A 144179-nucleotide genomic window follows, 5' to 3' on the forward strand; every position below is an offset into this window, starting at 1 on the left:
GTTACCATAAATAGGGCCCACCTGTGCAAGGCTTCAGGCAACATTTATTTGAGCTGCAGGGGAATAAACATGTAATTTTCTTCTTGTGAATAATGGATAAGAGCCTTCACTGCCTCGCTGGAAGCGTTCTGCCAGTGACACTTGTGTGGGAGGAAGAACTGCCTATTTGCTTACCTAATCAGCAGCACATTTGGTATCTGCCATGGATTTCAATTGGGAAGCTTCTTTTTTAACTGAAATTAAGAGCTTTCAGTTAAAAGACTCTAAAGTGCTGTTTTTTTCTCCTAAGAGCAGCTGAATTCATGCCAACACACCAAACAGGCTTTGCATGTCTACTGGTTTCTGTTTCTTTTGGCTAGTGTTGAGGAGAAAAGGGTCTCTCCCATACCTGGGGAACTGCAGAGCTGTTAACACTGCCTAGCATGTGCAAGTCTGGCAGTGCTGTACCAGAAGCGTTATCACAGGCAGGTATTATCACAGAAGGTTATCACAGGCTGCTCATCACCTTGTTTGCTCGCACAGCTCAGTGACCGTGCATGCAAGTGTATAGCTTCTAGCACTGGGAGATCTTACCCTGCCTTTAGCTATACAGCCACCAGGATAATGAGTAGGGAAATTATTCAAAATCTGTCACAAAGAAATATACGGACAAGGGAGACATTGCAATAGCTTTAATCTAAATCACAGCCGTAGTCACAAATGAAAACGGGATGTGAAGCAACATTTCTAGAAGAGATGATCCAAAAAAAGGCGTTAGTGTTGCTACCAAGAAAGATTTCGGTCTGTCCTCTCCAGCAAATATTTTGTCAGTCCCATCCACATACAGAAAGGCCTAGGCAGCTGTCTGAAACAATGCAGCAAGGAGCAGCATTTCAAAAAGCTCGAGTGTCCTCGTGAGGAAGTGCTCACTGGGTTGTGAGCTTGCATCGAGCCAGTACCAGGACACAGGGCTGGACAAACTTGGAAGCTTTTTGTATTTGTAGATCACAAAAGTTGGTTATTTTATATGCATATATACACACATCCACATTCTTCCCTTAGCATCAGAGCTGATATTCAAGCTACAGAGTAAAAGCTGCTGTATGACTTTGCTTCCCCCCTCCGACCCCCACTTATAAATGCGGCCAGCTGCATCACAGCAGGTGATGGATGGCTATCAAGGAGTGCACACAAAGCCACCAGCATCCATACAGAAGGGCTTTTGACTACCTGGGGCTCAGTTTCACTCCTAGGTGTTGCTACAAGTGTCCCTCAAACTTCTTTTTCAAAGTAATCCAGCAAGCAGCTGAAAAACAGGTTGTGTGTGCAACATGATTTATGTAATAGGGCAAACAGGTCCATCTTACTTTCCCTGGAGTGGGAAACAGAAAAACAGGGAAGTTAAGCTGAGTTAGTTGTTATTATGTTGCTTTTTCATGCTGCTGCGTTTGTGGTGCACAGCTACTGTCCACATCTCCCTTAGGAAGCCAAACCCATGCCTGAAACCACCCTGGTCTGTGAATTACCCTGGCTCACAATTCGCTTCACTGCTGACCTCGCTCAAAGCAAACAGGTAGGAGAGAGAGCTAAAGAGCAGAGTACTTCCCTCCCCTCCCCTCCCTCAAGCTTCAGCTGCTAAGTCATGTTTCCAACCTCTGGAGGCTGAGCAGTGTCCAAGGTCCTCAAAGCTCAGGGTGCTGACTGCTTAGTACCCCGAGCTGCTTGCTGTCTGCAGAGCTGGGGGCACATTGCTGTTTCAGATGGGCGTGTAGGGCAGGGAGACATGTCCAGCCTCCTTGAGGAAGGGGAACAAATAAATGAGATGATATATGGGAGGAACTTGAAGAGGATCAAGGGTGAGGTCAAAGGGGAAGCAGCAATTAAGATTGCTGGAGAATTCAAGGGTGTGCAGGTAGGCTTGTGGGAAATGTATTTGCAAGGTGAGAAAACACTGGTTTGGCAGAAGCTGGCTGATACTGAGACAGTGGTAAGACCTGAGGTCGGGAGAAGCAAGATGGAGGCTACTGAACCACAGAAAAACACTTGGCTGGGGCATGGGAAGGGAAAAGGGCCCTGGTGTGCGGCCAGTCCAGCTAGTGGAAGTGTCAGAAGTGGCTTCCTGCTCAGGGAGATACCCAGCAGACAGATCAACGAGGGCTTGGCAAAACTTCTGGCTCCTTAAGCCACAAATGGTATGGGCCCTCTGCTGCAAGTCTTGTGTTTGGTGTCCTTCATCTGGTCCCAGGAATGTGCTTTGCTGCCTGCAAGCAGCAAAGGCGGTGAAAGGCTGTATCTACGCTGTTTTAAATTTAGGCTTTGGACAGGGCTCAGAGCATTCAAACCCACAGTGCCTGGAATAAAGCAATGAGGCAACCTACAACACTCATTAACAGGCTGCTCAGAGCTTCCAGGAGGATTTTGTTTTTCCTCCTGTTGCTGTAATTATCAGGTCTAAATAAATGGAAAGCGGGATTAGTTGTGGGGGAAGTGAAGTGTGCTCTGTGAAAGAGCAGGGGGCACGACAGCTGGCAGCTTGCTGGAGCTCAACTAGCACTAGCAGCCCAGCATAGCAGGGTGAGGGAGGGTGGAGGTGGGGCCACAAACAGGGTCCTTGTGCTGCCAAGACACAGATACCAACAAGAAACAAGGAGAAATTTAGCAGTGCCCATTGTGGCCTAGCCAAATGGTGCTTCATAAGCAACAGGATCAGGAGCTGCAGTGGTTAGAGGCCACGTGTCAGCAAGGAGGGGCTTAAAACTGTGGTGGTGCACAGAAGATCCCAGGATGGAGAGTTGGCATCTGTAGAGGGAAGCTGAGAAAGGAATCAGCACGCAGGAGTGACTGTAAACCCTTGGAGGCACAACCCATGTTCTGATACTGAAGAATTGAAATATGTTGTGAGGGAAGGGACACTTCATTCTCCTGTGGCTGGACTAGGAGTGATGACCTCTTTAAAGCCACCAGCTTTAAGGAAATTGTTCTTAGGAGTGTATTTGACCTACTACCCCCCCTTAAGACTCCCTAACTTCTCCTAGTAATGAGAAAGCATTAAGACCACGAAAAAGAAGAAACTTCAGGAATCTTGGGAAAAGTTGCCCAGGAAAGTCCACTGCTCTTTTAGTTAGGCCAAGGAACAAAATCATCCGCTTACCTGGAAACAGCATTCTCTTACTGCAGTATGGCAGAAACTGTGGGACTTGCTGGCAAGATGCAGGAAAAGACCTTACTGCCAAGTGCTTGGATGTGGAAGAGCCATCAGACTCTTGAGTGCATTTGCTGGGATTAAAAGTATTTAGTGTATGTGGATAAGATGCTTTCCTACATTTATAACAAGTTCACAGATCTGCAACATGTTCTCACTGGATTTACAGTGAGTTTGTGATCTGAGTTTTATCAGTCTATCTGTAAGACTAGACAGGTACATGATAAAACTGGAAATGCTTATCAGACCCTGTGGCGAAGCTCAGTGAGACAACACTGTTGTTGCCATAAGCTGCAATACAGCAGGGCTGTTGCTACTGTCTCCCTGTTTTCAAGGAACCTGCCCTACCATGAACTCCATAGTCACTGGCTGCAGCTGATGAGACTGGTGACAGGGAACATAAGCAGGAACGGATGCTGATGCATCCCACAACCAATGCACCATGATCCTTTCCTCCCTTGCCGTTTCCTTGTGCTGCATGAATAGCTACGTTGTTTTACCAATCTGAAGAATGGGGCATGGGACCAGGTACACAGCTGAGACAGGAAGGGATTTAGGTCAACCACCCCGATGAAACAGCACCGAGACTAAAAAAGGAAACTGCACTGCAGTATGAAGCTTCTCAGTGTGTGCCGAGGTGACTGTGAGTGTCTCTCTACTGATCTTAAAAATGGAGCAGAACAGCATTAGTAAAGTCAGAAATTTCTACCTTCCTTACAGGGAAGGCACATCTGAATGCCTGTGCAAGTGCTAACTCACTGGGCTAAAACTTCTTAGAAGCAGTTTTAGAAACAGTCAGAAGTTAGGCTTCCAAGTATAGCAGGCTTCCAAGTATAGTATAGTCAGGCTTCTATGTATAGTAGTAGTCCAAATTTTCCAAAATGGGTTGGGGAAAAAAAAACCCCAGCAATCAATATATGTTAATCCTCTTAGTGTCTGAAGTTCACAGTAGCTAGGGCATTCTTTCCTGTGAGAAACCCCTACTGAAACAACCTATGTTTGAAATGCTTCCCTCTTCTTTTGTTCCTTCCACCCTCTACACCTTTCATCACAGGCAAGCTACTTCTCAGGCCTTTGTTTCTTTGTGTTGTCTCCATCCCACCCCCTGCCTGGCTGATGGTAGGAGGAAAATGGCTCACATACAGGATGAGGATTTCTATAAATCACACGTGCTTTACTTCAGGAAACAGGAAAATGGGAAAAGTTTAATTTGCATACAGCAGTCACATTCATACTTGCAGCAGGATTGAAGTGAAATATTAGCAATGGTAAGCACTTCAGTGACAGAGGAATGCATCCCACTGCGGTAGTCTCTGAGTTCCAGGACTAAGCAGATGCTTTAGCTAGCTTCCTAGCTTCCATTTCCTGCTTTGCCTTTTCTCTGAACTCTCTCTCTCTCTCAATGAGAAGTGCTTGTTCTTGCTCCCATTCCTTTAGCTTCTGCTCATATTTTGCAATGTCTTCCACTTCACATGCTGGCAGTTTTTCGTTGACAAGCTGGGTGGTCAGGGTTAACAGGCTTTCAGATTCAACCTTGCCAAGTGAATGCAGCTTAGAGTACAGCTCCTGTCATAAAAAGGGATTTGGCAGAGAGTGAGAAGGAGAGAACCAGTCGGTCACAAAATAATCAGCCACAAAATAATTTCCTGTTAACAACCAACACATCACTGTTTCAATCTATTAGCTGAGCTAAGCAGGCCAGGTAACTATTTCACCCCAGCAAAGTGTTTCAACTTTGGTAGCTGGTACTATTTTTTGGAATGCTAACATCAACAACAATTTCTTTGAGCTGCAAAACTAAACCAATGAAGTTTAATTTTCATTAACCATTGAAAGTCTATGTATTTTTCCAAGTTCAATTATCTGTTATTAATGAAGATGAACTGACCAGTCAACTACAATAAATATAATCTGGACACCTCGGGTTTGTGTCTCACCTCAAAACTGACTGAATTATTTGCTTCATGCTGCCTGTATCAGCATCTGTCTCAACAGATGTGCATCACTTTAAATGCTCTCTTGCTAAGGCATACCAAGTAATTCCCATGATTTTCCTTCCCAGCAGTTACTGTGACCTGAGGCTTGACTATGCTTACACAGACTATACAATACTGCTAAAGCAAGGGATGTTTTTTCAGGGACATTCTACTGAAACTAAGAGCAGAGCTTCACTAAGAAACTGTACAGTGTTTCTTTCTCATGCTTTACTTATCTAGATTTCACGCAGCATAAAAATGTTAATTCACTTAAGAAGATGAATCATCCAGTGACACTGTTTCTGGCTTTCTGGAACCTTTAGCCTGATGGCTCACTGACAGTCTGATTAATTGCCTTAAAAGTGCAGATACACAACCAAGGAGGAGTCTTCTGGGGGAGAAAGATGACAAGGCACTGGGAAATTCTTTACCCCTTGCTCACCCATTAGATAGCAATGCGTTTTCCTGATTGTTCTTTTGAATAAAACGTTTACCTAGCCCAGCACTTGCCAAAATATCTGAAGTAAGTACATGCTCCTTTACTGGACCCTTTGAACAAAGCCTATCGTTTTGGACTGCAGGATGATAGAAAGAAGATGTGGGGATCATTCACCTCCAAACAAAAACTCTGGAGCCATGCAGATATCCAGACTTCCAGTTATCAGCGGAAGGTTATGTGCTGTGCTGCTGACCCTCTTACCCTAGTCCATGTTGGCAATATTCTGCAAAGCACTGCTCTTCAGCTGCTGTCCTGAGGCTCCGCTTTGTTCTTAAGCAGGAAACTATGATGTCCCCTTCTGAGGCCTCTCCACTTGTGTCTTAGGCAACACAACTGCAGGCTTTGTTGTGTTTTGCCAGACCCTTGAAGGTTTGTGCTGGACAGACAGCAGATTAAAAGACTCTTTAAGCTAGGCATGCAGGTCTGAAGGGCTTGGGTAGTTGGCTCTGTCTGTTTTTTGATTTTATGATAAAGAATGAAAACAAAAGCAATGGCTTTGAAGCTAACAGGCTAAAACCAAACTCGGCAATATGTAGGTGTATTAGTCTCTATTTTGTTTAAGATGTCAGAAAGTATACAATGCATCAGCGAGAAATATGAAGAGACCGTACAGCTTGCATCTGGGGAAGTAACCTGACAACTATACTCATGTTTACAGATTAGATATTCAGTTTAAACAGAACTGGTTCAGATCCTTCAGACTCTCCCTACTAACTACCACCAAGGATGTGCTGAAAAGGTTTATGCACTGAACCACAGAAAGGGAACAAACTGGAAACTAGCAGGACTTCTAAGCCATTACTAGTACCACTGAACTCCTGGATTCTTCCTTGGTTGATACATTAGTGAAATTAATTTAGGAAAGCAGCAGGATTTATGTCCTGCAGGTACCAAAAGGGCACATTCTTAAGTGGCTAAACGATTGATTTTTATAAGCAATCTCCAGGGCTCTGCATGCAGACAGTTAAAGGAGCACTGCTTTTAGGGAAGGTGTTCCCAGCGTTTAAGTGATGGAAGGAATTGCCTGAGGAACACTGTACTGAGTTGTAAACCTCAGAGTAAGGAATCTGAAAACAGGTAATTACAACTTGAATGACAATGTAAAACAGAGGGCCTAGATTACAGTTCTAAAGGCTTTATCTGGAGCCAAATGCCCTCAAGTCCTGTTTAGCAGAAGTGAAGGACATGCTGCCTCTCGCACATGGCATCTGTTAGGCCACCATGGCTTTTTCAGGGACTTCCTCCAACTGCTGTTCTGAAGGCTGGTATAAGACATGGAGTCCAAGTATGTGTATAAAAGCCATGCACAACAGGCTACAGTTCCGGACAGGAACTGTATGCCTACAGCAAATCCACATGCTTTCCCTCACATACCCAGGTGTATGACTTTTGAAAGAATTGGGAAACAGGAGACAGAAGCAACTGGTTTTGAGCTCTGTGAGAGAGACTGGGACATGTTGGCTAATAAAGGGCTGGACATAAGTGCAACCAAAGTGTTTCCATCAGCAGAAGTACAAATCTTGTGTTGGGGTTACAGCACATGAGGGGCACATGATCTGTGCTTGGGACAGCAGTTGTGAATGTCAACGTCACCAGAGTGCTCCAGAGCTGCCACCTTCCCTCAGACTTGTATAGATTTCTGGTGAACTTCTCTGCCCTGTGAACTACACCCATAGGTGTCCAGGGGTTCAACTGGGAAGACTGGCTGGTGCTGGCCTAAGGGATTTGAGAGGGGTCTGATAACTCCTTCTGGCATAGCTGAAATAGTATTTTGAATTGAGAGCTACTTTTCTCATGCAGACAACCAGAAATCGTGGCTAATTTACATACGCATTACTGCTGGATGCCCAGACTTCACATGGCATGAGGCACCTCACATGAGTGCTATCTCTTTCTTATATTCAGACTGTTCTGGTGAGAGCTTAGAGCTAAGCATTGGGACTATAATTTGTTGGCTCAAAGTCCCTGCACACCAAGGAATGCCTGAACTGGAGATAATTACAGAACTTGTGGAAAGGTTGAGGTGAGAAGAAAACGACCCTCTTGGCACTAGTCTGTCCCCAATTTGACATTTAGGCCTTGTTTTGAGCACTCTGCATTATTTTCTTCAAGACTAGACAATGCATAGACAATGACAAACTCATAAAAATGTCTCACTCCCTCCTTCAAAGGGCACTTATGTTTACCTAATTCACTGTAATTCATTCAAGCATTAATTACCACATGCTGAGCACCCACCAATTCCCAAACACTTTAATTAAACAGTTCTAAGTGCCTACAAAGCAAGTTTAATATCTAAAGAGTAATGGCAAACAATTCATGTAAATAAAAATGAAAGAAAGGAAAAGCGTGTGTATGTGAGGTGAAACCATAGATTACTAGTCTTTTAACTTCTGAAATTTCTTTGGAAGAACAATGGTCTGTATCCAGAACAACTGTCCAAGGTTGTGACAGCAACAATGGAAACTGATGGGCTATGGAAAGTGTACTACTACTGGAACTATAAGCCAGATCAGTTTCAACATGGGATATTTGATTTTTACCACAGATGATAAAATAAAATAAGCTTATTATATAGCTGTGAGATGATCAAATAAAATGCACTCATTATATAGCTATGCCCTAATGAACAACTGTTTCTGTGTTTCACATTGTTACCATCAGCATAATGACCTTAAGATAAAAAGGCAGGTGATACAGCCTTTACTTAATTCCCCAGACTGAAAGTATAGGATACAACGTTCCTACTTAAACATAACATACACAAATGGACAATAAATTCATGACGGTCTCATGCCTATTATAATTCATTGTAATGAACAAGAATCCACACAAGGTCAGATAATGGATCTCTAATGACATACCACTTCTGTGAACAGGACTGCATTTATCATTTTGATGTATGAAAAGTGAAGATAAAATCCCAGCAGACAAACAAAAGACAAGTGGCCTTGAGCATTTATGTCTTTTGTAGACTGCAGCTTCTTGTTTGAAGAAGTGCAAATGTAAGGTGACACCAGTTTCAAACAGGCCAGGTAGGACTCTTAATACACTGAAGCCGTATCAGTCTACTACCCATAATAAGCCAGCATATATATTTTCCAGTACACATTATGGAGATCTACCAGATCTTGGAATATTTAGATAAATGAAACTCTCTTACCTTGAATCGGCTGTAGTACTCGGGTGCTTTAGACTGCTCTGTTTCTTCTGATTCTGCACTCAGTGACTTCTGCTCTAATTCCTTGACTTCTTCAGCTGATTCCGGACCAGGTTTTGCTTCAAGAGCAGATTGCAAAATGGTCTCCAGAGCATCAATCTGAACAATGACATTTGTCACTATTGGCATAAACCATTCGGACACACGATCTGAGTAACAGCTGTTACTGTTACAAACTGTCATGTTTACAAACAATTTCATGAGTTACCATGTATTTTGAGATGACTTCTGTGTATGACAAAAAGAAAACCAAATTCTAAAATGAAATAGGACTTACTCTTGGAAGAATTTTGTACTGTACTGGGGACCTTTGAGGCTGGACATCAAATGCCTGCAAGAGAACAACTCCACCACCACCTCTCAACAGTAAAACTCTCCGTGACTCAGATGCTGACTCGTATTTGCAGATACATCAGGCATTAGGCTAATGTGTCCTCTTGGTCTGGTATCTGGCCATAAATACTAATGCTAAATGGTAGTCACATTGGTAACAGCATTAGCATGACATACAGTCACAGATACATCTAAGATATTACTATGGAATGTTTGAACAATGCCACAGATCATGTCAAGACAAGTTCAAAGAACCTGGGAAATAACCTGTTCAGCAACAAAAACATCCATTCCTATCATTAGTTCCGTAATTTAACAGGAAAAATGGAAATGTAGGCATATGATACATTGGTATACATGTATTTTTAATGTGACACCACTGCTCTCTTCATGCTTCTGTCTTTCAAGGTAGTAAGAGAACAATCCTCTCATCTAATTACAGTTCTATCAAAAGATGCATTAGTTTCACTAAGGGACTTGGTAAATTATTTCTGTATGTATTATTGGTAAGGAAAATTGAAATGCTATATCGATGATGCTGCTGTTTTGGGAATAACATAATCTCAACAACTGGAATTACTGGATGCAGGTTGCCTGCATTTTAAATGCAAATGCAAAGAGCTGTTATCCTTCCATGAATCCTAATTCTGCATGTTTATCAGTAGGATGAAATAACTCTGTATCTGTTTGTATCTGTATAACCTTTAAATCTATAATACTTTCTCCAAGAAAAAGGGATCTTGATACTTAGGATTTCACTTTCCTAGCATAAGTATATAATGCTAAAGGAATAAAAATTAGGCTTATTTGAAACAACATTCTTGACACTGAAATATAATCTTTAAACTAGCAGTACAGAAACAAGATGAAATAAGGAATGAAATAATAACTATGTGCTTGGAAATACATATGTTTATTTAGAGACTCTCTCAGACAAGTGAAAAAAAAACAGAAGTTGTCTTCCTTGTTCACAGTTAAACAATACAGCACAATACTAAACAGAATTTCTACTGTGTTGTTAATATAGTAGCAGCAGAGAGAAAAAAAAGACACCTTCCTAGTCAGAAATGAATGGAAGCTTAAAGCCCGAAAGAAAAATGACTTAAAACGATTGGGCAAATCTCTTGAAAATGTTTACACCAAACCTGCACGTTAAATAAGTTAATTTGAAAGCTTCCCTTTTCGATAAGGAAATTTATTCAGCCACAAAAATAGTACTACATTTTGGAAAAGAACCAAGTTCACAAAACCAGGGCTGTGGCTCTCTCAAGTAACTCTGTGATGGTGCACGCATGCAACAATGACTTACAACACGGCCCATACTTATCAGTGATACAGAATTACGAGCATGGCATAAAGGGGTCAACCCAGTCCTGCCCAAAAGAGGCTCAGGATACTACAGGAGAAAAAGGTTTATGGCACTTGAGGTTGTCTCCATCAGATCTGCTGCTGAATTCAGTAGAAGTTAACTGACCTCAGTATTGACTTTGTCAGTGCTCTTAGTACTTCACCCTTAGGAATACTGCATTTTAGTGGGAAATAGTAATTAAAAATATCTTCTGTGGATTGCAGCAGTAAAATCATAATGAGTATTTAGGTAGAAAAGGCCAGATCATGGAAATCAATACACTGTAATTACTTCACACCAGATAAGGATATGGACCAACATATTTTGCTTGTTTCTGCATTGGGGTCACAAAAAAACATTAGAGAAAAATTATTCTGATAATAACAGACCATCCAGGCCTGCTCTTGGTACTTAGCTTGGTAAAACCTATGACTTGCACTACTGTTTATTTACTGCTACCTAAAATCCAAATGAGGCCAAGTATCTCTTCAGGGAAGTTTCTGTGTGGCGCTCTCAGTCATTGTTCTCATTGGTTTTGGGGATCTACTACTGGATTTGTACAGAGGTACCTGCAGCATTAGCGAGCAATCAGTAATAACCTCAGTTTATAAGTTCTTAGTTGTTCACTAAACAAAGTAAAGAGTGCCTGTGAAGGAAGCATTGCTAGAGATTACTGGTGTTTACTATTTTTACAGTATTAGTTCACAGAAGGATGGGATCTTCTATGGACCTGTTGTACCACAGACAGACGGAGCCTTGTTTCAACACTAGGAATGTTCATTTACAACCCAGAGCAAGCTGAGAAGTTTTTTGATTTGTCTAGGGCTTGTAAGCAGAAAAAAAATCACATGGTTATTAAGCTGAGTTCTTCACACTTGGAGTAAGAAAGAAACTGCAAAATCACACACCTGAAGAGGTAACTCAAAATGGTGGAAGCTGCAGATGTGATGCTTCCTTCCCTGCACTGACCAGTATTACACAGAGCTGCTTCTGTGCATGGAGCAATGAATAGGAGAATCTGCTGAGCAGCGCCCTGGCCTTTGTCAAGGGAAATGCAGAGAATGCAAGCCTAGTAGTGATGCTAGCAAAAGGGAGACTTCCATGACCACAGACACCTTCATGAAACAGTACCAAGAAGCAAAGGTGAGACCTCAGTGCTGTTTCTATGTTCCAGCCCATGTGGTGCTGGTTTCCTAAGTTAATCGTCCTAAGCTGTCCGATTCCAGGATCAGCCTGATGCCCCACAGCACTCCCACACCCCAACTCCCTTAATTAGTGCTGACCTCACAAATGGACCAATCTATCCATCCTCCCCAGCTGAGGGCACTACAACCCATCCAGAAATCAATCTGGTTTTGGACCAGCATGACTCAGGACGTGATCTCAGAGGGCACAGAGTACATGAAATTAGTTGGGAGAGGAACAAGATGTGGTATTTCATCCTCACTGCTAAGAAGTGTGCCTCTAAGTGACTTCAAACGCTTGGGAAACAAAGGTGTCTTCCCATCCCCGCAGATGTGTTTCATATGACACAGAACGATGTGTCTCTATAGGGAGGGGAAGACTTAGGAAACATACTTAAATCCTCTGTGGCAATAACAAACACTCATTCCCAAGGACATGCCAGTAGACATCATCTCTGGTTCATCAACTGAAGCAGTGGTTCTATTCTAAACATTACTTCCCCTGTCTTCCAAAGACCTCTGAAATATTGCTGGGCCTCTTCTCAATAGCAAGGCGCAGAACTCACAGGTTTTAACAGAGTTTCGCTTGTATGAAATTTCCTCTGTTCAGTGGGTTATAACTTTCATACTTACAGCTTCCTTGCAGATTTTGCTGTCCCCTGACAATGAAGCAACATTCTCCATCACTTGCAAGGCTCTATTCAAGTATCCAGGTGTCCACATCAGTGGCATTAGATTGTACACAGCTCTCAGCCCTTTATTCAACTCCACTTTCCCTGTGATAAAAAAAAAAACACAACACTTTAGCAGTAGTACTTCAACACTTGAGACTTAATGAAATGCATATGGGTTGGCTCTGTTTTCCAGAAGTGTCTTCACTTCTGTGGTAAAAACAACATGCTCTTCTACAAAGCTGCTGTGACAGAACAGCTATTACCTTATTTTATTAAGGTGCCTTCTTTTTCCCCAACTTCACAGCTATTACATGTTTGTTTCTGATTCCTCCCCATTTCCCCTACACCTTTACCTACAAATCTTGTCCAGATAGAAAAGAGGAAAGGTGGTCAGGTTTTCTGGTTGTCTGGAAGTTGTAACAGCAGCTCTGAGCAAGACACCTGAAGACCTTAGACAACTGTCTCCTTTGCCTTCAGGGACTGACTGTGTAGAACGTGTGCACTAAATGTGAGACTCTGGATTCATCTCTGTGGCTTTTAGGGCCTACTCACACATGTATCGTGGACAGACTGTACAGTATTTACAATACACGCTCTGGCTAACTATAGGGCTTAGTATACCTATTTCTGCTAGAGCTTCCTAAGAGGAAATACGGGAGACCTGCCAAAATGAAATTTTTGTTCTTGATTTAGGACATTCTGTGCAACAAGGTCTTCACTGACTTTAGCAGGACCTGTGTCACTCAGCGCCAATAATATGTTTTTTCCTCTGATGGTAATTACTAGAGAACATGAAACTCCTACATAACAGAGGAAACGGACACCATGTTGCAGTTGGTGAGTACTAATTTACAATGATTGCTACTCTAAGGTTTTGATTTTGTCATTGTCAATGTTACGAATAATACCACTTCAGTGTAGCTTACATGAATTGTATCCAAGCTCTTAATCTAATTTGCACTCTGGCTATAATGACAGAAAAGCATGGAACACACCTTACTCTTCTTTACATGGAAGAGAATGCTTTAGGAAAAGGAGTAAGTGCACAAGGCTTATGGGCTGTAGCTAAATTAAAATAGCTGAGGTGCTTGAGGCCACGCTGTACTCATAAACATCTTTCACTCTCTCAGAGGTCGGTTCCATCAGCATTGGCAAGACTGTGGAATATGTGACATAACAGTAAATAGCTTTTGATCTACTGAATGTCAATGTCATGGAACAAGTACTACTGCTCACAGACAACAGTAAAGTGCATTTTTAAAATACTCAACCGATCTACATGACATAAAAACAACTCCAAACTGCATGCCAACTGTACAGCGAAGACCCTGTTTGTATCAGTATCTCCACTGGATAAGAAACTACAGTTCTATGGAAAATCCTGCTTTCAAACTGATTTTCTCATCTTCCCCCCTTTTTGACTGAAAATGACCTTGTTGTCCTACAGTCATGATAAATCTTTATCAGCATCCTAACTCTGCCATTACACACTGTATTTTGAGGCCACATTTTAAAAATAAGTCCACTTTTTATTACCCTCAATAAATTAAAGCATAAAATACAATGAAGTAAGTAAGTTTCAAATTAATTAATTTCAAGTAAATAATTATCTTGTAGAGAAGGACAAAACCTGTATGCACTGTATTTCACTAAAGGTTAGAGGATATTCAAGGATTATTTACCCCATTCCCCTTCCCTCCAATTCTGGATATACTCTTAATTGCTCTTGAATAACAAAGTATATCATTAGGAGTGAAGACTCCCTAGAAGACACAGTCCCTAACATTTAGCGCTGCTATCTGCTGTTCACAACAGAAACGTTAACTTTACAGTGACCAGCAAATGTTCTAAACATAGTGCTTTTCAGGCTGTGCTCTCTGAAGTTCTTGAGGTTTAAAGATTCTTTTGAGAAACCCGCTAAGAAAAGAGTCTATTGTTCATAAACTTACGTTTGTGTTAGGGAACTCTGCACTTTTGGTTGTTTTGAAAATTTGTCGGTCCACAAACCAACCAATCCTAGATTTCTTTAAGAAGGTCTTCTTTCTTTCAACTGCCAATCCAAACCTGCAGGGAGCCCTAAAGGAGGTTTTGAAGCTGTCTGACAAAGGGCATACCGTTCAAACCAGTACCACCCTCAAGGCTTACAAAACAGATTCAGTATTAACTCTGAAATTGTTCCTTCCACTATTTCTGCCTTTTTTTCCCTCAGCTTTCTCATTGATTAATTTCAATAAAGCAAAGAGGCCAGTTTAATTCAGCCACTGAAGACAAGAGGGAAAAGACGACTCTGAGGGACATAAAACTTACCAAGGAATGCATAGCCATACAGCTGGGAGCTAAAACCCACAGTGTTTGTTTGCTTTAGACCCGTAAGCATTAGCGATGCTCCAAGATTTCTCTCCTCTTCCCACTGCAAACAATGTAAACTAAGTAAGTGTTCCTTGACAATCACAAACACAAAATGGCAGCAGCCAAAGACTACACAGGTAGCTTTCATCAGATGTCTTTGCAATAAAGTAAAGAATCATTAAACACATCTAGTGTTCAGTTACAGTATATGTATCCTGAGGAATAGTACACATTATAGTGAGGAACACCTCTCTTTCCAAAAGACAGTAAATGTGAGCAGTTGACGTTTTGCATGGAAGTCAATCAGTGCATCTCCTTCAGGACAGAGGGTTACGTTCATTTAACATTGGCCAAGCTCTCTCTGTCCTGTATGTCCTACCACTTGCTTCAGGCTAACACCACTGAAGAAAAAAATTACATGGCTTCTGTACTAGAGCAGCCTTTTCTTTTAAGTATGTGGGAAGATACATTCCCTATCCCTGACAGGAACAGAACAGGAGAATGCTGAGAGAAGAATATGCTGCCAATGGCTGCTGCTCTTGAGTCCAAAATGCGCACTGTGAAAAGAACATACGCAATTCACCAAGACCACTGCACACCCCAGGATTAAAAATACAGCTGTCTTTCCAGCTACAGAGGGGTACCAGCCGTCTGAGCCAGATGACCAGTGATAGCTAAAGAAGGGCACCCAATCAGAATGTACATTAAAACCACAAGAGTAATGTAAATTTTGTTTTGCTATAGGATAGTACAGCACCTCTTCCAACACCAGAAAAGCACAAACATCAAGGATAAATGCCTCTACAGCACATAAAAGGAGCTGAACAATTCCCATTGCTAAGAAAATGAGGAAAAAGAAGCTATAAAAGGAAATAGATTGGAGGAAGCCTGATTCTCTTAACACATGGGTTTTGTGGCAGGGTACTTCAGTGTCTTGTTTATTACCTTATAACCTGAAACAAATACCCGTGGAGAAAGGAAGAAGCTTTCTGAAAAATTCCCTGAGGTACACTGAGTCTTAAAAAGCACAAAGGTTCGACCTTCTGGTTTAATGCATTATTCAGAGATGTCTTTTCAAGGTATGGCATTTTTTTGTGTCTCCATTCGGGTGCTACAAAAATTTGCATGTTATCATCTGACAGAAAATACCATCACCTGACAGCCAGGCAAGGTATTTCCTTGAGCCAGAAAAAGGATACAAGGAGACAGGGCTGTTTTGTGCTGAATTCAGCACCCTAGCTGAATGTTACAGAAAAACCAGATGCAACTGGAAAAAGTGCTTTTAGCGGTTTAGGTTCATTTGGGAGCTAGCCCATTTGGCTCCAAGAGCTGGAGGAACTGCAAGAATTTAATGTTTAACACCTTTGCAGTGGAAGGTAGCAATCATCCTGCTTGTTTGCAGCAGTCAAGGAGGAAACTTTCTGGGGAGAGCCAAGACCAGTCAGGCTTTCAGTGGTGTTTACAACAGCAGAAAAATGGAAGCTCTCTATCACCACTGCTATACACACAAAGGACTAACACAGTAACATTGCCCAAGATTTAGCTCTTAAAAGTAAAAAACATTTCATCAGGCTGCTGAACCCTAAGCTATGGCCAAAGGCCTCTCTGCAACAGGACACTGGCTGACCTGTCTCACACCTTTGGAAAAGGGAATGGGATTTTCAGGAGTAGCTGAGCATATCTCATAACTCTTAAATCCACTTCTTAAATCAAACACAGAAAATTGGTACTGATCATTAAGAGGTGCTGAATAGTACTCAGGATGGTGTATACATATAAAAACATGACTGATTGCTGTTGGATGGGGTTATTTCAAAACGCGTATTAAGTAAGTCACAGCAATATAAATATGCTTGCCTCAAATGTGTCATATGTCCACACAACCCTTTCATGGTGTCCACATTCAGCTTTCATGAAATGCTACACACTGTTAACGAGTGCTTGTCTTTGTAGTGAGGATACACAAAAATGGACAAACACAGTGGGAAAATGAGATTTTGGTCCCCCTGCTTTTCATAGATAAGTAGTGATTGAGCATACTTGAATTCTGGGGAATGAAAGCTAATACTGAATAGGGCAAATGCACATCTGCTTTCTATAGCGAAAACTGAAATTATCACCCAATTGAGCAAAACCTTAAGGCATTTGTATTACACATTTTGGAAGATGCTTCATGTAAGACAAATGGACGCATGAAGTACTTTTGCTACTGAAGGCTTGTGGCAAACTACATGAAAAGTAGCTACCTAAAGTGATGGGCATGGCAGAACCCTTTGCCGATACCTAACTGAGCTCCTCCTGCAAAGGTAGAATAAAGCCACTTCCAAGAGCCTGAACTGTCATATTGGCCTAAGCAAGCAAGATGTGAATAAGAAACCCCTAAGCCTTGGATACAGGAAGTATGTAACAAATTCAGTTTTAAAACAAATACCTACTAGAAACAACACACCCAAAGCCAAAGGGGATAGTAAAAATCTTAGTGAAAATGCTTTGTAATTCTGCAACTTCACCATTACCAAACTCTAATGGTAAGCAATACTCAGCAGGATCCTGTAAAATAGGTGAGACAGGTCTTTTGTGCTAAAAGCCCTCTTTGAACTGAACAGAAATGTCATTTCATTACTTTCCAATGGACCACACTACATCTGAAAACCCCAACATACCTTCCCTTCCAGAGAAAGGAGCAAAAGGGGTATCAAGTTATTCGATGGCTTTCATATTTTGTTGTTTCTTTTTTTTCTTTCTTCTGCAGTTGTGAAAAAAAATTTAAAAAATTGAGTATTTATTTTTTCCAAGTAAACTTAGGGGAAATAAAATACATTCAAGACTGAATGCCCAACTGACTGCACCACAACACTTAGAAATGGAGGCTTTGTGTATCATTTTGAGTGTGGTCAGCTTACCGTATGTTCGGACTTCATTGCCAGGTACTGGTATAAAACATAGAGAGAGAGAAACTGTGTTGATAATTCATCAAAACTTTCTTGCAACATGATCTCCGTTACCACTGACATAGCATCTATGGAGGAAAACAAAAACATAATCAGCAAGTACAAATTTACACAACTCCCTTTTGCATTCATTCATGTTCACTGATAATTTATTGCTGTAGTATGTTTTGAAGTAGTTAGGGAAAAAGTTAAAAGATTTCTATGACTGGTAGTACACAGAATTAGTCTTACTTGCTTGGGTCACTCAAACACACTGCAAGAAGGAAGAATGGGTTGACTAGCATGAGACCACAGCAAAGAAGCTTTCCAAACTCATCTTAGTGCCACACTCTTCAATTGGCTCTTCTTCGCTCAGCCTTTCAAACATTAACTTCTAAAAAGTATCTATAAACTACTTCTCTGTTCTTCTGTTTAGATTAGAAACAAGAGATGACTGCTTTTAAGGTTATCAGGAGAGTTTAATGAGGCAGAAATATTGCCATTGATCACCCACAGCACTCACTGTGTTCAGCAAACAGTGCTCTGGAGGAGCTCTACAAGGAGTTCCAGTGACACTCCCTGTCAGGAAGCAGAGTTTGTTAAACAAAAGGCCTTCAGCTTGTCACAGAAAAGAAATACAGATGGAATAAGGGGGAATTCACAGATTAAGTGGGCTCTAAAAATAAAACATATGTATTATATCACCATTTAGCAAAACATTCATGATAAAAGCGACAGAAAAGTACTGCAATTCTATTGACCCTTCAGTTACTTTTTTTACAAGGGGCTTATGCAAAGAATAGCTCACTGCAAGCCTACAGTACCAGAAAACCTGCAGTGAAAACCTGCAGTGAAATGAAAATCATAAATACCTGTCATCAAACATGACAAACACTTAAACAGTCAATAGTGAAAGAAGGCACCCAGGCACCTCAACATGGTAATTCAGCACAGCTGGCTCTCCGCAGTGACAGACAAGAGTCTCTAAACAGTTCAGACATGTAGCTTTCTGAGTAGCTACATGCAATTAAGATGAACTCTACCAACATGCATTTAAATTTTTATAACACTCTAATTGTCACTAATAACTCCTATGATGGTGTTAGTATGTAAGTGAGACTTGTAAATACTGGAGAAATTGGTTTACATTTGGAATGGGATAGATCAGAGCAGAAACCATGAATTAGATGTGGTTTGAAATTATATAATGAATTAAATCAACAGAAGTGAGATATAAACATGCAGAAGAGTAGTTGCAAGGAAGGAGAAGGTGTGTTTTTAAGGTGAATTCAGAGAAAATATGGCTGAAAGTTTTTAATTCAAAAATCGCTCTGCTGATATAAGAGCACAGAACTAAGGATGCAGAATTGGTACATATTTTCTTACCTTCGTATTTCTTCTGCTTTATGAAACAATCCAACAAAATATTGAATGTAAAATTATCTGGGAAAACTCCATACTGCACCTGAAGAGAAGTAGGGGGGGAAAAAATCAGTGTGAAAATCTGCTGTTCAAATCTCTCAAGCATAGGACTGCAGGTATCAAAAAATCAGAACCATGGCATTATACACTGCTGCCATATGACAGCTAGTCAAGCAACACAAGGAGATAAGCACTGCTCCTTTATGGAGACCTTCTAAAGTTTCAATGTACTGGATTTGTTTCAGGCATTTTAACTGATTAGGCATTGCCTATCAGGTTTTTATGCCTCTCCTGCATCTGGCTGGTTTTGGACACCAACACTGTTTAAAACCAAAAAGGTTCTTGGGAAAGGAGAGGAAATAAAAGCTGTAAAAACCTTTAGCTAGAATTCAACTGCAACATTAATTGTTATTTCAACAAAGAAATATCTGAACTTAAAACCACAGTCTACAAGGCCTGGCTGCAATAGGAATTCCAGGTAAGCCACACCTGTCTCAAAAAGCTGATCGAATATATTCATGGCTTTTCCTTCTAAAAACTTACCTTGTTTTTTAATGTGTATAAGGCTTTGTCTTGTGCACCGTATTTTAAGCATTGTCTGATCCAGCTGTGGATGGTCCAGTCTCTCAAGTACCAGCAATTTGGACTATGCCGAAACCTAAAGGATGATAAACAGTTCATGTGACAATATGACTCTCTGTTATCACAGAAACAAATTCTGTAATCCACAAACCATGAACTTCAGAAAACCTGCCTTTCATGATCTCAAATGTAAATCTGTCTGTATTTGACTTTGCAGTCAACCACTGTTCTCCAAAGAGCTCCAGCTAGTCTTTCAAGTGAAGGAAACAAAAGTGTGATACACTTTAATAGTGTGTATATAAAAAGGGGAATCTGATGCACAATATGCTCACAAACACTTATTTTAAAATTCTCACTTCCCAGAAAGCCTAGTTTTTTTCCCTTGAAAAGATCAATACTGTAAAATAACAGCATGTCGTATTTAGGAAGGCCAACTGAGATTGCTACAAACACTGCAGTACTTCTTAACCTTGTCCTTCTGATGATCTAACACTGCGTTCTTGCTGGTCTTGCCAAAGAGCCATGCTGCTCCATGACTGATGGCATCAACAAGTATCAGAATGACATAAAAATACAGCTGGGTCTGAACCTTTGGAACTTGTGTAATCTGGTGTCTCCCACACTGTCTAACTCACTCCTCACTTCAACTGCTGAAGAATTCATTGTGCTGCAGGACAGGCATGCTTCATTTGCTTTAGAAATGCTTTACAAGAGAGGCAGCCTCAAGCAAGGGGAAACTGCTGGAGAGCCCTCCCCTGCCCCCCTGCACCGGCTTGCTTCCTTCCCAGAGCATGTTTCGTTAACCTGTTCTCATGTCACAGCTTCAGCAGTCTTCTCAGGCAACCCACTCCAGTGCTCAACCAATTTGTAAAATTAAACAGTTTTAAGTTCAGCCTCTTTTATGTCATCCTCATTCAGACATACACACTTTTCTCTGTATTTGGAGAAGTGGTGACAAAAAGCTTATGGAGCTTTACCTTTGGCAAAGACCCAAAAACCAATTAAAGAGTCCTGTGTTAGGAGCTGCCGGCTCGGTCCTGGGCTGAGTTTCACACCCCAGTGTGAAGAGATGCACACAACCTTTCTCAATTCAAATTGTACACATGAAAAATGGGTTCAGTCCTCAGCACAGAAGTGACTGCCACTTCCTGCAGAAAATGCTGATGACCGAGCTGGGACCTCGTGCAGATGCCTGCAGCCTCAAGCCAAGCTGCAGCAGAATGTAGTGGCAGGGTTGGCTCTTCCATCTGAGTGAGCATACTTTCCAGAACATTTATCAGATTAACATGGCCACCAACTCTCCTGCCCGCTCACTGAATCTCCATGTATTGCATCCCACAGCAGAGGGCTACACACATGACCAAGCCTGGAAAAGTACAGCAGCCTAGAGAGCCTTCAGAATGCAGAAGACATCCGTGCCAAAAGTAGAGCTAAACAACTACACAAAGTCTAAATACGCAGTTTTGTAAGTGGCACGTGAAATCTCCCCATTAAATCAGAATTTAACACAAAAAGAAAAGCATGCTCTGAAAATTAAATTACAAACATACATTTTGCTGCTCTAATTGCTTTCCATTTTCTTCCCTCTGGAGTTCAAATATTGGGAACAGCAAGAATGTCTATTTGCTTTCATTAAAGTCCTGTTTCAATAATGCTTACAGGAAGCATCAATTACAGGCATTTGGATTTAATCATAACTTGATGAAACAACTATCTAATTGCTGCAGACTGTTTCACCAGCCATTTAAGACAGGTCAGAGTGCAACACCAGCATCCAGCATTAAAGATGCCAGCATTTTTTAAAGTTGCTTCATTAAATGGTTAGTTTTGTTTTACAAGTGGACAACAACAGACTTTCTTAAAAAAACATAATACTAATGGTCTCAAAGACTTAGGCCTTGTTTTGATACAATCTTTGGCATTCTTCCTACTAATCAGTTATACAGCAGGGAAGCAAATACTAACAAAACAACAAAAAAAAAAAGGCAAAACCCACCAACCCATAGGTTTTAATGGGTTTGAATAGTCATCTTTTTGCAGAGCTGTATTTATTCACTTGAGTACATGACAGTGCCTGAGAGTGCTCCAATACCTCCTGCACCTTGGGAATGCTACAGTCTACTGTAACTGTGAAATGTTTCTCAGTTTCCAAGTCAAATTGCACTTGGACAATAAAAAGCCTAACAGGGATGCGCTGCAGTCTAGAATCAGGATGAAACTGATCCTCAGTCAACGTAAGTTTCTGGAATCAATAATTCAGAGGCATGTTATAAAAAACTCTTTTATAAAAAAAACCAACTTTGCATGAGCTTTGTATTGCTGGGACTGATTAGAGAGTGTGTGTAAGTGGACAACCACAGGATCTATCAGTATAATCACTGTTTGTTACTATTAAGACCTTAATGCTCTGACTAGGTCTCCACTATGCTAGGTACTATGCAAATAAAGAGCAAAAAACTTCTCAGCCAGAGAATTTGCTAGTTTATTCTAATAATTAATTACAAAACAGTTGCCTGGGAGTGAAGAGAGGGGACTGGTGCCAAAATTCTTCTGTTTCCATGTCAACAAGAATGCAATAGATATCCATGTACACAACCCCTCGACACTACACACTTCCATTAATCCACGATATGGTAGGAGAATGGGCAAGTGAAAGGGAAACAGGTACGCTGCAATCTTTTAATTGTTTCTGATCTATATAATTCTGGGATGAACTCTGTCTCTATTCTACTAGCTGAGAAGAGAAGACAACAGAGTATCTGTTTTTACAGCTAGCCTAGACAAACTAATCAAATGTTGTGGCAGACATTTTTATTTGAAAAGGAATTGGGGAGAAGAGGAAATTGCTGGCCATTCTGACAAGCATCAGCATCTTCCCCCTCCTCCTTCTCCACAAGACACAAAACAGGATATAATTAAGCAAGGCAATGTGTTCAGGGACAGATGAAAAAACAGAAGGAAGCTACAACTACATAAAGCAGAGGATTCAGAGTAAATTAAATAAAGGAGGCCTCTAGCAATTGCTGTTTGTTTAATGGAAAGACCTGGAAGTTACCTTGCTGATACCTGCTGCTGAAACTCAGAACTAATAAAAACCTGAGAAGCACAAGGCTCTTCTAATGCGTTCTGAAAAGACAAGGAGAAGCATCCGTAATACTATTAGGGGAACTCCCTGTTGGTACACTTTAATCTTAATGGCTGAAGGATCAATATGGTCATCCTTCCAGTCACTGAACTGAAAACATCTGGCCCACAGGGAACAAGAACAGGAAAATTTGTAAGACAAGTAGTTCCTGCAATAGGAAGGTCACTGTGACACTAACAGTACACGGTGCAATGGTACTAGAATTCCCTTTATTTTGGAAAATTTTTCAAATTATGCAGTCCATAAACATGATTTTCATTAAACCACTGCTCTGTATTTGCAAAATCATTATAACTTGGAAGAGATACAGTGTACACACAGCCTCCACACAAGGCAACCAGAGCATTTTTAGCCAAGCAAGTGCACACTTTCCCTTGCTCACTGACCAGCACACTGGGCTAAGAACTGAACTTCCCCAGCAAACTGACGAGCACACTGGGCTAAGAACACATTTTTAGTTTAGTAATTTCCTGTACAAGGCCCTATCGCTCATTACTTACAGCAGTGCCCAAGTACTCATGCTGTGCTGAAGAAACTAACAATGGACAAGTTTATCAGATACTAAGGGTGCTTTATGGAGTCCTCTACTAATACATCAGGCATGCCTTCCTCCTATAGGTGCACTCCCACACCACAGAAAAGCAGAGTTGCTTCCCTTTTAAGTGGTCTTTCAAATTTGTTTGGTGCCATCAAGCGGTGATGCAGTCTAGTGCTGCTGTCACATACCTTGTACTCCCAAGGGAAGTAATATAGCAACCCTGAGAGCAAACAGAAGCACCAAGGTGGACTGTACTCTTTTGCCTAGGTTTGGTACAGGGCAGTTGAGTGCTTTGAGGACAGTCACAAATAAGGAAGACAGTAAAGGCAAATTCGCTGGATTACAGAAGAACAAGTGCTGCAGAAGTAATATGCTACCAAAACAGCTCTGTTGTACAGAGGGAAAGCCAGCTCAGCGGATCTGTTCTAATTCTTTAGTAAGCTGATCAGAAGCTGCCATTTTGTACTCTGTGGCCTTCTTAAGGGTCGATCCAATTCCTGGTACTGCCAGAGGCTACCCATCCACATGCAACACACTATTTTTTCTTTTTCCCCCATCCATGAGACACAACAAGTAGTCCCCTTCCTTTCTCCAACTTTGACCTAATGAGAAAGTATTTTGCAATGATCTAAACATCCATTGCGCAGAACTGTGTCTCTTAGGCCTTCAGATTTCTTCCAGACTTTCTAGATTTCACCTGCATTTTGCTTCATGATACATAAAACCAACTCCCTAAATAAAACCTTTTGTACTGTAATGTTCTTATGCTTTAGAGATTCCTGTACAATCTTCTGCTACATTAAATGCACTGATTAACAACAGGACACTGAGCAATCTCCATTCTTTCATTATTTTTAACATACATAATTTAGATGTGTTACTGTGCTTTCCTCAATGTTAAAACCAAAAAAGTTTGTTTCGTACGTTGCTAGTCCCCTTGTAGGAACTGGTTTAGGAAAGGAAGGCACTTATTTAATGGTAGTTGCTGTAACAAATTTATTCCACCTATACTTCAGATCTTCCTTCTTCTAGAACTAGAGAGAAATATGGGTTTGTGCTCATTTGCTTTAATCAGGAGGCGAGAGTGCCAGGTTTCTCATCCACTTAAAATTCTAGAGTCCTGAAGCAAATGTAAGGAGACAATATGAACAAATATTGTGGGAAGCCAGGAAGAAGCTCTCTCAATGGAATGAATCCAAAGCCACTCCACATTTTACACAAGTCATACAGGGCTGTGAAGTTCCTTGGCATGCCATGTATTTTTCTTCCCAGGCACACTTTTTAAGCTACATTGATTCCAGGTAGGCTTAGCTTGGAAACTGGGAGGCTAAGGAAACATCACCCGAAACTCTCCCTCTGTCATTTCAAGTCACAGGCCCTGGGAAAAATCATCTGCATTTTAAATTGACCCAGAGGCATTGCTCATGTGTCAGCATCAGAGGCAACAACCCTGAAAAAAATCTGTGTTGATTGAAATTTCCTTTTAAATAGGAACAAAACTTTGATTTTTCTCTCTTCTTTGCCTGCATCTTAGCCTACACCTTTCTTTGTATATATCCTTTCAAATACTTCACATAAAAACATATCAGGCCTATACAAAATGTGTCATGCATTAACTGCCTATACTCGAGCAAAACCAGAGGGAACACTTTCCTTTTATGTTGAAATAAAAAACCCAACTCGCATACATAGTATAAGAAATGAAATATCAAAAGCAGAAACAGAACAGGTTTAAAATATTAGATGAGTCAATTGTAACAGAGGATAGTGTAAAGCTGAGGCAGAATTGTGCTCCTACACAAGAAGAGAAATGGTCTGCAGACATGATGGAGAAAGCACACATTTGGCCCTTACTCTGTTTTAATCTTTGTTGACCTTCCCCCATCTTTGATTTTGAACTAGTTTAGTTCTTGATCACTTTGACCATAAATTAAGTCTGCTAAACTAGGCTAGCTCCACCTCCACATGAATGTGTATTTCTTGCAGTTTCTTTTGTTCAGAAGTTACACAGAGCTCTAACACCACTGACAAATGCAGCCTCCAAACAGGCCTAAATGATCAGGTTTTAGATACAGAGAAACTACAGTACAGAAGCACAGGCAAACATCAAGGCTGAACAAGAGACTTAAGGAATACTTTTAGTACCAGGTCTTGTTTTCCAGTTATAGCAAATTCAGCTTTTATTTCTGTCAACCCTGATGTTACAGGTTTACCTGTTCCTTAACCCTTATGCTTGCTAAAAGGACCAGATCTGGGAGAGGTATTTTGAGTAGAACTACATACTACGCAGTCATTTAGGAAAAGTCTCAGGATATCACCCTGGCAACCACCCTCTCCTAACAACTGAAAGGACAGAATTCACTTCAGAGTAGCTATTGCATTGCTGCACAGAAAGCTAGAACAGCAAAGTTAGAAGCAATTTATCAGGACTTCTGGCTCTGAAAAGTACCTGAATTACTTATCTGTCCTTCCATCCACAGGCAGTGAACAGTGAACAGAACTGGAGCGGAGCAGCTTTTCCAACCCTCTGCCATCAGGTTACACCAGGCAGCCTTGAATCTCTCTAGAATCATTAGCAAAACACAGCGAGGAAGAATCCTTCAGCTAGCTCAATCCACAAGTATCCCATAGGCTTGCCTTGAATGTCTGTAACCTTTATACTCATTAGTTCATAACCAGACTGACAAAGTGAAGCCCAGGCTCAAACAACATACTGCTTCTCAGTACAGTCCTTGGCCCTGGGAAAACTCCTCCAGGCTGTTAAATGTGTTTCATTAAAAGCTCCTCCATCCACGTAGCTTCAAAATACTCCATAACTATGCACATCCTGGCAGGACACCAAGAAAAGTTCACTTCTCAGAAGAACACAAGTCAGGATCTTCTGTTTGGCATGCCTCAACCTGACATAATAAAACATCAGTCACAAGCCTTGTCTAGCTAGAAACTAAGGGTCTTAACACTTAGAAACCCAGTATCAACATGGTTCTTTGGTCTAAGCATAATATTCAAACAAGACAGGTAAAAGGGAAGGCCACTAGCTAACTCACTAAAGCTAAAACTGGCCTTCTGGTGATCCCCAGAATGACTGGTAGAGAAAACACCATTTTCATGGTACAAATATTGCTTCCAAGAATAGGTGGTGATGCCCAGTTTAGATTCATGCAGAAAATAAAACCAGGTAATTTTATCAACGTTCAGAAGTTTTACTTCAAAAGTGAACTATGAAACTTTTCTCTATGAAGCTTTACTCCTTTATGGTCAAGACAGAAAGATAAGGTGAAGAGCATGGGAGATTTACTTCACTTCTTGTTGCTTATAGATAGATGCCCAGTGAAAGAAACCCAATAAACAGACACTTTAAAATCATATTTCTATTTTTGTCCTCCTCCTTGGATAGCAGAGTATCTTGTTACTCAACACCCTTCACCTCTCCTACTCCTTTTGGAAAAGACAAGCAGGAAAATCAAATTTTCTTCTCACACACACAAAAGAAGCCACACTAATTTCACCATAAAGCCGAAATCCACTCAAAGAGCAAGAGTTAACAAGAAAAATTGTTCTTATTATCTTGCCCTAATAGTAACAATAACAAAAAGCCCAAAATTTCCCCAAATTACTGCCTGTAAAGAACACAGCACCTAGGATTTCTCTGTTAAAAATACTTCTGGGCTTACAGTTGAAATTACTGGTTTTGAATATAAATGCCATTAATAATCCCGTTGGTTTTTTTTAATTGAACAGCGACTATCATAGGTTGATGAAAACACAGGGAATGATGAGGTGAGCTGTTGCTATAGTGAGTCTGGTAGGATACTCTCTAGTGCCTTTCCTTGTCCCATGCAACCACAAGTGTCTGATTTAAACCCGGTTCTTCCTTTAATTTTATCTTTTCCTGGTATCCTGGCATACAAAAACATACATAGAGAAATTAAAAACTGTACAACACACTACATTTCTTGCTCTGGGGAGATTCTTGAATCTCAGCAATTTCTAAGTGTATCAGGTTAAAACTTGCTGTATTAAAGCTCAACAAAGGGTTAATTCTGCTGGAAATCTTCTCTCATGTCTCCAAAACCCAATTAACACAAAGGCTGTTAAAAATGGCATATGTAAGTAAGTACTGATTTGAGTGTTGCCACTTTACTAGCCCAGCAATGCCCATCATCACTTCAATTAATTCTCCACTTGCCTGAAAGCTAGTACACAAGTTACTGACTAGATTCATTTTTCAAAATGAAAAATATTTGCAAAAGCCCATTTGTAATTCGTAATTGCTGAAATCACCTTTGCACCTGGTTCACTTTGCAGTACAAGGTCCCCTGCTAAAGACTGCCAGAAAGTCTGTTCCCAGCAGAAAGCTAGATGTGTGTGTTGGAAGTAAGTTTAAAACCTTCTGGGGCTTTCTTCAACTAGAGATATCTGCAAGATTATGTTACTTCAGGGAATAAACTGCTTCAAAGCTTGTTAGATGTTTGATTTTTAAGAATAAATAAATGACTGCAGATGTTTAGAAAAATCTCCATCTCTTAGCCATCAACTATTGCAGGGATGTCATAGTGAAGCCTGCATTCCAGTAACCATTAACCAAGCCAGCCAGAGATGTAGCACCAAAGGCTTTTCAAGCTGACAAGACAGCAACTCCAAGTTTTTTAATAGTTAATTCAGTGTCAGAGGGAACTGAATCAGTTAGGACCGCTGTTCAGGAGTTTCTGCCTTCTAACAGTAAACCTAAATAGAATTTTCACATTATATTAAAAAGGAATACTTTATGGGTATGGATAAAAACTGCTGTCAACGAAAGCCAATAATGACTTATTTTAAGAGCAGGAAAAACATCCAACCTGTAACTAGACACTGCTATTACTGTATTTGCAAACAGCAACTTTTTAATGGTGCCTAATATGCAGCCTAAATTTAACCTGAGACAAAATTAACGTAATTTTGTCAGAGATCTACTTCACTGATAGCTGGAGTCCACATTGTAACGGTGTCGTATTTTTCATTTATCCTACACAAATTCTTTATGCTTCACAAAATATCTCCCAGAAATATATCACACACTAGCTTCCAACTACTCTAATGTTACACCCACTAACACAACCCTTGACACTTTTCTGCTTGATCACAGTTCACCTTGCACAGATTACAAGCAATGTATTCTCCTGGCTTGAGTATCAAAGGCTGCAATACAGAAGCATATGAGCCAAACCGTTTCTTCTGCAAAGTTGTTCAGTTTCGTACCACATCTTAACATAAGCAAAAAGGCAGTGCAGGCAAAAGTGCTGCAGGAACACAAATACTGAATGGATCTTAGTAGCCAGCTTAAGGAAGGGAAGAGCCAAACCTTACATTTTCTGCTAAACATTTTAAAAACGGGATTTGCACAGTCCAGGTTTCATCTTTTCAGATTTGCTGCCACAGTCCCATAGTTCAAGTTAACCTAATTTTAACCTGCTACCTGTGCCGTTTTCATTCTTCACTGGAGGAGTCTGATTTCCTTGCGCATTGCTGTCTTTCTACAACCCCATGCCCAAAGGGGAGACAGAGCTACATGATAAGCTGTTCAAGTAAACAATTAATATTAAGCATAAACACCTGCAACAGAGGGGACAAAACACCTGATGCTCAATTCTAGTTACAGCCACAGCCACTGCCAAAAAGGCAACCACTTCCAAAAAGTAAACCATGAGTACATAGCCAGATCCTGGCTACTGGGTAGCCCACCATGAATGGGTTTTTATTTAATGTCATGTCTGAAAGATCAACAGCTTATTGGTATTTTTTTGTTCTTCCAACCATGCATTTTCCTGAGAAAAATGTTTTTAACAATGAAAACAAAAAATCCCCAGTCCTTCCTGATACACTTTTAACCGTTCCCTAACCACAGTAAGTTACCCAATCTCCTCAGTAATTCAGAGGCTAACTTATAATAAGCATATCTCTTAGTGTATCTAACTTCTTCCAAGGCCGGTGGGACAGAAGTGTCCTTTATTCCACTGCGTATGACATCAAGCACATGGACCAGTAAGCAAATGAAGGATAAACATGGCAAAACTGACTCATGCATTCTGTCAGGCAGTCTGAAGTTTGTGGGCTCTTACCAGCTGACTGTTTCATTCTTTTTCTTTTCAGAGAAATGTTGTACCATCAGATCTGTTATTTGAAGAGAGAGACAGTAGGTACCTCACTTTACATACTGCATGTCCTGCAGTACAAATGCTCCCTTCTGTAGGTAGATACAAACTGCACAGGAAAATGAGGTTGTGCTGTTCAAAAAAGGCAGAGCATTTCAAAATGCAAGGGGATATTTTTTTGGTTTGTCCCCTTTTGAGATAGGAATGCAGCCGAGACTGTTAGTTATAAATATAAACCACAACTGGTTTTGCTTCTGCTGAGAAGCAGCACATGATTCAAGGCCAGGATGCCCCGCCACTCCGCCTTGTTGCAGTGGCCTACTCAGACCCTGTATTCAGGCTCTGAACTGACACTTACAAGCATTCAGTTCTCTAAGGCACACAGAATGCAGGAGGCTTATACATGTCGTGTCACCCACTGCGCAAGGTAACAGAGAAGACAAGGGGAGGAAAAGACTGCAACTATGGGCAGTTATGTACTAGATGTGTTTCAGTCTGGCTTTTTTTTATGATATCCCTCCAAAGAATCATGATTTCCAAAACACAACAGTTATCTCACATGAGATGAAATTGCTGCTTTGATTTAACCTGGACAAGGAAAACCGTGAAAAGGAGTGATCACTTCAGGACAGTAACTTCAATGGAAGACAAAAATAGAAACCTCTTTGCAGAGAAAGCAGTGTACCACTTCTGCTGCAAATGCTCCTGTCATGCTCTCACCGTAGCCGCTATACCTTGTCCACTCCCAGTTACATGCTCCAGCAGCCAGTCTGGTTTGTCAGAGCTCTGGCACAGGCAGTGTAGGCAAGGGAACGGGGAGGGGTGTCCATTTTACTTCCAGCTGTCTGCTGCCAGAGGCCACCTACTTTGCTTCTGGCTGGATTTAGAGCTGCTCTGCTCACTCTCCAATAAAGCAAAGTAGAGAGTGGCTGATTAGACTGAAGAAAGGAGTATTTTTTCCCTTTGTTACATGGAAACAGTAGTGAAAGAGGAGAGATCAGGATTAAATAAGAGACAATCTGAAGAGGATAATCATAAAGTTGACTTCAGAGATTAAACCCAGCTTTATATCGCACCAATTCTTGGGAAAAGATATTACTCATAGAAGTGCAAAGCTGCTTGCAAAGCCAGTTATCCACATCTGCACACTTTTGTCTTGACAAGCTCTACAGTGAAGGGTGAAAACAAAATAAAACAAAAATCCCCATTCATTTTTCAACAAAAGAAAGAATGCTTACTGTTGTAGAAGAATGAGTGCAGAAGCGTGGCCTTAGAATCTCTGAAGATCTGCACAATCCAGGCCTGGTATTAGAATAGGCCTGTAATCAGAACTGTACTGAAGTTGCTGTGCTGAAGTTAACAAGAAAGGTAGCCTTGAGCTATTCTTGAGTCCTGAGACCAAGTAATTATGTTGTGCCAACAGGCTGTGGCTGTAACAAGCTCCAGCTGCTGGCAAAGCAGGTGCAGGGCCAAGAAAGATGGGGACCGGTCTGGCAATAGAGGGAGTAACAAACTACAAGGCTGCAGCACAGCAACACAATTAGCTACATGGATAGAATGCTCATTTTAGTCATGATAATTAGGGGTGTGAGAACTGCGCGCGTTTAGAGACTACTACCCAATTATATCTCTGCTTTACGAATATGCAGGTGTATCGGCTCTATGTAAGCAGTGTTAGAAACTAATAAAGTTGAGCAAGATGCATAACTCATATTGAGTGTCTTCTTGACTCCGGTGAACCCTTCTTCCAACATACTGTGTCTACATTTACAGCTGAGAAAAATGGGTTTCTACCAGCTGCTCTCCTGTACACCCCTTCCAATCTTAACACCACACCCAGGAAAGCATTCTTTGTTGGCTGTTCAAATGCTCCCCGAACTACGTCCTGGATCAAATCCTCACCTGTGGGTCCAAAGAGACAGTACATGGTTCCCTCAGCTACCAGGAACCTGCCTCAATCTGCTGAGGACCTGGCACACATGCAGGTGGCCATGCACCCCACATGCACATGGATCAATAAACTATACAATAAACTATATAATAAATACAAAAAAACTATACAATAAAACTAGGAGGCAAGGACAACTCTAGCACCTTTCAAGGATGTGCAGCTCAGCGTCCCACAAAAACTGTCAGGGCAGAGAAGATGGAAACCAAATGCTGTGAGCTGCCGCAGCATTACTGCTGAAATCACCAACTCCACATTTAACAGAGCTCCCCTCAGGCTTTCAAACTGAGGTAGCAAAGGGGAGACAGGGAGGTAGCTGAAAAGCCTCTAGGACACTCTCCTTCAGGGACAAGGGACACACCAGGATTTTAGGAAATAGGTAAAGAGGATATCATCATCTCATAGGATGGGCTTAGGCTTCTGTCTAAGCTTTCCCCACTCCTTCCTGTCCTACTCCCCACCACACACCCCCCCAAAATAAGACTAAGGAATGCATTATTCTGCCTAGGAACCAAAGATTTAGCAAGTAAAGGACAGAAACAGAAAAGAGGTAACAGGGACTCTGCCAAAAGGAACGGTCACATGTAGCTGAGCAGAGCGACTGGAGCGTTTGGTACAGATAAGCACTGAAAATGCAACTGGCCTCATTTAAGCAGTCAGTATAGATACGTATCTGGAGCACGCAGCTTTAAAAATAGCTCACTATTAAAACAGCATTTAAACAACCAAAAAAGCCCCACCGACCCCCCCCCCCCCCCCCCCCCAAAATAGGCCCTCTGAATAACCATTTTATTTTTCACTTGGTTACTGAGCATCTTACATTCAAAAATCTGCACCTTGATTTCCCATTTCTGGAAACCAGAGGGAGTAATAACCTTCAATATCACCCGAGGAAAATGTTACAACTTTATGAGCTTTGCTTATCAGTACCTCTAATCAATTACAGCAAAGCATTGTTTTGTGGGTCTGTTTGCAATACAAGCTGTTTCTCCCCTTAGGGACTAGAACACTTTTTCACAGGCATGAAATATATCTATGCATAAGCAGCCATAAAAGTTGAGCAAATGTACCTACACATTTTCATTTTTGTTCTGCACTTTAACACTTTTGGAGATTTCTGAAGAAGATGCAAGTTATTTAGAAAAAATGAACTATTGGAATCAAGCAACATAAGCTGACAGACTGGGCCCAAAAAGACATCTACGGCCTGATGCATATAATCAGGTAATTTTCTGAATGTTCAGTAACTGATTGTTGACCAAACATTTTCAGTCCTACAAAAGCATAAAAATCCATTTCCATAAATAAAAACAGCCAGCTATTTGAAAATTAACATTCCAAATAATTTTTAAGCCCAAGAAAGATCTATGCTGAAGTAGGTTTCTCCTCCCTTTCACAGCAACTTTGAGTTTGCTACAACCATTCTGTCTGTAACTGCATGTAACAGAACCAAGGAAGATCAGATCTGTACCCGTGATGCATTACTTCAGCCCTTGTCATGGTCATCTTAAGTTTTTTCCATTTCCAAAGGTTTTCACTTTCTGGAACCTGCATCAAATCTGCCACCTGTTACTACATACCATGCAGCAACATGCATCAAAACCACAGATACTCTCAGTGCACCACAAAACAGATACTTTACTGGATCACTGGATTACTAAGTTGAACATCCTCTCTGTTACCAACAAAGCACAGAACACTTTTCTTGACTACTAGGAAGTCCAATAAGATGGTGTAAACCTTTTTTACGTACTTGATCAGCCTGTGTTCATCTTACATGCACTGTGGAACACACCAAGCTTATACATAATTATAGTATGTTTAAAATTAAGATCATTTTAAAATAATCACAACCACTGGCATTCCTAAGAATTTTCCTGCCTCATCTGGAAGCCTTTCGATGACTGCTCTGTCTTGTGACATTTAAACTGTTCAGCATTTTGAGTACATGCTGGTTCCAGTAGCACAAAAACCCGTAGTTCCCAAAGTACAGGATAAATGCTCTCCCATCTTTAGTCTATTTTGTTATTTTATATATGATGTGTGAAGATAGATGAAGTTAAAATCGCCTAACGTTTTCATATGAATGGCTACCCCCACTTTTGCTCACACCACAATCTAGTACTACTCAGCAGTGTGACTCAGTTAAGTTAAAGCTAAGAAACACTTAACAGAATTTCTATTTGAAATAAACTGCTCACAAAAAAACCGCCCCAAACCCCCTAAAACCCAACCCACCACCCACCTACTGTAATTCAAAAATTTGCATTAAGTATCTTTTTTCCTCAAGAAACATGTATTTTACAGCTAATTTTACCAGCAGGCTACCACAGACTAGACAAAGTTACTAGCTAAGCAACTGAAACCAGAAGTTTTAATGACTGTTGTGCCTTCTACAGCTGCAATTGTAATATATTCTTTATTCTCCTATGTTATGTTTAGTTCAGCTCAATAATGAGCAATTTGTGACTGAAAACTGCAGGAATGCATGTGTGCTTGCCTCTTCTAAATAAAAAAGGAATGCAAACTGGCACCCACAAATACTAAAATCCTGACATCTTCAGAATCTGTTTAATTTCACCAAATAAAACCAAGATTTCCTGCAGTTGATAATTTTTAAATGCAAAACATGTTCTGATAAATGCTTTCCACATCTAAAATAATTAATGTTTACATAATCATTAAAATGTCTACATTTGCAAAAAAGTAATATTTTCATTCAAGTTTCTTTCTCAAGAGTTGCTCACATCAATGAAAAAGAGCAGTCTGCTAAATGCTTTTCTTTTAAAAGATAATCAAATACACAAATGAAATGTGTATATAAGCACCCATTAACCTAGTAAGTACTTACACAAGATTGTCTCTTCGCCCAGTAAAAACACAGTTCCAAATTTGGTACAATCATTCCAAAGAAAATCAGAATAGTTTAAAGGGTTACCAAAAAGCAACAATAAGGCTTTGTTTAGAAAGATAAATAAAATTATAATCATGAAACATCTTTAAAGTCTTTTACTTGAATTAAAGTTTCTTGCTTGCTGATTTAAACAGAGCTAAGATAATTCTAATTCTAATCAATTTATCTGTTAAAAACCAGCTCTGGTCTACAGCATGTCAAGATTATTCCAACACTGTAGTTCATCATTATTTTTCCTGCTTATTTATTTTGATTCAAAAAGGAATAAATACTTGCACCCTAAAAGAATTAATTAGGTTGACTGCTAGAATAACCACAAAGTTAGTAGTTCCCAAAGAAAGGATCGTGGCAGCTCTGGGTAGGGTTGTAAGCCTAATAAAAAGTCAGTTTTTTATCCTAGTAGTTGTTATCTTTAACACCACTTAAAGGGAAAAGATTACTGTACTGCTTAACACAACTTGGGGAAGCTCTAAGAAAGGGAACTCAACAGAAACAATAGCTTTATATGCTTTTTTCTTCTATTTACGTGGATTTGGAGCTGCTGCTGGCTCTGGCTGCTATTATTGCTCAGAGGCTGTAATGGAACCTGAAGTTCCTTTCAGGGGAAACCGGATGGTGATAATTCTCAAGTGCATCTTTACAATTATTAGTCATCAAAGCTAGAAAAGGAATAAATGCCTGCTTGTGCTTGTGTTTTAAATTCTGAAGCTTATAAAAGGCTTTATTCTGTCTTGGTCATTTGTATTCATATGAACGGCTCACTCTACATTTTTTCTGCAATTCAACCTCTGTCTAGACTTTCAGTATTTCTAAAACATAATGCAAGATCTGCCTCCAGATAGGCTTTTTGTTGGTGCAGCAATTTACAAAACCACCTTTACAATGCCATTGGATATAGTGAAATTGACCTTTAAGGTGAGCATGAGTCAAACTCTGAGACAAAATTGCCTTTCCTCCTTCAAAATATACTAAGCATAACATTAAAGATCTGTTCCTAAATACTTACTGCTTACATTGTACTTCAGTCTATTTCCAATACTATCTACTAGATGGAATGCTCTGAGCTGTTGGCAAGAAAGATGCTGGTTGAAAGATATGAAAATTCTGCTAATATTATATACAAAAATTCTGCTAATACTCTTTTCTTGCAAGAATAGTAATGAAAGCCCTTCTCCCAATACTAAACGAAAAGTCTGTCTACATGGGATGTGGACTGAGTCAGTTCTTTCCATTTCTGAATCTGACTGGTTTTATCTTTGTATCTACTCCCGAAATATTGGGGGGAGGGGAGGTGGGTGTGTTTGCCCATACATGTGCAAACATACGGTCTGTTTGTAGAAGGCTCCTTCTTTTCCTCGTTTTAAATATAAAATCCAAATGCTTATCCCTTTAGCATTGTAACATGAAAAAACTAAAAGATCAGTGTTGAAGGGAAGTCTTCCAACATTTTCTGCTTTAATATGCAGTGACTAGAAAATTCTTGTCCACTTTCTACCAAGCTTAAAGGAAAGCGCAGACAAAAGGAGAGAGAAACTATGAAAAGCAGATGGCTGAACAGGCCTGTGTTAAAGGAAGAAACCTTTCTGAATGCTTTTCAGTGTTGTATCTTTACCGATGGTTCTCCCCCTTTACAGCACAGTTACACTGACTGAGCACACCTACCTGAATGAGTTGTGGTTACAGGATTAGGCTGGCTGAAACTTGGCTCTGGGTTGAAATGTAGTTGCTAGTTATTTTCTCCAAAGATTCCTACAGCTCAAACTCTGAGAAACCGTGGACAGACAATGACAACAAAGAAACCGTGAAAGATGACAGGGAGAGTAAGCACATGCGCCCTTCTGTGCAGAAATGAGTGAATGCTGTAGCCAGAAGACAGTGGAGTCAGTAAGACCAGAACACTTAAATCTGACAGCACTAGCTTGGACAGTGATCAACAGTTCTTCCCATGCAGCAGCATCACACACTGGCCACCATAATGGAACAACATTAAACACAGGTATTTCTGTCATTCACATGCAAATTACTGGAACATTATATATAACATTGCAAATGAAGTTATTTTGGATCGCTCAGCTGAGGCAGGTGTCCAAACTGGTGAAACATGCCATTCTGGCTACAAAGTGTATTTTTCTCTCACACGCTTCCACCACTTCTCAGTATCATTTCACAACACAATTGCTATATAACTTGAATAACAGGCAGAAAATTATGACTAATTTTTTTAATATATCTTATGGGTTTTTTTCACCTATGTATTTCTCTGGAGGTAGCAAAAGCCAAGACCTGATGGACTCATGAAGTCTATGTCAGCTACAGCCATAGCACAATGAAAACATCAGAAACAATACGTTGTAGTATTGTCTCTACATCTCTTCTCCTTTTTCTGTTTCTGCTGGAACAAGTTAATGGTATTCATTACATTCTGTAGATTTACATACAAGAAGAAAATACCATATTAGCGGGAATGAATGCCATGCAAAGTATATTTCAGGAGTTAATATTTTTTTCTATTGTGATCATTTATTACAAGCAATACTTCAGAGTAACTGAACATTTTCAGATGCTAAACTGCTTGATAGGCATTAAAGTATCAAAAACTGCAACCCCTGCACCCACAGAACAGACATGCAGATACTGATAGTGCGGGTGAAACCTATACGTGATGTTGGACTAACTACTAATACACTGGCATGATAAGGAATAAGCACAATTTCAGATATATATGGAGAACACTACAGTCCCAAAATGATTCAATGGATGAAATTTGGCCTAACAACTGTAACTTGCTACCATGAAAGATACAACAGCATATCCAAAAGTAACTTCTAAAAGTCTGCTATTACCCCATTTTGCAGTTATAATAAAGTACTGAGCCCAGGTAACAAATCCTGAAATCTGGAAAAAACCCTCCATTTCCAAAAAAGCAATTATCAATCAAGGAAAGGCAATGAAAAAATCTAGGTAGATTGTGCAAGAAATTTGCAGAGCACATGCATGCACAAACATTAACATTTTACAGACAGTATGTATACTTTTTTCTACATAGGGGGTCATGAGTTTAATGCAATTAAAAATCCTCCTGAGGAATCTCAACATAAACTTCCCCAATTACTTTCAAACACATTGAAGATCTTTGTTAACATAAAACCTACACACAGAAACAGTAGTTACCTCACCACAAAACCTCTCTCCATTATGCTAACTTTTCTATGATACAAAAAACACCCTGACTTGAGAAATAGTGACATCTCGGTGAGACAGGACAAAGTAAGGAGAACTGCAGGTCTTTGATCTGGCTGAAAGTGCTCTGCATTCTGATTAGCATTTCTGCTGGGATCCTAGGAGATGAAAGGATTTTTTAAAGTATGACAGTTAATGGAGGGGGGGAGGTATTCAGAGGAGAACAAAAAGAGGAGCACTGAAAGCAGATGATGTCATGCCTCAAAACGGCCTTTACCATCTTACTGACATGTTCCACAATGTAGCACAGAAGTTTCCACACAGCTATTCTTGAGAGCTCAAGATCCTCTGTGGAGACCATATGGCTGGAGATCCACTGCTTTAAAAGGATGAAAAGTTGAAACAGGTCTAAATTTTGCATTTTGCATTTAAGGACCCTAAATGCATTATGGGAATGCTCCAGGATACTACTTTTTGACACTATGTTCTACCTGACACATAAAGAAAGTCTCCAGTCTACAAAGCCTACATTACACTCTCATTTTCAAGAAAACCCCACACAGCAAGCATGGACATGCCATTTACTTCCCCCTGATTCTTCCCACAGGCACAGTTTACCCTTGTGTACCAGGAACACCTTCCAACCCTGTAAGCGGCCTTGGAACTGACCACCCTTCACCTCAGATTGCCAGAGGCACCCATCAGTGGGGAGAGGCATCAAAATCTCACCCCCTATACTCTACAAGCAGTTAAGGGGAAAAACACTGGACTCTGGGAGCATTCTGCTTATTTGCTTTCCGACAAATCCACATACAGCCAACTTACCAGGCCATGTACATGCAATGGATACCCTGGAAGATATAAAAAAGCTTTTTGCTGATAGTTTCTCTTTTTTCAGAAGCTTACTCACCTTAAATAAGTATACAAATTGTGCTTTACACTGTTTTTCATTAAGCCAGAAAAAGATATTTCTTGTCAAAGTTTCTCTGTTTTTTAATGCTCCCTCTCTACACCTCCTTTATGTCTCATGGTGTGGCCACTTTTGTAGGACTTTCTCTGTGTTACAACATCCTCCTAGCTGCAAAGAGGTATTTTTATAAGCATGTCCTCCATTTGAATTCCAGCCTAAGTACAAAATGTAAAGAACAATAAAAGGGGCCTTGCTGGTACCAACCACATCTCCTATTTCCGGAAGTCAGCACACTTATTTTCATTTGAAAAGGGAAACCGATGTTATAATTGGGATTTTTTCATTTTCACATGAATTACAGACCTTTGTATACTGTTTCACTACCTGCATATAAATGCATTTTGAAAACAGTTTCATGGGTCACACTGAAATGCAGTCTTCTGGAAAACTGATGCTAACATCACTAAAAGACTATGCATTCTGCAGCACCAAAACAAAGCAGAATTACAGGAACACACACAAAAAAATTCCAATCAAAGCATGTCTGACAAGCCATGCAACCCATCAGTACCTCCCTATTCTCTCCACACAGACTACTAAAATCTGTATCATTTACAAATGGTCATACTTGATGTGCACATAACTATACTCTCACCAGCTGCAGGAGAATTATTTCTTAGAGAAACAAGCAAATGACTGTAATTACTCTTGAACTGCAAATTTCTCCTTTAGAATGTGTTTTTAAGGATAACCCCCTGTATTTTAAACTGATGTACCATTCAGGCACAAATGAAGAGTAGGGAGGATATTTACATGTTAGAGATTCCTATTCTATTCTCTCACTCTTACTACAGAACATACTTTATGCCTCTAATTTTTTGTCATTCTCTCTGAACCTCTTTTTTCAAGAAGAACCAACCTGTAAGACACAGTACACATGAACACCTCAATCTGACTATCTCGGTTTTTTTCTGTACCATTTTGAGACGCTGCAATTAAACTACCAAACTTTCCTCTTGGTGTCAGGGCATTCAAAGGTCTTGTCACATCCCTTACTGTACAGGGCCCAACTCTGTCAAAGAGAACTTAAAGTCTGTGTGGCACAATGTACATTACAATCTTCACAATTAATAGCAAAATGTACTAATAGCACATCTGAAAAAAAGAAAAAAAAAAAAAAAAGGCTTGCCTTAAACTGCCTTTACTTTCTCTTGTTTTCATCTCACATATTGCAAGACTGATTTCTGACCCCAGATTCTTACAGGACTAATGAAATCTTGATCAGAGGAATGAAAGCTCCACTAATCTCCTCTGTGTAAGAGATTCTTCTTCCTCCTTTTATTTTTTTCATTGCAGCATATTGCTAGTATTAGCAAATTGTTTTTCTCGTATTTCCATCTTGAAGCTCTGAGGTTCAGATACTGTCCCAGCAGTACCAGAGAATCACAGAGATCTGAAGCCTAATGCAGTCATGCACTTACAACTATGCATATACTTAAAACAGCCATCCAGTAAACTTCTTCATTACAATAACAACCATTATTATTTACAAAAAACAACCTGACATTATTTTTAAAGGTGCTCTCTCATGCACTTTTGACAGGCTGTTACCTTCTCCACCACAAAACCTGGGTCTCAAAATGTGTGTGCAAACATCTGTAAAAGAACTAATTTATTTTAGTGATCAGCAAGAATTACTGCCCTCTTAAAGTCAATATTGAGGTGTATTGACTTGAAGCAAGCAAACACTCACCCTGACACTAGCAGAAAAGGTACCCAATATACTAACATAAAAAGAGTTGCAGCAAACCCTAACAACCCATGCATAAAGTGAACTAATAGCTTACCTGGGAATATAAAGTATTAAGGGGATAAAACCCAAAACTACACAAAGTTTCTTCACTGTAACAGGCTGTGCAGAGAAGTGGTAGAGCCATCATCCCTGCAGGTATCTAAAGACTTGTAGATGTAGCATTTCAGGGCATGGTTTAGTTGTGCACTTGGCAGTGCTTGGTTAATGGCAGTACTTGATGATCTTAAAGGCACTCGATGATCTTAAAGACTTTTTCCAACCTAAACAACTCTATGATTCTGTTTAGCCTTGCTGACTTCATCATTACCACAGCATGCCTGTTCTCATTTCTGTTCTTTCTAAGGGAACAAGCTTCCTTGAGTCCTACACTTACACATGCAAATACGCATACAGCCAATTTAGTTAAATTATGACTTAAGAGAACAACAAAGTATCTGAAGGGAAAAAACTGTAAACAAACATAATTCCATATAATTTCAGCATCTCTAATGTAAATCATAGCTGGAGATTTTATTAGCCACTCAGTGGCTCAGACTAACATTCTGGACAGGAGTCCAATGCCAAACATCCAGGAGGGTAGCCATAACAAAGGAGAAGTTAACAAGAAGGCCCTCAGCTGCAAGTAATAACACAAACAGCTGAACATACTTTGCAAAAGAGAAATCAAAAGCAGTAAAGCTGGAAAGCATCAGTCTTAAAAGGGCAATACTTTGTGGTATTTACTTGTATGTCTCCCAAGTTCCTGTTGTGGGGAAAAGATGCTTACTTGTAAAGGTAGTATTCGGCTTGATCCACTTCTTCTCGTGAAGAAATGTTGTCAACAAACTGTTTAAAAAATAAGAAATAAAAGCTTCAAAGGGAGCATTTGCAAAATATATTACAAGAAAATGCCACTTCAGTAAACAAAATACATTTGTTTGGCATATTTAGGTGCCTGACAGTACTGGAAGTCTTCAAGTCTTTGCTTGCTCCTACTCAGGTTTGGTCTAGACTTCTCCAAGTCCAATATTTTTAAACTGAGACAACTCCCCTCCTCACCTCTAACAAATGTTACAAACCTTGAAAACATGGAGACTATAATATAATTATATCCATATAGCTCAGTACCCCATATTTTTGCTACTTCTCTCTGAATTCTTTTGCTCTTTAATCACAACCTTTGAGAATACATTCAGTTCCTTACTTTTTCCCCCCCAATTCTGAATGAGTTTAGACATGCCTTAACTTCTTTTTCTAAAAAGTATTCTTTTCCCTAAAGTTTGCCTGTTGTGCCTATTCATACTAAAAATTCTGAAGGACAGGGGCAACAGCATTTTTTATTTCACCACACATACAAATAACAGTAAGAAAATAAAATCACGTCCCATGCTGTAAAGTTTAAAAAGCCCTCATTTAAAACCTTGTCTACTCCAGGCAATCTTCCAAATTCACAGTGCTATCAATTACTTAAATAAAGGCCAAGTTTTCAATCAGACTTCGTCTTACAGTAATACTGAATCCTGTTTTCCTGTAGGTTTTATTAACATAAAGATGCTGGAACACTCAAGTCTTCCTAACATAACACCTTTAGCTCAGAATACATAAACGTGTTCTCAAGGTCAGTACTTCTCTTTATCCTAAGCATAAGCTAAAAATAAGTTTCAGCTGACTAGTACTTGCTCTCCAGTTTCTTAATTCTCCTTGCACACTGTATACATGTAGGTCTCATCATCTGAGTGTGGCATTAGCATGCCTGTGCACTTAATTTATGTTTTAGAAAACAAGACTCTGATGTGACCTCCAGGTATTTGAAAGTGGGACTTTTTGACAGTCTAGAAATGCCACTTCTCCAGGGAAAAGGTCAGCCCAAAGCAGGAACATGAACAAAGGGAATAAAGCTGGTTAAGCAATAAAAGGCAGAGGAACCCATTTCCCCCACAGACACTGTCTCAGAAGCAATGATCAAGAATCCCTGATCTGTATAAATGCTTTATCTTGTAACTGTCCAAAATTTCTGTGACTCCCCAGTTAACGGTATCAATGATCCTAATTAGTGGTGTTACTGAGGAATCAGGGTGGTGACTTAACTTTTTTGGATAATCTTGGAGATTGAAATTAACTTGTGGGTTTGTTTTAAAAAACAAGTGACATTTATTCTCCTTCTTCAGTACAAACACACAGGGAACTTCAAACCACATCTCACATCCCTGCCTTCATTCCCATTCCCTAGATTAACACATCCAGAGGACAGAACTGGTCACTAAATCCAGTAAAAATAATGGGTTTGCTTATCCCATGGCCAGCATTTGTCCTGCCTTGGTCTGCTAAGCCAAGGAAAAAAACCACTGTAAAGGCAAAATGTATCCCTATCCACCTCTGCCTCACTCTGAAAGGAGCGTGGAAATGGAGGAAGATGCACACAGACGGGCAGTGTAATAACTCACTGTGTTCCCTTAGCAGCCTGGGTTCTTAAGAAATGCCTGAGGAGGCACTAAGCTCTCACCAAGACAGAAACCACACGAAGGCAGGGAACATATATTAGGGAAATACATAGCTCAGTAACAGAGAGGCCTGATTTTACTGAGAGAAAAACAAATAAATTCTGTTTTGAAGACCCCACAGTCCAGGTACTAACTAATGAGTACAAAGTAACAATAAAACAGCTTTACACAGCAATTTAACAGCATTACAAGACATACATGATCCCAGAGCTCCCAGCAGAGGTGATACCATTCATCCTCTCTTTACTCACTTGATTTCATAAACATTTCACTGTCATTTCCATTACTTTATGATTGGGATTTATTTCCTTACCCGGGCTATTGTCAAAGAGCTGACAGGCAGCTTTCTTTCATAGGTTCTGTCCATTAAGTGGGCTAAGTCAGCTGGAGAAAACAGAAAAAAGAGTGCGTTTAATCAACTAGCATTACATGAAAATCTGCAGAGCTATCGTATAACCTAGAATAGAACCTCTGCCCATGAAATAAAATACTGGCTCCTTATTAACATCTTATTTTGAAGGTGTATGAAAACAGTACTTCCAATTATTGTTAAAATACTTTGACATGGAAAGGTTCTTAACACAATGATTTTAACTTATTAGAAAGAATGGGAGGAAAAGCAAACTACCCTATAATGCGTTGGATGAAATTAGTGTAACAAATATAACTCATCCAAAAAGACTGAGCAGATGTCTTTAAAATTCACACTTGCTTTCAATCTTAGCACATGCTGGACTGTTCTTTTGGCATGGGTTTGTCCTTTATTTTATGGTAAAACAATGAGACACAGAAGCAAGACACATTCACAAACAGCAGTCCAAAGAAATCCTGTTACTCAAACTGGACACTGTGCCAGTACCTAATTTTATAGCATCCTGCTCCAGCAGCCATGTAACAATGTAAATTTGACCATACAGGAACTTTAAGCTTCTGACTGTTGAACAGGTAGCCAACCATTGCATTTAATGAATTTAATTGGAAGTTAAATTAATTTAGTTTTCAATTTTAGTTTTGTACTTTTCCTGGAAAATAATGACGACTCAGGAAAAGTAAGCTGTTTATTGTATGCTTACTGTCAGCTGTTTGATTCTTAGCTGAGACATGAACTGATGATATTCAATCTATAAAATTTAGACCTCAAGCATTTTCTTTTTCTATTCTCCTGCACCTTGCAGGACCAGGGCTTCAAAATATTCTCTCTGCATCATTAACACCTTACTTCATCCTTTGCACCCCAAGACTTCAAGTCAACCAGCCTCTCAAACTCATTTTCCAAAAAGGTCACCTGGCCTCCATACCTGTCAATGAGATGTGAGGTGTGTACAGCTTGAAGCAGCACATCAGAATTGACTAAACTTCTACTCCTGCCAAGCTGTCAGGGGCAAGATGCAGCACTAGCAACATGCTGCATCTCTGAGGAATGCAGTTCATGTATGGTCTGTCCGCAAAACACGTGACATCACTATTCTTCATTTTAAAAGCACATCTGCATAGCCAGTGGAAGTCTACAGGTAGTATACATTTCTAACAGTATGAATGGCATTCAGAGCTACTCTGATCTTAATACTGTCAAATTTCAACACATATGCAAAGATCTTTACAGTAAAATGACAGAGCCTTGATTTGGAATAAAATGGTTGACTCTTAGTCTGTACAATGCTGCTGTCCACCACACAGCAGCCTTTCATGTTTACGTAATACCTTCCTTCTTCAGGCACTTCAAGGTGTTCTTCAAAACACAAAAAGAGCATTTATCTCTGGCTGAGGGAAGGCAAGCATTTCATCACCATGAAAGCAAAGGGAAATCTGGGATGAAGTTACTGAGGCAATTACCAGCTCCTATGACATACAATCCAGAATGCTGAGCTGATGCAGGCCACCAAGGCTGTGCTATACCAGATAACCACTAAAACAGCAAATAAACTTTTTTTAATGGTAAAGAAATCTCTGCAGGAATATCCTTACAAGTGTATGTATTTGAATGTATATTCCCTGTCTCTCCAGCACTCACAGAGGTCATGATGGAGCATGTAGGTAAAGACTTTGGGGTACTCCCAGTAGCACTAGAAGTTAGACAGAATGGATGCTTTGGCAAAGTCCACTTGTCAGGAATCAACAACTGGCTAGATCCTTGCCTAAACATACTAAGCTAACTGTCATCTGACATTATCCATCTGCATTTTGAGATAGCTGGAAAAAAGTATCCATTCTGGCATCTGCTATGTTTGATGACATAGTAACATCGACCTGAAACAGACAACTGCATGGGCTGGGAATTCACTTATCTATTCCAGAACTGGGTTTGTTATGCATTATCCTCTGAAAACTAAGATGATACCATTTTGGGCTGTACTCAATGCCTGTGCTTGGCACTTTAGGTGCTCATGAAAATGAAACGTCCATTTCAGGAAACACTGAGTACTTTAAGTAGAATATAAACCAAATGAATACAACACTATGAGTGGAAGATCCCAAGACTGGTAGCTATTTACACATTTACACACAAGCCTCCTTTGGGAGAGTTCACACATACAATTTTAATGACTGACATTTTATGCTGTCTACAAAGCTGGAACTTTCCATCAGAACTTCAGCATGGAAAGCAACATGAAGCACTTAGCCATCAGCTCCAGTACAGGAGTCACAACAAAATGAAGGCTGATCAAACCTTAAAGAATAGAAGACAAATCAAATTAATAGGAAATCTAGCTTTGTTTCCAGACAAATTGCCATGTCTGCTGTAGTTTCTAGATAGGAATCATTTGCAGTAATTCCTGTTTTTTTTTCTCTGAAGAGCACCTAAAACCAGACTATTTTTCTCATGTTTATGATTTAAAATAATACAGCTACCTTTTGTAAACCAAGTTTTTGCTCTGTAAGTTGCTATTCAATAATCAAGACTAAAGCTTCTTCTTAGTTAAAAACATCCTGATAGAAGTACTAGAATGCAGGAACATGAATGCCCAAGTCTCCTAGCACTGTTGATAGTAAAATCTGAGCACTAACACTGGTTTATAAACCAAGTGTTTTAATGGCCAAAGCAAAATTAGATGTACATTCTAACAGACACATGTTATTAGTGCTTTCATCTAATAGTCATTACCAAAGATGACACTAGTGGGTGTAATCTCTCATACATATTTCTACAAGATGAACTTTTACAAAACTTCCATTTATCTAAAAATATATTTCTGCATATTGCAGAATCTCATAACAAACCAACAAAACAAACCGTAAGTCTGAGCTGAGGTCATTTAACTTCTAGACAGCACTTCAAAGTTGTCTCTACAATACTGGTATCTGAGATTTCACATTCACTTTTATTGTCATTTGTTCATAGAAACTCAATGTCTTGCTGCCTGCAGCAGGGTGATTCAGGACAATGACTGGTAAAATATTGACCCTCACCTGCTAAGTCAGTGGTTATGACATATAATACCAGTTTGGTAGCCTAAGAAATCCACACAGTTTCAATTTGATTCACAGTGTATCTATCCACAGCGAGCAGCCACATTAAGTGGCACATGTGGTAACCATGTAAGGTCACTACCCTCTTATTCTTAAAAGTGGTCCATCCAGGACAGGGTTGAAATCCAGGCAGCAACAGGAAAGTGGATACAACTGTGACGCGAAGCTTACCTGTCCTGGAAAGCAGCACTAATGCCTTAACTTACAGGCCAACATTCCACTTTCTATATAAAGAAAGCCTTAATTTATTTTAAAGGCTCAATTAAATTATAAAGGAAAGCTGAGAAAAGTACTTTTTTTTCTTTTTATGTTTCACATTCCTCAGTATTTCCACATCCCAAGCAGCTTCTGGGAAGAACCACAGCTATATACCCAAGAAGGATTTGAATGGAAATTATTCCCGTCCACAAGGGCAGCACTGCCACCTGGTGTTGTGGATGAGCCATTTTGGGTACCGTTAGTTTTTCTAACAAAAAGATACTTCCTATCTCACTTGGATTCTGTCATTCCTGGGATTCTGGCAATTGCTGTTCTTCCATCAAGATGCTTACTGTCACTTAGTTTTACCCTTGTTAGTGAATGAGCCAACTGAAACACTGGAGAATCTAAATCCAGGCATGCCTTCCATTTCTTCAGTAAGTGGAGTACAAATTACTGCTACTCAGGTATCTTCCTACCAGCAAGCGGTTCGTAAATTCCAAATTAACACATTTTCAATTCCTACCTATTTGAAAAAATGTGCTTCTGTATGCTAAATACAGTTTCATTCTTTCCCACACTTTTTTCAGTACTGAATTTTGCTGAACTCATTCACAGTTGGAATGCTAAAGTGAGACTACGGAGAGGAGAATAAAGCCAATCTTATACAGACACAGTAAATGAGTTTGAGTCTGGAATGGCACCACATCACTGCAGCACAGAAATAGAACTGACTTTAAATAAAAAATACTTCTTTTCCCTTTAAATGTATTCTCACAACGTAGTTTTGCAGAGTAACAGTTCTGAAACAGTGTTTGAAATAAATAAAAAAGCATCTCCTCAACACAAGGAATTCACTCTAGCTAAACCACCAGTTACTACACACAAGATAATATGTGCAACCATATAACTGACATACAGGAAGGAAGTCTGCAGGGCTGTGTCTTTGAAAATGCTAATACAGCTGACACCATGTTAACTCTTCTTTTTTCTGTGAACACAAAATGAACATGCAAAGCAGTTCTTTGAAAAGCATAGAACAGACATCTGCTTTGGATCAAGATCATCACCAGAGCAGCAGCAAGAACTGTGCCTGCCAAACCATCACAACAGGTCTTGACAGGCTGGGGAAAACCAAACATGGACTGTACCAGCACTTGTACAAAAATGTTTTCTTCTATGGTGAATTTCTATTGTCTATGTTTGTTAAAGTAAGAACCTTTTTTCATCTGGAGATGACTGGTTCAAATGCATCCCAGGGCACTAGCCTATGGCTCCAGCCCAAAAAACCACTGCACTGCATGAGGAGTCCTATTGGTAGTAAAGGGTTACAAGGTATTAACAGTCTTTGCAGGACTCAAGCTATAGTAATGAGCACCCACTGGCTGCTTCTGGCCCATCTGCAGTAAAACACATTGACAATCCCAACTTAGCTGTGTAGACACAAGCAACAGAAACAAATTAGTCCATAAAAAACCCCATCACTTATGTGATCATTTGGTCTGTCTTCCTGCCTGACAAAAGCCCTTGAATTTCACACAATTCTTTCAGCCTGATAATCCGTGTTACAATTAACAAGCACAGTTCAGGGGCCCAGGAATGCAAAATGTAAGACAAAGACTATGCATTAAGGCATCTCCAAAACACTTGTGGTATAAAATAATGCTTATGTACCTTTAGGACAGAAAAATGTTTTGCTTGATGCTTTCCATTTAACATAAGCCACCAAACAGATGGTTGTATATAATTTCAAATGTATTCTAGTCGAAGAATTTAACTATGAAATTTGCACAAGAGAACTCAGTACCATATGCAGATACAGTTTAACGTACAACTTCTTGGAAATAAAATACTCAGTTTAAATTTTTCCTCAAAAGAAAATATCTACAATTTCAAAAAGAAATGCAGCTTCCCCTCTTGCAAAACTCTTAAGGAAAATGTTCTTCTAAAAAATGTTTTTAAACAGGAATGCCCTGTAATACTTACAGAATAAGTCTTCTTTCACACTGCATTACAATTTAAATAATATCAATGAAGAGAACCCTTGGAGAGTCTTAACTGTCAGACACAAAACTATGACATTCATAAAAGTTTTGGATTTTCTGAAAGAAAAAAATCAGCTTGTAGAAACCAAATATTAATTAAACAGTCAAATTTAACTTTTTTCTGCATCACAGCTTTGAATACATATGACATTTTTAACATGTTGAGCAGATTTTGACATAGAACCTCGGAAGCATATTGCCACAAGTATCTTTTTATTTTGCAGTATTTACAGATGACAAGCTAGTCTAAAATGAGTTCAGGTTGCAAATAGTCAAAGCAGAGAAAAACAGAACTTTTCTCACCCAGGCTATGCTCCTCTTTTTGTCTCTCTTCCCATTTTGAGCTGTCCACATAGGCTGCAGAAAGAAGAGATCTTCTACCTAATGCAGAAAGAAATCACTACATAAGTCAGGTTGCCTATGTATTTTTAAATAAATTAACATTTAATTAGATCTCACCGTTTCCTGTCACGTTTACTGAAATGATGCATTAAACTGTCTTTACGACACAGCTGTCACCAGCAGCTACTTAACAGTTCAGATTCCTTGTATGTGGATGAGCCATTACCTTGTCATTTTTAAAAAAGAGTATCTTTTCCCTAAGTTTTTTTTCAGCATGAAACAAATCTTCCCAAACCTGAATACTGTATTTAAGCAAATAATAAATTTGTAAAGGTAGGAAAAACCCCAAACAATAAAGGAGAGCTTCTTTGTGCACACAGATGTTTTTCATAAATGCTAGCAATTAAGTAAATGTGGGCATAAAAGCATAAGCAAAAAATATGAATACACACAAACAGGCTTTTTGGTTGTTGTTGTATGGTTATTCTTTCCACCTGTACAGATCCGTCTCACTGGAAATGAAACGTAGATGCTTATCCGGAAATACCCCATTTTTGACCATCTCCTTTTTCTGCATACGCTGTGAACTGCACTCCAGTGCTTTTGAAAGTTTTTTCTAAATACTCTTTGTACCACCTTTGAATTCTGCTCAAGACACTGTTCTATCTTTTGAAACAAAATGGAAGATGTTTCAGCTGGAAGAACAAGCCATGTTGCGCATCACTCTCAGACGATGAAGCCTTGAAGAAGCATGAGGAACATCTGGATAAAATTTGTTGAAAGAGCATACAGAAATACACGCAGAAGGTTGTAGAAATCAATGTTAAGAAATATGAAATATTTTAAAAACAGACATTACTATGCTACTTGGAATTCTTAGCAGCTACCTTAAAGCCTTTATCTGAAAATCCGCTACCACTGAAAGTTTTTCATGGGGATGGAACAGTTTTTCTCCTTATCATCCTTCTGACATGGCATTAGACACACATGTCCAGCTCTATACATCTTTGTACATATTTGTCAAAAAGACCTGGTACACAGAATTTCACAGTCAGAATATGAAAATACATACAATGCTTCACCAAAGAGTTGGAAAATAAGAAAAAGAGATATTTTTGTTTGGTTGTTCAAAGCTATTTTTCACTATGTCGACAAAAGAGGCACCCTAAAGATCTGGGTTGGGGGTTTTTTTGGATAAACTTCTGGAAGCTCGTTGACAGCTAAGGATACCACTAGCAAGCACGAGGCTTTAAAGAACTATTTTCTATAGCACAAACAACTGAGGTCAGTCTGAGCTCTTCACACCGGGTCAGTGCCGAGCGGCTCCAGCGCCAGACAGGGCTGCGGTTCCGAGACACGGGCATTTAGCTACCAGGAAGCAGCGCTGAGGTAAATTTCTGCATGTGGATGCTGAAAAGGCACAATGAAGTTACCCATCACCACCACACTTCAAGTAAACATTTCTGCGTTCAGTTCCTCCCAAAGGTCGGGTTTTTTGGAAAGGCGGCTTTTGAAAACCATCAGTCTTGTGGCACTTGTGTCACCTGCGTTACCAGGTTTCTGCCGAACGCTTAGTGCCGCGGGTTTGGCGGCCTCCACACAGCTCCGCGTGCCGTCCCATGGCCCAAAAGCGAAGGTACCAAGCTATGAATTCGACACGGTAGAATTTAACTAGGAAAAGTCTCCCGCACCGCGCCGTTCTCCGAGCCGTCTCCGGTTTTCTATCTCCGTACAAAGGCGAAGGAAAAGTCCCCCCGCAGCACCCCGTCCCTGCTCACGCTCCCCACGGCGCCGGCCACCGAAGCCAGGGCCCCTCGTGGGCGCGTCCCGCCAGGGCTGTCCCCCGCCGCCCCGGGCCGTCCCTCAGCGCGCCCCGCCACCCCCGCCTCGCCGCCGCAGCGAGCCCGGCTGCCGCCCGCCAAGGACCACCGACCTGCCGCAGCGCCGAGGGCCCTCCGGCTCCAGAGCACGCCTCGCCGCAGCACGGGGGCGGCCATGGCGCCGAGAGAGGACGCGAGCGGCGGGCCGAGTCAGGCCTGCGAGCGCTCCGCCCTCGGCCGCCTCCGGCGGGCCCGAGCACAAGATGGCGGCGGTGCTTGGCGGCCGCGGCCCGCGCATGGTGCGGGGGGCGGTGTGGCGCTCGGCCGTTCTCCCGCCCGCCGCGGGCTGCTGGGGCTGCGCGTCTGGAGGTACCGCGGGCTGCGCGGCGGGAGCGGGCGGCGCGGTGGGGCCCGGGCTCCGGGCTGCCTCCGGCTGGGCGCCCGACCGGAGCACTACAACTCCCGGCAGGCCTGGCAAGCGCCGCCGGCCTTGTTCTTGACGGGAGCTACAGTGCCTGCGGGGGCGCCCCTCTGGGCGCGGGGTGCGGCGGGGGCTGCCGGCGGGTGCGGAGCGGGCCCGTGTGTGCTGCGGGGGGCAGGCCGAGCTGGTGCGGCAGGATTGACCCGCGGGGAGGGCTGGCAGCAGCGTATGCGGTGTATCCCGTGACTTGCAGCTGGCTGGATACCAGGCATTAAAAGAACCGCACAGACACCGCTTTGTGAATGCATATTTACTCTTGAGAGGACGACAACGTTATCCAGACCCTGGGCTGCACCTGCTGGTTGTCACCAGCACCGCGCCGGGGCTTCAGGGGCTTTCAGGGGTGCATGGAAAGGTGTATGGTAGAGGGGTCCCCACTGTAGTCTCGTCTAGGCTCATGGCCTTCTGTGCCAAAGCCAATGAAGTTTTGCTGGGCTACATGCTGTTAGACCACTTGGACACATGAAGGTGCCCCCTGCATGGTGGTCTGCCCAGCACTCTTCACTGACCTTCCTTTCAGAGGGCTGCACCCCATCTGAGGTAAAGCAGGTTGGATGGGCTAAGTTCTCCAGGATGACCTGCACCGCTTGCACACTCCAGCCATCATATCCATCTCCCTTCTTCTTCCTTGGAGGCTCTCTTACTTGGTTTTACACTTGTTTGTTTCTATAACACACTGAGGTATGAATTTAAGGCAGCAATAGATTTCAGCAAATTGAATTCACAATGGATGAAATTCTGCTGCCCCAGGCTCTCTGCTGACGCTGCCAGTGACTGTTGCATGTCCATGCAGCGTGGTGTACCTGTCCAACCCCAGGCACCAGCACAATTCCCACATCAGCTCTGGAAAGGCTTGGGACAGGGATGGTCTTTCGGTCTTAGATCAGCTGAGAATTTTCATGGAAGTAAATGACAGAGTAATCCAGGCCAGTTTTATGCTGGATGGAGTGTATTTGTTTCACCATTGGAACTGTTTCTGTCAGGTTTAATGGCTAAAGGTGCTATTTAATGGATTTTTTTCTTCAGATTTTATGAAGTGTGTCATTAGCATGCTTCACTTGCATAGAAAGCAAGTGTTTTTATTTGCACGGCCTGTTACGTTTTGCTAGGGAGATGCAGAAGGACAATAAATAACCTAACTCAGATCAGTACTTGCTCTTTTCCTGTCATGATTAGAATCAGTCTTAAGAAGCCAAAAAATTAGAAGATTAGATAGTGACAACGTAAACTTATTACTGTGACACTGTTAGAAAAGCACTGGTTGCAAATAAAAATCTGCTGGAGAACTGGGTTTACAACAGTAGAAACTTCACAAATAGCATTTGCGTGACACTTTTGTTAAAGGCGCTTACAACACAGTACAGTTGAGGTCAGCACCCAAAGTTAATTTTTAGATTCTAGACTCAATGACTGTCTCACCTCTGATACCTGTACTGCATCAGAACTTTACTAGGTCTCTTGACTGTTGCTACTTTTGAAATAATAAGCTTTGTGGTTTTTTCCTTTTGTCTTCCTGCTGTGTTTGGAGCTTCCAGAATGATTCATTCTGCAATAATGAGGACATCACATGTGAGGAAAGGAAACTGTGCAACTAATGAATGTGGTGAATAAAGAGATGACAAGATAAATCATTATAAAAGCACGAAAGGGGAGAAAGACCTGGAGAAAGACCTTATTCTTGTACAGAATCCTTTTGTACCTGGGCTAGGTGGAGAGGAGTGGTGTTTCTAGTTTTTTTCTTATGCACCTCCAATAAACACATACTTCATCTTTTTAACTCTGGAAAGCTGTGACATAGTGCTTGGGTTCTTTAGTCAACTACATGAACAACTGCAATATTGGCAGTCTTTTTTTTTTTAGTGTGATGCTGCCCGTGGTCCAGCATCACACAGTGATTAACAGCAGTAATTCATAAATGCAAAGTTCAATTGTATTAAAACAGTGTGACATAAAACTCAACCTTCCTTTTTCTTTCTTATGGTAGGGAAGCGATACCTGCTAACAGAAGATGATATAAAGTTACAAGAATTTCAGCAGATGAAAGTGGCAATTAGAAATGAAGTTCACGGCAATAAAGGTATTAGTACTTACTTCATAATCAGCACTCTCAATTTTAGCAAGAGTCCTTGGAAGCAAGACAGAGTCATTATAACATGACACCAATTGACCCCATTTAAAGCAAGAGCTTTTGCCCTACTCTTGCAAATTTTTTGTTGTTAAAACTGGAAGATCTAAGACTTTGTGGAATGAAACAATATTGGTTATGCTGTGTTGGAAAAAAACTTTCAAGTATGCAGGGTGTTTACATAAGACCTGAAATCTTTGTGTCCTTGCTTTTCCAATTTTGTCAGATAGTCTAATAGAAAATACTGTTTCAGTCTATAAATGTTGCTTCAAATACATCATCAGCAGAGAAAGATAATACAAAGCTTAGTAGCTACGTAACTATCCAGGGAAGTCCTATGCCAGTAACTCTCTTAATCTGCTCTGTAAAATTACTTAGTTTATTTTTTTGGATTTTTTTCCTTTTACCTAACCTAAATTTTCAGTTGTACATTCAATTCCAGATGACATATGCTTATTCAGAATATGAAAAACAAAAAAATTCAGGTTTTCCAAACTAATGAATGAGCAAGATCCATGGATCTTTTTTCTCATGGAGGCTTTGTCATGCTGTTTTAAATATATACATATTCTTTTCGTTAAGGAAAATAATATATAAATATAAACATAAATCTGCCCTTAATATGTAATAAGAAAGGTTAGGTAAAACTCCATTTCCTGCACCTGTTTAATTACGTGCAGCCATTCTAGTGATACAAATTGGCAATCGTTCCAAAGGCTGTAGTTAATTTTAATTTTTTGTGTGTTGCAAGGGAGAGACAAATAATCAAATTTAGTTTTATATAAACCAGTCTTCTGAAACAGAGAGGGAGATAAAGTCAACATGACAGTTCTTTGATATTAAGTAAAAGTAGAATTTAATTTGGGCAGTGGTAAAGTGATAAAATTATTACATTTTGCTGTGATGATGTTGTACTTATATTGGGGCTTATTCATCCTGTACTTGAGATGCATTGAATTTATTGCTATGAGTCAATCACTCTTGCTAAAACAGGTGTGTAAAAGCCAAATAACTTGGCTTTACAGATCACAGGTTTTGTTTTGTACAAATGGTAGCCTCTGAGAACTGATGAAAATGTGCTAAGCACCTATTTGTGTGTATGTGTGCATGGTTTCTGTACTCAGTGTTTAGTCTAATAATTGAAAAATGAGAGTAAGTAATTAGGGTTAATAATAAACTTGGTTTAGAAATTGAAAAAGCAATAATAACTTACACAGAATATATAATAGCTATTATTTAGTATAGTTACAATGCAACTATGAACTGTAATAGTTATAACTACAGCAGTGAAACAGTTACCTACAGTTGAAAGATGAAAATAAGTAATTAGGGCTAGTAATAAACATCGTTTAGAAGTGGAAAAAGCAGTAACTTACCCAGAATATGTAATGGCTGCTATTTGTTATAGTTATAATGCAACTATTAACTGTTAACAGTTATACTGTTGACTACAGCAGTTAGTTACCTACAGTAATACAAATACAGTTCAGATCCCAGATGTTTTTTAAATTTCTGCACACCTTTGAACACATCCCAACTATTACATAGGTATACTTATGTATGTATATGCTTCTGACTTCACAGGAGTCAGCACTGCATCTCAAGTCTTAAGTAAGGACCTGTATTTGCATGTAGCAACAGATATGCATCCAGTAGCTGAATATATTGTTCGCTGGGGTGCTTACATGGCACCTGTTGTGTAGGTTACTAGCTTGCAAACGGTGACTCAGCAACTGCTACAAAAAAGTTCACTTCCCAGCCCAAGACATGATACACGTGATTTTAATCTTGTGTATGTCTGAATCAGAGGCTTGAGATCGCCAAATGAAGGGCTTATCTTTGTGCTTGTTTTGTCTTAGGAAAATCTGCTGGAGAGAGAAACCTCTTTTTTGCATGGGAAGGGAAGCAACTCTTAAGTTTATGGCTACACGTAGAAATACAAAGATTATGTAGGAGACTCTTTGTGTTTGCATCAGTTGTGATCTTAAATCTTCTGTAAGACTAGTGTTGAGTAGAAGTTCTTATGGTAATTTGAATGCTGAGTGAGTTCTGCTTGCTTGCTTGCTTTTTACAGTAAGAACCTAAGGCAGAAAATGTCACTTAACAAAACTTCCTTCCTCTTTAAAATTTTTTAATTACCCGATGTGTTCCATAACATACACAATGAAATAAGTCACAGTAAGCAACTGCTTGGTTTTCCAAGTCTGAGATGACTTCATGGGGACACCTAGACATGCTTGTCTGTGAGAAGCTTTATGCACTTTTCTTGGTGAGAAAACCAAGCTTTCTGCTTCATTGAATCTCCATGTTTCAGGTACCAGGTATGCAACATGGGTAATGGAATTGTCTATAGACTGCTGCTATAATGTTTTTTATTTTCAGATCCATATTTTAAAAGTATTAAAGAAAAACTAAAGCAAAATGGAATGATTCTCAAAAATGAATTAAAAAATTTGCTGCATTTATGTCAGACTTCATCTGATGTGGAACTAGCCAGAAAAGTTATTTACAGGTATTTTTAACAATCCAGGTAAAACTCTTTTCTGTCTTTATTTTTTTGCTTTTGGTAGGTTATCAGGTGATGTCTGCAGTTGAGAGCTTGCCCTAATTCAGTTGCTATATACATAGTTAATCCCTTAAATTATGGCTGTATTTTCATTTACTTGGGATCTTCCATACCTTCAAAGACTCAGATCAAAGGAGAGTCGAGCTGCAGGAGTAAAGTGGTGTCCTATTGTATGCAGATGAATGGGGAGCCACATAGAAATGTCATCTCGCAGCTGAGAGAGTAGTGTCTTCAGTGGCATTTTCCAGCTGAGACACGCCTGGTTATAAACTGGTCTGGACCCAGCAGTGGCAGGTCAGGAGGTTTTGTGAATGAAAGCCTTCCCAGCAATTACAGTGTAGGAGCTACAGAGAAAGAAATGAAATTTTTATCCGTATTTTTATCTTTTTATTTATTTTTTAGTGTAGGAGAGAAAAAGTGAGGTATTTTAGCAGGTACTGCTGCTAATATAGACTGTTGCAACTTCTTGTGCTATTACTGTGTGTACAGAAGGTGAAGTAGCTGGGAATTTTCATGGCAGAGATCCCATTCTATTACTAATCCAATGCAGGTTACTTCATTGGAAATAGACGATATTACATATTGCTAGTTAATTTATTCTTTTAATCAAAACAATTTTTTTTTTCCATAAAATTAACCTTTTGTTATCTAAATGTCATTGGCTGGTGCAGATGGAGAACTGTCATTGCCCATACAGATCTTTCTGTCTGTTTAAAGCTTTTTTCTCTTGATAGATTTCATGCCCTTGTGTGATTAACTTTTTCTAATCTTTCCATTAGGTACCACAAACAGAATGGAATCACAGCCTTACATAATTTTAAATTTGGGCCCCTCTTTATGAGGCTATGTTATGAGCTGGACCTTGAAAGGCCTGCAGTAGAACTTATTAAAGATCAGGTAATTCCCCAATGTATTTTGAAGATACTATTGTCATTATTATTAGTCCAGTATGACTAATTGGTATGCTACACATGAGCCTTGTATGAGCTTGCAGACTAGAAATACGCATGTTGCAGTAGTAAGGATGTCTATGACATTAATGTTAGTATACAGATTGCATGGTTTGTGTTTTAAAAATAGCAAAAAAGTAATTAAAATTAAATGCTAGTTTGACTGATAACTTTATTATTGTATTTATGTATATTTGCATAATTTGAATAAAAAGTACTGATCAAAAAATAAGTCCTTGAATGAACACAGGTGATGCATGTTTTCCTGCATCCTGTGTTGCATTAGATCATTCTTGGAAATGAATACTTCTGAGATTTTATGTAGTAGTCCTCTGAAATCCCTTGGGTTATTTGCACCAACAGATTTATCACGTTACTCTGTACTGAAACTCCCTCTGAACCCTGTATAATATTCATCAGCTCAGGAACTTGGCCATTTTAGTGCTGAAGAAACTTAAGGACTGGTTTTTGAACATCTGTAAAATGCTGTGTGTGCTATTATGACAAGATACTAATCATGCTTAGTGTATAATAAAGAAATTCTGTGCAAAAAAGTTATGTCTTCAAAAATCTCTGTCAGACAGTGCAAAGTCATCTCTGTGATGTTAATTCTTTAAGGCACAAGATATGCTTAGCCAGAAATGGGAGTACTTGGGCTACTATTCTTAAATTAGGCATGTGTAAGAGTATGTGTGGTTTTTGTTTTGGTTTGGATTTTGTTGGGGGGTTTTTTGATTGATGTTTATGTCATTAAGACAGGTCCTGCAGTACTTGCAGGACTTAGTAACTGATGAATAGTAAGTACAGTACCACTTCTTGAGACTCCACTGTAGAAATTTACACTTAATGCCTCTGGCATTTTATTTGGCTGTTTCCAACACACAGTGTGATTGGAATGGAATGTAAAATATACTTGCGCTTTCTTCTCCTACTCTGTTTGTCATCACTCCATTCCTTGTGTTGATCTGTTCCTCATTTGATACTGTGATGAGCAAAAAAATGCTTTGAGTTTCATGATGGTGGTATTTTACCCCAAAGATACTGTTAATCAGCTGCAAGCTGTATTTCTGCTGAGCTTTTGGAGTTGCCATTAGTTGACTTCTGCTTTCTTTAACGTAGAGGTCACAATCTGTCATTAAAAAAAAATCATAGTGGGAATCTCTGGGAAATTTCTGTTTCATTTTAGTAAGCTTTTGACCATAATGAGTCACTGGTATTTGAGAAGTCACTTGACAGAGTGACAGTCAGGGAACCCGTGGAATTAAATGTTGAACTTGTGAAGATGGGGCTTATTCCAGCAGGAAGACCTGCTAAACGCGGTGCATGGGAAAAACGCTCACTGTCCTAGCTTTCTTTACACTTCCTCTGTTTGTATGTTTCTTCTCCAGAATTTGCGTGGTTTTTTCTCAGAAAGTACATCATTCCATATTTTGATGACTATGTTGTTTAAAAAGGGCCATTTTGAAAGTAAGTATTGTGTTTGCTAAGGCAAATGCATTTTGAGAAGGATGCTTCTCACTGTAAGTCTGTGTGTATATAAACATATATCTTTTTCATGAACATTGCTGATGGGTTTATGGGTTTAGAAGGCCAAACATCATGTAAATCAGTGTAGATGTAAATGAGCTGTACTGTAGTGTGTAATAAAAAGAGGGCTGTATTTGTTTTATACTTCCAATGCTATTCTTACCATTCCTAGTTGCACAGAGTTGTGATTGTCCAGGGAGGCTTTTTTCCTAAACCCTCTTCTCTGAAGCTTAACTTCTCTTTGGTTTGTAATTTCCTATAGCTTTTTATTTTCTTTATTCAAAGTTTGGTTTACGTGGGCTTTAGAACAGTAAGTTCTTCAACAGGTTTCTTGGCAGTTCTGCATTTGTGTCAAAGCAGGGAAGCGTACCCCTTTTCATTTGATAACAAAACCAGATGTTCTTGATCTGTTTTACTAGTGTGCCCACACAGAGTAGCTACTGCAATATTTAGGTCAAATGCTTCACATCAGTTTGGCCCTTTGTGAGGGTAAGGGGGAATTATCTGACCTGACTCAAAAGACTTTTCATGAGAGAATCTTAAATTGAGTGTGGAGTAAGCTTTTCAAGCAAATCCCTTAATTTGAATTTTGTTGAACACGCAGCTCTTTGTCTCTTGACATGTGGCAAATTTAAGTCCAATAGTTGTCCTAAAAGTTGAGACTGATCTACTGTAAAAATAATTAGATCAGAGCCTAAAGGCAGTGTTGTGGTACGGTGTGTGTACTGAGGAGCTGTTAGTTTACCTAAAATGGTGGAAGCTTTGATCAAGCTTGCTTCCTGAGCAGCTAGGAAGAATGGCAGTGGCTTTGTCAAGTATCTGATTTTTAGATTTGTATGAAAATTATAGAACAAGCCAGACGCAAATGTAGATAGAAAATCTCCATGCTGGGAAGAAATATTTACGTCCAACTGACCCTAAATTAAACTTTTAAAAATGTATTAACTTCCTAAACAATAAACAGATTTCAGTTTACATTCTTACTTTAAAATAGAATTACTGAGCTCATACTATGTTGAAATTATTTTTTTTTTCAGTTACTAAATGTACAGCCTTAAATTTCTGAAGAGAGTAACACTAATGTATTTTTGATAGGTGCCTTGGAAATTCTGGTAGAAATGAAAAAACAAGGTATACCATTCAACAAAGAAACCTACCTACTTGCATTTGCAATATGCTACAAGTTGGTAAGTATTTTCATATTACATTATGAAAAACTACTTGAAATGCCTTCTCTGTGTCTTCCTTCTTTTTGGATTTTAAAATTTATGTATGTTCCCAGTCATGATTTCTTACCTACTGCAAACATTTTAGACATATTTAAGTCTTAACTTGCTTCATTTTCCATGATACAGTGCACATAATATAGCCTCCCATACAAACTAATGTTGCAAAGCAAATCTCAAAAAAATTACATGGACATAAGCACTAAGGGACAATTTGATACAGCCTTTGATTAGCTGATAGTGTTCTTTCTCTGGGATCTTTGCATCTCTTCAGACTATACTCTGTGCTTCAGCCTCAATATTGGTTTTATAGCCTGACTTCCTTAAGAGGCAAGGCATATATATATATTCTGTTTGTCAAACATCACCCATCCATTTCTCCCCTCGCCCTCCAAATAACCTTGAGCCCTTCCTGTTATTGCACTAAAATTTGACAAGGCTTAGAATTCTTAGAAGTAGGCTGTTCCTACATGCCTAATGAAAATGGGCAGCTGAGTAGATAAAAGAAACCTAAACTAATGCTTTCAGTGAGAAACAGGCAGCCCCTCAAGTTTAACTGTGTTTTTAGCTTAGTGAAAAAGGAGTATAGACACAGTAAGAAACTAGGCTACATGTGTTCTACGAGTGTTTCCTTGGAGCTGTTTCCCTTTTGTAACAAAGTGAGACCTACAAACTTTTTTATTTTGATCTTCCTCTCCAGATGTGAATCAATTCTGTACTTTGAAATACTAACTTAGGCCCTTCCCAAACTTAGAAGGAAACTCTTCTTCAATTTCTCTGTTTTTAGAAAGCAAGACACTACCTGAGAAAAAATACACCTCTGAACTTCCTCAGACTTCTCAGTTGACCATACAATGAAATCGAGTACATACGTGATAAGAATGAGTTGGCCTAAAATGGTAACTCAGCAGTAGTTGGTGTGGTGCTTCTGAAATTCTCAGTTCTAATGAGTCAGGGCTGCCTTTAGGTCAGGGGAAATAGAAACAGCCGTGTGGCTTTGGCGTTTGAAAGTGGGGTAGTAGACAGAGCTGAGAGCAAGCTGTGGAAATTGTCTGCCAGTAAAAACAGCTAGAGATTGATGGTTACGGTCTCTCAGCTTATTTCCATGGCCTACTGCCAGAAGTCTTCGATCCATGGCATGTGCAATGGGAAGAGGTCCTTGAGACTTCTGTTTTCTACTGCTTCTCACCCTACCCGTGTTTTCAATAGAGAATATGGCCCATCATTACTTTATTAGCAAATTGATAAAAATAAAGGCGGAATGATTCTAAACTGTCACCCTGTTGTTTTAACAGCCACAATAAATTTGTGGGGTTTTTTTTATTAAAATAAAATACTGTCCATCAGGGAATAAGCTGTAGTAACTCTTTAAGCACTGGAGAAGATTAGGTGGAGCTCTTTCAAAAGCTTACTTTGTTGATTCAGCTGTTAGTGGTAGAAGGAGAAACCATGAAGCTCAAAGGTGTATTTACTCATGATGCAACACAAGAAACTTCAGGAAAAAAAAAACTTGAATGGAAATATCTTCAAGGTGCACTACCTAAATACTGGAAATAATGGTGCTGGTATCATGAAGAGCAGTGCTGGATTTTTACTAGGTTAATTCTTGGTTACTTTTGAATAGCTGTGCTGGAGACCGGTACAGAAAAATGTACACAAGGCTTAAAGCTTATATTATTTTTAGTGCAGAAACAAAGGAATTAAATGTTTCATCTTTGTACAGAAGTGTTTTAGAGGTCAACTCTAAAATTCTTCTGGAATGTTTTAAATCATTGTAAGGCACTGCTGTCCTCTAAGGTAACAAATGGTCCTTCTTTTAGTGCAGGAAAAGGATATAGGCCTTTTGATGACAACAAATTATTTATGTAATAATCAATCTTCTGGTGGTCAGAATGTTTCTAATTGTCAAAGAACACGTTTTAAGTCACAGTTTTTTTGTGTGGTTTAAAAGGTATTTTTACAAGCTGTGCAGACCATGCAGCAGTGGCATGGAAAAGCATTCCTTGAACACCCAAAGGATGACCCTGTCCCTTAAATCATGGCAAGTATTTTGCAGGAATGACACTTTGAACAGTAGGAGCTGAAATCAACACCAATTAGCAGGAAGGAATATGGAGACTCTTATCCATATTGGTGGTACCAGTTGTTACAAAATCTTCTTGCTGCCAGCTTTTAAGTTTGACACGTATTTTTGTTTGGGGTCCAGTCAGCTCAAATCATAATTTCCAGTGTGAGGAGCATTGCTTTTGAGAGTTGGTGATATGTGAGAAAACACGCAGGTCATTGGCTTTTATGATAGACTTCTATTGAAAATAGTGCCAGCAATAATGGAAGCTGTGTGCATTTCTGGCAAATGTCTAAGCTATCATATTAGAATATATAATTTGGAAATGTCTTGCAAGATTTAATCTGCAAGAGAGGCTAAAAATTGCTGAACGTTCAAATTTGCATATACACAGATTTCTGTAGTGTAATGGTGCTGAGTAATTCAGTGTTTCGAAAACATTGATTTTTATTAACTATCAAATGTAGCTTTTAGAATAAAGTAAGGACAAAAAATCAGCTTTCTTCCTGATTTGGGAGTCATTGCAAAGTGCAAAGGCAAGTGTCTTCTGGTTTTAGCATGCTGCTAGGGTTGTTTTATCTCTTGTAGAAGCCAAAACAGTTAGGGTAAGGTGTCGTTGCTAAAATAATGTAAGTTATTTTTACTCCCTTTTGAACTCTCTGGCTTTGAATATCTTATTTTGATGTGTTTTTCAAGAAGTACTACACAGAATCTGCTTGGTTGGGTTCAGGTATGGATTACTTTGGTTATCTTAGGGTATGTTGACTTCTTAATGCCTTCTTAATGTGATTGCAATTGCCTACAGTCCTTTCAGATAACAAGAATAACAAGTGCAACTTAGATTTGAAATTTCTGTGCAGGACAACCTGGATTCTTGCAAAATCTGTGCGAAACTGCTTGAAGAAGCACAGCTAAAAGGTGAAACATTACCTCCACAAGTGTTATGCTTTGCTGTGGCAACTGCTCTGAAGCGGGTACGGTACCTTTTGTTTGGTTTGTGCCTGCATCTCTTAGAGTTTTATTGTAGTAAGGTACTCAATGAAAGGAAGCTAACACAGAGGAAGCATAACTGATCTATGTAATAACTTCAAGTACTAGAACTTGTAGACCCTCAAAAGAGTAGGATTATAGACAAATCCTACATGTGGAAGTGAATGTGGAAGTTCTTAAATCTAAACATATGTCTTGAGTCTAATGCACAGGCATTTTGTGCTAGTGACAATGCCATGTAGAATATTTTTAGAAAATAAGAGTTGGGCCAGCAGGTTAGATGTAACCATGGGCCAAGTCCTGCAGATACTGCTTTTTAGTGATGCTTTCCTTCAAATATAATTAAAATGACAGTTTAAAATATTTGCACAATCATCTCATTAAAATGTTTATCCTGGGAGGCAAACTCAAAGGCTATGATGGGTATTGCCCTACTGCCTGGGAGATGGCCTGTCATTCTCCACATGTTTCTTCAGGGGAAGGTGTTCATATACCTCATGTACCTAAGCACTGATATGAAGAGGCTCTGAGGCAGTACAGGGTGAAAGACTGAGCAGGCGAATAAGTTGGGAAGTTCTAAAGTCTAGCATTTCCTCTGTTGTTAATCTGTGTGTATACAGCTTGAGGAAATTCTGAACCTTCTCTGTCTGAAGAGAGGTCAGAGGCGCTGTAAGAGCTAACATTTTGATGTTGTTCAAGTATTTGAATGAATGAAGTAGAATTGCTAAAATTTTCTTATGCGCTCTCGTTTTTTTTGCACTGTCTCTTTGAACAGAGGCACTGAACAATAGCATCGTTGAAATTAATTTATTCGTGTGCATGATGGCATGACAGGGCTTCTCATTGGCGTTGAGGTTAAAAAACAAAATCTCTGTGTCTGAAACAACTTGAAATATCCTTGATGCTGCTGTTTTATGCAAAAATCAGTTAAAATTCTTGTTTTGCAAACAGAATAACGCCCCGCATTACACTTTACTGTTCATTAAGCTGCATGTTCTTTGACAGTACATCTTGCTGTGAGATGTTTCTTGATCCCAAGTAACAGTGCTTGGTCTAGTAAATGTCACTGTAACATTTACTGTGTATACAAATCAGTTGATGGCATAGATACAGTACTGTAAATGTGTATGCCCAAAATGTTAAAAGCGCTGGGCAGACAAATACCCACATTAACATATGCTGCACTTCATTCAAGTACTCTGATATGTGCCAAACCGAGCATGCGTGTAAATCTTTTCTCTTTTAGGTGATGTCATGTTCGGTGTTGGTTACATGCTTCCTTTCCCTGCTGATCTGAGGCAGGGAGCACTGCCTGATGTGCTAAGGAGCTGGATGATATGGGAACCCCAGTGTGGGCTATTCCTTTGACAGGCTGGATGCTGTTTGGAGTTTATGGGTCTTGTTGAAGGGGTTCTAGATGCTAGTTTGTGATTCCTTGAAAAATCGTGAATGACTATTGTTTTTCTTGAACTTGTATTGTGGAAGTGTGTCACGTGTAACCATATTTTTTTATTATTTATAATTCCTTCCTAGAATGATGTAGTGCAAGCCAAATTGTATTGTTCCCAGATTATGAAAACAGAGAACAAACTATACAATAATCTTAAAGTAAGTATGCTTACTTTGTAGTAGAATCTTGCAAAGAAGTATGCTATGCTGGACAAAAAACTCCCATGTGCAAAGCAAGAGAAGGCCAGCTTCTAAGTAGCACAGGCATGTATCAGTACTGTTCCCGAGCTTGTTTTTTGAGCCAACCCACAATTTCTGTCAGTTGCATGAGTTACATTCTGAATTGTTAACATGCTCCCCCCATTATTTAAGATCACTTCTTACCATAGATGGGAATGGACAGTAGACCAGTCCTACCTCTTTGAGTATAGGCCTATGAACATTTTTTAATTATGTCATTGTAGCTTTTTGCTTTCTCACTGTAAGAGATTTCAAAAAACACAGCTCCAAGTAAATGCCTTGCTTAGGTGTGCCCTGCCCACTTCAGACCTCCTTCAGCCCTACGAACCTTAACCACATATGTACATACAACAATTTTTTTCTTTAATTGCATGGTCTACAACCTGAGAAAAAGTGAAACCTGCAGAAAACACTGCATGTGCCCTGTAAGTGACTTCTCTAAGCTATAGAAAAAACCACTTTATTTAAGAACAGCTAATGCAGCTCCATCAGAGGAGCTCTGCCTCCAGGCTTACCCTTCCTTTGCAGGTCCCATCTGTGACAAAAACCCAAACCTCTGTGGAAACTGATCATTCCTTCTGCTTTATTTGTGATTAGTGGATTTTCATCAGCACAGCATCTAGAAATGTATTTTGTCCTGCTTTGCTTCATGTCTTCCTCAAACACTTGTTTTTTTAAAAAAATTGCATTCTGTTGAGAAGTGCTATTTGTGTGGTATGGTTTGTTTTATTTTTAAGGTTCTTGTCCAGCTCAGATCTGGTTTGCTAGAAGAAGTAATAAAGACATTAGAAGCAGCAGTGGAAGAAGATACTCCTCCCTTTGTGAAAAAGATCAAGTTTTCTGAGCAGGTGGTAAGTATACCATAATAAGAGGAGGTCCACAGTGCGCGGCTGAGCCGTGATGATGGTGGTTCAGCTACAGAACTTCAGGTGCCTGAGTTCACCCTACTAAAGTTGTTTGGGTTCTGATGCATTCAGATGCCAAAGCAGCTGGCTGGCTTTCTGCACTGTTGGACAAAGCACTTAGCTGTCCACTTTCTTTTTTTTACTGTGGATATTGCTTTTATAAGCTCAAATTTCATCTGAATGTACATGAAGCGTTCCCTAGTGGCATTAAATAATCCCTTGCCTTCTATGCTATTGTCATTTGATGTAAAAATGAGATTAAAGTTCTGATCACAGCAGTATTGTGAGGTTGCTAATATTTGCAAAAACCTGTTATGCTATAGAGGGAAGTGTGATATGGGAAATCATAGCTTTTCTATTTTACTATATTTTACTGTAAAAAAATAGTTTTGACAGTATTGATCACCAAGAAGGCTTCCTTCGGAGCACATATGTGCTATATGTAGTTTCAGCTTGGCAGCATTCCTGTGGCTTTTCCTGAAACTTACTGGTATATTAGTCTTGAACATGTCTACAGAACATGATATTTTAAGACTGTGTTAATAATTAAATACTTAGCCTTTCACTGCTGCCTATTAAACAAAATGAATAACTGATATGTAAAATAACAAACGCCATAGAAGGAGGGTGTATCTTTCAAAATGTAGCCCATGTATATTAACTGCTATGTTGAAAAGAAAAAAATTTAATCATCATTTAATTTTGTAAATTTATTGCAAGAAATGTTGCTTGTGTCAGTGTTGTATTTTGATTTTTTTTGGCAAATTTGTGACCGTTCCTAAGAAGACTAAGCATTAGCGCTAACCCATTCATTCCACAAAATGTTATTGATCAATAAAGTTTTTAAGGAATTTACTTATACTTGAGCTTGTGCTCTTGTGTATGGCATACAGAACTTCTCAGTGTTACATAGTCTGACTTCTTGTACATATAGTGTGGTACATAATAATAATTAGAATTGTGCTGATCTGGAAAGTAGATTCCAGGAAGCAATTAAGTTTCCTGGGTTTAAATAGAAAATAATTGTCTTAGTCTGTACTAGGACTGAAAATAGGACTATGCAACTTTGAGGAAGTTTTAAATCTAATAAACTCTAATAGGTATCAAGTGTATTTCCACCATTGTCTGGTGATATATAATGTGTGCTGCATCAAATCCTCTTCTTATGAGTCATTGCATTAACCACGTATCTTAGTGTATTTTTTTTGTTGTTTGAATGATTGCTGGTCTTCAGTATGGTGGTTGAATGAAATTTTCCTTTGCTAACTGTAACAGTGTCATTTTCTCCTCCTTAGCTGGCTATGGTTAGAGAAAAGATGGAAGAAACCCCTGACCTTTCTGCCAAATTAGGAGATACTTACGTGAAACTACAAGCTTCAGGACAGATAACCATGTGCACACTGGAGGACATGCTTTTCCAGATTCCAAGTTCAAAGAAGACCCTTGCAAAATTTTTAAATCAGAAGCAACAGGGCTATCAGGCTGTTAAACCACTTCGGTCAAATCTATTGTTAGAATAGTGCAATATTTGATGGCAAACTGAACTGCTGTTAGCATCTCTTAGAAGCCAGGTTCAAATAAAATGTCTTCTCACCTCCTCCACAATAAGCAATTGTTGAAGTTGTTTGTGTGAAACCACATTTTAAATCAGATCATGTAGCTTCCATGTTTCAATTTTGATGCTAATAAAAAAAACATGACGGTGGGCGTTTGTGTGTTGTTCAGAAATGGAGTGATAGAACTAATTTGAAGTTTTTCCTCAGGCACATAAAGCAGGATTTTCCTATGCTAAATGTCCTGATGGAAGTGAGCAAAATAGTATGCATATCTGACCTGACATCTGTGGTTCATGAAAAGAAAATTCAGTCTTCATCAGATGTAATGTTGTGACTGAAAGGATAGATGCAGCACTGAGCCCAGATAAAAAGAGTATGGAAGTGCTTTAGCTGTTGATTTAAATTCTGTACATCTCAAGAGAACTAGAGAGCAAGCATCTTTTAATCCCTTTACTATCTTTTCCTTTAGAAGCAATATATTAGTATGTTTTTTCATGTCAAATGGGATCATGGACATGCTATGGGAGGTAGCATGGTAACCAGCTGATCATTTACGCTCTTGAAGGAGATTCCTGAACAACAGTCGGAGTCTTAGAGTGGCCCTACATATTGCTTCCTTGAAATTTTCTGATATTAGGCCTCCCAGGACAAGCAGATCTTGACATAATGCAACCAATTCCTAACAAGTTTCTTAGAGCAAGTACGATCACTTTTTTGGAGTAGAATTACATATCAGCTGCATAATTCACTCACATGTAGAGCAAGTGATCATGAAAACAGTACAAAGAAGCTTCACATTGACCAAGCTTTAATGACTCCAGGCCAAACGGGCTTGGTTCTGGTAATAATGGGTATAATGTAACTATGGGTCCTGTATACCCAAAAAATCCTTCTCATTCACCATCCAGAATAAAAGGAACTGGAAGCAGCTATACCTTGGCTGGCACTCAGGCACTTTTGGTTTATTTCTGCATACAAAATACGACCTTGTTGACACAGAACTTCACAGTCTTGTGAGCGAGTACAAGACAAGGTGGAGGCCAGCTTGGTACTCTCCAGGTTAGGCCACCTTATCTTTCCTTTGGCTTCTGTTCTTTTTATTTTTTTACATTGTCTCCACACCCCGACACCCCACCACATGAAGTGACTGTCCGAACTCAAAGGATTCTTTCTGGAATTAATCTGTGCATGCTATGTGAAACTTTGTTGAAGCCACTGGGTCACTGAAGAAACAAGAATCCATTCATGCAGATACACATCTTTAGCCTTCAAAGCAAATGTGGCTAGAGCAGGTCAGAGGTTTCCTTCTGAGGCTGTTAACGCTGTAATTCATGTAAGTGAACAATAATTTTGAAGTGTGTCACATTTTTGTGAAGTGCCAGTATGCACAGTTATGAGTGCTTGCATAGCTCCAAGTAAAAGTGTGATGATGAGATGCACATGTTTGTTTTTATCTGAATTGGTTAGGTTCCTGACTGAGGCTCTACCCACCTGCAGCTGAAGTAGTAACTTCTGTTACAATTGTCAATATAGCTGCTTTTTTCCGTTCTTTGTTCCTCGATTGCTTATTTTCGTGAAGCCGATTTACTCAAGCTTACTAAGTTGATGATTTGTTTTAAAGAAACACCATTTCTTTGCCTTGAGAGAAAAGGGGAATGCCCTTTAACTAGGAATACTTCAGTAGAAGAAAGAAAATTCAGACAATTAAACATTAGAATATTGAAGGTTGCTCTGTAGGTGGTGTAGAAAACTGGTATCATCATCCTTCCTTAGGAAAAAAAGGTAGGAGAAAAGAGCAAGTTCTAACATTTATGCAGCTGATTTCAAACAAAGTCTGAGTTGTTTCATGTAAGTCACACAGAGGCTTGTTAATCGGGAAAACTTGAATTTGAATGTGTGTTTATAAATCTACTTTTTGGTGTGTCAAGGTTGTGAGCACACAGCCTTTTGTGCAAAAGAGTCTTCAGCCATGTGCTTAGTTTACTGTATTTAGGTGTGGTTGGCTTTTAGTTTCCCAGCGCCCAAGATCAGGGAACCAGACTTGTCTAAAATTAAGCAAATGCTTAGGGATTTTGCTGGGTCAGAGTGGCTGGAATGTCAAGAGCTGAGTTACCAGCGATCATTTCTTGGAGGCAGCCTCAGAGAATAGGATGTGCAGTCAGTAGAATAATTTTGCTTTGTTTATGCAGAGTTTTATGCTCAAGGATGAGCCTGGAAATTAAAGTGAAGCCAACGCTGTTCCATTTTTTTTTTGTCTTTGTTTCTGAACTATCTGGGAAAAAAAGAAGGCCTTTGCATTTCAGGGTGAATCCCTGCATTTTTTTTCCCCCAAGGTTTCGCTGCAGTAGACTCATGTAGGAAAAGCTGCTGAACGCTTTAGGTAGTAGGTGGCTCCGATGAGGACCTGAGGGCTCTTCCGGGCACCGTGATGTGGGAAGGGGTTGCTGCTCACCCTACTCAAATACCCTCCCCGCAGCAAAAGGAGGTTGGCGCGGCACTGCCCGCAGCAGCTCTCCGCGGGCGGCAGGGGGCGCCCGAGCTCGCGCTTTCCCACCGACGCCATTTGCAGGGGCGGCCGCCGGCGGCCCGGCCTCCCCCGGCGGGGCAGGGCGCGGCGGGCACCGGCTGCACGCCCGGAGGTCTGCGGCGTTGGATTTGAAACCGAGCGCGTGTATTGCAACAGCTCACCCTTGCCGGTGATCACAATGCAGTTTTTACAGTATTCTGTGGAAATACTGATGGATGACCTGGGAGACAGGCTGTGGATGTTAGTTCTGGTACACCAGTGGCAATTGTAAAGGCTTACTTTGCTATACATTTAAGAGAAAGTTGGGCAGCTCTTCCAGCTTGAATGGTGAAAGCATTCATTTTTACATTCACATGGGATCTGGACAGTGTGCGGTCTTCAAGGAACTGGTGTTCCTCTGCTGTAGTTGCTTCTGCTTTTCTCCATGAGTTAATACCTCTTTCATATTTCTTTCCACAAGCATCTTGAGTCTTGGTAAAGAAGGCTCACTTCCTCTGTGCTTCTCCCAAGTTAATTTTCTGCTTAAAAAAAAAAAAAAAAGATGAAAGGCTTAGTCATTGCAGGGGATCTCAGGAATGCTTGCAGTCCTCAAGAAGAGTTGACATATTTCACGCACCTTCTACGCAAGTTTAAATAACTTTTGAAACATAGACTTGCCGTAACTTTATAGTACTACGGGAAGTAGTTGACCTATAGTGTATAGGTCTAGAGCTATTCAGCTTTGGGTTTGTTTGGATTTTTTCTCAGGGTTGTTTCAGATCGCATCCTTCTAAAAATTTTACTGAAAAAAAAAGCAGAGGCTTGTTTGTTTTAAAGCTACGTCCGTTGTGGCTGCTTACATGCCTTTGTGCTGCCACATACTCCTTCACAAGTTTATTAAAAGTAAATGCTGCTCATACACCCTCTTCCTTCTCTGCTTCTTTTCTTCTGCTGCTTATGGACAGCATTTTGAACTCAGCGAATGTCTGATCATCTGCTCCCCTTCCAGGCTACTTTTTAAGTCACCTTATTTTCATCTGATAAATTTAAGCAGAGAGAGGGACTAGAAAGGCTTAAAACTACTACTGGTACTGGCCCTAGGTTTTGTAATGTGAAATATGATGCTGTTTTCATATCAATCTTTGCTTGTTGTTTTGAAAATAGTTGACTGAAGACCTTCAGGAGCTTTTGTTTTGTCTCTGCTCAGTGCAGTTGTCTCGACAACCTAATAATTCCAGCATGTACAGTGAAAACAGAGATAACCTGACTTTAACTCCCCAAGCACAAATACTGGTTTTTCCAAGTACTGATGCTCTAACTACAAACCCTTTTGTATACTGCCAGGTAAGGTCAGCTCCCAAGTCCCTATGCCAAGCAGCAACTCAAAATAAATGCAGGAGCACTGACAACAGAGGAAAGATGAGTTAGGGACTAACTAGGGACAAATCAGATGTATGGGATTAGAGTCAGCTGAACCTGAACATGGTGTCCACATGAAGGGTAAAAACGGTGTGACGGTTATAGGAGACTCTGTCCTGTGGAGATGAAGGCAGCAATTTGACAAGCCATCTGGAAGTTGTGGAGGTGCTGCCCAGGCTTGTTCATCCTTTGGGCTACTACCCCTTACTGATCTTCCATGGGAGCACTGGTGATGCTGCTGGGAGTAGCCTGGAGTGCATTAAGGATGGCTACAGAGCACTGGGTGTGAGGGTGAAGGGCAAGGATGGCACATGGTGTCTCCTCAGTCCTGTCAGTGACAGAGGGAAAGCCCTGAGCAGAAGTGGACTCATCCAGGGTGTCACAGCTTGTCTGCATGGCTGCTGTCACAGGCAGGGCTTCGGATTCTATGACCACTATCACAGCAAGGGCTACAGAGCTGGGATAGGGTATGCTTGACGAAACATGGCAAGAGTGTTTTTGCAAAGAGGCTTCCTAACTTAATGAGGCTGACTTTACATGGGGTATGCCAGGGAGGGTTACCATAACCTGGAGAGAACTGAGGGCATAAGAGGCGCAGCAGATGCATTTGGGAAACAGCATGACAGGGAAGGCTCTCACACTTCCCCTGTAAAAGCAGCACAACTTGGGACCCACCTCAAATGCTTGTACACAAATCTGTGTAGCATGAGAAACCAGCAGGAGGACAGTCTATGCACAGTAGCAGAGCTAAGACAGCATTAGGATCGTGGTGATGTGATGGAGTAGCTCCCATGACTGAAATGCTGCAATGGAGGGATGCAGGAAAGACAGACATGTGTGGGGATGGCAGAGAGGTTGAGCTCTGTACAAAGAAGTTGTGTGCATGGAACTTTGTCTTGGGACAGATGATGAGCCAGTTGCAACCTTGTGGATAGGACAGACCAGCACAGGTGATGCTGCAATGGGTATCTGCTACATCCTATCTGAAAAACAAGAGAGGGCAGTTGAAGCATTCTTTAGACAGCTGGAGAAAGTCTCAGTCACAGACCCTGCCGCTCATCAGTGCCTTTAACCACTCTGCTGAAAGGGCAATGTGGCTGGACACAATTGATCCAGGAGACTTCTAGAGCATATTGAAGTGCATTTCTTGATGTACATGACTGATGAACTGGTGAGGGAAGGTGCTTTGTTGGACCTGTGACTCACAAGTGAGCAACAACTGGTGGGTAACGTAAAGGGCAAGGGCAAACTTTGCTGCAGCAACAATGAGACTTGTGGAGTTTAAGATCCTGAAAGAAGTAAGCTTCAGAAGAATCAGTTTTAGCTTGTTCAGGGATCTGCTTGCAGGATCTTGTAGGAAACTTTCCTGGAAGGAAAGGGGCTGGGAAACCTGGTTGATCTTCAAAGACAGCCTCCTCAGAGCACAGGAATTATCTATCTCAACGTGCAGAAAGGCAAGCAAGCTGGCAAAAGGCCAGCATGGATAAACACAGAGCTCCTGGCTGCGCTCAAACATAAAAAATATTCGCACACAAGGTGGAAGCAGGGATAGACTACCCAGGAGGAATGCAAAGACATTGCTCATGCATCTAGAGATGGAGTCAGGAAAGCCAAAACTTAGCTTTAGTTGAACTAGCAAGGGAGGTGAAGGATGATAAGAAAGGTTTTTCTAGGAATATTGGCAGCAAAAGAAAGGTTAAGGAGAATGTGGGCCTACTGGTCAGTGCGGCAGGGGAACTAGTGACAAGTGACAGAGAAAAGACTGAGGTCCTCTGCCCTTTTGCCACCAAGCTGACCGGGGAAGACAAGCTGAGAGAAATCAGTTTGCTCAACCTTAAGAAGAGAAGGCTCAGGAAAAACCTTATTCCTGTCCACAGCAACCTAAACGGAAGACAAAGAGAAGGTGAAGCTAGACCCTTTTCAGAGATGTGTGATGATAGGACATGGGGCAATGGGCACAAATTACAACATGGGACATTCAGATTAGGTGTTAAGATTTAAAAAGTTGTCATAAGAGTGAGCAAACTGTGCAACAGGTTTCCCAGAGAGGTTGCAAAATCTCTACTCTCGGAGGTCTTCAAGACTCAACTGGACATGGCCCTAAGCAACCTTACCTGATTAGACCCCCTCTGAGCTGGGATTTGGACTATTTGACCTTTGGAGGTTCATTCCAAACTGAATAGTTCTGTTATACACCTGAGTGAGCTACTAACCACCTTGGCTTGCATTCCCCAACTGTCCTATAAGAAACAAATGCATGTGAAGATTTCAAACTCCTGGCATGCCACCATGTAGCTGCCTTAGTAGTTGGCTTCTACACATTTGTGTAGACAAGGCTCTCTTTTTAGTCTCTTCCAGACTGATGACAGTGATCACCCAGCTGCAAGGTTGCCTGGTCCCCATACTCACTTGGAGTGCCAGGATTGTGAGTTACAATGAAAGTTCTGGACTCAAAACTGGCGTGTCTGCTCTCTCTTTGCTACCCAGAGCATAGGAGTGCAAATTTCCAAATCATACGACAGGCTCAAGCTGTACAAATAGGCAAGATGACAGCTAGTCTGGCTAATCCCACGCTTCAGACTGGGAATCACCAGATTTAGCTAGGTGTGGTATAATAACCAGGTGGCCTTGGGAACCAATAATCAGCAATGATCTGGTAGACGTCCTGAATGGGCTTGAATAGTTGTTTCACCAGTTCCTTATAGAACTTGTGTTATGTGGTCAAACATTACTCTTTTTTGGTGGCAAACACCTCTAAAATCAAATGTCAAAAAGTCTTTGAGGAGAGATTTAAAATGAGTTCAAGAAAACTGTCAGATACTTTCATCTATGGTGGAACTGTAGCACATTTTAATCCTGTTCTGGTTCATACTGTAAAATCTAAGACTGAAAGGGGTAAGATCAACATAGTGTTGCTGCCTGGATTGTTCTAGACAGAACTGGTGTCCTCAGCCTCTAATTCAAATACTCAATCAGTAGATTCTCCATCGAGACCCAGAATTATTACTGCTTCTCTGGTTTGTTTGAATATGATGCACTTCCTGGTATTTCGGCTCGAGATGCTGGTAGAAAGTTTTCACAGAGAACTTATGTGTGTAGTCTTTTAATTTCATATATCAGCCTTTATCTGGCTTCTGAAACTTGCCAAGATAAAAGAAAATACACATCTCAAATGAACTTTGCTTTACCGTATCAGTAAGGACAGGCCATTAGAGCAATAGTCTTAATGTTTCTTACCATCTTTGGAGTAATTTAAGATGTCTCCTTTTCACATATAATAACCAAGCAGAAAATGATGTAGACTAACACCATGTTTCCAGCAGTCTGCTCTCATTTTCTTATCAAATAGCCACAGCTCTATGCCATACCCACTGCCTGCTTCAGGAACAAGGCAGAAGTAAAAAAGTGCATTCACTTCTGTCAAACACAAAGCTTTGACTTAGCTGCTTGGACTGATGGTGTCCTTGGAGAGGCAACGTGACTGTTGTTTGTCTGAAATATCTGGGGCATTTTGTTCCTGGAGTCCCAAGGGCATGGGTGCTTGCAGTGACCTGCCCCAGCATCCACTCCGACTCCTACTGCAAAGAAGTGATTGTCCTTCTGGTTCATGTTAAAGTATTATTTTTTTTCAGGGTTTTGTACTCAAAGTAGATTGTAAGATGTGTTTTTCATGTCCACTTTCCTAAGTCCTGAGCTAGTCCTTGCTTTCAGTTTCTATGCAGTTAGGGGAAGTTTGTGGGGTCTCAGTCCCATTGACCTTTGTGAGATGCTTGAAGAGAGATTAGGACCTTGGCCACATCCAGCAGAAACTGCAACATCAAAATAAAATAGAAAATCACCTACCTCCAGTCTCATCTGTGCTAACTACCATGCAAGAAATTACCACATTTACTTTAGGAAAAGGAAATGTCTTGTAGCAGGAGACTCGGCAGCCCCAATCTTGATGGAAAATTTTAGAGAAGAATAATGGAAAAATAAACTTATAACATTTGGAACAGCAGAGAGGATGCAGTGTGAATTCCAAGGCAACAGCTCCCTGGCAATCTCTTCATCTATAACAACTTACAAGTGCTGTAACACTTCTTTTAGCTTTATGGCAGTAAATGGACCTTGCTCTGCATGGCAGGTTTTTAATGACTATTTTTTTTGTTGCTGGCTTAACCATTATAAAGAGTACTCCTGAACTCCTTTCAGGCACCAAGTGCTGCAGAACTGGAGCTAGGGAGTCCAGCATAACTTGTTAGAACAGGAAGGGAATTAGTTTACAGATTCGCTTTACCAAATCAAAAAAGTCCTAAGTGTATGGTTAAACAGTAGGAAAACGGTTTGAGAAACTTCTCATCCTCCTTCTCTATAATACTATCACTTGGGGAGGGGTAAAGGGAAGGAAGGAAAAAAGAAAGGAGAAATAAAAGGCAGAGGCATTGTTGAGAACTTCTTCTTTATGTTAGAAGCTTTATCAGTTCTCACATCAGAATGACAGAAAAAGAGAACTGTGATGGAGAAAGGATGATACATCTACAAAATTGCCCTAGTGGTTAAGTACTTTCAGGGGAAATTCAGACCACAGAATCTGCTCTGCTGCACTTTTACTACCCTTTGGAAGGGCTTAAGATTTGTAAGCACTGGCAAATGAAAGCTTTGAAAGATGACACACAAAATGCCAGAAAAAGTGTATCCTTCATTTTAGAGAAGAGCCCGTCTTGGCTGTTGCCCTAATGCAACTCTATGGCCAGCCACACAGATGAAAATGTCAGCATGAAAATTTTCAGGCCTGAAATTTTACGAAGTGTGCACCTTTGTACGCATGGGCAGAACTGGTCAGGCTGCAAGTTGTTTCTCCCTTGGGTTGCTGTGTATCTTTCTCTGTGGTGGGTATCCAGATGGAGCAGTTTGCTGCCTTGAAGAATGTAATGGAAAAAATGTGATATCTTGTCATACTTGTATTACCAAAGCCAGTTTTAGGTTTTTTGTTTGTTTTACATATATTTGTTCTTATCTTAGTGACACCTATGTCTTGAGTTTTGTTTTTTTTCTTGCAAACCAACCATAGAACTGTGGAACAGCTTACATTGGAAGAGATTTCTGGAGGTCACCTTGTTGCACCCCCATTAGATATCAGCAGAGAATAGCACTGAAATGTTAAGTCAGAGAAAAGAAATTCAAATCCTTGCCTGTGCAAATGTAGCCATATGTAGCTCCCTTTTCTCCCGTTGAAACCAAGCTTGTTCTTTCACTTTTTATTAATTTTAAGTCATATATTTTCAGTTAATTGTATTACTTCATACTTGGATAAGTTAGCTCCTGTTCCTGCCCACTCCTAAAATGACTATGCTCCAGACTTAATGTTGAGTGCTTTAAGCATGGGCCAAGAACCTCTCTGAATCAGGGTCTGTGCTAGTAACTAGCTTTTACTGTTTTCTTCCTAAGCAGAGGTGCCTAAAAATATCCTCTGACCTCCAAAGACTGGAGCAAAGAAATGTTCTTCCATCGATAGATGATTTTAAGTATCTCACTTCCATAACATCATTTTATTCTGTCCACAGTCTATTTCTTATCTACAGAGTCATATAACCAGTCACCCTCAGGCGATTCTTTCCTATCAACTAGCATACAATTTGAAGTCCCATTTATTTCATTAACATTCTTTTCGTATTTACACTGTTCTTTTAGGGTCAGAGTGGATGTACAGCTTCCTGAACCAAGTCAGGACTTCCTACGTCAGTTATTTAATGGAGTACTTATGTGATTATCCACTTTTAATTTCCTCATAAGTCCTAGGGATGGGGGTCGTAGTGATATCTTTCCCAAGGATATTTGTCTAAAGACCTCTTGCCAAGTCCTGATGAGATACCTAGAAATGTCCAGATCACAGAAAGAGTTTGCATATTGCCAAAATAGCAGCAATAAGCAGCAATATCCCAGTATGGTTCTGATTATTCAGAAGTGTAAGATGTATGCTATGTATAAGACGTATAAGCAATGTAGGACTTGCTGTGCTTTCTCTTCTCCCTTGCTCAGATGTGGATGTCCAAAAAGCAAACGGTTTTCTACGCAAAGTGACCTTGAGCATTCAGACATTTTCAGTGGTCCCAAGGTGACATGTTGGTGTGTTTCTTATCCCTTGTGCTCACATAAAAAGCCAGGTGTGATTTTTATCCCTGCATTGTGTTCTGCTTTGTCCTGTTCCTTCCCTGTCATTTAGTGAGAGGTGTAACACTGTGCTCAGTTTGCCAATGAGAGTATCATGCATGTTATTATAATATTTTGCTTGCATAAATGCTCAGTCTTCCTGTTAACTGCATGGAATAATTTACACATGTGGTTTTTGTCTTATAAATATTCAAGGTCAATCTTATAAACAGTGAGTCAGGCCATTAGTGTGTGTTTTCAGCAAGACTGCTCATTTAATCAGTCTGGACATTCATGCAGACAGCCTGGAAGCTACAAGTTAGAGTCATACTGTGCTGGTTTTCTGTTTGGTTTCTTAATATTTCTTTCCTTAAACTTGCACATTCAGAAAGGAGACCATGAGAACAGAGTAGAGGGAAAGAAGAAGTGAGAACTGCTTCTCCATATCAGAAGAAAGCGACATCCGTGGTTGTTTACTTCATCAGACCGGTTTTCTTATCCTGGATGCAGTCACAATTCCTGAAGTGAATTAGGGCAAATCGGAGAAATATGGAAGGGTAGTAACAAATCTGCTGGTTCATAGGTATTCCAAGAATTTTTCCCAGCTGTTTCAACACGTGTGGTATCCTATTAAATAGCCCAGTATGCTTCTGATTAATATATTCTTTAAAAAGAAAGCACATAGAAAATTACCATAGTACTGAATAATTGAATCAGTTCCACTACGTAATGAAATAACTCAGAACATTTCCTGTGAATGACATGAGGGACTGCCATCTCTGTTCTGAGCATAAGCAGCGTTACACCCTCTGTATGCTGCAGCGACCTTAATCAATAGCTCATGTGAGAACTGAAACCTGTTCCTTAGAAACACCTAAGGTAATTTAGCCAACTTGATTCCCAAGCTGCTAGCCAGAAAGACTGAAGGGCTAAGAAATAAAATTTATGTGATGGGGCTATTCCATGTATTTTATAGACAAATATGTACTTATAGCCAAACTTCTGATAATTTGACTCAGTTTTGGAGAGGCTATCTCTGGAAATTTAGGGACAGATTTTCAGATGCTGTTTCACATGGATTTTCTTGCTTTTGGCAGCACAGAAAGTCAGGTACAAGGTAGAGTGTCCCAGAAATGAGGCATCTCAGACTGGATGCCTTTTGTAAAAGTGCTGTTGACAGTTTTGGTTGGTAGCTATACAGTATCTCAGTGACTTCCAGCTGTGAAATTAATTAATAGCTCCTGGCAATCAAGTCACATACCCACTGTAAATGTTCTTAACCAAGCTGTTTTACTTCCAAAGCCGTTCCTCATGCCAGAAATAGAAGTGTAGGAGGATGATGAGAAGCAATGTGATCTTGTAATTTTCCTACATGCCTCACAAATCCAAAGATCCTAAGATCTTGGCAGTTTTTTAATTCCAGCACAATTAACCTGAAAACTTCACAAAACCCAGGGTGTTTGAATGTTTCCATAAAACATGCCTCATCTTGGAACAGAGTTACTTTTGTGTTAAAACATCCCAATAGGCTTCATTCAGATATGTGAAGCTCCAGGACTTCTCTAGAAACTCAAGAAAATACAGAAGCCAGACCTCCACTGGTATAAATTGTTGGTGTCACGTTGCTTCAGCTCAGCATTGATTGCTTCTGCTGTTAGAGAATTTTCCATTGGGTTTCAACACCAAGCACCCAGTCTGTAGACTTTGTAAGTGTGGCTAAAAGGGCAGCTCAGAGAATGCCATTGTTTAAACAATAAGCAGAAACATAATGAATGAGAATGCTTCCTGTTTCCCTAAATGACCCTAAGGGAAAAAATGAAGGTATAAAACTGAAAATGTCAGACATGTTTTGTAAAGTGCCTTTTTGAGTAATAGAGACAAATTCCATCCAGAAGCACAGAGAAGCCCATAGCAGATTTGCAATTTATTGCACAAAGCTCATAGCGACTTCGTCTAATTTAACTTATTTTCTTCTTTGTACAAGAGAATAAACCCCACATTTTTTGTAACATTCATGCCTTTTCATTGGCGAGGTTATTTCGGTATGCCCTGACCAGCAAGGAAGCCATTCTCCTTGTATTGGTCTTTCTCTATGAACATAATTTTCTCTTCTGCTGGTGTGGCAGTATTACCATTGACCACGCACCTCATCTTCTGCCAGGTAAGGCAAGAGGCAGGGACCTTAACCTTTGTTAGAGGTGGTCTTTACTTGTGCCTCTCATGATTGCTACTACTGCCTGTAGCTGCAGCCATTTTTGATTGTTTTTCATTCCTTTGCAGTTATGGAATAAAGTGAGACTCTGAATTCACCATTTCTACAGCAAACTGGTGGTGAAGGTGTCTTGCTAAATCTGGGTCCATCTCTGTCATGTTTTTGAAGCTAGAGCGAGGCTGTGAGTATTTTTACTGATGGACTCCAATATTTGAAAACTAGTAAGTCCGAAGGGTTTTCTGAGAAGAGAAAATATTCTTGCATACTCTACTGAAAGGCAGCTGGTGCTTTTTGCACTTCCTCTAGCTCATGATAAATGTGATACTGCTTTTCTGGCATAGAACAATTTTTTGTGTGTGTAAACTACATAATGTAGTTGTAGGCTATAAATTTCAGCAGCATGAACAGGAACTGGGCAAATACACAGAACAGTATTTTGCTGTTTCATGGGAGCAGAGAGTTGCACATGCACTTTGCAGCATGGTAGATGAAATCACATGAGATCAGCTCACAGTATTACAAAGCATTTACAGCTGGAATCAAATGTGGTAATACAGATATCATCATGCTGAATCAGCAACAGCAGAAGGCAAGACAAAGTAATAACTGTTCAAGCATTGCAAAAAGGACTGTATCTCAAAATCCTGTTTGTTAAATATGGAGCGACAAGTTCAAGCAAACTCTATGTACACTGGAGAAAATTCTGAGGGTCTAGATAGAAAGCACTGGTTGTGCTGGCTATTCTACAAAACAAAATCTATTAATATACTCCAGAAAAAGTAATTTATTAATAGGAGAATAAGTTTCACCTAGGCTATAATTACTCAAAATTTACCAAGTCTATGGTGTATGATGCAAAAATAAAATTCCTTACATACTGTGGATGTAATGAAGTATATAGCTATATATTTCTGATGTATTAGGAGGACAACTGCAAGTTTCTCACTGACCCCATAAGCACTGTTTACCTAAGTCCAACTACTTGATATATTTTAGATATTTTCAACATAGTTCTGTTCTGTGTTCACCATCTGTAAGACAGAATTTCTCTTATGGATATTCTTTGCAAGTAAATACAACTTTTGATTCATGTTGCATACCTACTGAATTCTGTACTGCACTTGTTGGTACTCCAGTGTACAGCAGGCATCTACTGGATACACTGAACTTGCATGGACTTAAAAGATGCTCTGCTTCAACTCTGCTACGGGTTTTGCTACTTCATTTGACTATGACCTTTCAGCTATCAGAAGAGATAACACTGAGGAAACACCTTGTTGTGTAAAAGGTTATATTCACAGAATTAAAATTTGTCTTACTGTGACACTGATACAATAAAAATATGCCTTCTATCATTTTCAGCATAAGATGCTAACCCTCAAGAACTTCGCAAACTATTACTCTATCAAAGTGATTGCATCTTTGGAATGGCTTCAAAGAGTAATGGAAATACAGGATAATGTTGAAGTTATTTATGTATTGTTTTAAAAAAATCCCTGGAGGTCATAGTGACCTTCATCCATCCACCTCTACACATAAAAGAATAATTAGAAGAAAATTCATTGTTAAAGATACTTTCTACTCTTGACTCACAGTAGGCACATTACCAAATTGCTAAATAAAAAAACAAATATCCCATCATACTTATTAAACATGATGGACTTTTCTATTCTGAATCCATGTTATACTGTTTTGCATTGGTACCCCAAGTCTGGTACCCACAGCTCTCAGTAGCCAGAAGTCCGGTATTACCTCAACGACACTGTATTTAGGAAAACTCCTGAAATGTCGGGAAAATTCCCACATGCTACACCAACACATTACAGTCAACACAACTGAAACTGAACTTCACTAAATGCAAAATCAGAAAGTCAGTTACGTGTTCTTGCACCTTTTCGCTGCAGCAGGACAGAAAATAGATCTTCATATGTTACTGTAGTTATGAAAGTTTCATCACTGAAGGAATGATAGTCCTTATGCTCTTTCTGAGATCTTACATCATCATATGAAAGCATTTTTCAAATATATTTAAGATGCTCAGCCATGAAAAGTGGTATTGTGTGAAGTGTGCAGCTTGTCTAGACAGGTACTGGTGTCCTCCCATGCATTTTCTACAGTGACAGCTAGAGATGTTTTAGACTCCACATCAGAAAGCTTAACCATTCCAATCACTTTCTACCAATACTTTGAAAATAAAATTTTTGCAACTTGTAATTTCAAAATTATTCCTCTGGAGTATGTGACTGGGGGGCGGAGTGGGGTGGGGGTGGGGGTGGAGGTGGTTTTCCTGAAGATAAGCAGCTATGAAAAATAGTCATACTTTTCCAATTAAGAGGCAATAGACACCAAGACACTTGGACTATTTCTACTTGCCTCCACAACAGCAAATCTTGAAATTTGTCATTAGACCATGAAAAAAACTTTTAAGTATCCTTGATTATGTGCCCAAATTTTGCCTTTTCTCATTTTTTCTAGCTTCCAAGCATGCTGTTAGCTGTTTATCTATTACATTTAGTGAAGATCATGATGAATTATTTCAGTTCTTTTTGTAGCTCACCAATAACAACAATTACAATAACAATTTGTAATATTTTTTCCAGGTCTTGGATTATTGTTGGCATTACAGTGGACAGCTTTCAGATCAGTTTCGTTCACAGAAGGTGAGAAATATAGGCTGGTGGTCATGCAGTCCCATTTGCTACTTGAAGTAAGGCTGTTTCTCAGACTAAGTCACATCAGCCACAGCTTTTTCTAGCCGATCTTGAAAACCTCAGTGGACTAAGAAGCAACTCCGGACAACCTGTTCCAGTGCTGTACTAGTTTTTGCTAGCAAAACCATGCTTTCTAATGCCCCTAATGTACAACCTGAACCTCCCAAGCCACAGTTTCTGGTCACTGTCTGTTGTATCATCTAGCACTACCAAGAATTGGTCTGTCATCTTTGCAACTCTAAGAAGTGACAGGTAGCTGTTATATCACCCCTTAGCTTTCTCTTCCCCAGATTAAGTAAATCCTTCAGCCTTTTTTCACAGATATATGCTGTAGGCCCCTCGTCCTGTTGGTAACCCTCCACTGGAACCTTTCTATTTTGTCCACATCCTTCTTGAAAGCAGATGAATAAAACTGGATGCAATATTTCCAAGCCAGCCTCACCAGCACAGAACACCGTGCGATTATAAATCTCCTTGACCTGCTGGCTATAACCCTCCTAAAGCAGCCCAGCATATTAACCAGGTTTGCCTAATGTGCAACAAGAGTGCTCTTAGCCAGTCCATTCCCAGCCATACCAGTGCATGGGCTCTTCCACTTGTCTTTATTGAAACTTACGAGCCAGCTGTTGGCCCAGCCCTTAAATTTATCAAGATGTCCCTTCATTGATACTCTGCGATACATTGCGTCAGACACTTACCTTTGGTTAGTGCCACATTTCAATTATGTCGCTCAAGATGTTTCTCTGCATGTGGAGGTCCTTTTGTTTGAATCCCCCACGGCTCCACCACTACTGATTTAAAGCTTCTCTCATCGATGTGGTACGTAATTCCTCATGATTAATGACGTACACGGGGACTTTAAATAAATAGAATGTATAATTTATATGCCCTCTTTTTCTTCACAGATTTCATCGGTGCTGTAGAAAGAAAACAAGCACATTGCCATTGAGTGAAATAGTAACTAGATGTAGACTACATGCAAAGAAGAACAGATACCTGCAATTTATGAAAAAATGCCTTTGATAATGAGGACTGGATTTTTTTCTCTAGCAAACTTGGGCACTTGCTAACACATTTATTATTAATGTGCTTTTCCAATATACATTAATGTAATTTCCTTTACAAGTTTTACATTCTGGATCTTCATACTTTTCCTATATGGAGAACAATAGCAGGAAGGAGAAATATGTGTGTATTATTTAAACTGAGGAAGGGACAGGTGCAAAATTAAGTGACTTCTAGTTCAATAGCACAAAATGTTTACACAAATTCAAATGGGAACCACTTAGATATGTGCTAAGAAGGTATTTGCAAGAACTGATGTCATGAAAGGGTAATAATACACGAGCTACTATTCTAATATTTTTACTGCAAGGTACAAGGAAGTAACTACAATATCCTGAGAAAGAATGCAGTGGAGAATTGTTAGAGCACATCAGGCATTTATGAGGTCACAGGGAAAACAGCTCTGAGGTCTGATGAATCAGAGATTTGGGGCAATTATTTTACATGCTCCCCCTAACATCACCCAGTTATTGCTAACATTTGTAAATTTGTGTGGCTCTCCTCCATTACAGGAATTTGTAAGGAAACATATGGACTAACCACACTGTTCTATGTGTGTTGTAATAATAACAACAATTTATTCAAAGATATACTGGAAATGTTAATTTGAATAATTTTGCCTAAAGTTTTAATAGCAGCCTGCAAGCAGACATTTTATTAGAGGGATTTGAGGCATTTTACAAACTGTAGGTAAGTGCCATTAGTTCTATCTTCACTTGTAAATGGCGGGACTTAATTTTCATCTAGGTTACAGTGACTCACCACACCTAGCTTTAGCTGACAGATTAGAAATATTTTCTCGCTAAACTGCTCTTCAGCAGAAAACCAATGTTTTGATGAAATTTCCCCCAAAAGATTTTTTGTCTTCCATGTAGAAGGATAAACAATTTTTTTTTGCCAAATCATGGAGTTCCTTGAAATCAGTAAAGGTTTGCTTTGAGGTTGAAGTTTATTATATTTCATCTGAAATTAAAGACGTTTTCTGATGGTGTCTTGCAAAGTGTTGTCTATCAGCAATGAATAAAACACATCTTCTGTCGTACATCTTGGTTCTGCAAGCATAATACATGATTTCCCTTCTTTTCTAAGGAGGAGAGCACGAAGTGCCTTCCCAGAGGCTTCAGCCAGCTATGGATCCTGGTCAGTAAAGAAAAATAGCATTCTGACTGAAAAATCTGTTTCTAATGTAACTGTGTTGCACCACGTAGCAGAAGCCATAAGACAGTGCTGGTCTTCTTTCATGGTCTCCTTTCACTCACTTGACATGATCTTTGAGTTTTTTAATAGTGCTAAGTCAACTGGACAACAGAAACCAGAAGCTTTAACTGAGTATAAATAGAAGGGTCAAAACTACTGATGAAAAGAAACAGGCAAAAATCAATAAAACTATATGAATCTTTAGCAGCTCAAAGGTCACTCCACTAAACTGACTGACTCCTACGAATAGATGCTATGATGACTGCACCACACTTTGCAAGGCTTTTGACATGGTCTTCCATAGTATACTAGTACCCAAATTGGTGAGCTATGGATTAGATACATAAATGGTCGAGCAGGTGGGAAAATGGCAGGATTGCTGGGCTCAGACGTTTGTGGGTCCATGAGTATGAAGTCCAACTCTTGGCTGGTTAATCACTATGTCCCTCAGGGACAGACACTGAGACCCATACTGTTTAACATCTCTGTTAATTACCTGGATGATAGGAAGCTCGCCCTCAACAACACTGCCAATAATACTAAGCCAGGGGATGGTAGATATGCTAGAGGGCATGCTGAGAGGAGCCGGAAATTCCGAACAGTGGGGAGAAATAGGGTGGCAGGAGTCTCGGAAAGTTTAACAAGGACAAGTGCAAAGTCCTGGTAGAGAATAACCTCCTGCAACACTACAGAAAGTGGCTGGAAATTAACTTTGCAGAGAATATTGAAGTGCTATCTGCAACTGCCTCATGAGAAGATACAGAGAAGACAGAGACAGACTCTTCCCGGAAGTGCACATTAACAGGACTGTGGAGGCAACAAGCACAAATCAGAACTTGGGAATAAGAAACCATTTATCACTGGAAAATTTCCATTGCACTTGAACAGGTTTCCCTGAATGACTGTAGGGCCTTCATCCTTGGGAGATACTCAAAACTCAATCGATTAATGTCCTGAGCCATCTGATCTAGTTGGACCCATTTTGAACAAGAAGTTGGACTAGATGGCATTCAGAGGTCCCTTCCAACCTCAGTTGTCCTGTGATTCTCCAAATCTATAAATATTGTGTCCTCTTCAGCTGCTGAAGTTACTAATACAACAAATCTATTTTCCTTTGTCAATCAAACAAATTATAATTTCCATACTAACAAGGGGAATTCCTCTTTCTCCAGTTTTCCTACTTGTTAGATTAACTACCATATCTTAAGAAGACCTAACTGAAGGTGGAGGAATTCCTGTTACTATAGGATTATCTTTTTTTCTCACCATGCTGTACTACAGGGTTACTTATCAGGTAGGGATTTTAGAAGACAACATTCAGCAAGTTCTCTGCACAGTGGCTGTTGGTGTCAGTAAAAAACGTGGAGAGACATTTCATGTTCTGCATGTTGTTTTTTGCACAAAAATAGCTAGAGAAAAGGAAACTGCTCTCATCTGCTTTACCAAAGTCTGGTTAGCAACCTCCCACATGAGAACAATGCAACTTCAAATGAGTTATTCCTGGTTTACACCATAAGAAGGCAATCAAGTTCACCATAAGAAGGCAATCAAGTTATATTCCTGGGTTTAACCAACAAATAGTTAAATATTTAACATGTCTTGCTGCGTAGAGGATCAATTAGGCTTTATATATCTACTGAAGTACTTTATTGCATTGTTCTGACTTTGTGTTGCTTTCTAACTGATTTAGAAAGATACTCAATTTCAGCAGTGTCTGCTGTGCTGTAAAATGAAGGCTTCGCTAACTGCTATTTACCTTAATAGTTTTCAGATTGCGTCCCACATAGCTACAAAAAGGGAAACATCAGCTATATTTACAATGTCAAGAAAGACAACATTTTTTTCCTTAAGCTTTCATCTTGTTTGCTCCTTTAAAAGCACTAAAAATGAATAGAAAAGAATTTCCTGGGGAAAACTCTGAAACACTTAGATAAAATAGAAGGAAATGACAGTGAAAGAGAATGACAAGCCTGTGTGTCATGGATGGGGGTGGGAGACTTCAAATTATGAAGCAGAGGGTAAGAAGTAAAGTGTTTCTTCATAATCAGTGGCTAAAAAGTCATGACATTATTAATCATTTGTATAGGACAAGAAATGTGCATGGCTCTGTACTGTGAAAGATAAACAAATAGATGGATCTGTCATGGGTTTACATTTTAAAGGAAGGGGAAAAGTCAAAGGAACACAGTACTGCACATGTAACCATCACAGCTTTCAAGTTTAAGAGAACTTGTTGAAGTTTTTATAAGGTCAGGAGTGGCTACAGTTGAGAAACCCTTTCTGAGTAACTTCTGTCAGAAAAAACTGTTTCAAATCAACGTATTTCTCTCCTGCAAAGCTGTATTGATTTCGGTGAAGATTTTTGCAGTCAGAAAGGATTTTGTTTCAGAAAAGATTCAGATTGCATTTTGGAATCTATTTGGAAAATATTATTGTTATTTGATGTCATTAGATTATACTACGTAATTGTGCTTGTAAATGTTTCTGGGCACCTGCTAGCTTATGTTTCTTGCCATCACTAGATCTTAATTTATCTAGTGTAACATATGACTTAGATTTGGTTTATAATGAAACATTTTGGGGAGAAGTTAGTATATATGCTACTTACCTTTATCCAAGTACGTTGGCTGTTCACTAGTAAGCCAGCCTCCTTGCACAGCCAGCAAGGAAAGAGATGTGTCTTTATTTTCTGTGATGGTGATTCACGAGATCTGGAGGCTGAAACAGTTATTGCCCTTCATTTGCTTAAAGGGAGTCCTACAAAAGCTTGAGCTCAGAATGTATTTTTCTAAGGCAATGTGTGAAATTACTTTTCAGTGACACCAGCAATAAAACATCAAACTGCCACTCTCATTAAAGTGGGTTCCAGCCAGCTTTAGGACCAGCCAAGCAGCTTGCTCTGTCCCTTTCCCACTGACGAATTAAGTTAATGCTCCCATTTGATCCCTAAACTAGACCAGCTAGGTATATGCCACACTCCCAAGCAGCAAAGCATTTACTAAATCACAGTGTTTGTGAGTCACATCTAACAACTGCTGCTGCTAAGAGCAAATTTGGCAGAGGAATTGCATTGTTATACCCTTCTGGTTTGTATATCATCAACTGGAGTTATTTTTCAGAACAATGCTGAATGCCTATTACATATCGCTTCAAGCATGTCAGTATATATTAATATTACACTGACCAGCCATATTTCATTTTCATGGATGTCATGAAATAAATCAGGGAGGTAATATTTATATTTTAGACATAGAAGGTGATCCTCAGGAATATGAAACTAAATTAATTGTAAAGTAGATTAGGTAAACTGTGTTTAATTCTTTTTTATACTACTTTTAAGAATTAAATTTTTATGTAGCTTAATTCAGATTCAAAGGGTATTTAATCAAATCAATTTCCACTACCTTAGCACCTAACAATTTAAAGCTGTAAGAATACTCCACTTGAAATGCACACCTTTAAATAATTCTGATTCACCTCCTCAATTCTGATCGTGTTGTCAACCTGCCGGTTGCATTCCTGCATATTCTAACTTATTTTCTTTCCATGAATACAACACTTCTAGGCTGGAAGATGCTGGCAATTGTCAGGAGTTCATAATTTTGACATACCGGTGATCTCAGACATCAGTATAGCTGGCTAGTAGACTCTCACATAATGTCACTGAGAAAATAATTATATACCCTTTTGCTTAGCAACAAATGAAACAGTAGAAACTGCCAAGTCACAGACCACTGAGGTGCTAAGGAAAGCCTGGACTGTACCAATCAAAAAAGTTTTCTCTGGGACATTCTGGAAGCACAGATGATGTGTTCAAGCTAGATCATAAAGGTGCATATGTGTGTGAAGTGAACCTAACAAAAATGCAGTCAAAAAAGAGCAAGGAGCAGCCAAGGAAGTACCAGCAGCATGGGCCTGGAAGAAATCCAAAGTGGGAGAGAAAGTTCTAATTTTGGACAGAATGCTGGCTTGAAACAGGTTTGATTTTCTGAACAAAGAAACTGCCTCCTGTTGTTTGTCCCTACTGTATTCAAAGAGAGAGAATTCTGTGTACTTTCTTTGTAAATAGAGAGCAACACCACACACACCCCCAAATCTCAAGCTCTCCAAATTTAAGTTGCTGTTGGTTATTGATGAACTTCCAATGATTTTAATTTCTCCGTACACTTTCTTATCACTGACTTTAATTTCCAGTTACTCAGCTGAACAGTGTGGTAGATTTGCAGTGCTTACCACCTTGCTTTCAGCTTTGGAATATAAACCAGTCCCACAGCTACACCCATGATACAATTGTGTAACAAACAGTGAGAATGAGTAAAAATTGAGAGTTTAAGGGTATGAGTGCTAACAGAACATCTTTGCTCCAGTTGGAAACTAAAATATAGGCTCCCCATTGCTTTCCTTTTGCTGTTCCAAGCCTCTCCTTCCCCTTCAGATAACATGCTAAGGAAAGCCTTATATAAACACAAAGCTTGTATTGGTGCTTTGGTGTTCTTAGGTCAGATAGACAGTTCTTCTAACTTGCTGTCCTCCAGGAATAATATTATACATCAGATCAAGTGGCCAGACTAATGAAACACATCGCAGGTTGATGCAGATTTTTTAAAAAATATGATTTAGAGTTTCCATGAGGACAAAAAGGGAGAGGAAGTGATCTCTTATAAGCAGTTTAACCTGCAGATGATGAAGCCCTTTCTAATAAGTTAGCATTCTTGACAGCAAGATGAATGTAATCAAACTCTGCAGTGGCACCTTGAATTCCAGTTTAGATTACCTCCTGTAGCCCATTTTATTTACCTAGGATTTCCAGGGCACACATTGGCATCTGAATATGGAGTAAGTGCTGCTATAGGAGCTGTAACAGCAATTCTTTATTACAAGAACTCTTTTCTGTCTTTTCAGGATTTGCCGTTAGTAATGGTAATTTTTGCTGCTGGCTAGCACAATGAAGCTGAAGTACAGCCTTGGGTCAAGACCCATATCTTTACAGGGTCAAATTGTTCTTTATCTAGCTCAGCATCTTGACTGCCTGCACTGCTGCTCAGGCAAAATAAGAAGGAAGTCTGCATGTCAGGAAGATTGCTTCCTATTGCAGCATGAATAACCTAACTGGTAGCAAGTTGGCTGTGTGCCATCCAAAATTGAGCAGCCAAGTCAAACTGGGTCAGGTTTGCATGTTGCCAGGGTAGTGCTGTCTAGTCAGGCACCAGAATAGGAGCATTTTCAGATCAGAGTCTGCTCAACCATGGAAGGAGGAAGAGACAGCAAAGGAAATTTGTCTGTCAGAAACCTTGTTTTATCTTCTACTGTTAATAGCCAACTGGCAGTTGGTCAGGCGTTCACAGTTGAAAGGTCTAGTGGCACCTGTTTTGGGGTACATCCCTTCCTCAGTTAATGGGCTGAAAGCATAAGCATTAGGCAGCAACCTTAACTGACAGCTAAACCCATTTTCCATTTCAGCTGTGCAGTGGACTACGTGGTTCTGTAAGTTCTGTGTGTATGCTTTGCCTATGGGCACACGGTTCAGGTTGATATTGTCATCGCTGGTGGATGGGGTAGCCATTGTTCTGGCTGTCAGACACAATCTGCTGCCTGTTTAAAGACAGGGAAGTAAAGTTCTCTTTACTCTCATATGTGTTACAATTGGTTTGTGGTAAGGTGAAAGTCAGTTCTAAAAGTCAGTTAAACCTTCCTGTGGATTATGGTTTTAAAATTTACCATTTTAAAAACAGCATCCTCGAGACGGCTGAAGACAAGAGAATAAAACCTTTCATTTAAAGGTGGAGAGTGCAATCACCTCCATCAAAAATACAAAGCTCCTATTAGTTTCTTGCACAGAGAACCTTAACGTGCACAGTTAGGGCAGCATGCAGTTTTGCTCTATATTTTCATTTGATCTTATAGTCTGACTAACATGGTCACCTGCTGCTTCCCACCTGAAGAGGTGATGTGTCAGTTGCATCTGCCTAGAGGGAAGAATAAAAAAACAAGCAAGAGGAAGAGAGAGAAAAAGAGAAAAAAGATCGCTAGTGAAGACAGTCTGATGGCACTTGAGGGGAGTGATGCTACTCCTTCTCTCACAAAGGAGAGCTCCATAACAACAAAATGTATACCCTAACAGGGCATTTATTCAAGAAACTCAAAACCCAAAGGTTAGCAGGAGACAAAGACATTGTGAGGAGGTGGGTTCTGGCCAGGCCAGGAATGGGTTCAAGTGCCTCCATCGGCATGGAAGCCACGTGAGCTCACCCACCCAGTGAGGGAGATCCATCAGTGGGAGCAGCATGGTGGAGCAGGGCACTCAGGGGGTCTGGAGGGAAGAAGTCTTGTTTCTCCAGTGCTAGGAGGAAAAACTGAAGGTTTGATAGACAACTTTGCTTTAAAGATGTTGGAAACCTGTAACAAAAAATGAGGATCATAAGGACGGACTATCCTTGCCAGATGGTTACTGGAGGCTTTGTAAGAAGGGCTTGTACCCTGCAGTAGTGAAGGACCTCAAAAAATGGAGGTAGGGCTAAGTGCAAGGACAAGCTAGAAGTGAAATATGCCTCCCCATTATGTCTCATGTTACCACTGCATGTTTCTCCCCTAATGAGCTCTGGGGCTCATTTTCAACAGAGCTGGCTGCTCCCAAGAGTATTCATGCTCTCCTGAAAGGCACATTTCTTAAAATAATTGCTGCCCAATTCACAAAGCAGGTTGAATCAAGACCCAATCTCTTGCATTCCCTCAGATTGAGCTTTATGGAAGAAAGTATAAGTGGTTACTCATGGTAACGGTGATGCACAGGCATAGTGTAGTCCCTTTTTGTACGCCCTTTACATACACTTCTTACCTTTCTCCTACTAGTGGGAGGCTGACCCGAGTGCCCCTACCTGGGCAGCCCTGACAGCTGTCCTGTGGCTGCTTTGACCCAGAGAGCCTTTGGGTCCATTTGAAGGTTGTCACCCTCTTAAAAGCAGGGAAAAACTTCATTCTCTTCTGTAAAACCAATTGCAATGGTTTGCACCCCACAAGATGAAGCTGGAAATCTTTTGCTCAGTAACCAGTTTGCAAAATGCAGTGGTCAGGAGGTACCATCTGAGGAGACACCTTGGATGGAGAGGACAGGGCTGCAGGGTGAGGAAGGTGTGGTTGCTCCTGGTTGCTCCGATGGCCTTGCCTCCAGGCACGCGTTTGTGTAACTGATTCAGAAAGCAGCAGGAGGGTCAGTAATGTGGAAGTACTAACAAAATCTAACAAAAACCCTGCAGAATAAGGCTTGAAAAGCTACATATTTAATTAAATGTTTCTGGAGGATTTTCAGGTTTGAACAGTGTAGGATAGCTTTCTACTGGCTGGGCAGCTAGGCCTCGTCTTCATGTTAACATCATAAAGTAGCTCTGGAATGAAGGAAATTTTAGGGATATTTAATGCACAGATTGGAAGGTGTTTAATATTGGTAAGATTACATTTTTTTTTATCAACCTTGATCTCCAGAATGATTACGCTGTTTGTCCCTGTTCCCCTAACTCTTGTTTGTGTGACTCATGGCAATTCAGGTTAAGATTTTAAGGTCAAAAGCTGATGACAGTTGAAATAAAAAAATTAAACTGAAGAAAATCTTCTGATGTACAAGCAGATGTTCTGCTCGTTTTGACAACACTGTAATCAAGGTGCTCGAGCTGCAGAAGACAGGAGGCATATTATCTTTGGCAATGGGATCTTTAACTATGCACTTACAACCCCACATTTGTACAACAAAAGCAAACCTAGGTTTGCTGACTATGCTGCTTTATGAAGCTGTTGTTTTGGGATGACATGAATGGGATGAGATGACCTTCATACCCTGATTAGCAAGATTTTATGGTTGCTGTCAATCCAAAGGGATTTTTTCTTGTGTCATTGGAAGAACTCATATATGGAAATAGCCGCATCATAAATATACTCTGGTTGACTAGACTGCTAATTCATGGGACATAAAGATAAAAGGATGATTAACAATCTTTGTCCACTATGAGTGAATCTGCATGTTCCCACTGCCTGCTATTACTCACATATTCAGTCCGTAATCCGAAGAGTGCAAACCCTGAAACACTGAAACAGTGTTTCAAAATTAATCTAAAAATATGTAAATCTACATCTTGCTTAGAAGTGAGGACTAATGTGCTGTACTTATGGTGCTCTTGGAAATGATACTAAGTGCACCTGGGTCTGTCATTCTGCGTGCCTGTCCATCACACTGGGGTATTCTTCTTTGTTTCAAGCACTCCCTAAAAAATGATGGGAAATGGCTCTGCAGTAGTGGTCTCAGAGCAGATCACCCTGAACACTTAGGGTCCCCTGTAGGAAGCTGATTAGTGGTCTGCGCACTAGGGTCCTAAAGAATTAATCAGAAAAAAAATACAATGAAAAAAGAGGAAACATATTGTAAACAATTCAAAATAAAAAAAGTAAGAAAATATAATGTGCTAGTCTGCTACTATCTGTCAAAAATGCATGCAAGTCATCACTTGCATTTACTTCCCTCAGTATGCATGATAAGATTTACACAAAACCTGGTTCTACACAGAAGCTTAAAAATGCAGAACCAAAGCCCTGGAAAAATAAACCTGCAAGGTTGTGATTGCAAGGAACTGAGGAAGCAGATCAAACCATCTGCAAGGTTATTAGACTCCCACTTTGAGACTACTGGAGCAATGGAAATGGATAAGCCCTACATCAACCAATAGGGTATGAGTAGTTGGGTGGTTTCATGCTGTACAGGGGCTGGATTTGCTAATACAATTAGGGTGGGTAGAAGGACCACTGACCTCACTGCTGAAATCAAACATGTTAGTGAAGTCCTTCATTAGACGCTCCTTAGTGAAATGGGTGCAGCTATTCAAAATGTGTTTGTCCCACAGCTGCATGTTACAGAAGAGTGGGTGGAACAGGCTGCACAAGCATGCCTCATTCCCTCCAAAGTGAAATTACACAGGTTTGCTTAACCTGGGGATGATATAATTAAAATGGAATTACTTCACTGGAGTGGGTGACATTTGCACAAATCCTCTCTCATGATCCATTCTGCTGGTTGACTCTAGGGTGGTTGCCTCCTGCAGAGTGATGGTGACAAGCATGTATAAGCGACTGTTATCATAAACAATTCCAGACATTTCTGTAGGAGACATTTCAGAGTGGCATTATTTTGCTGGGGTCTAGTCTCAACTGATTGCTCATGTGAAACCTGCCTCATACAATCCTTTTGGAACCTCCAGTGTAATTACTCCCAGTTTAAGAAAAACTCTCATTATGGAACAGCTTTTAATTTTTTTCCCTTAAGATCACATTTCATTCTAAGCTCCCAGGGAGTGTTTGCATGTGCATTTCCCAGACCTATACCATCTTGGACTTGTCTGGTCTTGGTTCTGCTCTCATAGACTTCCAAGATAGATTGTACTAGGCACAATCCTGCCTCAATTTTAATGTAACTTTCTTCACAGCAAGACTTCACGATTGTTGTCAGTTTTCACTATATTTATGTGGCTGGCTAGAGTGTTGATTCCCTCTCTTGTACAAATGCTTTATATACTGATTTTAAAAAAATATCTTGGCCTATGAAACAAAAAAGATCAGGATTCAGTGTTTCTAGAAAAGTCCTGTATCTTGTAGTAGACAATGGCAAGGTCTGCAAAGAATTAAGCAGCTTGCAGAATTCCCTGACACAGATATCACTCTATTGATAGGTATCTTTCTGGGTTGTATCTGCCACTTACCTTTCTAAACTACATTTCTTTTAGAGACATTACTATGATGCTTTATCTGTCATCTGAATCCTATTCCCATCTCCGTTCATTTTATAATATCTTTTCAGAGGATAGAAATAGATTTCTTGCTTTCACACAACTCCATCATTCTCATTTTACTGCACCCTGTCTTTTATTTGGCTAATTAGTCTCTCAATCATAATTTATTCTTTAATGATCTTCCATTCAGAACTGTAAGGGTACTTAAGTACTGAGAAAGTACAGTACAAGCAGAAGATCCCAGCTTCAAAACCACAAGCCAACATTCTCCCCTGATGTAAATTTACAGAGTTCTGTTGAACAAAATTTTCGCATTACAGAGATTTTTCAGTCCAATGAGTAATTCACTGAAGAACAGTGGTGTCTGGATCTTTCCAAATTAAATCATTTATGTAATTGGACTGGATACACAGTATTTTTTCAGACAGGGTAAACAGAACGACAGGACACCGAAGGTTTATTCACAAAGAGGATGTTCTTGGTTCAGCTGTACTTTCTTTGCAGGCTGATCATTAGGGAAATTTATGCTGTGTGATCCAACACACCACCATACCATATCTAGGGACAGTGTTAGCAGTGATCCCTGTTCAGTGTTTCACCATTTCCAGTTGCTGGAATGACGGACTCCCTGCATGTGTTTATTTATTTTTTTTAATATTTTTTTTAATTATTATTTTATTATTATTATTTTTTATTATGGACCTGTGGGCAAACACATTTATCTGTATCAAAGTACACAAGCTATAGAGTGTATTAATGGGATGAATTTGGCAAGAGGTTGTGTATGCGGCCTTGTTACTTAAACTAGGATTTTAATTTCTTAAAGGTCTAACACACTGCAGCTTAACAGAGACTTGCTCTTCTCAGAGATATCCCATATAATTTGTATCTTACTAGGGTTGGTTTTCCTTTTCATGATTCAACACTTCTTGTCATATCATCGGTATTAATTTGTCTGTCTTCATGAAAATACTTTAGATATACTGGGCCTTTCACCACTTCACTACAGGCACAGAAAAGCCCCCTGCGAACACCTGAGAGGCTCTCTCCTCTACTTGATTTCTGCTTGTTGGAAGACATAAGTGAGCATAGCTCAGTTTTAAAAAAAAAAAAAATTAAAAGGAAATTTGTGAAAAGGATCAAACACATGTTTTTCTAAATTATATTTTTGTGGCTGATAAAAGGGAAACTTTGAGATTCATTAGCACAGGGTCACATGAGAATGAACTATGTCACTCCCCAATATACGCTGTTCCTCCTCATGTAGAGGTAGTTTATAATCTTCACAGTGGTTGTTACGTGCAATCAAAACAAAAGGGAGGGGAAAGAAAACAAAAAAATAGGAAAGCAAAAAAGGCTTAACTCTGCTTCATTTAGCCTTTTACATGTATTTCTAGTGTTTGTATATAGCCTTCTTGCACTTGTTAAGGTATATACCTCTGACAGAAAGGGAATATCTCTGTTTTCTTTATTACTCGAGTTATTTTATAGCCAGCATTCCAGCCGCTTTCTCTCTGTGCTCACGAAGAGCTTAAAATGTTCTCTGTGAAGTCTGATTATGCCAATTCCATCAGGTTCTCATTAAAACAAACACATCCAGGAGTTTACTCCTCACTAGAAGTGATGTTTTCCATTAGAAAAAGAAATGCCGAGCCTCTGAGTTCAGTCTTATGCTTATTTCTTAAGTTGTAAACATATTCCTAATTTCTTAACATCAATTTTATAACTTACCTGGTTGGTTTTTCCTCTCTTTTTACATGATGCAGATATTTGAAACTTCTTTTAGGGATTACGTCTTTCCTTTTTAGCCTGTCTAGGACCAAGTTAACAAATACCATAACCATTCCAGAGCATTCTTTATGTCATCGCTGCAGTCTGTTACAATGAAGCGATGTCTCTACCTCAGATGACCTGGCAGCATTTCTGCCCTTGTCTTCTAACTAGACCTCCATCATTGATTTAGGCTTCCCTTTACAAGGATCACTCTTCATTGGTGCTGAGTGAAGTATGGTCTTGCCAGACCAGCCCCACGCATTTAGTATGTCAAATAGCTAGAGTACCAAGAACTCCAGATCCATTTCAATGCAAAGTACAGCAGTTTCTCCAGTACATGTTTATTTGCTTAAATTAATACAATACATCATACATGCTTTTACTATTGAGATAGAAAGTCAGAAACTAAATCTTCACAGATAGTTGGCCTGTTTTTTGAGTTGGGTCTTTAGATAGGAACCCAGCATTCTATGTTAAATAAATATACACCACAGTATTTGCAAAATCTGTTAGGAGTACAAAATGTTAGCTCTGTTACATCTTGTTCAGCTGAGCAGACATTACTTATTTGCAAAACTATTAATAATTATTAAAAACTCCTTGGAATAATAAATATAGTACTTATATTACTTCTTAACTGTACACTCACAACAGCGGAGTCCAGCAGCACCATAAGAAGACAGAAATCTGAGAATAGCTAGTGGACAAACACAGAGTTGTAAAAAGATGGGTATAGTAGCATTACTTGGTCTTTGCAGTAGCTCGTTTTATAGGACAAAGCACAGAACTTCTATTATAATATTATCATGAAGTGTTTTATCCTTTGAGTTGCTGAACACAGAGCACCTGTCTTTCCCTTCACTGACTGGAGGCTGCCTGGCAGCCAGAACTCAAGTTTACTAGGAGTCAGCTGAGTCCTGGTGGCCGTTCAAAACAGCTTGTTCCAGGGTGACCTACAACTTCACTTTCTCAGTAAATGTGTTGTCTTTCTTTACCTTCAGATTTTACAAACCCAGATTTTGACATTTCATCCACCTACTCTGTTCTTTACAGTGTCTTCTAGAATTCTCCCTGCTGCCCTTAACAGCAGAAAAGCCTCGAATTTAACAAACCACTTGCCTTCACTTGCTTAGACTCATAGTGTGGCCAATTTATCTTTCTTCAGCACAGCTTCTTGAAGTATCTCATTTTGTATGAGTTTGAAAAACACCTGAGTTATATGAGTTTGTGGCCACTCTACTTTGCTCTGATGCTTTGCAGGAGGGTGAAGTTAGGCTTCATATAGTAATGCAGGGAAACGGTATGGATGTGATTTAATATACAAGTGGTGGAGGCTGGGCTTTACTTTCATGTGTTACCATGAGCTGAAAACCCAAATAGCAGAGAAGAGTCAGATAAATACATTTTTTTTTCCACAACATAGCAAGAAGAAGGTAGATAGATTAGGAAGGAGGAAAAAGAGAAAATATATCCCCTAAGGTCCTGGACACAAGCAATGTCTCTACAGGACTTCTGAGCCTCTATTGAAAGCAAAACAAGGAAGCTAATCCCTCGAAAATTAGAGATGGGAAATAACTTTATTATGAGAGCAAATTACTATACAGCATTTTCAAAGCTATTAAAAACCAAAGGCTGTTACTGTCTGTTCCCAAAATGGTGCCAATGTAAATACGTTTGAAAAGCAAAGTGTTTCACAATGATGGCTGTTACTTCACTTTTAATTTGTCCCTTGGGGCCTCTTTGTAACAAATGTCTTAGACCCAGCTGCATTAGGCTCTGCAATACAGAGGACTATCATCTCCTAATGTCTTTGCATGGGTCACTTGGCACTGTCTTCTTATCTCGGTAATAGTTTTGTTTGCAATTCCTCTGACCAGTGACTTAGGGTTTTAGATGAGCTCTTTACTGTTCTAACATGAATTAGTCTTGGGTGTTTGTGAATTAACTTATATGACTATGTGACTGGGTACAGTCTCAAGGCTGCTTTCTAATGGAATATTCTCTGCTTCCTAGGAAGAACGTAAGGAAAGGGATTCACATTAATATTACTCCCAAATAGCATTGCCATTCAGGGACCTCTACTCCTTTCAGCCTGGCTGTATGTGTTTGGCAGTTGCTTTTGCTCCAGCGAGAAGTGGGATTGTAGAAGTGGGTAACTTGGCTGCAGTGACAGTGCCATTGAAAGTGTTTGGGTTAAGCATTGAGGCAACCCAAAACTGTTTGCAGTGATTCCCTTTCCTAAGGACACATCTGGCACTTTCCCTTACAAGTTCTTTAAGGGAACTCTGGACTGCATGGTTCCAGTAGACATAATTTTTGTGGTTACAATGTTATCTACTGGCAGCAGAGCCCTGCTGAAAATGTCTCCTTTGCTCCATTTGCCTGGAGTGCTATTGATAGGTAATCATTTGTCTCTTTCTTGATAAGGATTGCCTAGCTGTTCCATAACACTCTCCAATGCAATGGAAGGGCTGCATGCCTTTCTGCTTTACCCACCACAGAAGTGAAGACACTTGCTTAATTCAACTAATCTGCATGATCAGCATTCTAGAAATTGCAACCAGATTCCTGATTCTTTGCTTATTCACCTTGTCATAGGAACTAATATGGCTGCAAAGGTGGAGTGGACTGATCTTGAATCATGCACAGCTGGAAACTACACCACCTTGAGAAAGACATTTCTTAGAGTCAATGGCTCCCAGCCCTTGGCTGTATACATTCTCAGATTGGAGCTTTTGTCTGGCAGAGACATGATATTGCCAAGAAGGTAACCAAAGGACTTGTTGCCGTCTCTGAGAGACGATCTCCTAGACCATGCTGGATTTCTATCTAATCATTTCCCCTCTAGTTTAATAAAGAATGCAGTTACACACATCACTAAAAATATCACTAAACATTTTACGATTCTTCTGCTTGATCACAGTAACTTCCTTGAAAGAAAGATGTCTGCTTTTTTAAGAGGACTTACCTTGCGGTGGAAGCAAGGAAGTTGAATGTATATAAGACAGTTCATCATTGAAATAACACGCTATGTACCTCTGAAATACACCTCATTTTGAAAGACATCATTAGTTCTAGGTCTCAAGTGACCTACATTCTACCTCAATTCAATATCCCCTTTTTATTTTAAAAAATTATGTACATTAGCTGTAGAGTTAATTACATTTTGAATAGTCACCTTTATGTTACAGCTTCTTTTATCAACCACTTTTTCTGTTCTTCATTCAGAATCTTTACTATGCTGTGTTTGAGCCCTGAAAAATGAAACTACCTTCTGCAACCTTAGACTACACAAACACAGTTTTATATGCTGAGTAAGGGCCGCTGCCCTATGAATTGTGATTAACTGGTAGGTGTGAGAATCATTAGCCCTGTGAGTGGTTTCTTAAAATGAGAGAGGGCTGCAGCTACATGACTCTAGCCTTAGCAAGCCATAAGTATATGACTATATTTAATTATAACTTGCTATATATCGAGCAAGGCATTTCAAATCAAGGACTTGACAGTTAAGAAGGTAGCAATATTTGGAAAAGATGTACCATATATATGGATTTTAACCTTTTGAGCTGGGATGTCAGAATGACATAAGACTAATTAAATGAATGATTAAAACTTTACTTCCTTATAAGCAATAGGATGGTGTGGGGCTGTTTGTCACCTATCTGGAAGACACAAGCATCAAGATGCCGGTGAGTTATTCATGCAATTAATGGAATGTGTTTTCAGCATCTTTGTTATGAACATGTAATTGTATGGGAATCAGAGGATTAAATGCTGAGAATGACTCAGTAAAACCAGCAAGTTTTACTGGAGCTTACTGGTCAAGCCATGATGATAAGAGAAAAATTGTGACTCTGACAAGAGGAAATCCAAAACCAGTTTTCCTCTGTGAGGCACTGCTTGCCCTGTAAGGGCTGATTTTTGGCATACCTTCTAAAACAGTCTGATCAGACTTGTGTATTTAAAAATCATCCTTGCTAGCCAAGATAAACTGAAGAGATAAATGGTAAAATTGCATTTTCTCAATGAATTACTCATGTTGCTCTATGTGTAATTACAGCAAGCCTTGCAAATGCTACATGCTGCTGCTGCTTATCAGTTGTCTGAGTAGACAGTAGAACAAAATGTCAACACAGCCCATGCTATTTTACTTTAAGAATTGCTGAATATTCCCTCACTGACTGATATATAGCAAAGCACAAACATCCCTTGTGCCAGAGGAAAAGCTTCTGTGACTGTAATAAATTCCAGCCCTTTCAAAGCCTTACAGAGCTGCACTCCACTATCTCACAAAACATTAGTATTTCTTCTTAATTTGTTTCCCATTTCTCATTTTAAGTGGTTGAATTAACAGTCACTTCAGCAAATGAAAGTATTTGGACTGTGTTAGTTCATTCACTCTTAGAACTTTCATGCACATGATGTTTAACAGTACTCTTGTTTATACTTTGAAATTCTTAGTATTTTCAGAGTTTTTGAGACATATAGTTAGAAGTGTTCATATATATTTAGTCAGATAATAAATCAAACACTAAAGTATGCTGCTTGTTGATAACTAGAAAATTGCATATAAGTCTCTACCACCCCAGATAAAGGAAAATAAACTTCTGTACCCACCCCCTTGTCTACATCAAATGGATAAGTATAAAAATGTTATTGTTCAATATCTATTGCATTTCTTGGTGACCTTGAACTGCTTTATTTTTTCAATGTATGTGTTCTACCTGAAACTATTTTTATTAATTTGGCTTTCTTATTTCTAAAGACTACTACAAACTTCCAGGCTTTGGTAAATTGTAGTTCCTGTTAAAAGCTATCTGGTTGCAATTTTCCAGCTGTTTTAAAATGTCCGTTTTAAATGCCTATAAGCATTGTTTGTTTTTCCATTTTTCTTTCCAGCAATTCTTTCAAACTCTTGTTCCTGTGCTTGAAATACAAGTAATCAGAGAGAGAGTGGCCAAGCCTGGCCTTTTCAAAGGCTCTAAAGCTGAGGTGTTCTTTGTTGTTTGCAAGGTCTCTCTCTCCTTGGCTCTCCTGTTTGTCTGAATTTTCTATTCTCTTCTCCAGTCCTTCCTCACTTAGCACTTCCTTCTCATTGCAGTAGGACTCTCTGAAGTCCTTCATCATGCACTCACGTTTGCCAGACAGATCTTGAGCCACATACAGCTTGTTGTCATCATGGTGGTACGTGGTGGGGCTGTACTGCTCTGCCTCATAGCAGTTGTCTTCCTCTTCTTCCTGGCACAAGTTGCCCTTGGCACTCTCACCATCCAAATGAAATGAGATTGTCTTCCCTTGGCTTTTCTGGGAAAGATCAAAGGGCTCTTCCTGTTCCAAGCTCCTCAAGACATTTGTCTGTGACAGAGCAATTCTTCCTCTTCCAAAACCTTGTAGTGTTTTGAAGGAAGGAGAAAAGGAATGATTTATATATAAGAAACTTCATTACATGATACATGGTTAAAAAACAAAATGTGAGGCGGCCTTCTGTTTCATACTTCAGCTTTGTGTTCTACCCTGCAATTGCCAAGTACTCTACTGTTTACATCTCAGGGCATCTCCTTTCAGATGCTGTTAGAAGAACTACTTTACAGCCAGCTCAGGACACACAAAATATTGGCTTGTACATGCCAGACACTTGGTGAGGGAGCTAGGAATAAAACTGAAGTAGCTTGGCCTCTTGTAAACTATTTTTGCTAGTGAACCTACCCACTTCCTCATTACTATTTTTTTTTTTTTTAATGAAAACTTTGATCTAAAGCATCACAGGCCATAATCAAAGTCCCAGGTTTTGTACTTCTTTTTTTTTTCCCCCAGAGGAATGGAAGAGATTAAAAACATGTTAATGTGTTTGTTCTGTGGACACTCTGGTTCAAAGTTACTACTTTAAAAATGAAAAAAACAATCAACTCTCAGCAGTCTACAGCCTCCACTCTCCTTAATTTTTCCTCTTTAATCCACCAAGAAGCCACTTACACCACTGAAAAGCTCTATGGACTACATAGTGCTTCAGCACAAGGAAATCATTATAAACAAGTGATGATTTTGAGCAGTGCAATGTAAGTCTGAGTGTAATTCTGGACATGGTTTATCTTAATATTTGTTAGAGTGCCTCCTTTCTTACTGGAAATCCAGAGGTTAGGCAGGAGGCATCCGTGGACACAAATACTCTCTGAGCATTGGGATGCACCAAAGATAATTCAGATGCTGCAGGTATAGTCCATCTTAATTAAAAGAATAGTGACATTACTTGGATGAGGATTTCACCCAATTGCAAATAACTACAAAAGCAACTATTTGGCTTTCTTTGGTTTGGTTTGGTTTGGTTTTTTTCTCACAGTAATTGAATTCAGTTTCTGCAGCATCTATGCAGCCTTACCAGATACAGCTGCTACTTTGCAACAGGTTGTATTTGTTAAAATGGTTCATGAGCAGGTGGCAGCCCTTGCAAATTGTTTTGTGCCTGATAAGCCTCCAGGGCTGAAATATCTCTGTACACTGAAAAGCTCTTAGGCTGTCTTCAATTACAAGTAATTGTGTAATTAGCATGGTGCTCTAGGAGATTTTTTTTTTAAAAAGCACGTTTGTTTCATGACCTTTTAGGATCTTTTTACATTTTATGCCGAATATCATTAAAGTATGTGTTTTACATATGTGCTAGGCTGCCCTAAAGCTTGAATTTCAGAAACATCAAGAAATCTCACACATGAAAGAATTATTTATCCAGGAAATCTTAACAAAAAACATCTTGGATACACAAGCTCTCAACATAATCCTCCCTAGTTCTCTCACTTTTTTAGATAATATTGGCACGTGTGCATACATAAGGATGACTTTAGGAAGTGTATGTGGTAAGTGGGAGCTAAGAAATGCTTTGCAGGGTACCACGGGTAGTCAAAAATCCATATGCTTTGAGATGGGGGAGGAGCGTTTCCTCCTGTTCACATGATTTTTTGTGAACTAGGTCTTGAACCTGTGGCCTTCACCTAATGTCAGCTATATTAATATGGTACAGAATAACCAAGACATAGAGCCATTCAGGCTTTCATTCTCATTCCAGACTGGAATCCAAAAAGCAGTGAGCAAGTCACATGAAATCTTCTAAATTTTTTTTGTTTCTGACAGTTTTGAATGAATTTATGGTTTATGATGTACCTCGAACATGAGAGAAAATCTATGAACTCCCAACCAGATGTGCCTAGGGCAAAATGTCTGCTTGTCCATGGCTGCTAGGCTGTGGTCTATCAGCCTCTGCGAATCAAGCCCCTTGAAACAGTAGTGTTTATCAAAAAATAACAGAACTACACCTTCAATCAGGAAGACCATGTTATCTAATTACTTCCCTGACCAACTACATGTGCCACAGCCTAACTAAGGCTGATTGTCCACCGGCTTGCTCCCATTTGTGTCTCAGAGTACCCACATGCTGGGAGAAGCTCTGTGGTGCTGTGGATATTTCATCTTGTCACAGTGATGGATGGGGAGCCCTGGGTTTAAGTACAAGAACAGTTGGTATGGCTTAATAAATCCTCTGCTGTCACACTGCTGATCATATTCTCCCTAACACCTGATGACAGCAATGTAGTTAAAATTATTTCCTTTGTGCTCATAAATACTGTCTCATTTTGTCTCCACCTTCTCCTATATCTTAGTCTGTACCTCTGTGTTATCACATATGTAGTCTGAAAGGTCTGACAAGGGTCAATAACTTGGGGATCTCCGATCTGTAGCACTGGAGTAATATAGATAGTTCACAACAACCTCCCAGGTTTATGGGATTTAAATTCTTCCAATAGCATTGGATCTATGGTACAAGATTGCAGATCTGTGGAACAAAGCCCATTTGGGTTTACTGATGCACATCTTCAAATCTTTCAGAGAATAACCTTGCTGAAAAAAAATTACCTTGAGAATGAAATCCTCTTTCCATCACCCCATGTTTGACTTTCATGTGCCTGGTTAGGTTCCCCTTCAAAGTGAATTTGCTGGGACAGTAGAGGCACTTGAAAGGTTTACTGTCTGAGTGCAAGTGCATGTGTCCCATTAAATTGTGCATTCTGTTAAATTCCTTTCCACAAAGCTGTAAAAACAGTAAAAATAAAAATGATTAGTTCAAAGGGGTACTTTCAAGGAAAACATTTAAAAAGAAAATAGGACCTACTCTTCTCAACTTGAGCCCTGGCTGCTTCTGGATGTAACTTCTGGCTGTAAAGATACAGGCAAAAATCCTAGAGACAAGAATATGTGATTGAGTCTGATCTATCTGGGGCCTTCTGCACTGCTGCCATTTTTTAAGTTTGGTGACTAGGACATACAGTCAAAGATTCCCCCAAAGCAGGGAACATTGTTGTAGGGAGGGGAGAGCCTTAAGTGCATAAACTGGAAGGCTTGTAACTGGAAAGAAATTCAAGGTATAATGTTCTGCGCTGGTGAACCATTTTTTTTGTAGTTTATAAATCCAGCCTTTAACCAAGAACAGGCAGAGATGGAGATAAAAAATAAAATCTATGAAGGGTTTCTGTGAAACACTCAAGCAGAATATTACTTCTCCTTAAGCGGAAATTTAATGACTGCATATTTTGCTTGAATTTAGAAAAAGCAATTATTTTTTTCCTTTTTTTCTTTGTCCCACAGTTTTGTCTGATCCTCTTGTCTTCTGTTTACCAACTTCTGTGTTTCGGTGTCTCTGGCGAGTAAGCTGCAATTTAAACAGTCATGGGGCTGCAAGAATGACTCAGCTTTCCCTGAAGCATGTTCCTGCCAGCTCAAGCTATTGATCGTGCAAGTTTCCCTTTGATGAAACAATAAGTGGGTTTTTTCCATTGTTGTTGTTTATCTAGATGTGTCCTTTTGTAGTCTGGTACCTTATAAATCAAATGTATTCTCAAGACATGAGAGTTCGACATTACTGTTACAAGCTTCTAGACTTACTTGTCTTCTGGTCTTTCCTTATAAGGATTTATATTTTTATTCACATTAAAGTGGCTATTTCCATCCTCTGCAAACTTCTGTGTTTGCTTTCGACTTCAACTCCTTCTTTTGGAATGCTTTCATAATCAGATTTTTTTTTCTTCTAATGATCTTTATTACTATATGAGCCAGAATCACCACTAATGAGTAATTGAAAGTTTCATCAAGCAGTGTACTCATTTGGGAGAAAATTGCTGACAAGCAACTACTGAGATTCCACCAAATTTTTGGTCTAACGACTTCTGATGTGATTTATTTTGATAGTACAGTAAGTCTTCTACCCTACTTTTTGATTCAAATTCACAAAGCCATCACCTGGAATATCTGGATGAAATGTAGGTAAGAAGCAATCCTTGGTGAAATAGTAATGTATCCTTTGCATTTTTAAACCATCTCTTGAGGGAAAATGGAAGCATTTCATTACTACAAAAATTTTAAAATAAAAACTAGACCTAAGTCAATGCTGCAAAAAGAAAGAGTCTGGAAATACTAACTTTTAAAAAAACATTTGCTTCAGCTGCATAAATTCTCTTCTGTGTCTTGCTGTCTGTGATTTTGTTAAAATGAACATTCTAGCAAATAAATTTGTCAGCAAAGTGTTCACCAAGACAGTGGAGGGGGAAAAAAAAAGCCTTTGAAAAAAAGTTATTAATTTGTAAAAGTAAGCTATCTGGTTCCAAGGGTCATCTATCCACTTAGGAAAGAGGACTGTCTTTTCTTTGCATTCAAAGAAAGCTAATATGCCAGATGACTTATATTCAGGGGAACGAATGCACCAGAAACAACTTCTGAAAGCGCTGGGAGGAAACAAAGAGGAGAAGAAGCACTGACGACCACAGAAAATTTACAAGGAAGAACAGCAGCTGATTATATCTTGACAGCTGCTGGAATGACAAGTCAATATTTCTGACTACAAGAACGCCAACAATAATACCTCAGTGCCTCTTAGCAGAAGGCTTCTGGTTATCTGCTTATATTGTGGCTGACCTGTGTTCTCACCAGCTTTTGCTTTCTGATAGCTAAGTCTTTACTTCTCTATCTGAACTGATAATCAAGGAAAATCAGGTTGAACAGGTGGATAGCTGGAGTACTTCCTGCAAATCTGTAACTGTTAAGGTATTGAGTATTAAAATGTGTCTAGTAGGAGCTTTTATTTTGTTTCTGTCAAGGCAATATTAATTTCTCTTTCTTCATAATGAAAAGACACAGGACTTTGTAAAGGATAGCTCCTTACAGCACAGAAGTTCTTTGTCTCTGAATAAAACGGGTAGGTTTTCTATTTCCCAAAGTCATACAGAATCTTACGGATGTGTGATGTGCTCTTGTCCTGAAATCTCTTCTGGGGACATGAGAAAATGGTACTAAAGTGGAGAGGTGTGGCAGGAAAATGAAAGAAACACAGATAGGATTTGTTTGGTTTTTTTTAATGGTGTCTCTATGTGGCACAGTCTCTGGGTAACCTATGCTTTTCAAAAGGCACAAGATGATTTTCAGATTACTGTTAATGATCCAGAGGGTGAAGAGAGCATGCTTTGGGCTCATGGGCTGAAAGACAGCAACTCAAAGCTAGCTGGGGTTCACAGCTAATGCTTCAAGAACAGCCTGAATCTGCAGAACAAACTAGGAAGGTGTACAAGAGTTTCTCTGTGACAGGGCAGTGGTGTGAGCACTGATGAGCAGAATGTGAAAGCTGACCTGAGCCAGTTGCATGGGAGGGAGCTCCAGCAGAACTCATCACAAATAACCTTAGTGCTCAGGGAGATGCAAAGGTCATGCAAGAGAACTTGGGATAGCAGGAACAGCATGGTTTATTTGTGGACCTTGTGTTAGGCTGTCTACTTTAGACAGAATAAAATTCAAGCCCTGAAAAGAAAGACCTCAACTACAAGTCTGCTGAACACACTTTGTTGCACTGACTGGTGAAACGGACTTCAGTACAGTTTGCTGGAAAAGTCTGAATTACTTCAACACTTTGTCTTCTGAAGCCACCACATGAAGTATTGCCCTTCTAGGTATGTCACTCAGTTTTGTTTCTTCCCTAAGTACTTATCTCTCACATTTTCTTTGGTTTTGACTTCTGATCTAATCTCAGGATTTTAAATGGGAGAGCAGTGGAGTTCAAAACATCAGCTTCAAAGTGTATTTGACTGGGCTGGAGAAAACTTCATTGCATTCTTTATCAGAGGTCTGAAACATTGCTGACTTCAGCACTAAAAGCTACTGTAAATTTCATAGAAGCTTCCTCTACAAATCAGAATTAGTACTATTACACCTGTTGGTGCAACACCTTCAGAAGTCTTCTGTGTGCTTTTTTAAACAGAAACAACTAAGGCAGCGTGGGCTCAGGCCTTTACATGCTACAGACAAGTTGGCTTTTCAGAGAAAAATCAAACACAGATCCAGACTGCAGCTGGATGAGGAAACAGAAGGGACAACTATTTGCTACTGCCTCACTTCAGACAGTCTGTGCTTAGCTGTGATTAGACACATAGGAAAGCCTCATGTTTTCTTTTGTTGTGAGAAAAAGGTAAAGAAAACCATTGCATGCGGTGAAGTAGAAAGGCTACTGCTGTGCTCTCTTTCCCTTACATTCTTCGTCTTCTTTTTTTTTTTTTTCCCTTGGTAAGAAGGGTGTTCCTTTCCTCAAAGAGAGAGGGAGAGGGAGAAAGACTGTAAACTGTCCAAAAGGACCGTGAGAAAACAGGAAGCTTTGAAAAGTACAAGAGAAAGCAAGATGAAATCTATTTGCAGGCGGTTCCCCGGGGACATGTGAGCCATTGTTAAGCAGCCTGTTCATACAGCTATATCCTTCCTTCTGCTGAGGAGGAGCTTGGTGCCAAAAGGCTGCTATCTGGTCATTGCCTTAACCCTCTAAATACCAGCCAGAAATACTTGCTGAAGTCTTTCAAGGGCTCTGCCAGTGAGGTAAGTGATGTTCCTAACACCAAAGAGCAATTCCTGATTCAGCCTTAGCTTGTTACAATCTCCACTCCATTCAGGGGCACTGATGTTGATTCATACTCTTTCCACCATAGGAGAAGCTAGTTCACTGTGCATACTTGTTTCTTTCCTCCTAGGAACACTGGGTGGGGACAGAGAAGGAAAAAAAAAAAAAAAGAAAAAAAGAAAAATAGGTGTTCCTGTAGAGCTTTTGTTACTGGTTGGAAAACATACTGGTGGTACTCCAGTTCTTGGTTCAAACTGTTGCCATATCCAAGTTTTAATAGTCTGTCATCATCAAACCCTAACCTGAACACAAACTTGCAGCTCATCTTCACATACCTAAAAAATAGTGTGGCTGCAGGTACTGCATCCAGAACAGATGATCAAACGATTAAGTTCCTTTTCTGAAATTTGACGGGTCAGAGGAGGAGTTTGACCAAATGGGAACAAAAAGACAGGCTTGAAGGTGTTCTCGAAGAGTGAAAGTCTCCAGCAGGCTTGACATGTAACTACCCAAGCATTTCAGTTATAGAAATTATTTTATCAATATAGAATAATGCAAGTTCTAGTATACCTTTTAATAGGACATAAACTAAAATGAAGCAAAATGCTAAAGTTGAAAGACTTTGCTGTTATTTTTTCAAAGCGTAATGTTTCAAACTTATCAAAGGAGAGTGAGGAAGTAAAAAAGATTCATTTTGACATTTTCCCACTAAAATTATCACTGAATGCCATATTTTCCTATGACATTTTGAAGTTCTACATTTTTCAAGAGAAAATAATTCTATTTAAAATTCTAGAAATTGCTTCCAGATCAATCTTCAGTTACTTAGGCATAAACTGTGTAATATGCTCCACTCTGTATTCATATGTCTCTTAGAGCAGGTCAAAGTGGGAATAAAACCTACAACCTTTGACTTCACAAGATATGACTACAGTAACGAACCAGATAAGCAGCAGAAGGAACAGATGTAGTGTCCAATAGCGGGTAAGAATATAAACATGAATCATTCATGAGGAAGTATTGAGCACGGTCAAGAAAACCAAAGCCTCAAATGTTTGTGGGCAGGGTGGAGAAGAGAGGATGGTAAGGGAATGTCATCCTCAAATGTGCTAGAGGGAGGCAGCAAACTGGAATTTGCGCAGGAACCAATAAAGGCCCGATAGTCTCAGAGGCTGTTGTGTTAGGATAGTGATGTCCTGCCCTTAATTTCAGTCTGGTAATTACACTTGGCCCATTCAAATTCCTTCCTTAGCATATTTTGCTGTGGCTTGGAGTCCTTCCCTGAAGCATTGCATAGCATCACTGTGTGAAGTCATGGCTGCTACTTTTCCATGGTCCTCTGTGGGATGCACAACTTGATATATGCTTTTAGTAAATGTTTCAAGCTACTAAGCACTTAGACTTCTGCAAATGTCAGGTATGTTTATTGTCCTCAAACCACCATGGCATTTAAATGCTCACAAAGCAGAAAAAATATTTAAGGATGAAAGTTACTGGTATTGAAGGAGAAGGGAATAAACCACAGATATTGACCTCAGTTATTTTGTGCTACTTAAGCAGAACCTGGATAAAGAAAGAAAAGCAGGCTGGTTTATGCTAATTTAAATGCAGCTGCAGTAGGTGTTAGCAAAACTTGTTTTTCTAATTCTACCATATTGCAAGATTATAACTCCAATAGGTTAATGCCAGTGCCACCAAATGCACTTACCTTGCATTTAAAGGGTTTGACATCAGAGTGAACAATCATGTGGGCCTTGAGAGTCTGCTTTTGCACAAAGCTCTTGAAGCACAAATGGCATTGATAGGCTCTGATATTGGTGTGAATCAGGACATGTCGCTTCATGTTGGCCAGCAGAGTAAATTCCCGGCCACAAATTCCACATTTGTGCTCTTTCACACCCTGAAAGAAAACAAAAAAATCAGAAAATTATGTAGATGGAAAATTTTCTGGATCATCTCATATTCAGTACTGCAATATATGAATTATTCATTTTGCATTAGCAAAGAAGGTAATAAATTATTTCACTTTTATCATCATTCATTGAAGTAATAGATACTATTTTTTTTTCTCCTGACAAATTCTTACAAGGATCTGAGAAGCAGAGAGGGAAAACAAAACGTAAGCTTCATGAAATAATGAGTTTTGTTTCCATCAGTAAGTTTACAAATCAATGAGACATAGTCGGTAGCAGAGCTTCTTAGTCCAACTTTGCTGCTTATGTAAAGTATCAGTCAAATATATATACTTACTGACAAAGAGTAAAAGCTAACCAGTTAAGAGACTGAAGTAGTGCTTGCCTTTGATAACTGAAGGCCACTGGCTTCTAAAAAAGGCATAACCCTGTTTTGAAGAAGATAATCGGAAGTAACTGAGAACTAGTTAAGCAATGTTCACCAAGGAAGGATATACATGTTACATTCAATGAGGAGAAAAAACTGTTCACTCTTAGTGTGACTTGCATTAACCCTAATGGATTGATGGTGTTCTCTCTGCTGTTTACAGAGCATTTCTAGCATCTTTTAAGACATCCAGTCAATTTGCTAATGCATAATTCGATATTCTTGCTCACATCTATGTGGTCTCACTGCCAGCTTCTCAAAAAGTCATTTAGATGTTATGAAAATCAATGAATTTACCACTAAACACTTCAAGATTTTGAGCATAACTTGTTGAAGGTAATGAGGATTTCCTAGTGAAGTGTCGAGAGCAATTACTTCTCCAGCAGGCCCCAATTACAAAGATGACTTGAAACAATTTCTACTTTCAGGCCAGCCAGTGGTTTTCACAGTTAATTGCAAAGCTAAAACTGTGAATACCACAGCAGCTGTAAGTGTTTGCCTATCTGATGTGAGGCTGCATTTGGTCAGCTAAGTACTGCTAATTAGGTTCACAGCTGAGTCCACCTGCAGCTATGGACAAAGAAGCAGAAGCTCTCTAAAGGGTCAGGGGCATTGCACTTCCTGTGACAAAAAACTACCATGTCTTAAATTAGTAGAATTTTACATGGTAAATCCAAAGACCAGGGAATCTCCAAAAAGAGCAGAAATTATAATCATGTAGTAGGGAAGAAAAAGCAAATGTGGAAGTAGAGGCTGTTCCTTTTTAAAATAAAATGTGTTTGTAAGACTGAAATGCTGTAGCTTTCTGTATTTTTGATGTTTTTCATAGAAAAACCAGAATTAAAGTGTTAAAAGAAGAAATATGCAAAGCTGGAAGCAAACTCATAAAATTTGGGGTGGTGGTGGTGACTTGTCTTCACCACATTTTTATAAAGGTGAATAAGCCAATATCAGATTTTCTTGAATGGAACAGTTACATTTTTCCTATTTTTGAAAGCAATCTTTCTGGATGCATTCCAAAGCCCACTCCTAGCCTAACCTGACTGCTGTCATTGCTGTCAGCAGCGGCAAGACTACCACTTGATAAGAATTGCCTGGGATTACGGTCCTGCTTATCCGCTTTTATTAAGTGGCATTGTGGATAGCTTAAGCATGAAGGGGAATTTTTCTTACGTTGTTTTTGTTTTGTTTTTTTTACCTCAGTGTTTCATTAGAATGATTCTTCAAAATCTGTTGAGTATACTTTCTTTTGCTGCAGTCTACTGCAAATCCACCTACTTCCCAATTAAGGGAGCAAAGTAATAGAGCCAGTTTTCAGCAGAAAATTCCTTTTAAGATTTCAGGGGGGTTTGTGCAGCTCTACACAAGCGTGTTATGTTACAGAGGGTCATTCTGAAGATAAAACCCAGAAATGGAGAGATGTGAATATGGTTTTGGGAAGCAATACGGGTGGTTTAACCAAACAGCTGTCTGGAACAAAGCAGGTTTTGTGCGTACTTTCTTAAGACTGACAGAGACATCTAGCTTCTACTGTTGCCAGCACTGCTGGGGCTTTTGTTCTGCATAGAACTCCCCAGCTGGCTAAGGGCCAGCATGAGGCTCTATAGATTGATTACCTTCTTTCCGTGGCAGTACATACGAATATCTTCAGAGCCTGTAATTCTTGTGCTACCTCCTGATGCAACGTGAGAGCGCAACCCATGCAGGCTTACCTTGTGAGTCAGGGAGTGTTGTTTGAGATGGTGGGGCTGCACAAACTCCATGCCGCATTCAGTGCAGATGTACGGGCGGATGTCTTTGTGCTTCATCATGTGGTTTTGCAGCTGACTTGGGTACTGGAAGGTCTTATCACATTCGGTGCAATTGTACTGTATAGGGCCACGGTGGGTTGTTAAGTGTCTCTTCAGCTGGGCCAGGGTTGGGAAGTCCAGACCACACTCCACACAAATGTTCTCTCGGCCACTCTCGTGCTTCGACTCGTGTGCTTTTAGCTCACTGGGGTAGGCAAAACCTCTGCCACAGATCCTGCAGTTGTAAGGCTTGATGTCACTGTGTTGCATCATGTGTCTCTTAAGGTGACTAGTTTGAGTGAAAGCCTTGTGGCACACCTGGCACTTGTGTGGCCGGGTGCCCTGGTGTGTCAACATATGTGTGTGCAAGTGGCTTAGCTGCTTGAAAAGCTTGCCACATCGGGTGCAAGCATGTGGCTTAATGCCGCTGTGCCCCAAGATGTGCGTGACCAAATTGTACTTGGATGTATAGGACTTCTCACACATGGGACATTGCCAGCGTTTCTGTTCACCCCCCACATCAACATAGTAACTGTCATCTATCTGAAGGTTGACATCTACTCTTTCCACTTTCTGTTTATTTTCACCACCTCCTCTTACTTCAGCCCTCCTGAAGGGTGGCTCTGGAGGTCTTTTCATTTGAAAGGGGTTCCTGAAATGAAAGTTTGGTGGCACAATAAAAGGAAACATTAATCCAGGGTGGACTTTAGGATAATAAGGGTAAGGAGCCTGCATGAATGCTGGGCTGCTGGCCCATGCCATGTTAGGCTTCACTGGTTCTTGCTTAATGGGTTTGGTTCCACAGTGCTCCAGACTTCTATAGAACTGAAAACCAAAGTTACAGAGGTCAATCATCTGGGAACTGTACTTGGGCTGTGCTGGCTGTTGAAACACTAAGGGCAGACTGGAAGAGCCTATGTCATTGTGATCCTCAGATCTATCTGGTGGTGATGAGGAACCCTCAAGGGCGATAGAAGGAGGCATTTTTGTCGGCATGCTCTTGCGCTTCCGAGACCCTCCTTCCAAGGACCCCTGGAATGTTTCCATGTCTCCAAGAGGAGAAGGGCCATAGTGGAAATGTGAGAGGTGTGGTCTGAATTCTTCACCAAACGGAGTTGTTCTGTGTGGCTTTGTAACAGGGCTCAGTGGCTGCAGACAGTGGGAGAAGGGAGACGTTCGGGTACTACCCATATTAAAATTAGTTTCTTCATTCTTCATCATATTTGATTTTTTCCTGTGTTGCCCAAATTCCTTAAAACAAACAAACAAAAAAGCAAACAACCACTAAATCTCTTCATTTCTTCCTGTTCTCCCAGGTTTAACATTTATTGCCTATTTTATTCTTTTGAAGGTTGTTGGTTTTTTTTAACTAAATACAACTAAGGTTGTCTTAGACTCATATAAGACAAAGGCCTTTTAAAGCAGAATTAAATTGGTTAGAGAAGAACAAAGAAGCTTTGGTCTTCCTGCAGTAGAATTGATGGTTTAAATCAAGTTTGACCCATTCAATATTTTTGCAACATAAACGTGCTGTACCATGACCCACAATTTTGCAGTTGAATTCATATGTCAAATTTCTGCTTAATTTAATTCAGCCAGGCTATTTGTGGGCAAAATCCTGTCCTTGGCTGTGCATGCACAGGCTCTAGAAATTGGCGGTGCATCTAAAGGATATGGCAATACAAACAATAATGTGCACATTTATTATGGTTGTGACATGAAAAGCCAAAGCCAAAAAATGTCAAACTCCTTTGTATCATTAACATGTGCTGCTGCGAGAGAAAACAATGGCCAAGTGATCTAAGGACACTGTGTACCATCAGGTTTTGAGCCATATTTCCTGGCTTCTCTCACTTTGTATTGTAATAAGAAGGCGGAGATTAATTTATTTTCTTTTTTTTTTAATCCCAGAGATATTTACCTGGCAGATTTGGGGGAGGAAAGACCTTTGACGTCTCTCTGAGTTACGTTCAATTTTATAGACTTAATCTAGGGGTTTTTTTGTTTCTAAAGAGGTGGGCAAAATCTCTACTATAAAACTAAATAAAGAATTAATGACCACAGCCCCCAGGACTCCAGAGTAATTGACACCTAAAAATACTCAGAGCATTTCTAGTGGCACAATGTGACAAGGCAGATTAATAATTTTCTTCTAGCAAAATTTTGTGTTTTACTGATCATACAGGGAGCTTCTCCTGAATTCGGCATTTATCAAAAATATTGGTTATGAATTTTGGTTCATCTTGAACAAGTTTGCATCTTTTTGCCTTGGCTGTAGAATCATAAGTCCTTTAGGTTGGAAAAGACCTTTAAGATCATTGAGTCCAATTGTAAACCTAGCACTGCCAAGTCCACCACTAAACCATGACCCTAAGCACCATGGCTACATGTCTTTTAAATACCGCCAGGGATGGTGACTGAATCACTTCCCTCAGCAGCCTGTTCCAATGCTTGACAACACTTTTGGTGAAGAAATTTTTCCTAATATCCAAACTAAACCTCCCTTGGCACAACTTGAGGGCATTTACTCTTGTCCTATCACTTGTTACCTGGGAAAAGAGACCAACACCCACCTTGCTACAACCTCCTTTCAGGTAGTTGTAGTGATAGGGTCCCTCCTGAGCCTCCTTTTCTCTAGGCTAAACAACCCCAGTTCCCTCAGCCAGTCCTCACAGGACTTACTCACTAGACCCTTCCCCAGCCCCGTGGCCCTTCCCTGGACACGCTGCAGCCCCTCTACGTCCCTCCTGCAGTGAGGGGCCCAGACCTGAACACAGGGTTCGAGGTGCGGCCTCACCAGTGCCCAGTGCAGGGGGACAGTCCCTTCCCTTGCCCTGCTGGCCACACTGCTTCTGACACAAGCCAGGGTGCTGCTGGCCTCCTTGGCCACCTGGGCACACTGCTGGCTCATGCCCAGCCGGCTGCCGACCAGCACCCCCAGGCCCTTTCCCACCAGGCCCTTTCCAGCCGCTCTGCCCCAGCCTGTAGCGCTGTGTGGGGCTGGTGTGACCCAGGTGCAGGACCCGGCACGGAGCCTTCTCGAACCTCATCCAGCTGGCCTCGGCCCATCGGTCCGGCATGTCCAGATCCCTCTGCAGAGCCTCCTGCCCTCCCGCAGATCAACGCTCCTGCCCAGCTTGGTGTCATCTGCAAAGTTGCTGAGGGTGCACTTGATCCCCTTGTCCAGATCATTGTTAAACATATCAAACAAAACTGTCCCCAATCCTGAACCCTGGGGAGCACCACTTGTGACCAGTCGCCAACTGGATTTATGTCCATTCACTGCCACACTTTGGGTTCAGCTGTCCAGCCAGCTTTTAACCCAACATGGAGCACACCTGTCCAAGCCATGAGCAGCCAGTTTTTCCAGGAGAATGCTGTGGGAGATGGTGTCAAAGGCTTTACTAAAGTCCAGGTACACAACATCCACAGCCTTTCCCTCATGCACTAGGCAGGTCATCTTGTCATGAAAGGAGATCAGTTCATCAAGTAGGACCTGCCTTTCATAAACCCATGCTGGCTGGGCCTGATCCCCAGGTTGTCCCACACACGCTGTGTGATGGCACTTGGGATGATCTGCTCCATAACCTTCCCCATCACCAAGGTCAGGCTGACAGGCCTTTAGTTCCCCAGATCCTCCTTCTGGCCCTTACTGTAGATGGGCATCATGTTGGCTAACCTCCAGTCTTCTGGGACCTCCCTGGTTAGTCAAGACTGTTGATAAGTGCTGGAAAGTGGCTTGGTGACCTCTTCTGCCAGGTCCCTCAGTACTCTCAGGTGGATCCCACCCAGCCCCATAGAATTCTATGTGTCTAAGTGTTGCAGCAGGTCACTGACCATTTCCCCTTGGATTAGGGGGTTTCATTCTGCTCACTGTGCATGTCTTCCAGCTCAGGGCCTGGGCACCTGAAGAACAAGGCTGAGGCAAAGTCAGCATTAAGTACCTCAGCCTTTTCTCCATCCTTTGTCACTATGTTTTCCCCCACATCCAATGAAGGATGGAGATTCTCCTTAACCCACCTTTTTTTCTAATGTGTTTATAGAAAAAAAATATATTGTCCTTTACTGCAGCAGCCAGATTAAGTTCTAGCTGGGTTTCAACCCTTCTGATTTTCTCCCTGCATAATGTCACAACATCCTTGTAGTCCTCCTGAGGGATGCACTTATCTAGATATGTGTGTGTGTGTTAGTGTGCACGCATCTATCCAACCAGGCAGAGGTCAGGTTGGAAATCTAGGCATCTTTTCCCTCTGTCACCTGTGACATGTCAGTACTATTTATAAGACTGTTCTTGGAAACGCTGGGTGGAAAGCATGAAGGTGGTTGGAGTACTAAAGACACTCCTGTTTCTTTTTCAGGACGGATAAACCTGCTTCTAAAGATAGATAAAATCACATCTCTGTGACCTAGTTAGGCTGTAGACAAGAGAAGGCATCTTAAAAACCTGCTTGCAAACGGATTACTTCCTTCTTACAAGGTAGACTGTGGAATTATCTTTGAGATACTGCATGAAGTGAAAGGCACAGGGACAAAACTTAAAGATGGAAAATCTAGACAAAGAAATGAATCAATGCACAAAGAAGGATTAGTAAATGAAGCAACAGCTATAGCTTCTCTACACTGATGATTTAAAAGACACCTGTGATGGTGGAAAAAGCTAGAAAAAATTGCTTACACCTGGGACAAGTATCTAATAATTATATCAGAATATGACTTTCAGTCCCTAGCTCAGTGATTTGAAACAGTGTACATATATACACACATGATAGATAACTCTATCTATCTATCTATCTATACACACACACTATATTTGGGGTGTGTGTGTGTATGTGTGAATATGTAATATATGTAACCATGTATGTTCAGAGTGGACTGTTAGGGAGTATGCCTTCTGCCATGTTTTCTTGTCACCCTAACTTCCTGGGCAAAATAAGGAACGGTTAGATCTTGAACACTCTTTGGGTACAAAGGCTTGACATACTAAAAAGGGAGAAAGGGAAGGAAATTCTTTAAATACCAAAAAAGACAACTTCTTTCCAGAATGGGAAAAAGGTGGGGTTTTAAAAATTCGTTTTAAGCAAAGTTAAACTCATAAAATGTGAACGTAAATTCCCTTTAAAGTAGAGGCCTGTCCCTCAAGTATTTTTCATCTTCTGTAACTGATTCTTTCCCAGCAGTATGGGTATAAAGTGCTTCAGAAAGCTCACAGCAGTTGAGAGCCCAACTATGTTATTTACTGCTTCTGTTAGGTTATTGAAATCCTGCCAAAAATGTTACAGAAGTGAGAGTGAGTTGTGTCTAATTGCTGTCTTGTCTTTTGGCTGCTAGCTACTCCCTTCTTCCATTGCCTGTTTTATGCAAAATTTCAATCTTTCTGAAACATGGAGTTAAGGCAGAGACTGTGGAACTGCTTGAAATTACTAGAAAGAAATAATTTCCTTGCACTACTAACCTTTGGATGCTTTCACTGAGCACATGGGTTTATTCCACTGTTCACGGCTATACACATCACAGGAACAAGCCTACAAGGGAAAGTGTTTAAAACAGTCAGTGACCAGCACAATCAGAGAGTTGCTATGTAGTCCAAAAAAGAGAACCTAAAAGGCGAAGGAAAGTGCAGACTTGCAGTCTAAATATGGATCACCTTGCTTCTTTTTTCCCCCTTCAGTCTGCCAAACCACATGATGTAGAAATTAATTGAGGAAATATTAAATGTAGCCTCTCTTCTCATCTCCTTTCATGTTGGTAGCAAACTCTTGCTAATTTGAATAGAAACATGATCTTCACCTTGACCAGAACTTAATCCCATAAAAATGTGAATCCTTAGGAAAGTGTAGAAGAGACTACAGATTTGACCACCATGCAAGAAATAGGTAAGGATCAGTCCCTTCTTCTTTAAATAACTTCAGTAGAGAACTAAAGCTTTTAATAACACAGTTCCCCAATAGTTTTGTTCCATCTGACTCTGGAGTAGCTACTCTCAGTTTAATACGCAAAAATAAATAAATAAATAATGGGGGTGAATTGGAAAAAAATTTGTTTTAAATATTTCTTAGGGACCTTATGTGTTTCCTATGTAAGCACTTTAAAACTTTTTTCTTTCCTCAGCACTTAGTATTTAAAATGTCATGCTATGTAGCACAGCAGTACCTGATTCTAAACATTAAGGTTAGTTTAAACCTGGATAGACGTTAAAAATTCTAGCTTTTGTCAGTTGTATTTCATATACTAAGTTTTGAAAACTTGGTCTGGAAAGCTTACTGGGACAGGGATTTCCATGCTGTATTGGTACTCAAACATATACACACACACACTCCCCCGCCTAAATCTAGCACTCTAGAGCTTATGAAAAAGTTATTTTCTTTAGAACAGACAAGCATCCTCACAGTTTCTTTCTTTATGTAGATAAGTCTATTTTGAAATACACTATTTTGAAAAATACAACCACAAACAAGTTCTCTCCCTGCTCTTGCAAAAAAACAACCAACCAACCAACAACAACAAAAGGAGGGGAAAAAAAGAAAAAGAAAGTCTGTGGTGAGCTCAGGTAGTTGTGGAGGTATTTCCAAAATAGAATATCTATGCAGCTAATGATGTTGTTAACTTCCATGAAAGAGGAAGAGAGTTTAATACAGAATATGAATCATCATTTACCTTCTCATTTCCACTCATCGTATTTCTACAAAGGATTAAAAAAGTATGTAAAACATGCTATTTACTCTACAAGCATACACATTGTGACAGTCTCCAGTTAATATTCTGATCTGAAGTCAACAGCAAATTTTATTTATATCTCAGTAGAACCAAGATTCTGCTTCCCATATGAAAGTAACTTATGTCTATAAACTGATAATAATCCCAGCCATAAAAATGTAAGGTTATGAAGTTTCTCAAGCTTAAACACTGACTACTACTGTTCTGATTTTGCTCTTGGGTAACACAATGGCAAAACCAGAAATGAGACCAAGATGAGTGAAAGTCTTATGTCCCTTCTGTCAAAGGGAAATGGGCTACTTTTTAGAAGATTTTAATTTGGTTTTGCTGTTTCAGGAGATGAAACAGAGCAAAGTGTAGGAAACCTAAAGGTGGCTCAATAGGCTGAACAGCATCTCTTAGCTGGAAGAGAAATTCCATGTTTAATTGAACATCTATTACTGTAGAAACCCTAAGAGTGAATTTCTGCTCTCCCCTTGGGGGCCTGAAATATTGCCATCTATAAGGAAATAATGAAATCTAACAGCTGTTTCTATGTTGGATGTGGTAAGAATCAGTGGCAAATAACACACTGTTACACTCTACTAAGCTAAAACCGAGCAGCTGGTGAGCTTTAGCCTTATTGAACAACCAGCCGGGCGTTTTTTTTTTCCAATCTCTGACTTTTGTAAACTGTTATTATAGAGAGAATATGGAGATTTTACCCCAACCAGCAACTAAGCTCTACACAGCCACTCTCTCCCTCCCTCCCAGTGGTGTTAGGGGAGAGAATCAGAAGAGTAAAAGTGAGAAAACTTGTGGGTTGAGATAAAGACAGTTAACAGGTAAAGAAAAAGCCACTCACGCAAGCAAAGCAAACCAAGGAATTCATTCACCACTTCCCATGAGCAGGCAGGTGTTCGGCCATCCCCAGGAAAGCCAGGCTCCATCACTCCAAATGTCCCCCCTTCCTTCTCTTCCCCCAGCTTTATACGCTGAGCATGACGTGATATGGTATGGCATATCCCTTTGGCCACTTGGGATCAGCTGCCCCAGCTATGTCCCCTCCCAGCATCTTGTCCACCCCTAACCTACTCTCTGGTGGGGTGGGGTGGGGTGAGGTGAGGAGCAGAAAAGGCCTTGACTCTGTGCAAGCTCTGCTCAGCAAGAACTAAAACATCTCCCTATTATCAACACTATATTCAGCATAAATCCAAAACATAGCCCCATACCAGCAACTATGAGGAAAATTCCAGCCAAAACCAGCACAGGGGGTTATGGAAATTTTAACAGGTTTAATGGGGTCTTCTTCATTCAATTCACTTCCAAATAGGTGTTGGTTTTAGATGTTTTCAGTCATACAGCTGTTGAACTAAGCACCAAATTCTTTACTTAGTTTTCACTCATTTGCTATTTATGCAAAACCTGCATCACTCTCAGGATCTGACCAAAGGGGCTTTACTATGATGAACTCATTTTATTTCAGTAGCAAATCAGCGTTTCCCACCAAATCTGCACTGCTTCAAGTTATTTGTCAGACTTTGAAAATGCCAGGAATACCTGTACAAACATGAATGTAATACATTACTGGTAACCAAGTATTTTCAGTGGGTAAGCATCTGATCCCTCCTTATGATTTTCTCTGCCAGTTTCCTTCAGTGGCAGGTCTAACTCTACATAAGCCACTTTTTATTTTCTCTTCCATTTTTTTAATGCTGTGTCCAGTGTGTTAATGGAGTTGTGAAATAATGTTGCAGTTCCTCATTTGTTTTTCTATTGGGAATTTCATAATTTTGGAGAGTTGGAAAACAATCATGGATGTTTTTAACCTGTAATTTTCAAGTGTTTCTTGTCTGTTTTGTTGGTTTTTATGGCCTGTCATAAGTAAGAAGTTGGACTAGATGATAATAATGTTCTGTATCTGTAAAATCTGTGCACCTGCTTTTCGTTTGGACAGTCAGATTTTTATTTGTAACAGTTGCCTTGGTGAATGATGCAGAAGTTCTAAATATGCTCAAAAGATTTAGAGTTATTTCTACACTATGTTCACTAGATATCGGCTCAAACTACCATTGTTATTCAATAATGGATTATTTGTACGGTTTTTTTCAAATGAAAGTATTTTATTTACTCTAGGTTTGAGTGACTATAGTCACTAGATGAGGGCAGAAGGTAAAAGACCATGTTCAGATCCATACCAGAACTTGTCTAAAATCAGTGTCAATCCTACTCTTCTACTCTTTAGAGAAGTACATGCAAGATGTGTTTTCCATCCATGTTCTGCAGGTATAAATATCCACATATCAAGCACACAAATCTGAAAAATGAGCCTCGTTAACATATACTGAGTGTTATGTTGATATACACGTGCTGAGTATATAAACTGAGTACATGTTGTATATAAACTGAGTATATGTTAATAGACCCAAATTGTCCTTGAAGTCTTTATGATACACTACTTGAAGCTAACCTAAAAGATTATTTAAATTCTAGATTAAGAGAGCACTTTTTCTGCCACAGTGTGTGTCCAGGAGAAGACAGAAATATGGACTAACTTGCAAAAATAAACACATGTATAGGGAAAATATCCAAAATCAATGAGTGCAGATACTGATTAGGGAGACGCAAATATTGGGGAAGCCTTAAAAAAGCAGGCCAGAGTTGGGAATAATAGCTGTTGTGGAGTTTAATCAATACTTTTCCAATACAGACACTTGCTTTCTCTCTCTTACATGTATGTAGACCTGGTGTCAAATGAAGCCCGTGATTTAACCATCAGCTTAGTTGTCTTCTGAGATAAGGTTTCTAGTCCCATCCCTTTTGTGAAACAGATATGTCTCCTTAAATGGAGAACACCATCAAGATAAAGATATTTCCATAAATATTCTTCCCCTTTTGTATTACCATAATTAATAGAATTGGAAACAAGTGTACATTTGTTCATGAAAAAGATCTACAATGACTGAAAATGAGAAGTGGACCATATCAGGTTCTTTCTTCCTACATTAGTATGATAGTACTGAGGAGCTCAGTGTCTTTTCACTTCTCCCTGGGAAATTACCTTCATCTACTGGTATAGGCTTCAGGATAAAACAACTTCTTTCCATCAACAAATGTGGTTTATTTCTCAGCAAATGCTTGGTAAAGGAAAACTGATAACCTTGTTAACTCTTCCTAAGGCATAACCAGAGCTCACTAAGGCTTATGGGAAGACTTCCAATGAGCTTTGAAACTAATCCTTCACAGTTTTCCTTGCTATTTATTATGAGTTCTGTTGTCCAATGAGATATGAAAACCCATCTATGTCATGACTGAAATTTGACAATTTTGACAAATGTATATCTATGGGAAAAAAAAATTATATCCTGAGCCAATATGTTAAAAGATGGTAACTTTTGCAGACAAACGTAATGGAAATCATGCAATCACACATCTAAGAAACTTGACTGATTAAAAAATCTGACACTTTTAAACAGTTTAACATCTCACATTAAACAGATGCAACAAGCAATGAACTTTCAAAGATATCTCATATATTAAATAATAATTGTTTTCCCTCCTTGACTCTCTTTTGGCATGTCTTCTTCGCTTCATGTTTGAAGTTTGATCATTTTAGGTATTCCTCCTGCTCTAAGGGATTCCTGTGCAGTGTAGCTGCATTAATATTGTCTAGGAGATGACACCAATACAAAGAAACGAGTCTTCTTTCAGAAAACTGTACAACAGAAATACCCTGCCTGTATCATCTTTGTTGTTCCCAAACTTTAATATTTAATTTACATACTTTTTGTTTTATTTTAGCCAGGAAAAACATATTCATTTGCCTGCACTGGCAGTGTGGGCATTGGGTGTATGTGTAACTTTCAGGGAGCACTTTTACAGGAGTACATTTACTTTGGTATCTCTTGTAAAAGAGAAACAGTTTAAAATAGTATAAAATTAATGTGTATTCAGTTTCCACAACTTACAGCTATTTATTTTTTTTTAAATAATTATTGAAAGTATTAAACTAGACTCTGACTCTCCCTCTGCTGAAAGTCTGGAGGAGTCCCACCACCCACCCTGCCAAGTCTGGTGCACTGTTTGTGGCATCAGATGTGCTTATAGAGCTGTTTATGGCATAATTTGCTTTTCAGTGGTGACACTGATTAGAATAACAAAAAATTGCCTGATGCTGTAGTGAGGTAGCTGTAGATAGTTTTCTTCTCTCCAGTACGAGTGCCGTGTTCTTAGTTTAGTAAAATGGTTTGCTGCCCCTCTAGTTGCTTTTATATATACTCTCTCCTCAGTTTAGAAAAACCTTTGCTGTCGTTCTCACTACTTTTCTGCTGCCTAACAAGACAAGGGGTGGAGGTCATAGAGCAGCATGGCTGGGTTAACCACCAAACATCTGCAGCAGGGCTTTACCAGTAATGCTCCTAGCAGTACTTAGGCCTCATAGACTATCTCAAATGACCACATTTCAATGTCACATACCAAGTGCCCTTTGAGCACAATTTAGGCTTGCTGCTGTTTTGGATCTTTATTTCTCTTTTTCTTATCCTCCTTTCTCCTTTTTTCTCTTTTTTCTTCCTCTTTCTGACTTTTCCTAGTTCTTCTCTAACGTTTCCTTCCCTCTTCACTTCTCTATTCTATCTGTGGTTCACTCCCTATCTGCTTCTCTATTCTATCTGCTGAAATGGTCAGCAACACGTAGACAACCTGGATAATGAAGCAGATGTTAAGTCCACAGGTTCTGAAGTGTCAGCTGCTTACACAAAGCCACCTCAGACCACAGCTATGAATGGTGGGAGCCTGAAAGTCATAGAAGTTTATGTGCTCAAAAGTGTGTAAGGGGACCAAAGGCATCTCCACCTGCCTGAATCTCTGGTACCAACAGGGAATTCAAGGCTTCTATGGGGTGGGAATGAAGGGGAGAGGGAACAGATGTTTGCTGGCAGATCCCTATCTCTGGGTCCACAGCACAGCCCTGCCCCATCCCAGCACCATGGGATCTGGCCCAGTCTCCTGCCTTTCTCTTTTCCTCCTCAGAAACCTGCTAAGTGTAGCCTGAAACAGCTGCTGATGAGGTACAGGAGGATGTAAAACCAACCATATCAGCTCAGGCTAGTAGTGTAGCTAACCCAAGATACCAGTCCTGTGAGGAATATAAGAAACAGGAGAGAGTATCCTGACAACTTCCCAGCATTGTCTGCAGGCCTCCAGCTGTCTGTGGCTCCGAACTTTCCTGATCCAAAGAGGCTGCATTCTGATTTTTTTTTTTAATTCCATGAAGGATGCATGTAGATAAAAGTTATTTAATATAAAAATCCAGAGACAACTGTTTTTGCAGGCTGAAGGGCCTACAGAGATAGGTACAATGTCTTGGGGAAGTGAGCTATCTCTGAGTACTTTGACGTAAGGTATTGCACCTCTGCAGATTTAGAAAGGAGCCAGCGCACTGTCAGCTGCACTGTTCAGGAGGAGAGATGCCCACCTATGCTTTTCTCATTGTACCTCTCCCTGAAAAACTTATATTTCTTCTCCTTAAAGTCCCCTGAAACCCAGGTGTACTGTAGGTCGTTTCACTCATGCCCCACTTTTCACCTCCCCACTAGCTCCCTGAACAGCTGACTCTGTCCTGCTTCAATCTCTCCCATCTTTAGAAACTTATTTTGCCACTGTAAAGCAGCATCATTTTTGCTAAAAACAGTTTAACTGCATAGTCATTATTGGTTAGGGGTTTTAAAATGTACTATGCCTCTCTTCTTTTCTTTTTTTTTCCCCACCAAAACAGGAAAGCAAAATACATTCATATTCTGGATAGAAATTTGGAGGATATGTGGGGGGAAATTTGCCTTAAGCAAGCTAACCACCGTGTGACCCTGGGTTGCTCTTTAAGGCACTCCTATGTTCACATCAAGAAGCAATTGTCTTGGGTACTTCAGACTATTGCACCTGTTTTGAAAAGAAAACAAAAAAGCAAGGCTGACTGCTGAGAGCTGTTGTCCAGGAAATTAGTCCAGGTCTGAGCTTAGGCTGATGATGCACCTTAACAAATTGCACTTACCCATACTGGACTCTCAGTCCCCTCTTCTGGAGCTTTGGCACAGCAGAGAAGGGGTTATGAGGCAGAATGAACTTAAAGGAGCCTCTGTGGCCAAGCCATAAATACAATCACTCAGGAGGCTGACGTGCATTTTAGCTTTCAGTAAACCTGGAGAAACAACACCTGGAGAGGAGCCCCTAGAGGGATGGAGTCTGCAGCCCCTGGCTACCTCCATCTGACTTCTTTCTGCTCCCTGTCCCTTGGCACTTGCATTTTTGTCTGTGTAATGGCCCAGCTACAGCCAAAGGAGAGCAGGGTTACCCTCACAGGCTCTAATTAGGGCATTCCCTTAAGAGGCTGGAGTTGTTCGTCCAGACTCCTCAGGGGGGAGAAGGGAAGTGAATCAAAGTCTCCCACCTTGTGGCTGTTACATTTTGCACTGAATTTGATGTCATTGATGTATATTCAGTTTCATATAAATATTCTCACAGGACTGGGTCCCCAAGAGCATATGGACATAGGTATACTGAGTCTGCAGACCCTGCCCAGGGTTCAGGGCTGACCAGAGCAGATTGGCCATGGTGTTGACATCAGGAGCACACACAGTAGCAGGGCTCCAAATGTATATAGCTTATCGGGTGCCAGCAGACTGCGTAGAAATACAGTTTGATCCTGCCCTCACTAGTTATTGGAACTAATGATGGGTTGGCCAGCTCAGTTAATTACTCAATTAAACAATGGCAGTAATTTGTCCTAAGTAACTGTCCTAATTTGCTCCCTGGCATCATCTACATTGTACTGAAATCATCATGGAAAATTTGGGGTGTAGCTGAGAACAAGATTCAGGATTTGACTGTTATGACGTGATACCAATAAGACAAATTTCTTCCTTTTCTTAAGTGGATAAGGAGCTCTTATGTCAAAACCTGGAACCATAGATCTGCCTCTGCCTTTATAAAGTATGTGGAGTCACTTTAATCACTGTTTATAGAAGTCCTATCACTCTATCCCTGTTTCCTGTCTACTTCCATATCTGCCACTGCAAATTAAAATAGTACCTTTCTGGCACCATAGGAATCGTATGCATTAAATAGTTTTTCCTCTGGAAAATCATCAGATAACAGTAACATGGTTTTAGGGTTTTTTTTCCTCATCATACAGATATAAGAGACAGGGTGAACAGAAGAACAAATAAATAAAAGGAAGGATCTGATCATAAAATAGTAATATTGAATAGAATGTGGAGCTCTTGAAAGAACACTTTGGACATAATCTTTCCACCTACAAAGCACAATCATTAAACACTATAAAGTGAAGTGGAGACAGAGCGGTTTTGTGCTGTACTGTAGTATTATTTTAGAATAAATAATGGAGCTATGCAGAACACCCAAAATTAGAATGATCAAAAAAGCATGCCCTTCCATAACCCTCATGCTGTCCTGCTTGGGCTGTTGTTTTGAAAATAAACCTTTCACTGGCATTCATGACCTTTAAAAAGGAAATAGATTGAGCTTTCCTTCCTACTGTAGTCCCAGTGTTCTTATCACCTCTATGGAGGCCAGAGAGATGGTCTGGCTCCTCCCACCTCTTTGTTGTCTTAAAGGGTAGCGAAGGGCCACCTTCAGCCTCGGTTCTTCAAGCCAGCCTCCTGGCAGCCTCCTTAAATCATCAGTAGTTAATTTCACCTTCTGGATGTTGCACGTGTAAAGCAACAGGTACCTCAAAAAAGAAAGTACCAGGTACTATGTGCATGTATGCTTGGAGAAGGGCCAAGGGAGAAGAGGACTGGATGGGAGAGTTTGAGTCTCCAAAACAGATTAGTCAAAAAAGAGTCAAGCTTTATTTAAACATGGGGGAATATTATTAGTCTTCAGCAGGACCACTGTCTTTTGTATTTAATTTGCATTCAATTCTTTGTCTCACACAATTCAAAACTCCTAGTGAAACTGAAGGTTGCTAAAGTGGTAGGAATTGTGTGTTCCAGTAAGATACACCATGCCCTACAAGAACTGGAAGAAGAGGATTTCACCCAGAAACTGACAGAGTTAGGAAAAATATGTCTGCTACTGAATGCTTCTCTTGTTGTCCGGTTCATTAAGAGTAATTACCAGATGATGCTTTCCTAAACATTTAGAAAAGATGAATAGATTTGATTTCATCTGAAGTTTGAGCAGACCTTGCTGGAAAAGCTGCTTGGCTGAAAAGGCTGATTAATCCCTATTAACCTCTGTTACTCAGTTGCAATTAAGCTGGCTCAGTAGTGACTTAGACTTTCCCTCTGAATATAAGTTCAATAGGAAACACAGCAAAGGAATTAGAGATCAGTGCCACTCCTAGGACACCACTGTGTTTATTCCATTGCTATCCAAATAGAAAAAACTAGGAAGCATGAACAATGACACAGAGGTAAAAATGGCTCTTCAGGCAAAACACTGGAGTACTGGAGGAAAGTATTTTATATATATCTGCACTGTGATTAGGGACCTGTTTTCTAGACTGCCAGAGCATAAAAGCTGTGTTAAAGCATTGAAACAGTGCTGAATATCAATTTATTGTTCAGAAAAACTATCATCTTCACATACATCTCACAATGGCATTCAAATGAGGCTTCATTTTTAAAATTCAGTTTCTTTTGTTTGAAGAGGAATGTGCTTAGTTCTTCAGTTCCAGCATAAAATGGTATTTCTGACTGATCATATGAAGTGCCCATAAGGAAGTAATTTAAGATAACTTCCTCTCTGGCTTTGCCCTTCACCTGTGATGCCAAACTTGAGTTTTCTCCTTGACTGAACAGCAAAAAGCAAATGCTTTCCCTTTCTGATCCCCAAATGCATGGTGCATATTGTCTTTAATTATTTTAGCTTCTAAAAAGTTTTAAAAATAGACATTAGTTTGTTGCCACAATAAAAGAAAATCTCAAATTTTAAACAAATTGTTATTGCTTCTGTGATTTTGATCAATTGGAAAACAAATCTCTGTGTAAATCAACTAGCAGGGAAAAATTATTGACATTAATTATTTTAAACCAAGACAGATTTAAAATACCAATTTTACTGAATTCAATAAACTAGCATGCAGAGTGGGAATGGCAGCTAAGACTTAGCCAAATGTCATCAGCAGATACTGGAGCAGAGACTAGAGCTACAAACAAGACATTACTTTTTGCCAAAGGTGGGGGGGAGGGGGGAAGAGTGAGAAGAAATTCAACATAGTTTGAAATCTGAAATTCTGAACATTTCCCAAACACTCTAGTAATAATCCTTCACCACTGGTGATGCCAAAGGCTTATTCTGTATGCTGAACACAGTTCAGATTTTCATCACAAGAAAAAAGAAACCAAAACCACCATCAAACCACTGTGACACTACCCCGTGACTAAGAATGGGCAACCAGCAATATAACATGAAGTTTTGTAAAACGTCACCTTATATATTAAATTGACTCTTTCTCTCAATCCCCACCCCCCATTCCCCATCATTCTATTCATGCTTTTTCCCTGGAAAAATCCAAGTGTCATGTACAAAAACCTGGAATATTTGATAGAGATTATTGTTGTGTTTTGGGAGGAATAGCAGGCAAGAGTAATATATAGGCAGGGGGACATAACCCAGAGTATAAATAGTTGTGTGAATTCTGTTCCATCTTACTGTCCAACCACATTCAGTGCCTTCCACTGGGTGCCTGTTCATGCATTTTTTTCTGTGCTTAGTAATGAACATTCTGGTGAAAATCCTTACTGCAGAGAGAATCCCAAGCCCTGATCGTTTGCCTACAGAATACAGTGACATCTGTTCAATTGCATTTCTTTAGCTGTGCTTAAGCTTAAGTGGGTTTCCCTTTTTGTGGGGCATGAAAAAATAAATTAGTGTATTTGGGATCAAAAGTCTTTAATTAGTGTTTTGATTTTTGTGGTGGAGGGAAGAGATAAGGAGATATGGAGGAGGAGCTGGTCAGCACCATTTCTCTGATGCATGTGACTGCTTCCATAGCATGCTGACAAAATGTTACCTACAGACATATAAAATTATTCTGGAAACCTTGGTGGCTTCATATTGTGAGTGCAGCATTATACAGAAAAACTCTTTGAAATAGCATTCACTCTGGTGTGATTCCTTACTGTAGTGCTGCAGAAAAAAATGCTGTTTTCCTGCACCTTCATAAATGGTTTGATTTCTGGGAAGCCTATGAGCACATTGTTGTCAACTTGCTCTTCCAGGAGATCCTCTACAGTTTTCTAGAATTCCTGTCACAGGACAATAGTTTTGGACAATACAAAACACTCTTCATAGCCTCAGAAACCTGCATTGGGGAACCAACCCAGTGTAGGCTGGTGCCTACCAGCTGGGTTTAGAAGCTGATGGATGCTCTAAACACCCCTTTCCTTTTCACCTCCTGGTGCTGTTTTCATTGCAGATATATTCTAAATCCTTTTAAGAAAAAATAAAGGGGTACAAAAATATCTTTCTACCAGAAGTACTGTATGAAAGACACTCCCCTTTCAAATAATTTTTATCTGAAGTTGAAACACTGAACAGAAACACTACTTGCTTTAGAAAGCACCTCAGAGAGAGGACTAAACCTCAAATAGCAGCTATATACCAATGTATTCTTCCTGGATATCTTTAGAGTAGATATATGTAAGTTTGGTTTAAATCTAGTGATTTGGGTGTTGGTAACAGCACATACTTTTTCGCATTTATGAAGTCATTAGTAGCTGACCCAGCATAGAGCCCTCCATAAAACAAAGTCTTTCGTCCCTGCAAGAAGAGTCCAACAGTTACATTGCAACCCTAACCAGAGAAGACTAAAGCATAAGTGGCGTTTGCACAGTCAGGAACAGCAACAAACCAGTGAAAAGAAAGACTGGAAGTCATCTTGTCCCTCCCAGTCAACACACATGTGGCTTATCAGAGGGCCTGGTGTCAGAATAAGCTGCTCCCCAAGAAGGGGCAAAGCCATATGCTCCCTTTCCAGAGCTGCCACACCTGCTTCTCCACGTTGGAAACACCACCCTGCAGAATTCTTTCCATGTGGAGAAGTTAGGTGGTTTCTGTTCTTCATCAGGCTTCCAGACAGAGGACTTCGTGGGTAATGCCTGCTTGCTATGCATTAGCGTTCCTTGTAGGACAGCATCATCAAAGAACAACAGCTAAAAATGTATGACCCTTCTTACAGCCTTGCTTTCAATTTCAAATCAGTTGTGCCTTTCTCCAATTCATTAGCAAAAAGTGATATTACCAATATATGAGACTCAGTTAATCTTGTAGCTTTTTATAATGAAATGAACCTTCAGACTGAATGAACATTTGTATTTTTCAGTGTTCTCTGAATTCTGGTGCTACTAATGAGCATAAGCAGCTGGAAAATTGAGTGTTTCCAGGTTTACTTTTTGTGAATATTGGCAGGGAGAAAATAGGTTTTCAGGAAACACACCTTTTATCCTATTTCTTCTTTTAAATCACATGAATTCATGGATATCCACAAAGTAGAGGGAAAATGTGACAGTGTTTTAGCTTTTCTAGTAGAAGAGGGAGGGAAGAGAAAGCAAGAATGCTATTTTTTTCATCCTTCATCCAAATAATTAATGTGTCTTCCTAACATACAGAGCAGGAAATAAGGAGTGACAGTAAAAAAAAAAGAAAAATATTCACATCATTTCTTCCCTTAACTTTCAGATCATGAAAATATTTTCTTTTAATACAAGATCATTTAGCTTCCAGTGACATGAGAAGTTTTTACAATACATTACACATTGTTGATTTAGAAGGAAAATGCTGAGTTTTGCTTATCAGGATCAGGGTAACATTAGTATAAAGCCATTTGTTTTACAAAAGCAAGTCACAAAGGTATTAAGTTTGGAAGGAACTAAAACAAAGACTAAATAATATTTTTTATTGGATCATTAGTATTTTAGAAGCCAGGCAAGAAGAACTAGTCCTTGCCAGATAGATATGAAGAAAAATCAGACATCCAGCATGCAGTTCAATATGTGTTTTAAATAGCCAGTAAGTGTTAACTTAGGCCTCTTCGTTGAATGAAAATCTGAATATCATCCATAAAATTCCACTGCATTTTAACAGCAACGGAGAGCTCCAGTCTCAGTTTCAGAATATCAGCTTTTCATCAGAAAGAAAATAATTCCAAGTCACCTTTTTTCCATATTTGTTTCTTTTTGAAGGCTTCACATTATTTGTCTCTCTATAATTCTTCCTTCTGCAATATGACATTCCTTCTTTTTCAGTGGTCTGGGATGGTAAACTAGAACGGGGAAAACTAGTGCATTTACAAAGAAAATGCTCCTTTGGTTTTAACAAGTGGTCTATTTTTGAAAATAGGTTGGGGTGTAAAATCAGTCCAGCAAATGAATGAATAATTTTACAACTATTTGTAGCAGTCTACACAGCATTTGTAAGGTCTGTTTGAAGAAGCAGTTTGTTTCTTTGGATCAAGAACATACATTAGTGCTCAGAAGCTATGTATCGTTTCTTATCAACTAACAAGAAGCTGCTTTTCCTTACATACCTTTGCCTGACTTGTGTCCTTAAACCACGGTCACAGAAAAATCCTGTTGCCTAATGCAGCCTGTATTGCTTTTGTTCCTCATGGTGGTATGCTGCTGACATCTCTGGCTGAATGGAGTGGTCCTTTCAGAAATCAGTCTTTCTGCATCATCAAGGCTTTGCAATATCAAAGATTGAAAACAATGTAAATGCTATCTGGGGTAATCCATACTCTTCTGCCTCTGTACATGAGGCTTGTCTTGGGTTGCTACAATGATTCATCCCCCTGTGCTTCTCCCATTCTAAAGCCTGCACATATATCTGGCACTACCAGAAACGGCACCTAAAAGGTATGCCAACATGTTCATCGGTGAGATAGATGCACATTGTGCCTCTGAGTCCACCAGTATCTGCTCTACATTCAGATATTCGTAAGGCAAGGCTCTTATTAATGTGCTTGTCTGAAAGAATGCAAAAACAATTAAAAACTCCTTAAAATCCAAAGATTCAAATTATCTCCTGGTCAAAAATCCATATTAAAAATGCAAAATATTACTAGGGAGGTAATTCAGTGCTACTATTCTACATCCAAAACTCATGTTCTCAACAGTTTCCACCATTAAAGAAGCTGATCCTAAAAATAAAAAGGCAATTGACACTTGCAGAAAGATTTCTATCAGTTTCTGGTTTTTAAATCAGACCTGTTAACTTGGGATTTCCATGGGCTGCAACTTATTTTTGGAACATCTTTGCCAGTATTAGTGTAGTTTTCATTTTGTTTTTCAGAACAAAAGCAAAATCTCTGTGTCTTCTTTTTCATTATAATTGAGAACAAATCAAATGGAAATAATGGCTTTAATTCTCTAGGTAAACATATACACTGACGGTCTACTTATGTATGCTATATACATAAATATGGCTTTTAGCAATAGAAGCAATAAGACTGTAAGGAAAATAAACAGAGCCTCTCTCTTTTCAGTCTTGGTTCATTGCTTCAAATTTAGAGGGGTTTTTTATAACATTGAGGTGAATAACTGAAAATTCATTTCACAAATATTTAATTTGTGCCATAAGCTGGTAGTAGATCTGCACTCAACGCAGCTTCAGTCTATAACCTTCTCTGCTTGTAAATATCTCAGCATGTGGGATAAGGATAACACATCAGCCAAAACTCTCCTCTTCATGACACCTTGAGGAAGATATTAGTTGTGTTACAAATTACCATTATACTAAATCATGTTACAGTTATCCCAGCAATGAATTATACAATGTGAAAACAAATAAACTGAAAATTATTTTAAAGATGTATTATTTGAAAGAAAAGTAAATCTAATAGGTGAAATCTAAGAATGAAGTTCAAAATTCAAGTTCTATTTTTTACTGTCAAATTATTAAGCATTCCATTAAAAATGCTGTTTCTGTGTGATCATTACTGGGGAAACAGTATGTACTACTTTTGGTCACTTACTATGAGTTTGAACACACATATTCCTTTTTATGTATTTCAGACAATCTCCCAGAGAAATAATTTGTCATATACGTGGTCCATATCAAGAATATATTAATGTTTAGTATCTTGAGAAATAAAATATGTACCTAAAGGCTGGAACTGGCTCTTACCTACATGGTAGACTGAACTTCTGAGCTATCCAAATCAAAACTCACAAGTGATTGCAATCCAGACTACCACTCCGCAGCTGGAGCAAAATACCACAACAGAGTTTATGTACTTTTTTTTTAATGTTTGGGAGACTCCTCTGCTTCTCACTTGAAGTAAAAAGTGGTTTTCCAGTTGTCTGACATGTAGCTGTCAAAATAGCTGTCCAAATAGCTGTCCAAATAATCTATTCAATTTGAGTCAGTATTTAGTCACATAAAACATAAAACACCGTATCCTGAGCGAAAATGTGGCAAGTGGTTTTCAGGGCAACACCTGGCATTTACTTGCTATTAGCAGAGGATCATTTGTCGCTTAAATATAACCAGGTAAACCTAATAATTGGTACCAAACTGGACAGAGCTGCAACATAAAGCTACAGAGTTCAAGAAACAAGTTATTTCCACCTCCCTTTAGCAGAATCCATCCACTGCTGCTAAAGTGAAGGGAATCTACAACTTACCCAGAAATCAGGCTGACTTTGGGGTAGATCACTCCTTCCTACGCAAAAACTTGCAGAAAGACACCAGGTTGAGGGGGGAGAAAATCCTTTCCACTGTTTGGCTCAGCAAGGGGTGGGAGCAGAGGGTTGTCCCGGCATGGAAGCACAGGCAGGTGCCCCAGTGGGAGCGGGAGCAGGGCAGCTGGAGCTGCCTGACGGCCCTCCACCATGCCTGCCCAGCATGTGGAGCCAATCTGTCTGGGCTGCAGGCGTCCCGCAGAGGACCCTGCACTTCAGAGAGCTGCAGCTTGAAGAAACACTGCACCAGAAGATGACCAAGCTCTCCTTCTGCAGGGAAATGGACACCTGTCCTGATTCCTTCCCCCACCTCTGCATTCTGCTTTTATAAAAGTGTGGCGCGGAGGGGAGAGGGGGACTTTTCTCTTGCAATATTTGTAATATACTCTTGCATTCAGTCACTCATTCTACATGCCAGTTCTGACTGTTCTGATGGATTTTATGCCCAACATGAAAAATACTGTCAATATCTGCAACAATACAAGCAACAAACAAACATTTGGGTCCATCCCATTTCTGATGCTGGTCATCAGCCTCAGTGTTGTTATATACTACACAACATGTACTTTTCTTTTTTTTTTTTTTTTTCAAGTGAGAACCTGGAACTGTCTTACCATGTCTTAAATGTCACTTACCCTAGACGAATCATACACAGAGGTGAGTACAGATAAACATGTATAATCATAAACACAAGATGGTTAGAAGGAAAAAAAAAAGTCCTAGTAATTATTCGCCCACTATAGCACAGGTTGGTGGGTTGGAGCAGACTTCACTAGTGGCAGATGATATATGAAATGCATCAATTTGCATATGACACGGCTTCTGTCTTTGTTTCAGAAATGACCCAGTGAATCTTGCTGAAACGTTCAGGATAAAGCTAGTGAAGCCTGTAACAAGATTCTGGTAGCAGAAGCCATATATGCAAAATTCACAGCAGATTATGTTATGAATATTATCAGCCTCACTGGAAAATACTTTCTTGTCTACGTTGGTAAAAGCGTAGGCTATTATCACCAGTCTCTAAAACCCAGACTACAGGTATCTATACCTTAAATATACTGCTTGTCAATGCATATGGTTATCTTTCTACCAGTTAAATGTGTATCTGATTAATGCCTTTTCTTAATACAAAAGCATATATATTGCACTTCTAAAGAGTTAACCATAAAAGCATTTTCACTTAACTTACCAGTTGCTGAAGCTGGAAGGAGTCTTGCCCTAAACTCTCTACCTGCTCTCATGTTGGTAATCTCTGTCTCTCCCTCTCTCTCCCTCCCCCTGTGCAGAGATTGCAGTAAACTTAGAAAACTAGCAGGGACAGTGTTTCAAATGACTTAAGAAAGAGAACAGGAACAATCATTTCGTTCTCTTTTTTTTCAGATGAGTACAGTACCTTCAGAAAGAAGGAAGGAAGGGAGGGGAGAGGAAGTCAACAACCCTTTGCTTTCCTGCAAGAAAATAAGGAAACAGCAGATAACAATCTCGTTTTCTCTCAAACAAAATGTTTGGAAAAATAAATATATCCAAACCAAAAGGAATTCCTTAAGTATTATATCTGCATTATTGGCTTCATAAAACCTACTTTACAGCTTGCTATGTGCAACTACATGAAATGCATTTCTGAAGTAGTGTAGGAATAAGACACCCATATCTTATCAGAAAAATTAGCCATAAGCTTGCACAGATAATGCAGGATTTTTCTCTAGAGAAGGAGCAGTCACAGATGTATACACATATCTTGTTTCCACAGTGATATAGGTACAAAACTTCCTAAGACACCTCTTTACTATGAACACAAGAAAATAAGACACTGGATATTTATAGAATGCTTGAAATAAAAAGGGGGATGGAAGGGTTCACAAAAATTATGAGGATCATGGCTTAATATTGGAGTTGCAGTAACAAGTAATTTATCTTGAAAAATTGCATTATAGAAGGCATCCTGATTTATCCAAACAAAACCAATGTGCTATGTTCTAGAACAGATTTTATACTTTATTTTGTTTCTTTCTTTCCCCAGTAAACATATTTTGACAACCAGATAATGGCCAGCTGGCTGGAGTTATACTTGGGATAGGTTTAGTCCATTGTGCTTCACTGAGTTTTTGTTTGCTTATGCATTTTCCCCTAACTTTATCTGTCATCTGAAGACCACTTATAGTGGCTAGATGCTCCCCTTCTTTTTCCCCACTGATTTTTTTTCATTCTAGTATTCTTGCCAGTTAACACTTTCGCACTGTTGCTCGGGCTGAATTTTCAGCTAGCCTTGTAATGTGGTACTGAAGATGGGGCTGCTTATTGATGAGCAATTCAGGGTTGACTTCTGAGAGAGACATAAAATGAAAAGACATTTCAGATAGCCCTCTTTCATAAACTGTGCATCCAAACTTCGTTCTGGGAGCAATAGCTAGATTAATGCTGCTGAAATAAATTGAATTATTGCTGTAAATCCAGTGTTAATGGGAGGATGAGATGGTATGGTATCCCTAAAGATTTTACTTTTTTTAATTGTACAATAATGAGAATTGATAAGCTGCAACCTAACATAGGAAGTAGCTCTTCAGCACCTGTGTTCGTTCATGCAGTTCCTGGTGCTATTTCCAGAAGACATCTAGCAATTTTTTGGCTGGAGAGAATTTTATTTTAATATTCAGAAAGTTAAAGCTTCAATAATGGACATCAGTAGCTGACAGACCTGTGCAGGTGTTACAAGTGATCAACATCACCAGTGTTTCCTGGAATGGGTGAGAGCTTAACAGGAGGGTGAATTTTAAAAGCAAAATAATGTAATGCACTTAGGGTATGTACTGCAAATGAAGACCTTGATAGTCCCTTGGGAATGGAAGCCCTAATCAAACAGAGCTCTAGTGCATACCAAGCACAAAAGAAGTGGAGGCATGGGAAGCCACTAAATTAATGTGTTGTCCCGTGGGGTCAGTCTAATAACTCAAAAAATCTTGTTCTGTTTTGAAATTGTTTATCAAGATCTTAAAGATGGCAGCAGCTTCCAGGCTTTTAAAATTTGGTTTATTTATTTATTTGCCAGGCATGCAAGGTTAATGAGACCCTGAAGACTGCCATTACATAGCATTTTGTTTCTCTGCACTGGGAACACATTGCAGAGGTTTAGTTGAAAAACTATATGACCAAGTTAGGATCATTCTTACGTAAGTCACTGAGAGTATGCGTTAGTCTGTATCCCTCTGTGAAGGACTTAATTGTCACAGATACCCGTACTTCTTCAAATAGCAGGTTTTCCTTTCTTGAAAATTGTAAAGCTAAAAGGTTGGCTGCAAACATCTATATACCGTTGTCCACAGGTTATAACACTTTGCTATTCTGATTGAAGGAGACTGTGAAAGCTCCTACTTCAGCCATGAAAGCAGCACATGTAAGCTCTTTGCTAATCCTACCTCAGGTCCCATTGCCAGCAGCCTTTCCACCACCCAGGTGCTTCGGGCTTACTTAGTTGCCCCATGCAGGGCCAGGTAAAGTAATCTTGCTTCCCAGTGTGCAGTCACTGTAGCACTTGACTTGCTCTGACTTCTGCCAGTTTCTCCCAACTGCTGCCAGAAAAGCATAACCTAAGGAAGAAGAGGCACTGAAACTGATTTTCATGCCAGAAAAATTCCTTGCAAGGTCATTGCCTGTGCAAGGCCGAAATCATTGGTATCTAAAGTTAAACAAAACAAGTCACAACAGAAGGCTGTTTATATTTACCCAAGTTTTAAGGGACAAGCTCATCTATTTTTCAGGACATATTTCTGAAAGAAGAGTTAGCCTTTTTTTTTTTTTTAACCTTTTCTCACTGTGCTGTTACAAAAATGAAGCCACTGATACAAATTCAGAAAGGTACAGTAACAGCCTCAATGCAGGTAAGTGAACAACTTCAAGTGTAAGTGCTTTCCAGGTCCTGTACACAGTCACTTGTAAGGAGTGGCTAGAAAAAAAAATAAAATCTTGTGGTCATGCTCAGGGTAAGTCTTGAGGACCAAGAAGATTCCTCTAGTACCAGTCTATGATCAGACTAGATCTTCAACCAGAGTGATAACTACAATGTTAAGGCCTTGGTTTCTCTCTCTTTTTTTTTTTTTCTTTTTCATTTTTTTAATGAAAATTTCCAGAAGGAAATAAATTGTGTTTCACAGGCTCTTTCCAATGACAGCAGGGATGATTTCCTATATGTTCAAAATAAGAATGAAATAAACAAGTTCAGCAGGCTAAAAATAATTTGAGCCTCTATCCAGCATAGCTAGAAAAGAACATAGAGGTAACTGCAGCAGCAATAGTATTCCACTTCATTTTGGGAAAATGAGACCAGATGCAAAACCCAGAGACATTTACTGGTTTGCTTCATTGCTTTAAGACAATAACCATATATATCTGAACTGTCTGTGAAAAATAAGATTAATATGTTCCTTCTGGCCTACAGAATACCTGTGGCATTTTAGCTGAGTAAAAATAATAGGCTTCTCACTTAGCAACAAAAAACCTGAAGGACACCTAATTGTTTTCCATAAGTCACTCTCTGCTATGCTTTCCTGGTTGCTTTTCTGCATTGCATGTTTACCGCAGACTGTTCAGGAATGAGCTGGCAGAATGCTAATGGGACTAGAGACAAGCAGAGCTGAGCCTAAAGGGCTCTTCTGCACTGCAATGTGTGGGGAATGCGGCTCTAGTTACCGATATTCGATATTTGGTTATGTGTTGCAATTTGTTGTATTGCTGTGCATTAAGCCTGCATACATTGTTACATGATAATATATCTCCAGGGTTGTTGTTTGTTTTTTTTATTATTATTTTATTTTTGCAGTCATACTATATGTATTACATTTCATTTCTCAGATTAGAAAACGTTAGCATATTAGAAAATATTCCAAAGATTTTACAGTACCACCTGCTTTTCACAATCATCGTGTGATTAAAGTGTTCTCACAACTATGTGCTTGTACAGCTAGATTTACTACTCTGTCATCTGCATATTTTTTACTTTTTGAGTCAGGTAATATCACTACTTTAATGAACTATTAGCAGTTACAGACTATATCCTTCGGACCAGCCACATTTGTCAATTGTTTGGGGCAGAGAAAAGTGGAAATCTGTATTAAAGAGAGGAGCTTTCCTGGCAATAAATATCTTATTATAATTTAAAGTGGCCTTTATAACTTATCATGGGCCAAACTCATTTCTGGTAAATGACATTGGCTGCAGTCATTTAAAGACAGGCTTTTCCTGTACCCTGTATGTAATCATCACAACTACCTTTATTAAAACAATACCATCAAAAGCTATTTTAAAATAAGATGGTATGATTAAGAGGATGTGTTTTCATCTTTTAACATACGTAAAGTTATGTGAGTAGGATTGTGAGCCCTATTCAGGTCAGAGGTGGACAAGAACTTGGCTTTGGTCAGTAACTTTGAATTTGGTGTCATGTTTGAAGATCTGTAACATGTGGAAGGTTGCCAAAGTATCCACCAAGTTTTTTGGTGGTTTCTCAAAGCTGGCTATTTGACAGCAGTAAAGGCTGCAGTTTTATGTCTACTTAGACTGGGAAACTAATCCAGCACTACTTCTGGTCTTTCTTGGTAATCTTACTTAATTGCAAGTACTCATGTACTCTAATGTATACTGTGTACTTTAGCACCTGAAATTACTTAACATGTTCACAGGCTTAGGCTGAGCATCTAATGCTGTAAAATGTGTCACTCTTCAGAAAATACCAGAAAAAGGCATATTTGCATATCCTTCCCTGTGCAGTGATGTTTCTTACTTTGTTAGCTCTGATAATAAAACAGTATTTCTTCTGGAAACTCATCTTTCAAGATGGGTTTGAAATTTATATGAATTTATCTAGTTTTTGTGATCAGTCTGTAATTGCAGTAATTTTCATTTTAATTGTTTTAGTCACTTAGCTAATGTAGTGTCTGTCTTATATGAAGTAGATAGTGGTAAATAATTTTTGAGATACACTTTTGTCCTTTAGTTTGTAATATTTTTCCAGAGTATCCAACAGTTGTGCTACAATTGAAGTGCTGTAGGCATACAAAAAAGACGCTTTTTGGAAGCAAAATATAGTGAAAACCTACCACCACTGCTACCAAGTATTGCCCCTCTGATTTATAGCTGATAGGCTGTAAAGCCAAGAAAACTCTTGGGAAATCAGTATTCCACACCTGTGGGAAGGATAATAAAATTGTCTCTAAACCTTTTGCAAACTTTTGGTGCTTTAGAGAAAGAAAGAGAGAGAGAAAAAGAAAGAAAGGAAGAAAGAAGGAAAAAGAGGAAAAGAAAAAATGAATCTGTGTATTTCTTTTGGGTTGGGGTTTGGGGATGTTTATTTATTTTGAGTTTGGGCCTTGATTTTCTTGTAATTGTGGGTTTGTTTTGTACCTTGACACTTGGGAAATACTAGGCAAAGCACACACGGTACTCTTGTAGTCCTCATTCATTTGCTGCTCTTACCAGCTGCTGTAAGACTTCTCCATAACTGGAGGTAATTGTATTAGGTCACAAGCGTATTAAAGGCTACAGCCAGTAGTCAGACAATGTAAAATAATTCACTGCCTGTGACAGAGCATATGGATTGACACATGAGCTCAAAGGAGTTATCAACAAATAAAAAGTGAGTGTTAAGACATCTAGCCAAGAATAATGAGGGGGAAAGAAAAGCAGAGCTCTTAGGTCTGTTATATTTCCTCTGTTTTTTAAAATGTTTAAATGGGGTTTGGTTTTCATCCTTTTTTATTATTATTTATACAAAACACTTTTTCTAAGACTGCTGTTGTTTTGTAGAAAAGCCTTTGGTTATAACTTAAAGCACAGGGGGAAAAAAAACATTTACAGAAAAAACTTCAGACTACACTAGAAGTCTTGCCACTGGGATTTCTTCAGCTGTACATGTTCCTTTTGCTCACCAGGACTGTTCACTTCAGTTCATACACCAAACCCATACCCTGATACACCACTGCAGACAGCCATTTTGTATATCCATAATGCCAGAATATCCCTTCTAAGAATTTATGACTCAGTAGACAGTGTTGCATGGTTCCTGGTTATTTCAGGAGAAGCTGTCTGTTTGTGTTGTGTGACTGACAACAGTGTTATCTTGTTGGGCAGTTTTAGTTATTTTTTAAAGTCTGTTGAGATTTTTGACCAGCAACACTTGGTCCTAGACAACAGTCATTGAAAAGGAGGATGGAACAGATGTGGGGCAGAGCTGAAGACTGAAGCTACAGAACAGGTATTGTCTCTGGGCTGTTAGACTTGCATGACTGTGTGTTGAATTTTCTGCAGGTTTTTTGTCTTTGTCAAGCATGGACTTGAAATGCTGGATGCTTTCTCCTGCTGCTTGAGGTAGAGCATTGGAAATAGACTAGAGCTAGAAGCACTGGTGGGATGGATGCATTCAAATAAACTAGCAGGAGTTTGGTACAAGCACCAAAGGAGGTAAAAGCCTGTGTTGTTAACAGGCCAAGAACTCTTCTAGTTTCAATCCGTTCTCTGAAAACCCACAGAGCAGCAGAGTGACACAGAGAGCATCGATGCATATGAGCTTGGAACACTGATCACACAATTAACACATGAATAGCAGGTGGCTTTTCCAACAGTCATTTATCAAGGAACAAAGAAAGCTGTGGGTACAAGAAGTCTCATGCATACCTTTCCCATCGCATATAATTTGACTATAAGCCAACCACTTTATCTCACAAATATGGCAGCCTAGGTGAACCTTTGAGCTCTCCCCGCTAGGCAGTGTGGCTGCATGGCAGTGGTCTCCCCTTGAGCTGGGACGCCTCTCAAGGTTTCTCCTCATTGCTGAGAGACCTTTTTACCAACAGATCTGTAGCAAGCAACCAATATTGTGCATTACCTTGCAGTATGGTAATATTGATTAGTGACTTGGTAACTTCAGTTTTGTCTTTGTAACTTCAGTTAGTGCCTTGGTAACTTTGATTTGTTACTTGATAACTTTGGTTTGTGTATTGGTAGACTGGAATCATTGTTCAAATGATGGTGCTGTACAATAGCGTGAACCTTGCCAGTGAACTTCATTAAGTCACACCTTTATAACATCATATCAAAAGCACTTTTGCTAATGCTTTTGACAGTGGTCCTTTAAGTGATCTAAATAACTGATTTGCAACTGTTCATAGTGACCACCTGCACACTGTTTGCAGCTTTTTGCTGTCTCCTTCCAAGAAGGAATCCTTCCTAAAAGCTGCTGTTAGGTCCAATTACTTTATGCTGTTTGAAGTATCCTAACTTCATAGGACTGGCTCTTCCTTTCCCACTAATGTATATCACAACTGGTCCCTTTTCACAGGGGTGCGTTAGACACTAAAGTATTAGTGGTACTGTGTGGTTTCCTTCTCACCGGACTGTCCCTTTGGGAGATTTTCTCAGTCTAGAACACTGTCAGACCTAGACAACAACATCTGATCATAATTCCTTTTCTTGTGGTTGGTGGGGTTTTTCTGGTGCGACTGAGGCCTCAGATCAAGAGAAAATAAAATTCTCTGGCTGTATAAGTTCTCTACCCTCCACCCTCAGCTGCATGGGCTGCTCCCCAGGCCCTGCCCCGCTCTGCCTATATTGCTTTTCTGTTTAGGAGTGAGACCCATCTACACAACGGTGAAGTGATCCCAGACACACAGTCTGGACAGAAACCGCCACAACCTCCAGTAGATGCCATCTTGGGGAAAGCTACCTAGAAGATGAACAGTCAGTCTATATACAGCATTGTCGTTTCTGGTTTGTCATAACGTGTCTGACAATGAATAGGTTAATAAGCTGGGGAAAGAGAAGAGAAACCCAAAGGAGCTCCTGAACCATCCCTCAGCATGGGGATGCCATCAGACAAGCCTGTTGTTCCCTTCTCAGACATGCTGTTCACTTTTCTTTTATTGGTCTGAAACCATCTACATTGCAAAGGCTGGTAGCTTACATGATGTGGGAACCTACATTCTCCAGGCACTGAGCATGAAAAGGGGGGAAAGAGAGTCTGTATGTTCTTTGCTTGGCAGCCATCCCATCCACAGAGGTTATGTCCGCACAGTACGTGCCCAGGTGGCTCCAAACCAGGTGGTTAACAAATAGCAATAACATAAAGAGCAGGTTTCTTCTGTGTTCTTTCTCTTAATAACTTCAACATCACAGTTCAGGCTGTGGGAGTGAATCAGCACTCCCAGGACCATACTGTAAACAGCTGTCAACAGGGAGCAACTGGGAGTGACATAATTCTCATGCTTAGATGAAGTATTGTTTTGTTAATTTTCCACATGTAAAGTTACAATGTGGATTAAGATTTTCATAACGCATGGCAAGATTGGTTCCAGCCTGCCCTGTATAACTGTGAAGATTATCTTAATCTCTTACACCAGCATGAACCCTGTGAAGTCCACCAAATTATTTTGGATTTAATGTGCTGCTAGAGCATTACAAAAACTGTCACCAATTGTTTTTCTTGTAATCATTTTTTTTCTGCACCCATCAAGAAAATGAAATTATGGATATTAGAAACCTATTTTATACTGCAGACATAATATAACGATAAACCCAGGCTTTCTTTGGCTCCTGAATTAACTGCTTTCTAATGAAAAATTGTTAGATTACTTATGAAATTGTTCCTGGTTATTATTTTATTTTTAAGTCTAAGATGAACAAAAGTTTACACTTAAACTGCTAAAACATGAAGTGCTAAAATCTCAAAGTTGTTACATAGGCTTCATCTCCTTTCTCATGTATATTTCCAACCAACCGCATGAGTTTTGATTTTCTGTGCAAGAGGAACAGGCTTATGACATATCTCTGCTTGGCCAGTCTGGATGTCTAGTTTTCACCGTGACTGAGCTCACTGAAAATGTCTGTGCTATTCTGAGTACCTTCCAGTTCCTGTGTGGACCAGGAACCACTGAGGCCGATACACCTGGCTTTTCCAGCCACTCGCCTAGGCAGAGAGTGTGTTGAAAAAGCTAGCGGGATTTATTGAAATGTCTGGTTTTCGTGCAAAGTCTGCTTTCAGGTTGAAACCAAAACAGAAACTGAAAGTCTGATTCTGGTTATGTCTATAATTTCTTCGCTCTAAGTGAACAGAACAATTGTGGAGTCATGCTGGGAAAAACCTGGAGCTTTAAATGTCCCACATGTGGTAGAGGGAAGGTCCCAAGAGGGGCATGAGAGGTTTCTGCTAAGAACAGAAATAAAAGGCAAGATTGTTTAGGGGCAGTATGATTCTGGTTCAGAACCTAGGAAACTGATTCTCCATGGGTGAAAATGTTCATGAAAAAACTTAGAACAGTAAGGAATGGGGTTTTTTCCAAGTCACTTTCCAAGGGATGGCATTTCCAAGAATGCACACTGAATGTGATTCAGTGCAGGCTTAACAAAAAACCCACTCAGATAAGGTATTTTTTTCTTCCACTGGCTAGAACCACTGACAAGCTGTGTCATGCAGGGGGAGGGGAGAGGAGAAGGGAGGAGGAAGGGTCATAGTCTCTGACAGACAGCTGCCTACACCATGCTGATTCCTTGCATCTACCTTGCACAATGGCTGCACCACAGATTTAGCATTCATGGCCAGGGGTGGAAAGTAGCACACGCTCAGGCATCATGGAAAGGCCACCATGTGTCTCTGCAAATGAGGATCCCTGCTCCCTAGCAAGGGACAGTCAGACATTTTCATATCAAATTCAGTTAATTATTCTTGCATTGGCAGATTTAGAATTTTATTCTTGAATTTCAGTGGTATTTTTTCAAGTCCATATATTTTTCATTATTTCTCGTGTTTGCCTTCATTCAGTTCAGAAAAATAAGATTAATCAGATATACCATCCTTACAAATCAGGTTTGGTATCATTTATCGGGTTTTTTTGGTTTTACAAAATCCAAAGTAAAACTTACCTTTTGGTAACACATTCATCTGAAAGATATTTCAATAATCATTAAGTTTTGTAAACCTTTATTTTATTGCTTTTGGAAAGCAGTAAAATTTGGACTTGAACTACCTGTTGGTTACTTCTAACATTTTTATTGTGACTAGCAAATAGCACACTCATAAAACTTCTTTAATGCAATAGTAAAAAAAATAACTCACAAACTGTGAAGACTTTTTTCTTTTCTTTTCATTCCCCCATGGCCAGCTGTAATACAGATTCCCTTTTCATCTTCTTTGCCAACAGCTGTCACTAAACCAGCTACATGGAGAGATCAACCACACAAAGGTCCTCTGTGTGTTAGCACT

General features: G+C 39.8%; 3 protein-coding genes across 11 annotated transcripts; 1 reads left to right on the top strand and 2 right to left on the bottom strand.

Moving 5' to 3' along the window:
* Positions 1-4366: 4366 nt before the first annotated feature.
* MRPS27 (mitochondrial ribosomal protein S27) lies at positions 4367-50883 on the bottom strand. 2 transcript variants are annotated; one of them, XM_055790379.1, is made up of 11 exons: positions 50747-50883; positions 48775-48852; positions 43074-43144; positions 41047-41105; positions 19660-19774; positions 19081-19159; positions 17668-17783; positions 14723-14825; positions 12375-12517; positions 8820-8975; positions 4367-4747 (listed from the first exon to the last, which is right to left on the bottom strand). In XM_055790379.1, exons 1-11 carry the CDS (start codon positions 50808-50810, stop codon positions 4508-4510), a joined length of 1224 nt encoding a protein of 407 aa, XP_055646354.1. In that variant the 5' UTR covers positions 50811-50883; the 3' UTR covers positions 4367-4507. The 2 variants fall into 2 exon arrangements, with proteins under 2 accessions (XP_055646354.1, XP_027652482.1); XM_027796681.2 differs by lacking the exons at positions 48775-48852; positions 50747-50883 and adding an exon at positions 48413-48432.
* On the top strand, positions 50876-68956 carry PTCD2 (pentatricopeptide repeat domain 2). 2 transcript variants are annotated; one of them, XM_055790380.1, is made up of 10 exons: positions 50876-51002; positions 53099-53191; positions 55622-55751; positions 56585-56702; positions 58144-58222; positions 59378-59469; positions 62434-62547; positions 64097-64171; positions 64990-65103; positions 66453-68956. In XM_055790380.1, the coding sequence occupies exons 1-10, from the start codon at positions 50897-50899 to the stop codon at positions 66675-66677; spliced, it is 1146 nt and encodes a 381-aa protein (XP_055646355.1). In that variant the 5' UTR covers positions 50876-50896; the 3' UTR covers positions 66678-68956. The 2 variants fall into 2 exon arrangements, with proteins under 2 accessions (XP_055646355.1, XP_055646356.1); XM_055790381.1 differs by lacking the exon at positions 62434-62547.
* A 26856-nt stretch (positions 68957-95812) lies between these two features.
* ZNF366 (zinc finger protein 366) lies at positions 95813-134274 on the bottom strand. 7 transcript variants are annotated; one of them, XM_027796658.2, is made up of 8 exons: positions 134127-134261; positions 132881-133207; positions 130783-131949; positions 116992-117061; positions 111462-112790; positions 109118-109309; positions 103398-103572; positions 95813-100882 (listed from the first exon to the last, which is right to left on the bottom strand). In XM_027796658.2, exons 5-8 carry the CDS (start codon positions 112758-112760, stop codon positions 100350-100352), a joined length of 2199 nt encoding a protein of 732 aa, XP_027652459.1. In that variant the 5' UTR covers positions 112761-112790; positions 116992-117061; positions 130783-131949; positions 132881-133207; positions 134127-134261; the 3' UTR covers positions 95813-100349. The 7 variants fall into 7 exon arrangements, with proteins under 7 accessions (XP_027652459.1, XP_027652460.1, XP_027652461.1 ...); XM_027796659.2 differs by lacking the exon at positions 130783-131949; XM_027796660.2 differs by lacking the exon at positions 132881-133207 and having other exon boundaries at positions 130783-130937; positions 134127-134260.
* Positions 134275-144179: the final 9905 nt, after the last annotated feature.

This window comes from Falco peregrinus, chromosome Z (assembly GCF_023634155.1).
Source record: "Falco peregrinus isolate bFalPer1 chromosome Z, bFalPer1.pri, whole genome shotgun sequence".
In the NCBI taxonomy this organism is placed as follows: domain Eukaryota; kingdom Metazoa; phylum Chordata; class Aves; order Falconiformes; family Falconidae; genus Falco; species Falco peregrinus.

Bases quoted from the DNA above. Each gene is read 5' to 3' on its own strand.
- PTCD2 (XM_055790380.1), top strand. From the start codon at position 50,897: ATGGCGGCGGTGCTTGGCGGCCGCGGCCCGCGCATGGTGCGGGGGGCG. The intron at 56,703-58,143 runs GTAATTCCCCAA...TTTCTTCTCCAG, and splicing joins TAGAACTTATTAAAGATCAG to AATTTGCGTGGTTTTTTCTC. The intron at 64,172-64,989 runs GTAAGTATGCTT...TTTATTTTTAAG, and splicing joins AACTATACAATAATCTTAAA to GTTCTTGTCCAGCTCAGATC.
- MRPS27 (XM_055790379.1), bottom strand. From the start codon at position 50,810: ATGGCCGCCCCCGTGCTGCGGCGAGGCGTGCTCTGGAGCCGGAGGGCC. The intron at 19,160-19,659 runs GTAAGTTTTTAG...ACTTCTCTTCAG, and splicing joins TATACACATTAAAAAACAAG to GTGCAGTATGGAGTTTTCCC. The intron at 12,518-14,722 runs GTAAGTTTTATG...TTTTTATCACAG, and splicing joins GTATGGCTATGCATTCCTTG to GGAAAGTGGAGTTGAATAAA.
- ZNF366 (XM_005244371.3), bottom strand. From the start codon at position 112,760: ATGATGAAGAATGAAGAAACTAATTTTAATATGGGTAGTACCCGAACG. The intron at 109,310-111,461 runs GTAAGCCTGCAT...GTTTTCTTTCAG, and splicing joins AACACTCCCTGACTCACAAG to GGTGTGAAAGAGCACAAATG. The intron at 103,573-109,117 runs GTAAGTGCATTT...CTGTTTTTACAG, and splicing joins TCAAACCCTTTAAATGCAAG to CTTTGTGGAAAGGAATTTAA.